This window comes from Agelaius tricolor, unplaced genomic scaffold, assembly GCF_023055355.1.
Source record: "Agelaius tricolor isolate 1412-34295 unplaced genomic scaffold, bAgeTri1.0.p SCAF_36, whole genome shotgun sequence".
In the NCBI taxonomy this organism is placed as follows: domain Eukaryota; kingdom Metazoa; phylum Chordata; class Aves; order Passeriformes; family Icteridae; genus Agelaius; species Agelaius tricolor.
In genome coordinates this window covers 626,844-747,025 of record NW_027269296.1, presented here as the reverse complement: position 1 = coordinate 747,025, position 120,182 = coordinate 626,844, and the positions used below count along the sequence as shown (strand labels likewise).

Below are 120,182 nucleotides of genomic sequence, written 5' to 3'. Positions count from 1 at the left end.
CTGCCTTTTGAGGAAAATAAAGGATCCCAGCAGGAGATACTCCCAGAGAAAAAGGACAAAGGCTCTGGAAATCAGGAATACGAGCAGTGGCCCTGGAGAATCCGGGCTGGTGATGACAGCACCCACCCCAAACGTGTCCCTGGGGCATCAACCCCACCACAAACCCAACCTGAGCCCCCTCAGCTCCACCCCAGCCCCCCGTGCTCGGGGTGGGACCCCAAAATCCAGAGGGATCCTGCCGGGTGTGAATGTGGGACGTGACGCGAGCAGAGTCAGCCCGGAGATGAAAGGCTGTGCTCTGATGCGCTTATCAAAACACCCCACAAAGAGACTGACACAATTAGGTGACAACTCAGCCCACGGCAGCTCTTTTAACTTGCAAAAATATTTAATCTCCAACAGGAAAATGTGGTTTCTGGGTGTTCAATTGCCAGCCTAAAGCGCTGGTGCTGGTGCAGGCAGTGACAGCTTATTTGTTCATCAGAGGATGTTTTAGAGCACCTGGGTTAGTGATACTGGCAGGAGCCCCGAATTAGCAAAGTTTATTTTAAAACTAGAAATGCAATGTTTTATCTGACCTGAGTGGGTCACTTGGAGAGATTTAATAACCTGGAGTTATTCAATTTTAATAATTTTTAAAGGAACTCAGAGGTGGGGAAGGGCTACGAGATCTCTTCCAATCCACTCAATGATCTCACAGGTTTTTTTCCCCAACCTCAAAAATTCTTGATCTTCAGATAAAAATGCATTTTAATCCAAACACAGCCCAGGAGCCCACGGAACTGAAGAGCAAACCAAGATTTTTAGGGAGTGCCTCCCTCACAATGAAAGCTTTTCCACAGGCAGGAAACGTTTAAGGTAATTGATATTTGTTTACTGGAGGTGTTTAGGCTGGTACTATATTTATGCTGAAAAACACCATTAACAAAACGTTCCCTTCGGAATAAATTTGCACTTCCCAACGTGCTGTTGGAAATAATTGAATTTTTGTGGCTCAGACGGGTTGTGGTTTTTTAAATTTTTTTGAGAAATTCACTCGAAATCTGTTCATTCCTCCCTTAAATGAGAGGAGGAGAAGCGCTGAGCACAGATGGCGACCACGCCTGCAGCCACAGGGACGGAAATATCAATTAATTGCTTTGATACTGGGGCAACAGAGCCCCGAAATGCCCCGTTCAGCCACGGGACTGCAGTGCCTGGTACCCACATCCTGGGGGCACGGGGGTGCCAGGGCTCTGGGGCACGAGGAGAACATCAGGTATCGATGGAACAAAGACAAAGGCTGCAGGAGCACTGCTTCCCTCCTGAAAAACACCCAAACACCCAGAAAGAGCGACCCTGAAATAAGGGTTGGTCACCATGAGCAGCTCAGGCCAGCGCAGGTGAACGTTCCCATCCCTGCAGGTGCATTCCCAGCATCTCCATCCCTGCAGGTGCGTTCCCAACATCCCCATCCCTGCAGGTGTGTTCCCAACATCCCCATCCCTGCAGGTGTGTTCCCAACATCCCCATGCCACAGGTGTGTTCCCAACATCCCCATCCCACAGGTGTGTTCTCAACATCCCCATCCCACAGGTGTGTTCTTGACATCCCCATCCCACAGGTGTGTTCTTGACATCCCCATCCCACAGGAGTGTTCTCGACATCCCCATCCCCAGGAGTGTTCTTGACATCCCCATCCCACAGGTGTGTTCCCAACATCCCCATCCCACAGGTGTGTTCTTGACATCCTCATCCCACAGGAGTGTTCCCAACATCCCCATCCCACAGGTGTGTTCTTGACATCCCCATCCCACAGGTGTGTTCTTGACATCCCCATCCCTGCAGGTGCATTCCCAACATCCCCATTCCACAGGTGTGTTCCCAACATCCCCATCCCACAGGTGTGTTCCCAACATCCCCATCCCACAGGTGTGTTCTTGACATCCCCATCCCACAGGTGTGTTCCCAACATCCCCATTCCACAGGTGTGTTCCCAACATCCCCATCCCACAGGTGTGTTCCCAACATCCCCATCCCACAGGTGTGTTCTTGACATCCCCATCCCATGTGTTCCCAACATCCCCATCCCACAGGTGCGTTCCCAACATCCCCATCCCTGCAGGAGATGTTCTCCTGCCTAGAGCCAGCACCGCTCCCTGTGGGTGCTGTCCCCACCCTCCCCGTGCCCCCAGACCCATTTTGGGAGCCCTCCCTGGCTCCCAGCCACGCCCTGAGCCATTTCTGTGCACACTCCCCACCCTTCCCGAGCCCACAAATCCCCGTTTCCATGCGGAGCACGGAGCCCTCCTGCTATTCCAGGCAGCCCGTGAACGTCTCAGCCCAAAAATACCCGACCTGTGAGCCCAGCAAGCTCCAGGGGCCGGGTGGGAGAGCAGGGCAGGGGCAGGGCTCTGGGTTTGGGGTTTATCCATGCCCTGATCCCGTCCCCACAGTGCCAGGGCCATCCCCTGGGATGCTGCAGAGGGTTTGGGGTTTATCCATGGCCTGATCCCACCCCAGGACCAGCCCCTGGGATGATGCAGAGGGTTTGGGGTTTATCCATGCCCTGATCCCATCCCAGGACCAGCCCCTGGGATGCTGCAGAGGGTTTGGGGTTTATCCATGCCCTGATCCCACCCCAGGACCAGCCCCTGCCCCTGGGATGCTGCAGAGGACACGGGGGGATCCTGACAAACACATGGAATAGCCCCGCACGCAGGAGCTATGAAATATTCAACAGCCACAGAACATTCCAGCACAATGGGTCTTTGAAAACAGAGGAGAGGGGAAGATGAAGAAAAGCTGGGTATAGCACTAATTATCCCCCAGCTCCTAATTAGTTGCTTGAATTTAAAATATGGGTTGGGCCCCAGCAGCAGCTCAGCGAGCCCATTGTGCTATTAATACTTCCCTGGCGTGATATGGTTAAAAATACTCCCACCCTGTCAAGACAAAATGTGGCTTGGAAGTGTCACGAGGGGAGGAGTTGAGGGATGGAAATCCTCTTAAAGGAGCACGGCTTCCCCAGTGTCAAATAAACAAAATGAATGGGCTCGTGACAGCCCCCACGCCGAGCCTGGCCCCACAGAGGGCAAACGTGCAAATAATCCTCAGTGCAGAGCTCCTGGGCCACCCGAGATCAGGGCAGCTTTCCCTGGCACAAAGGGGAGGAGTGTTTTATTTCCCAGGGGCTCTCCTGCCTGGGGAACAGGTGGGATTGCAGCTCTCGGGTGCCTGGGTGCTGAAGTTCTGGCCAAAAGGCAGAATTTCATAGTGGCCAGCCCTCCTCACACCCAGGGAATGCAGGAGAGCCCAGAGCAGCTGCCAGGGCTGATTTTTCCATGTCTGTATGGAATATCCCATATCTGTATGGAATACCTGTAGGTATTTATGGGTGGGATCCACCAGACACCGGGGGCCTCTTCCCACGGGATTTGTGAGCCAAGGGAACGAGTCTGGGGTGGGGTTTTATGGATCAATCCAGATCCGTATCTCCACATTTCAGATGCTCTCAGGACGAGGAGCAGCTCCCCCCCTGTCTGCACTGACAATCCCACATCCAAAGGGGTTAACTGCTGCTCCCTGCCCCTGGAATCTCGGCAATACCAGCACAGAAACAATTCCTGCACTTCACATTTGCCCCCTGCTTTCTCATCCCTTTTTTTCCCCCCCCCACCAATCTGAGCCCCTGATAGATCAATACATAAATTAAAAGACAAAAGAACCCGACACATCCACTGTGGCTGCGAGAACAGACCAAGCCAGACTTTCTGCTGGAGAAACATCCATCTTTTATACAATAAACCAGCAATCTGCTGCTCCACGCCAAAACCAACACCCTCAGAGGCACCCTCGTGTGATGGGCAACACAAGGGCTTTGTTTTAATTAAATTGAAAATAAATAACCCCCCCAAAACAACGCCCATCAAGGCTTTGTGTGGTGAATGTTGAGAGGAGGGGCGAGACAGCCTGAGTGGGTTTGGGGGCTCTGCTGTCCCCCAGGGAGGGCTGGTGGCAGTGTCAGCACCAATTCTGGGGTGAAAACATGAGCTAAAGGGTTAAAAAGGAGGATTTGGGGTCCCCCAGCTCCCCAGTTTCCTCTGGAGGGGAAGGCAGGAGCATCCACAGGCTGAGCTCAGCCTGTGCTTCCTAACATGGGGGAAAGCTGGAGCCCACCCAAAATGCACCATTTCCATCTGTCCCAGGGGCTTTTTCAGAGCACAGACACCTCACACAGCCCCTTCCCTGCCTCAGTTTCCCTCCTCAGCCCTTTCCCCCCCTGTTCGTTCAGGAATCATCCCTGGGGTAGCGAGAGGTGGCTCCAGCCCAAAACGGGGCTGAGGGAAAACTGCCGAAAAAACGAATTGTGCCCCAAAACCCCCTTTGGGTGCTGCTGGCTGGGGGCACAGGAGCCCCCCTGGGCTGTGGGGGTGAATTCTGGGGGCCAGGGCAGGGGCAGAGCCCTGAGCCTGCAGCTCGGAGCTGCTGCAGACCCCGAGGGTCTGTCCTGCCCCAGCTGCCAGCGTGGGAGGAACTCGGGAAGATTTAAATGTGATTTAAATGTGGAGCTGAATCCCTCGTGACTGGGAGCATGCAGGCTCCTCAGCTCAGGGATGAGATGATAAAAATTCACTTCAGAGAGCGAGAAAACTTGGTTTTCCTCACCCAGGGCAATGCTGGGATTTTTTTCCAGTGGAAAAAACCCAGCGTGAGAGGGAGTGAATCCCCACCAGCCAAAGGGATTTAGGGAATTCTGCTCAAGGAGGGGCGGCCTGGGGTGGCTGCACTGCACCTGTGTCTTTGGGGCTGGACACAACCCCAGAGCTCCCACTGGGCTCAGCTGGGAGGGCCCTGCACCTCCACGGGCTGTTGGGACCCCAGGCCTTGATATTTTCCTTAAAAACACAAGAAAAAGTGGGAAAAAAAAAACCCCAACAAAAACCACGAGAGCCGTACGGTAATTACAAGGAGCTTTAACACGAGCCTGGATTTGCATTAATTAAACCAACAGGGAAGCTCCAATGGAGCAAATGAGGTTTTCTGTAGATGGCGGCGAGGGCTGGAGCTGGAATTTGGGGTTTGAGCCCTGGCAGGGGGAGCAGGAGGCTCTGGGCTGTGCTGACACCCTGGCATTGCAGATTCCAGTGGGAAGCTGTGGTGGGAGAGCTCAGAGAGGCCGTGGGGAAGAGGAATGTGTCCATTCAGAGCCCAGCCCTGCTGCAGGCACAGCTGTGAGGGGAATATCAATGGGCAGCAGCGCTCGTTTTGTTTGGGGCTGGGGTTTTTTTTATCAATGTTTGAAGCCATGGGTTTGAGTATGGGAGCAGGGCTGGAAGGGAGCCCTTGGGGTGCCATCCTGCAGCTGGGGGCTCCCAGGGCTGACCCCCAAAGGAACAGGGCTGGTGTTCCCTCCCCACATCCCTGAGAAGCAAAAATCCCTCTGGGTCTGGGGCTGTAACACCCCAGAGCTCACAGCCAAAGCCCAGCTGAGCTGGTGCTGCAGGTAAATCCCTCTGGGACAACCTTGAACTCCTGCCTCGTGCCACAGAACCTGCCAGGGTGGCTCAGGACACCCTGAGAGCCCCGATGGGGATGGTCCCAGAACCAGAGAACAACCCCAGCCCCTTCCTCACCCATCCCAGACCCAGAGAACAACCCCAGCCCCTTCCTCACCCAGAGAGCAACCCCAGCCCCTTCCTCACCCATCCCAGACCCAGAGAACAACCCCAGCCCCTTCCTCACCCATCCCCAGGCCCAGCAGAGCAACCCCAGCCCCTTCCTCACCATCCCAGACCCAAAGAACAACCCCAGCCCCTTCCTCACCCATCCCAGACCCAGCAGAGCAGTTTGTGCTGGGTCTGGGCTGGGGCAGGGTTAACTCCAGTGCAAAGGCCGGGCTGGGGCCGTGTTTGGGTTTGTGCTGAAGGCAGGGTTGGTAACACAAAGATGTTTTGTTGTGTCTGAGCAGCCTTTGAACAGTGCCAAGGCCTTTCCTGCTCCTGTGTCACCCCCAGGGAGCTGGGAGGGGGCACAGCTGGGACAGGTGAGCCCAGCTGAGCCCAGGGGTGTCCCAGAGCATGCTCAGGATGGAAACCAGGAGGAAGGGGGAACACTGGGAGTGATGGGTTTGTCTTCCCAGCTCACCTTAGGGAGTGGCTGAGCCCCTGGAATGAATTCCTGGGGATGAATCCCTGCCCATGGAAAGGGGGGAATGAATTCCTGGGAATGAATTTTTGGGAATTAATTCCTGTCCATGGGAAGGGGGGAATGAACCCCTGGGAATGAATCCCTGTCCCTGAGAAGGGAGGAATGAATTCCTGGCTTCCCCCTGCTTGCACACGCAGCTTTTCCTTTCCTTTCCCTATTAAACTGCCTTTATCTCAGCCCGCAGGTTTCCTCAGCCGTGTGGCTCCCTCCCCATCCCAGCGGCCGCGTGGGGCTGGGATTGGAGCGTTCCAGGGAATCCCTCCCGGGATTGGTGCCGCACCCAACCATCCCGGCTGGAGCGGGGCACGGGGAGCTCGGGAGGAGCGGGCTCCGGGCTGGGATTCGGGGATTCGGGATTGGGGATTCGGGACTCAGGGATTAGGGGATTCGGGATTGGGGATTGGTGCCCATGCTCCCGGCTGGAGCGGAGCGCGGGGAGCTCGGGAGGAGCCGGCTCCGGGCTGGGATTCAGGGATTCGGGATTCAGGGATTCGGGGATTCGGGGATTCGGGATTCAGGGATTCGGGATTCAGGATTCGGGATTGGTTCAGCATCCAACCATCCCGGCTGGAGCGGAGCGCGGGGAGCTCGGGAGGAGCCGGCTCCGGGCTGGGATTCAGGGATTCGGGATTCAGGGATTCGGGGATTCGGGATTCAGGGATTCAGGGATTCGGGATTCAGGATTCAGGGATTGGTTCAGCATCCAACCATCCCGGCTGGAGCGGAGCACGGGGAGCTCGGGAGGAGCCGGCTCCGGGCTGCGTTTCCGAGCCGGTGGATGAGGAGGATGCTCCCGCACCGCACACCCACAGGACACAAACACGATGGTTCCTGCCCGGCCCCAGCACCTCCGGGGCTTTTTTGGTCTCTTTTCCCTCAGGGTTTCTCTCCAGAGGCACAAACCCGCTTTTTTGGGCGGCGGCGGCTCTGCAGGGGGAGCCGAGGGATGCGGGGCCGGAGAGGAGGGTCCCGCCTGCTCCCCACGGGCACCGGGGGCGGGAATGAGCCCCCGGGAGCCGAAGGGTTAATGCCAGAGCCCCCCCGAGCAGAGCCGCGGCCGCCACCCCCTCCCGAGCGCCTTTACATAAGAGAATTCCTGCAGAATTCCCAGCCTGTGCCGGCAGGAAAATGGGAATCGATTCCGCACCAGCGCTGCCTCTCCCTGCTCAGCCGGGACCTGCCGGGCTCCGAGCGTCCCCTCCTTGCTCGGCAGCACCGTTTGTCACATCCAGCGACCCTGGATGGCCCCAGGCAGCACAGCCCTGTCCCTGCCATCCCCCGGCCTGAGAACGCTGCTTTGGGTGTCAAACACTGAAAAATTCATATCTGGCAGGCCTAAAAACGGCAGGATCCTGTGGGCTTGTTCACATCAGTCCTTTGTGTGTCACTGGGGGGCAGAGGGGACATTGAATCGATGTCGTGTCAGGGTGTCCCCTCTGCTGGGGGATGTCCCCTGTGCTCAGGGATCCATCCCCATCCCCATCCCGCAGCTCTGAGGGGTGCTCAGAGACCCCTTCCTTCCTTCCTTCCTTCCTTCCTTCCTTCCTTCCTTCCTTCCTTCCTTCCTTCCTTCCTTCCTTCCTTCCTTCCTTCCTTCCTTCCTTCCTTCCTTCCTTCCTTCCTTCCTTCCTTCCTTCCTTCCTTCCTTCCTCCCTCCCTCCCTCCCTCCCTTTCCTCCCTTCCTTCCCCCTGCAGAGTTCAGGGTGCACTCAGCCATCTGCATGGCTTTGCAGGACAATTATGGGATTTTCCTTACCTGGGGATGGTCTTTAAAGCCTCTCCCAGCCCACCCCCCTGTGGTTTTGTTTCTCTGCACAGCCAACTCAGTTTTTATCCCTGGGGATTTTATTCCCTCGGCACAGGCACACGAGCAGGGAGGGCCCTGCTGGCACCTTCCCTGGGCACTGGCCCCAGCTCCTGCCCTCCTCAGGGCTCCTCCTGCCCTCCCTGGCTCTCCATTCCGGGCAAGAGGAGTCACTTGGCAGTGCCCAGCTCCAGCAGTGCCCTGGCAGCAGCTACAGGTGTGAGCGGCCAAAGGGCACATCCGGAACCACCGCGTCCCCAACGCCTTCCAGGAGCTCATCCCACTGTCCAAACTGCTCCTGCAGCTCTGCACGGGGCACAGGGGGTGACAGGGTTGCCACAGCCTTCCCTCCGGGTGACAGGGCCACCACAGCCCTGCCAGGAGCCCCCCCTGTGCTTCGGGGAGCCCCAGAGCCCCCCAGCCCATGTGCCCCCCAGTTTCCCCCCTGCTCCCCCAGGCTGGCTGTACCGAGGTGCCTCTGCAGGAAGGCCAGAGCTGCCTGGCTGGTGATGGCCAGAGCCCTGTGGGGCTCCAGGGTGCCCCTCCTGCCGAAGATGAGGCTGAAGAGCTTCCCAGGGAGGAAGGCAAAGTCGGTCTGGTGCTCGTGCACGGTCCCCCTGGGCAGGGCAGGGATGTGCATCAGGGGGACGTGCAGCAGCACCCAGAGGTTTCCCTGCTGGGGCACCCATGGGTGCTGCCTGCAGCAGGAGGGGTGGGTGCCTGCCCAGGCTCACAGCACGGTCACAATCCTCGTCTGGCTGTTCCTGGAGCTCAACCTCCTCATTTTGGCAGCGCTCTCCGGAGTCTGGAACTTCTCAGTGTTGATGAAGAGCACAGGACGGGGCACCTCTGGGTACAGCAGGTTCTCCAGAGGGAACATCCAGGCATCCAGAGCCACGGCACACCTGGAGCAGGACAGGCACCGCTGGCACAGGCATCTTTTATGGAAAATCTTTTCTTTAGGATTTTTCCTCCTGAGAAGCTGAGAGGCCTCAGGAACAAAATGTACCCAATGGTTATCTGCTGCTGTGGAATGCAACAGGTGCATCTGGGATTGGGCTCATGTGGTTGTTTCTAATTAATGGCAAATCACAGCCCAGCTGGCTCGGACACAGAGCTGAGCCACAAACCTTTGTTATCATTCTTGGCTATTCTATTCTTAGCCAGCCTTCTGAGGAAATCCTTTCTTCTATTCTTTTAGTATAGTTTTAATATAATATATATCATAAAATAATAAATCAGCCTTCTGAAACATGGAGTCAGATCCTCCTCTCTTCCCTCAACCAAAAACCCCTGTGAACACTGTCACACACCCCCAGGGCTCCCCTTCCCTCCAGGATGAGCCCAGAGTCCCCAGAGCCCCTGCAGGCCCTGGCACCCCTCACCTGAAGCTGGGCTCCTTCACCAAGGCCAGCACCGCCGTCACTCCCCCAAAGGAATGGCCCATGACGGCCACCTTGGTCAGATCAAGGTTGTCCTGCAAAAGGGAGAGGGCTGAGGGCTCTGAGCCCAATCCTCACGGCTGCAGGTCAGTGAGTAGGGCAGAAAAGCCAAGGGAAGGTGAGCAGAGTCCCCCTGGAAGGGAGAGTGCCGTGTCCCATTGCTGTCCATTTTATGGAAAATCCTTTCCTTAGGATTGTTCCTCCTGAGAAGCTGAGAGGCCTCAGGAACAAAATGCAAACAATGGTTATCTGCTGCTGTGGAATGCAACAGGTGCATCTGGGATTGGGCTCATGTGGTTGTTTCTCATTAATGGCCAATCACAGTCCAGCTGGCTCAGACTCTCTGTCCAAGCCACAAGCTTTTGTTATTCATTCTTTCTTTTTCTATTCTTAGCCAGCCTTCTGATGAAATCCTTTCTTCTATTCTTTTAGTATAGTTTTAATATAATATATTTCATAAAACAATAAACAATTCTGAAACATGGAGTCAGATCCTCGTCTCTTCCCTCACCCTCAGACCCTGTGAACACGGTCACACTGGGACTCTGCACAGACCCCTCTTGTGCCAGCAGGAAAAGCCTCAGGCAGCCAGGAGCGATCCTGGGGCACCCAGAGCCCGCCCAGAGCCCCCCCAGGTACCTTCAGCAGGGAGAGATCCCAGTCCTGGGGGAGGATGGAGGGGGCAGCTCTGCCGCTGGCGATGCCCTGGAACAGCCGCAGCGCCCGCACGCACTCCTGCGCTCTCTGGTGAACCTGGAACCATCAGGGTGAGCCCAGCTCCACCAAGCCCTAAATCGGGGTCACAGCTTCCCCCCAGGGCCCCCCCAGGCCAGTGCCCCCAGTGCTTCTCTCCCTGAACTGAACAAACCCCAAACCTCTGCACGGGACACAGTGCATTTATTGGGGTGGTTTCTGTTTGGGGTTTGCTTTAATTCAGCTAATCTGGCAGCAGACAGCTGGAAATGACCAAAAGTCTCTGCTCTGGGCAGGAAGCAGAGGAAGGAGAGCCTGGGATCCTCACCAGCTGCCCTCCAGCCGAGCCATCCCCTGCTCAAATCTCCACAGGGACCCCAGAACCCCTAACACCTGGGTGTCCCCCTAAAACCCACTCAGGAGCATCCTAAAATCCCAAATGGTTCAGGGAGAGGATGCCCTGACTTGGAGCCACTTTGAGGCCACGTCCTCAGCTGCCCTAAGGACACCAGTGCTGCTGTCTGTGCACATTAAAGGTGACAAGTGACAAAAAACTCCAATGAAAACCTCTCTCCTGCAACACAGAAAATGCCATAATGGAGACTGACCTGGCAACTATTTCCTTCTATTATCATTCATTTCTCTTTCTCCCTCACCATTTGTGCTCATGGGTTCAGGAGAACTGTTTCCCTTTTCAGTGTGCAGTGTGCCATGAGGCAGAGCACACACCAAAATAAAATAACAGTCTGGGAGGTGATTTAAGGCTGCCAAAAGCACCTCCGTTCCTAGAGAGCTTTTCCACGACTAATCTTCACTGGCTGCTGTCCTTTTAAATGAGGCAGAAACAAACAGAGGGTGGGGGGAACCTGGCTCAGCAGGAACCCTTCCTGCTCCCCAGCCAGCAGCTGTCCGGGATAATCCCAGAGAGACAAAAATCCCAGTGGGAACAAACCCAGCAGCTGGTGCAGGGCTGGGCACAGAGTCCTGCTGTCCCCAGGGCATGGGGACACTATCCAGGGCCATGGCAAAGCCCAGCCAGGGTCAGCTGGAGCTGGACATACAGACAGACCCCAGGAGACAAACAGGCTGAACAGATTTTTCTCATCTCTGAGGAGAAAGCTCAGCCCCAGCGCCGTGGCAATGCAGGACTGGGAAGAGCATCCCCAGGGATGCAGGGCCAGCCTGGCTTGCAGGAGGAATTCCCAGAGCATCCCCAGGGATGCAGGGCCAGCCTGGCTTGCAGGAGGAATTCCCAGAGCATCCCCAGGGATGCAGGGCCAGCCTGGCTTGCAGGAGGAATTCCAGCCCTCCCCTCTGCGCACCCTGGATCCCTGCCCTGGTACCTGCTTGTTTCTGAAATAAAACTCCTTCTGCCCTTGGGGCACCCGCAGGAAGGGGATCCACTCCTCCGTGCCAGCCTCTGCCGGGCAGAAATAGGTGGTGGCAGCAGAGTGGTCCCTGTGGGGCAGGAGGGAAGGGGATGCCAGCAGCTCCCCCCAGGGCACAATGTCCCACCAGCCCCAGAATGAGCTTGGTGGGGACCTGGGCACCCACCTGTGCTCCAGAGCTGCCACCACGAAGCCCCAGGATGCCAGCTCCGTGCAGATTGAGGAGTACAAGGTCCTGGACGGGAGATGCGAGCAGAGGGCTCAGGGCAGGTCTCAGTGGGGCCAGGGAGGGTCCCCACACCCCTGTCCCAGCCCTGCTCAGGGCTCAGGTTACCGAAAGGTTCCCAGGCCGTGGGAGAAGATGATCAGGGGGTACCCACTGCTGCAGGGCTTGAGGGGCCCATTCCAGCTCACCGGGACTCTGCAGGAGCCTGCAGGAGGAGAGACCCCCAGGAACGGGGTGGGGACACGGGCAGGGGGTGCCACAGGTCCGAATGGGGAGGGGGACACGGGCAGGGGGTGCCACAGGTCGGAACAGGGAGGGGGACACAGGCAGTGCTGCTCAGCCCAGCTCTGCCTGCAGCACCCACCAGGCTCGGGGGTGGGATTGAACCCCACCGGGGTCCCTAAGGAGCCCCCAGGGTGGGCACGGGGTGTCCCCCTCACCGATGGCGATGCCGAGCAGGGCGGAGCACCAGCGGCGACCCAGGGTGACATCGGCCAGGCCCCCGCAGTACTCGGGGCGGGGCACCCAGAGCGGCTCCGTGGCCCCTGCCCGGGGCAGGCACGGGTAGAACAGGCGGAGGAAGAGCCCCTGAGGGGGACAAGGAAGGGGGACACCGTGGGGACGGCACAGAGGGGAGTGGCCGTGTCCAAAACCAGCTGGCTGCAGCACCTGGCTCTGCAGGGAAGCTGTCCCTGTCCCCATCCCCATCCCTGTGCCCATCCCCATCCCTGTGCCATCCCCATCCCTGTGCCATCCCCATCCCTGTGCCATCCTCACCGCTGTCCCCACCCCGTACCTGCCGCGTGTGTCCCACCATCACATCCGTGCATCCCACCTGGTGGGGTCCCTGCCCCGGGGGCAGGGTCAGCATCCCCCCCATGCTGCCTGGGCAGAGACACAGGGTCAGTGTCTGTCCCCCAGCCCAGGGACCCCAACCCGCTCCCTCCTCCCTTCCCCACCCCTCTCCCATTGCCCAGAGCCCCCCGTGACCCCCAGTTCCACCCCGTCCCAGGGCAGAGCCCCTGGGGGCTGCTCAGGGGTGAGAGCCCCCCGTTCCTCCCTCGGGATCGTGGGGCGCAGGTGCTGCTCCCCCGTGGGGACAGGGACAGGGACAGAGACAGGGACAGGGACAGGGACAGAGACAGGGACAGGGACAGGGGCACAGCGCGGGGCTGGCACCCACGGGACCCCGCAGTACCGAACTACAGCTCCCAGCAGCGCCCGGGGCTGCGGGACCGCAGCTCCCAGTATGGCCCCAGCCCCGGACCACAGCTCCCAGTATGGCCCCAGCCCCGGACCGCACCTCCCAGTATGGCCCCGGCCCCGGACCACAGCTCCCAGTATGCGCTGGGAGCCGGGACTACAGCTCCCAGTATGGCCCCGGCTCCGGACCACAGCTCCCAGTATGCGCTGGGAGCCGGGACTACAGCTCCCAGTATGGCCCCGGCCCCGGACTACAGCTCCCAGTTGGCGGTGCTGGACTACAGCTCCCAGCAGCGCATCCCAGTGCCCGAGCCGTGCCCGCGGCTCCCAGCGCTCCCCAGCGCTCCCGGTCACCATCGCCGCTCCCAGTTGTCCCCAGTTCCCGGTGAGACCCCGCTCCCGGTGCTCCCCACAGCTCCCAGTGCTCCCCAGTGTCTCCCAGTTCCACCCCCGCTCCCAATGCCCTCACCCACGCAGCTCCCAGTGCTCCCCAGAAGCTCCCAGTGCCCCTCCCAAGCTTCCAGGGCTCTCCCAGCTCCCAGTGTCCCCCCGTGCCTTCCCAGCTCGCAGTAAAAACAGCCCAGTGCCTCCCAGTACCCCGCTCACACCAGCGCAGCGCTCACAGCTCCCAGCACGGCCCAGTGACCTCTGCCCGCGGCTCCCAGTGCCTGCCGTGCTCCCGGACTGCAGCTCCCAGTGTCACCAGTGCAGGAAATCACAGCTCCCAGTGACACCAGCACAGCTCCCAGTGTCACCAGTACAGGAAATCACAGCTCCCAGTGACACCAGCAAAAACCGCAGCTCCCAGTGTCACCAGCACAGCTCCCAGTGTCACCAGTACAGGAAATCACAGCTCCCAGTGACACCAGCACAGCTCCCAGTGTCACCAGTACAGGAAATCACAGCTCCCAGTATCACCAGTACAGGAAATCACAGCTCCCAGTGTCACCACTACAGGAAATCACAGCTCCCAGTGACACCAGCAAAAACCGCAGCTCCCAGTGTCACCAGCACAGCTCCCAGTGTCACCAGTACAGGAAATCACAGCTCCCAGTGACACCAGCACAGCTCCCAGTGTCACCAGTACAGGAAATCACAGCTCCCAGTGTCACCAGCCCAAAACCGCAGCTCCCAGCTGTGGGGGCAGTGCCCGTGGGCAGCACCCCGAGCCCAGGGCTGCCCTGTCCGTGTGTGCCCCAGCCGTGTCCCTGTCCCCAGCCCTGTCCCCCCCGAGGCCAGCGGTGCTCCGGGGCTCTCGCTGCCCATCCCCACGTTCCCCGGCCTTGGTTTAATCCTCTTTCTGCAGCTAAAGCGGCCCCGGGTCCCCGGTAATCCCCTCTGCGGCCGGGGATTAATTCCCTGCGGGGCCGAGCCGGCCAGGCTGGCAAATAAATACCCAAAGGTTTGGTGACAGACGGACAGACGTCCCCAGCGAGCTCCCGCTCACACAGCCCCGCTCCGGGCTCACCGGGGAAACTGAGGCACGGCTGGGCGCTGGGCAGAGCCCTGGGGAAACTGAGGCACGGCTGGGCGCTGCGCAGAGCCCTGGGATCGCCACCGCCGGTGTCCCCCGGGGCCGGGGCAGCAGCGGGAGCGCTGCCCGTGCCCTCGGCCGGCGGGGCAGGCGCAGGCGGGGGCTGGCCGGGCTGTCCCGCCCGTGGCCGCCATCCAGCGCTCCGGTCCCGGCTTGCCCGGCCGGCGGGGCAGGGCGGGTGCCGGGATGGGGTGGGACAGACGAGCCCCGACCTGTCCGGGCTGCCGGGCCCGGCCTACGCCCGGCTCGGGGAATGGGGACAGCACCCCCAGCACCCCCAAATTACCCCGGCAAAGCCACCCTGGGACACACGGGGACACGGGGACACAGGGACAGGGGGACACAGGGACAGGGACACAGGGGGACAGGGGGACACAGGGGGACACGGGGACACAGAGGGACACGGGGACACGGGGACAGGGAGACATGGAGGAAGGAAGACACGGGGACAGGAGGACACGGGGACACAGAGGGACAGGGGGACACAGGGACAGGGGGACACGGGGACAGTGGGACAGGGGTCGGCCCCCCCTCAGCCCCGGCCCCCCCGGGACCCCCAGTTCCACGTGGGCGCGGCCAATGGGCACGCCCCCTCCTATGAGAGGACAGCCAATGGGAGGCCGAGGGGCGGGACACGCCGGGGAGGGGGCGGGGCCAGGGCTCCGTGTAACAGATGAGGGCGGGGGGGGCACGTGGAGCGCGGGGGGGACGCGGGACCACCGGGACCGGCCGGACAGGGGGGACAGCGACACGGACACGGGGACAGCGACACGGACACGGGGACAGCCAGCCCCGCGGGGACTGACCGACGGACACCGCACTGCCAGCTCCCGGCGGGAACAGGGGACAGCCAGCCCTGGGCGGGACAGACACACGGACGGACGAGGGACAGCCAGATCTGGGAGGGGACAAGGGACAGACGGTCCCGAGGGGACAGACGGACAGGGGACAGCCAGCTCTGAGGGGTGCAGGGGACAGCGGGACAGTTAGCCCCGGAGGGGACAGACAGACAGACGGACAGGGGACAGGCAGTCCCGGGAAGGGACAGGAGGACAGCGGGGAGCAGCCGGGATCTCGGACAGGCACCGGGGGGACGCGGGAACAGAGAGCCCAGCGCAGGGACAGACGGACAAGGTGACCAGGGGGACGCACACCCGGAGCGGGGCTGCGCGGAGCCTCCCGGAGCGGCTCCTCCGCCCGGCCGCGCACCGGGAGCCTCGGCGGCCGCTCCGCCGCCTTGCCCGGCCGGGGATGCAGCCCGGAGCCGCGGGCAGGCGGCGATCGGGGCTCCGGGACACGGCCCGACACCCGCCCGGGGCCGCGACCCCCCGAAGGTAACGGAGCAGGGCAGGGAGGGTTTGTGCCGGGGTTTCGTTCCCCAGGGAGCTCGGAGGGGAGCCCCGCCGCAGGGATGTGTGGAGCCACTTGTGGTGACACGGCTGGCGGCGGCAGGACGGTGACGACGCGACCTCTCCCTTTCCTCAGGGATTTGAAGCTGGGTCAAGCCATGGAAATGTCATTGTGGCGGCTCGGGGGCCCGGAGAAGTGAGCGGCTGGGACCGGGCTCTGCTCTGCAGCCAGACTCCGGGACGGTCCCGAGAAACCAGCACAGCCCTGGGCACAAAGTGGGGACTGTCACAGACTGCAAGGACATAGGACAGTGCCTGGGGCCAGGAGCTGTCCCACCACCCACTCGGGGCTGGGAACATCGTCCTGACCGGACTCTGGCCTCCACCTGTGCCCGATGAGGAGCTGGGGCTGCGTGTGAACCTATGCAGACCAGGAAGAAATACATTTTCCTGACTTTCCTGGCCTCTTGGCTCCTGCTTTTCTTCTTCGGAGGGGACCAGCTGCGCCGTTTCGCTTTCTTTTCTGTGAGGAAAGCAGAACCCCGGAGGAGCTGGCCCCGCTGGACGGATCAGTCCCTCCTCAAAAGCTTTGCAGAGCCCGAGGAGCTGCAGAGGGATGGGGACCCTCCCCTGCTGTCCCCCCGGGAGCGGCGGGCGGCGTGGCTGAGCATCTACAGGAGCAGCAGGTGCCGGATGGAAACCTGCTTCGACCTCTCCAGGTGCGAGAGGAACGGCTTCAAAGTGTTCACCTACCCCCAGGAGCGGGGCCAGCCCGTCTCAGAGACCTACAGCAAAATCCTCAGCTCCATCGAGCGCTCGCGGTACCACACGGCCCGGCCCGAGGAAGCCTGCCTCTTCATCCTCGGCATCGACACGCTGGACCGCGACCGCCTCTCGGGCCACTACGTCCGCGACGTGGAGGAGAAAATCCACAGCTCCCCGCTCTGGAACGGCGGCCGCAACCACCTCATCTTCAACCTCTACTCGGGCACCTGGCCCAGCTACGGCGGCGAGCTGGGCTTCGACCCCGGGCACGCCATCCTGGCCAGAGCCAGCTCCGACAGCCGCAGCTTCCGGCCCGGCTTCGACGTCTCCATCCCGCTGTTCCCCCGGGAGCACCCCCAGCGCGGCGGCCACGGGGGGAGGCTGCGGAGGGGCTCGGTGCCCCCCAAGAAGAAATTCCTGCTGGTGTTCAAGGGGAAGCGGTACCTAACGGGCATCGGCTCCGGCACGCGGAACGCGCTGCACCACATCCACAACGGGAAGGACATCATTTCCCTGACCACCTGCAAGCACGGCAAGGACTGGGAGAAGCACAAGGACACGCGCTGTGACAAGGACAACGTGGACTACGAGAGGTGAGTCAGGGATGGGGGGAAAGGGGGGTCTGGGGCGATGGGACACCCCACAAATGTCCCCCCAAATGCCTCTGTGGGGTGCAGCCGTGAGTGTCTGTGGTGAGAGGGAAGTTTTGGGTTCTCTGAGGGGGATGAGGGTTCACTGCACGGTGGGGAGCGAGGCGCTGACTGCTCAGGGCTTTCCTGCTCTCTATTAAAGTTGGAGTAATCTGGCCAGAGCAGCTCTTATCTGCCATCGCTGCCACCGCCTCTAATACGATTTCCCTTTTGCCCAACGCTGATGAATGACGCTTTTCTTCTCCCCCCTCCCGCTCTCCCCCAACATAAACGTTTCTCTTGGAGATGAGCCCGAAACATCCCCCCCTCACTGGCTCCACTGGAAATCCCACAAAACTGGTGCGTCTGTGGGCGTCCCAGTGTGGGCAGCCCCGAGTTTAATTGGTGGTGGTGGCTGGGGGTCCCCCTGCGTCCCCCATCCCAAATGGGCACGGTGGCAGCAGCGTGGGATGGACACAGTGGTGGAAAAATTGGGGGTACAAAGTTCTGTGAGTTTGGGGGCTCCATTCTGCAGGGACACACGCCAGCTCCTCACCCCCATCCAACTCCTCGGGACCCATCACCAGCTGCCGAATCCAGGGCTGGTAAACACAGAGCCCATCCGGCAGACAATGGGCAGGTGCCCATCCCACTGCCTGGGGACATTCCCCAGGCACCGGGCTGGAGAGCAGATGAGGAGAGGCCACGTTGGGCATCATCCTCAAAGCGTCTTAGGAGGTGCTGGGAGGTAAAAGTGGAGCTGGGGTGCTGGCACTGGGATTAGCCGGGGCTTTGGGATGGGTCAGGGACCACATGGCCCTGTCTGGAGGGTGCCACCAGCCCAGCAGGGTCAGCACTGGCAGCAAAGTCTCCTTGGGATGGGGCATCTCAGGACAGTGGGGCTGGCAGGACAGGGGGCCCAGGGTCAGCCCACGCTGTGCCAAGGGGCAGCGGGATGAGAATTCCCCCCCATCCGCCCACCCAGGTAATCCCCTAATGCTGTTTGCAAACACAGGGAGATTTACACCTCTCCCAGCACGGCTTTGGCCAGGGATCGACGGGGAACACGTGGCACGGGCAGCGGCTCCTGTGTGACCCTGAGCCTCCTCCGTCCTGCTCCTCCCTGTGGGACACCGGGCACAAACCACGGGCACCGCCACCGGGGCCGGCTCTGCGGGGGGACCGGGGCCCTCCTGCCCGGGGAGGCGCTCCCACACTCGGCCAGGGGACAAAGTGAGACCCGGCGGCCCCGTTCACCCGGTGTGTCCGGTGCTGGAGGCCGCTCGGGGAGCAGAGGAAGGCCCTGCTGGCGGTTCCATCATCCTCCTCATGCCCGAGGGGCCGCCCCGAACAATCCGGCCCTGTTCTGGGATGAAGGGCGGTTGTGGCGCGGTTGTGGCGCTCGGAGCGCTCAGCGCGGCCGGGAGCGGCCCTGCGGAGCCGCCGGTGCCGGTGGCACCGTGCCCGGCCGGAGCACCGAGGGGCCGGGCGGAGGGAGCGCGGCGGGCGCCCGTCCCGGCTCCTGACAAAACAAGGAAGCCCTGACGGCGATTGCCCGGAAACCGCAGCGCGTCAGGAGCGAATGTTTCCATCGGGAGCGCTCGGCCCCGCAGCCCGGCCGGCGCCAGCCGCCCCACCGCACCGGCTGCCGGCCAGGGCAGCGCCCCCGAGCCGGGTCCCGCTGCCCACCCAGCCTCGGGGCTGCCGGGGGTCACGGCAGGGTTTGGGGCACCCAGGAGAGGCGGCAGCCGGCTCTGGCCCCGCGGATGTGGCTGTCGCTGCTGCGGTTCCGTGCGGGTCTGGGCGCTGTTCGAGCCGCTGTCACCCCTCCGGCTGCCCGGCCGGGAGTTTGAGCCTTAACGGGTCAAGGATTTTGGCAACCTTTGGAGACACTGGGGAGGTTCATCCGGAGGCGGGATTTATTGTGAAACTCTGTGCCTTGGCATTGGGGCTGATTTCCCACATCCCGGAGCGCTGGGACGTGCCCGAGTGCGCCAGCACCCAAGGAGGTGACACAGCCTCAGCTCCCAGCCTGGCACCAGCACGGCAGGGACACCCTTCCTCCTGGGACCAACGCATGGCAAGGGCTCTTTTTGGCCTCCCACCGCCCCGGCTGGCCCATGCGGGTCCCCCCCTGCCCATGCAGGAGCGGCTGCCCCTCCCCGCGGGCAGGAACAGACGGGGTCTGTCCCGACCTAAAGTCAATATTGGATTTTCCGGCGCGGCCACAGGGACCCGGCAGCGGCCGAGCCTCTCCCCAGCGCGGCACAGAAGGGGCTTTGAGAGCCCCAGGGGCGAGCCCGGCCGGGGGGGCCGCGCTGCCGGCACCCCCTGCCCCCCCCGAACGCTGCCAGGGCAGGCAGGGCTGGTCCTGCCCAGCGAGTCTGGGCACGGCTCAGGAGTCGCTGCAGTTTCGGGCTCGGGGGCTCGGGTGGTGGCTTTGTGTGAGGTGTCACTGCTGGAGGGTGGGAGGAGCTGCCTCGTGCTTTCAAAGGGCGCTGCGGTCCCTTCCTGACCCCCCATCTTTAAGGGATGCCCAGGCCCATCCCTTCAGCGCCCAGGAGAACTCTGCTCCCACAAAACCAGGGACGTTCATAGCCCAAATCAGCCCAAACCGCTCCTAACCCTGCCCTGGCTTGGCTCCACACCTGGCAGGGGCCAGCAGCACCTCCTGGGTGCTCATAGGAGTGGAGGGGGCCACGCCTGACCCCTGCCCATCTCCCACACCAGGTTTGACTACCAGGAGCTGCTGCACAACTCCACCTTCTGCATCGTGCCCCGGGGCAGGCGCCTGGGCTCCTTCCGCTTCCTCGAGGCTCTGCAGGTACAGGGTGGGCAGGGGGACTGGGGACCCCCTCACCGGAGTCTGGGGGCTCTGTCCCAGCCTGCGGGGTCCCTCCACAGGCTGCCTGCATCCCGGTGCTGCTGAGTGATGGCTGGGAGCTGCCCTTTGCCGAGGCCATCGACTGGGGCAAGGCTGCTGTCGTGGGCAGCGAGAGGCTCCTGCTGCAGGTACCGGGTCCAGATCCTGCCCCACCCAGCACCAGACCCCAATCCCAGTGGGGTGGAGCTCCCAGACAAGTCTGGGGATGAGTCCCAGGAAGCTGGGCCTGGCAGGGCTCCTGTGGGCAGTGCAGGAGGGTCTCAGCCAGCCTGGAATGGGGGTCCCAGCCCAGTGCAGTCCCAGGGCTCTGTTCATCTCAGGGGGAAGATGGGAAGGATCTTCCCGGGCACAAACCCTTGGGAATCCTGGTCCCGATCCTGCTCCAGGGAGAGGAGATGCAGCCCCGCAGGAGGAGGGTGGCACCAGCCACAGCAGGGGCTGTCCCCTGGGACGGTTGGGGTGGTGAGGGGGGCAGAGGTGAGCAGCCCAGCCCCGAGGGGGGAGGCTGAGGTGAGGACCCCTCTGTCCCCCCGGCACAGATCCCCTCTGCCGTGCGCTGCATCCACCCCGAGCGCGTGCTGGCCTTCCAGCAGCAGACCCAGTTCCTGTGGGATGCCTACTTCTCCTCCGTGGACAAGATCGTGCACACCACGCTGGAGGTGAGCCCCCCACCCCGAGCCCCCCGCCCGGTCACCGCCGGGGCGCTGGGGGCATCACCGGCGCCTCTGGCAGATCATCAAGGACCGCCTGCATCCGCACCGCTCCCGCTCCCGCCTGCTCTGGAACGCGCTGCCCGGGGGGCTCCTGGTGCTGCCCGAATTCTCCACCCACCTCGGGGATTTTCCCTTCTACTACCTGCACCACGGTAGGGCCCTGCCCACCCCGCCTGAGCCCCGCAATCTCGGGCCGTGCCCAGCACCTCTCCCGTCCCTTTCCCACCCCTTTTTCAGGCTACAGCCCCTCCAGGAAGTTCACGGCGTTCATCCGGGCGGTCTCGCAGGCAGGCTCGCTGTCCCAGCCCATCCTCAGGCTCATCCAAGCCGTGTCTGGATCCCAGTACTGCGCCCAGGTGGGAGGAGCAGAGTCCCAGGGATCCGGGGGATGGTGGGTCTAGGGGTGGAGGGGGTGGCTGGTGGTGTCACCTTTGGCTGGGCAGAGCTGTCTCCCAAGCCCTTTGGACCACCTGGGGGTTTATCCTGGTCCAAACTGCCACGAGATGGTTTTGGGATGATCCAAAGAGAACCCACCCAACCCCTCCGGCCGCGCCTGTCCTGCCCCTTGCAGATCGTGATCCTGTGGAGCTGCGAGAAGCCACCGCCCCCGAGCGGGAAATGGCCCCAGAGCAGCGTGCCCCTGACCATCATCCAGGGCAGGAGGAAGGTGAGGGCACCAGGGGCACGGGCAGGGATTTGGGGCACGGGCAGGGGGCTGGGACAGCCACCCCAGGGCACCATCCTGTCCTTCCTCCCCCCACAGCTCAGCGACCGCTTCTTCCCGTTCGGGGCCATCCAGACGGACGCGGTGCTGAGCCTGGACGAGGACACCACCCTCTCCACCAGCGAGGTGAGGCCGCGGCCCCGGCTCCCTGTGGCTGTCCCCAGGTCCCCTTGTCCTCCAGGGGCAGCGTGGTGCCCTGCCGCAGTCCCCGCGGTGGGTGACACCGCGCCCCTCCCGCGCCCCTCCCGTGCCAGGTGGATTTTGCCTTCTCGGTGTGGCTCAGCTTCCCCGAGCGCATCGTGGGCTTCCCCACGCAGAGCCACTTCTGGGACGCCGAGCGGGGCCGCTGGGGCTACACCTCCAAATGGACCAACGAGCTCTCCATGGTGCTCACCGCCGCCGCCTTCTACCACCGGTACCGGGCCCGGAGGGGCTGCGGGGGCCGGGCCGGGGGCTCAGCCACCCCCTGCCCCTCACCCGTTCTCCCCCTCCAGGTACTACCACAGCCTCTTCACCGAGTACCTGCCCGCGGGGCTGCGGGAGCTGGTGGACGGGCTGGCGGCCTGCGAGGACATCCTGATGAACGTGCTGGTGGCCGCTGTCACCAAGCTGCCGCCCATCAAGGTGACGCAACGCAAGCAGCACAAGGAGGGGGTGGCCCGGCAGGCGGAGTGCGGCGAGGGGGCTGCGGGGACCCCCTCGGGCCCGCACCCCGCTCCTGCCGGGCCGGGGGGCACCACGGCCGGCGGCCGGCGCCTCTCCCAGCGCCAGGACTGCCTGGACCAGCTGGCAAACTGGTTTGGCTACATGCCCCTGGTGTCCTCCCGGCTGCGCCTCGACCCCGTCCTCTTCAAGGACCAGGTCTCGGTGCTGCGCAAGAAATACCCGAGCCTGGAGAAGCCGTGAGGGCGGCCGGGGTCGGGCCGGGCGCCGGGGGCGCCGCTCCCGGTGCGCGGAGCCCTCCGGGGGCAGGATCGCTGCTGCTGACGGGGTTTTACTCGTTATTGGCTTTTACCAGTGCAATAAAGGAGGGGCGAGAGGCAGGATCCGGATGGTGGAATGGAGGAGAGGCTGTGGAATTTGGGGGGCACCAGGTTTCGGGTGCTGCAACACTTCTGCCATCGGCACCCTGGGAATAACCCGGGCAGCACCCCCAGCCCTGCGGGGAGGGAGAGTCCTTCACCTCCCCGAGGGCAAACAGAGGAGCGATAAGAGCCGTGTGTGACCTCCCTGCCTGGCTCCAGCTGCATCCCCCGCAGTCCCTGGGCAGCCCAGCACCCCCCATCGCCTCGCTGCACTCCCCAGAAAAGGGAAAAAGGGTGTTTCAGCTGGCTTTCCTCCCAGCCGGACGGAAATACGGAATATTATGCGGCCTCCAACAGGCACCGTCGGGCTGCCGCAGCCCTGGGTGTGTCCTTGGCTCCTGCAGATAGCGGAGATAAAGCCAGAGCCAGCATCCCCCCGCACAGCCCCGTGCGCTCCGCTTTATTTGCCGCACATGGGAAGTCCCGGGGGCGGCACTCAGTCGCGGGGGGGCTGGCACTCCCGGCAGTCCCGCATCTCCTCGGAGTAGCTCTCCACCTGGATGGTGGTGCTGTGGAAGCGGAAGGCGCCCTGCAGCCGGGAGCTCGCCTCCTCCAGCACCTCCTGCGCGCTGGCGGCCGCGTCTGCAGGGGGGAAAGGCGGGGATATGGGGGTGCGGGGAACCCCGACCCTCCCTGCCCATTGTCGCACTCGCTGGTGGCCCTGGCAGCCCTGTCCCCCCCATGGCACTCACTGATGGCGATGTGCACAGACAGCAGCGGCTGTGCTGCGGTCAGAGCCCAGATGTGCAGGCTGTGCACGGCCTCCACGCCCCGCACGGCCAGCAGCGTGTCCCGCACGGCATTGAAATCCATCCCCTTGGGCGTCCCTGGGGGCAGAGCCAGGCGGCTGCAGGGACGGGGCCCAGGGCACCCCCGGGCGCCCCCGTCCCCATACCGGGGGTCCCTACCCTCCATGAGGACCAGCAGGACGTCCCGGAGGATGGTCAGCGTTGTGCCCAGCACCAGCGCCGAGAACAGGAAGGTGCAGATGGGATCCACGTACTTGTACTCGGGCTGGGGAGGGGGGACAGGGGTGAGACCCCCGTGGCACCATCACTGCACCCCAAACCCCCATCGGGACCAGCAGGGCGGGCACCCCAAACCCCCATGGGCCCCAGCACCCTGTTCACCCTCAGATCCCCCTTATCCCCCAGACCCCATTTCCCCCCAGCACCCCGTTTGCCCCCAGCACCCCCTTTGCCCCCAGCCCCCCAGACCTTGAAGAAGATGATGTAGGAGGCGATGAGCACGCCAAGGCTCTGCAGCAGGTCCCCCAGGACGTGCACGAAGGCGGCGCGGACGCTGGCGTTGGGCTGCTCACCGCCCGCCCCGTGGCTGTGCCCGTGCCCCGTCTGGTGCAGAGCCAGCCCCATCCTGCGGGCAGGGCACTGGTGACACCCCGGGGCCAGCAGGCTCGGGGAGGGGACACCCGGGGCCGTGTGGCAGCACCTACACGATGTTGACGGCCACGGCGCAGGCGGAGGTGATGAGCATGACCCCGCCCTCGATGTCGTAGTCACCCGAGAGCAGGCGCTGCGCCCCCAGGTACACCAGGACCCCCGTCACCACCCAGATGGAGAGCACGGAGAGCAGAGCCCCCAGGATCTCTGCGGAGAGAGCCCGCCATGGCTGCCTCACTGCCGTGCCACCCCCAGCACCATCTCTGGCAGTGCTGGGCACGGTGTGGGCACCCAGCACCATCCCCGGCATTGCTGGGCACCCAGCACCATCCCCGGCATTGCTGGGCACGGTGTGGGCACCCAGCACCATCCCCGGCATTGCTGGGCACGGTGTGGGCACCCAGCACCATCCCCGGCATTGCTGGGCACCCAGCACCATCCCCGGCATTGCTGGGCACCCAGCACCATCTCTGGCAGTGCTGGGCACGGTGTGGGCACCCAGCACCATCCCCGGGATGCTCCTTGCACAGGGCTGGCAGCGCCTCTGCCTTGCCTTGTTCACGGTGCCAGAACTTCGCCAGGGCTCCCCAGGCCCCTCAGGGCCCCCAGAGCCCCTGTTCCACACGGGGAGGGCACCCTGGGGTGCTCCCCTGGCACCCCCGGGGCGGTGCCGCCGCGTTACCTGCCCGGTGCCAGCCGAAGTTCATGGTTTTGGTGGGGGGCCGTGAGGACACCCAGAGGGCAAAGAGGCTGATCATGATGCTGGCAAAGTCCGTCAGCAGGTGGGCAGCGTCCGTCAGGATGGCCAGGCTGTGTGCCAGGTACCCACCTGCAGGGACATCGGGGGGACATCGGGGGGACATGGCAGGGTCCTGCCCCGAGCTGGGCGCAGCTCAGCTCTCACCGAGCCACAGGCGGGTCCCGCCGGGCGTTCTGAGCCACAGAAAGGCAGCAGGGAGCTCTGGGCACTCGCTCAGCGGGAAACCAGGACAAGGGGGCTCTGGGGTGACCCCACGGAGCCGGCACCCCGCACTCACCCACGGCCTCCCCCACCATGAAGAAGAGGCAGATGCCGGCGGCCAGGTAGAGCTTCCTCCGTGCCCGCTGCTGCTGCCCGGGGCGGCTGCCAGCCCCCCGCGTGTGGCAGTGCTGCCCACGCCGCGGCCCCAGCTCCAGGGCGGGCTCCTGTCCGTGCGCCGCGCTCTGTCCGTCCTTGCCCACGTAGCACCTGCGGGCCAAGCGTGGGGCTGGGGGGCTTCGGGTGCCCCCCGAGCGCTCCCCCCAGCCCGTTCCCCCCCAGGCCCCGCTCGGGAGCCGCAGGGCAGAGGGGGCTCGGCACCCCCAGCCCCCCGGGCACCCCCGTACCCGCCGCTGCCCTCGCTCAGCAGGTGCCGCTTCTCGTCGCCGGCCGCCATCCTCCTCCTCCTCCTCCTCCTCCTCCTCCTGCTGCGGCCCGGGGGCTCGGCGCGGTGACCCCGGCGTGCGGCCGGCGCTGGTGGCAGCCGGTGGCCTTGGCTCGTGTGAAGAGCCGGGATTCGTGTGCAAATCCCGGCTGGAGGAGGGACGGCCAGGCCGGCTGCAAAGCGCCCGCGGGCCCTGCCCCGGGCTGGGCCCCTCTCCCGGGGGGCTGTGCTGCTGCTGGGGTGGGGGATTGCTCTGGGACCCCCCCCGAGCGTCCCCGGGAGCCGCACAGAGCCGGGCTGGGTGCGGAGGGGGATGGAATCTATGGAATATCCCCATGTCCCCTCCGAAGCACACGGCGAGCCCCCCTCCCCGCTTTGGAACCCCCCCAGTTTGGATCCAGCCGTGTGATGGATAAACCTGGACACCCCCCCTCCACAGCAGGGGCTCCTGGCTGAGCAGCGTTAATTACCCTGCGGTAATTGCACTCTTAATTACCCTGCGGTAATTGCACTCGGGGCTCAGCTCTGGGTGCTGCCTTGGTTTCCCCTCTGAGCAGGACTCATGTTTTTGCAGGAGAAAAGCATTTACGGGGTGCTTTTGCATTTAGGATGCACATCAGATTTGTGGTGTATTTTTTCACCCAAGGTGCATTTCTGAGCTCAGTCGATGCATTTCACCCCAGGTGCATTTCTCAGCAGCAAACCAGCAGCTCGATGCCCGCACCATCCCCATTTCGGGGGCTGGCCCAGCCTGGAGCATCCTCAGCCCCGCCGTGCCCCATCTCCAGCCCAGGACGAGCCCTGGACAGGACACCCCATCCCCAGGAGATAAATCCTGCCGGGTGCCGACCTGTTACATCCCGGGCGGGCGGCCAGGAGCGGCTGCCAGCGCTGCCAGAGGTGCTAATGGGGCTGGAAATGAAGAGCCGGGCCGGAGGTGTCCCCGTGCCACGCCGGGCGCCGGCAGGGACGCCGCTGATGGCACCAGCCCGGCAAAGCCACCCCCGGTGCCCACGGCGGGAGCGAGAGGCGAGGAAGGAAAGAACCACCCGAGGCAGCGGTTTTCTTTACAAAATACACGAATTTCAAATGCGTGACAATTATATACAAAACAAGGGAATTACAAAACGTGCGGAATTGTCCTGTTTGCACCCGTATAGAAAAGTGTCCTGTGCTGGGGCAGGCGCCGGCTCGCCAGGCTGCCGGGCCCTGCCCTGTGTCCCCCCCATCCCCAAGGCGTCGCCGGACATCCCGTGCCCGGGGGCGTTTCCAACGTTGCTGTGGCTACAGGGAAGCTGCCGAGGGAGAGGAGGGGGTGATGAAGGAGAGCCCAAGCCCCCAGAGCTCCCCCGTGGGCGCTGGAGGCTCCTGGGGAGGTGGGCTCAGCCCCTTACCCATCACTGTCCTCTCGGGCGCTGCGTTCTCTTCCACCTCTTCTTCCTCCTCCCCATCAAAGTACTCCTCATCTTCCTCTGCTGCAAACAAGCGGCCAGAGGTCACCAGGAGGCACCAGGAGGAGCAGAGGGGTTGTCACCAGCTGGGTGGGGGTCGGTGAGGGGGAGCTGGGGGCTGAATTACCGGGCTCGAAGTCCAGGGCGTGCACGGCCTCAGTGAGGTGCTCCAGGCTCACCGAGAAGGCGTCCATGCTCTCATAGCCCTGCTCGATCTTGTCCAGGCGGGCGCCCTTGGAGGCCTCCACGATCCTGGGCAGGGAGAGCACGGATGTGTGCGTGTGTCCCTGTCCCCTCCCGAGCTGGGGGCCGTGGGGCAGCCCCCACTCCCCGAATCCTGCCCGTGGGGCTTGGATTGAGGGGATTCCTCCAGTCTGAGCAACTTACGTTTTTATGAGCTGCTTGGCGTTCTGTGGAGAAAGAGAAGGGGAAGGAGGAGGAGGAGGAGAAGAGGAAGAAGGAGGTGAGTGAAGCCACAGCAGCCACCAGGTTGTCCCCAGCAGTGGGACCCCACGGGGCGGGTCTGGGGGTCTCACCATGAGGAAGGCGGCGCCCCCGGTCTCCTCGGCTGCCTGGATGGCCGTCTCCACCAGCCGGCTGGACTTCTCCAGCTGCTCCTTGTACTGGCAGATGAGGCTCTGGATGAAGGCGGTCTTGTCCGCCTGCTCCCGGCAGATGCGCTGCAGCAGCTCCGCCTTCTTCTCCTCCAGCAGCGCCGCCAGCGCGTCAAAGCGAGCGCAGAGCTCCCTCTTGGCCGCCTCGCTGTTCTCCTGCGGGGACAAGGGACGAGGGATGGCACCCGTGAGTCCCTCCGGCGCCCGCAGCATCCCTGCTCCATGGGCTCCGCCCCGTGCCCTGTTAAGGTTTCACCCCCGGGTTTTTGGGGGTTCCTTTCCCCCTTTGCTCACCTCGGTGCTCTGGCAGGAGTCCTCCAGCTGGGAGATGATGGTCTGGATGCGGTCGTTGCCTGCCACCAGCATGGAGATGCAGTTGTTCAGCTCAGTCTGGTGAGTGACAGAGAGAAGTTTTAACTCCTGTGGGGACAGGAACCTCTCCCATCCCAGCCTGGGGACGGGCTGGGCACTGCTCATCCCAGCTCTGCTCCCCCACACCCCTCACCAGCCACGGCTGCTCTAAATACTCTAAATATAGCCTGTCTCCTGGGCGAAGCCACCCGGGGGCTATTAATACCCCATGAGCCATCCCCGCAGTTATTTGTCACTGTCCCAGCTCAGCACATGGCCCTGAGCCCCCCCGGGTGCCCCCCCAGGGCACCTTCTGTCCCTGGAAGACGCTTTCCAGAGGGGCCACCTCGCAGTCCTTGTGGGCACCGAAGACCTTGCACATGGAGCAGGTGGGGACCTCGCAGGTGACGCAGTAGATGTTGATCCGCTCGTCCTCGTGCTCCTTGCACATGGGGTGCTCCCCCTTCTTCAGGGGCCTGCTGGAGAGGGTGGCACGGCCACGGTGACATCCACAGCAGGGCGATGTCCCCGTCATGGTGACAGCCACACCAGGGTGACAGCCACACCAGGGCGATGTCCCCGTTATGGTGATGTCCCCACCAGGGTGATGTTCCCCCTACAGGGACACCCCTGCCACCACGGTGTCCCCACTTCAGCCTCACCCCCACCGTGGTGACACCCCCTCTGCCACCCCAAAATCAGGTCCCCAGGAAAGAGGGGACCTGGCACAATCCCACAGCTGCTCCTCTGGAGCCGCCAGCCCCTGTGTCCCTGCACACCCCAGTGTGTCCCAGTTTAGGGCACCACGGCAGGGGTGGCACTGGGGACGGGGGGGCTGCGATCCAGAGGCGCTGCACCAGTGCTAATTTTAGCCCTGTGCTGCCCGGATTTATTGTCACCCATCGTGTGACTGGGGTGGGGACACCCAGAAAGCCCCGGGGGCTCCCAGACGGGGGCTGCAGCTCAATTGTCCCGTCGGCAGTGAGGAGGGACATGGGGACAAGGCAGAGCTCTGACACACGGACATGCCCGGGCCCCCCGGCCCCCCCGGCAGCCACGGACACCTGCCACGTGCCATCGTCCCCGTCCCCATGGCTCTCACACAATATTTACAGTGGTCCAGGGGATTTGGCCGCTCTGCCTCGAGAGCCTGTGACCCCTCTGTCCCCTCCCAGCTCCATCCTGGTCCCCACTGGGCCCCCCCCAAGCCGTCCCTGTGCCCCTTATCAGCCCCGGTGCTGCTGTCACAGCAGAGCCTGCATTCCTTCCCCACACCTCTTATCTGCCACCGAATGTTCCAGCAGGAGCACCGGGGACAGCAGGAGGTGCCACCACCCCCAGGGACCTGCCATCCCCCTGGGACAGCCAGAGGCACAAACTGCTGGGCAGAATTGGGTTGGGGGAGGAAGTTTTGGGTCCAGGGAAGAAGATTTTGATCGAGGGAGGGAGATTTGAGCCAGGAAAAGATTTGAACTGGGGATGACTGAGCAGAAAGGCCCCCAGTGCGATCCCTTGGGGTCTCAGTGCTGCTGCTGGGGCATGGGAGGGCCATGCCCGTGTCCCCATAACCCTGGCGCCCACCTGGAGCACTCCTGCTTGTAGATGTCGATGATGTTCTCCACCAGCAGGTTCCTCTGCAGCCCGTAGACGCCGTGGCGGTCCAGCAGCACCTCGTGGCGGCACGAGGGGCACCGGAACCGGCCCCCCGAGATCAAACTGCCCCGGCTCTGCCAGTACGGGTTGGCGGCCTGCGAGGGGGACGTGAACACGGGCAGGGTCCCTCGGTGTCCCCACAACAGCCCGGGGTCCCCAGGCCGGGCACAGGGACCCACCCCGCTCACCTGGAAGACGTCGTTGGCGCACTTGCGGCAGAGGTTGTGCTGGCAGGGCAGGATCACCACGGGCTTGCTGAACATCTCCAGGCAGATGGGGCAGATGAGCTGCTTCTCCAGGCTCTCCATGGGGCTGCCATCCTGCAGGATACCGGCTTGGAAGTCCATGGGCTCGGCCGTGCTCTCCTCGCAGCGCTCGCTCTCGCTGCCGGCGCCCCCCGCCCCGCTATTTATCGGTATCCCGGTGTCACGCGGCTCCCGCCGCCGCCGCGGTGTCGGGTGTCCCGGACAGCACCTGACACCCGTTCCGGGCCGGGAAGGGCCGGTAAACAAGATGGGCACAGCCTGTCCAGGAGGCGCTGCCCGCCCGTGCCGCGGACGTGCCCGGGCTGGAGCCGCTGCGGGGTAAACAGGGCCACGCGCTGCCCCAAACGGGACCCCAAAACATCGCCCTGGGGACAAGGGGGGGCACGCACCAGCCCCGGGGCCATTAGGGCGGGGTGGTGGTTCCAGAAATCTGTCAGAGCTGGCCCAGCTGCGGCAGGGGGTGCTTTGTACACTTTGTCCCTTTCCCCACCCAAAACATGACCAACACGGGGTGCCAACAGCTCGCCGTGGCTCCCTGAGTGCCAGCAGGGGAGAGCAGCTCTGGGGACACACAGCCCCCGAGGCTGGCACAGACACAGGGTGCCCCCTCCCCAGGCAGGGCTGGGGGCTCCTCGATGAGCCCAGGCCCAGTGGGGGCTGCTCAGCTGCTCCCCAGAGCCCTGGCACAGCCCTGGCACAGCCCTGGCACTGCCCTGGCACAGCCCTGGCACAGCCCTGGCACTGCCCTGGCACAGCCCTGGCACTGCCATGACCCAGCTGGCCTCGCTGCTGGGGGCTCAAGAGCTGACCCAGAAACGGCTGTGGGGGCAAAGGGTGAGCAGAGCCCTGGACACGGTGCCAGCTGGCTGGGCAGGGGCCAGGGCTGGCCCCAGGGAGAGCTGGCAGCTGCACTGCCCAGGGTAACCCTACCCCTGGCACAGGGGGCACCAGGGGGGACAGCGTGGGGCAGGGTGAGCACAGTGACTGCGGGCAGGAGATGGTACAGGGTGCAGGGGGTGCCTGGGGGCACAGGTATGGGGTGCAGGGGGTACCTGGGTGCAGGGGGTACCTGGCTGCACAGGTATGGGGTGCAGGGAATATCCCAGTGCACAGGTACGGGGTACAGGGGATACCCCAGTGCACAGGTCCGGGGTGCAGGGGTGTACAGGTGAGCTCTGTGAGCACACAGGTGTGCAGGGATGCACGAGTACATGGATAAATGGATCTACAGGTACCCGGATGTGTGACACACGGGCACCTGGGTGCTCAGGCGCAGAGTGTTGGGGTGCACTGAGCCCTGCTGTCCTCACCCAGGGCAGCCTCTCAGCTGTTTTGGGGTGCACTGACCCCCCCTGTTCCCTCCAGGGCAGTCCCTCAGCTGTTTCGGGCTCCTTCCTCCCTGGCTCACGTGTGCAGCGAGTGACTGTGCCCAGACCTGCCAGGCACATCTTGCAAAATCGTTCCCGTTCGGGCACTTGGGGCTCTGCCAGCGAGGCCCTGGCAGCAAATGGGGCTGGCTGGGCAGCCAGGAGGGCAGCGCTGGGCTCAGACTCTGCCCGGACCCAGACGTGACCCGGGCCTGCCCGGGTGACATTGATTAATTAATTGCTTCTGGACTCAGTTAAGGGGATTCACAGGAACGGAGGGGGTGTAATGCCCTAAGCAGCTTTTCCAACCCACAAGGGGCTCGTTGGGCCCTAATTGGCTTGGGACAGCTTAGGCAGGACCCAGGACATTAATCACCCCGGGATCCTTCCCAATTAACCCTGCAGAGCCCATTACAGGGATGGATCTCCCTCTGCTTGGCTTCGCAGGGCTCTGAGCACTGGGTGGCCCTGGCTTCTCCCAAAAATGCCCCTGGGGTGGCTTTGCAATGGTTGGGGAGACAGCAGGGCCTGTGACAGGGCTCCCGGGCATGGGGGGCACTTCCAGCCCTGCAGCCTGAGGAGGAAAGGGAGCCATGGCACAGAACAGGGAACAGAGAGGCGCAACAGCTCTTGTGTCACTGTCACACCAAGCCAGAGCACAACCAAGGGCCAGAGGGGCTGTACTGATTTTTTCTGGATGCCAAGCAGTAAACCATAGAGTCCCAGAACTGTTTGTTTTGGAAGGACCTCAGAGCCCATCCAGTGCCACCCTGCCATGGCAGGGACACCTCAAACTGTCCCGGGCTGCTCCCAGCCTGTCCAGCCTGGCCTTGGGCACTGCCAGGGATCCAGGGGCAGCCACAGCTGCTCTGGGCACCCTGTGCCAGGGCCTGCCCACCCTCACAGGCAACAATTCCCTCCTAATTATTAAACAGAAATTTCAGTAATTAATTGATTAATTCATGTAATTAAACATTACCCACCGCGCTCGCCCCGCCCCCTCAGCTGACCAATCACAGGGCGGTGTGCGTGTAGTGGGCGTGACCATGCGGTGGGCGTGACGCTGTGGGCGTGGCCTCGTTGAGAGAGGCGGGGGGGCGGAGCGCAGCCCTAAGATGGCGGCCGGGCGGCGGCGGCGGCGGCGCTGAGGTAACGCGGCTTCACCGGCCCGGCTCGGCCCGGTGCCGGCCCCTCGTCCTCGCGGGCCCCCGGGGGTTGGAGCGGGCGGGATCCGCGCTGCAGGTTGGGCGGGAGGGGCCCAGCGGGCAGGCATCATCCCCCGCCGTGGGGCGAGCGGTGCGCCGGTGCTTCCCTTCACAGGTGGGGGCCCGGTGCGGCCGCGCCGAGCGGGAGGGGTGCATTTATATTACCTATATTAATTCTCTATATCCTCTATATATTTATTCTATAATCGCCGCCGTTAACGCGGCGGGCGGCGCTGCCCGGCCCGGTGTCCGCTCTGCCGGGCCGGCCCCGGGGCCCCGCAGCACCGCGGGCCGGAGCGGGGCCGGGGGCGGCCCCGGGGCTCGGGAACAACTCCCGGTACAGGGGACGGTTTGTGCCCGCTCGGAACCCGCTGTGCCCGTGCTGGAGGAACGCGGCGCAGTGTTTGCCCCGGAGCTCCTGCCCTTGTTGGCCCATGGATCTCGGTACCGATGGGAATTTACAGCTCCTGCCCTTGTTGGCCCATGGATCTCGGTACCGATGGGAATTTACAGCTCCTGCCCTTGTTGGCCCCTCGGGTCTCGGTGTTCCGGCTCTGCTCTGGAGCTCCAGCCCTGCTGCAGGTGCAGCCCCGGCCCTTCCCGCCTTCCTCACACACGGCACATCTCGGTTCAAATCCTTACTGCCGATGTCCCTCACACAGCTTTGCTGAAAGGTTAAAATATCTCTCTAGCATTGCCTGAGACTGATGATACCTTTTTTCTCTCTCTTTTTCTTTTTTTTTTTTTTTTTTTCTAAAAAAGAAAATATTGCCTAAAGCAGTGGAAATACTTGAAATCTTCCTACTAATAACAGGCTATTTCAATGTGGTCCTTATTGCCTGACATAAAGAGAATTGCCTTTATCACTGGCTGTCTTAAAGCTATTGTAGTTCTGATCTATCAGTGTGATTTTATTTATTTATTTTACTTTTGGTTTTGTGTTTCATTCTGTTTGACCAGTGATCCTTGGCTAGTCAAGCTCTTATTTTTTTTTATTTTATTTTATTGCTGTCTCTAGTCAGTGTCCCGTTTTGGTTTGGTTGTGTGAAGGTGGTGCTGGTGTTTGGTTTGTAATCTTGTAGGGCAGCGTGCAGGGAGGCTCATAAATCTGCAGCAGGGTTTGGTGGCTTTTTTTTTTTTCCCTCCTTTTTTTTGTGTGTGTGTGTGTCTCTTGTTTTACTTTCAGAGCAATAACTTAACTTTTGTCCTTGCTCTGTTGAGCAAAAGTGAAAGTTAGATGCTGGGCGCAAACTTCTGCAATCAGTTATCCTTTTTAACCTTTCATAGCTGTTGATTCCTCATGCAGAGGAGGCTTGGTGAAAAATCAATCACCTCAAAAGATAAACGGGGAGCGATTGAAGCTTTCTCTTCTCTGAGTTAAACAATCATAACAGAAACGTTTGCTCCTGCAGCCACCTCCAGAAAAAGGCAGTTTTAATTAAAATTACAGCCCACCCAGGGCCTTCAGCCGGGACCTGCTGTGCTCTCCAGGCTGGATGGGGAGCATGCCAGCCTGCTGTTATTCCTGCAGATGCTCACGGAAGACGCTGAGGCAGAGGAGCAGGGGCGCTCTCCATAGCCCTGTCTCGGCACCATCCCAGTCTAGGTTTGAATTGTTGCCACCTTGAACACGCCGGGCTGTATTTGAAATTGTAACAAAAAGATGTAATTTCGCTCTCACCTGGTCCCTGGCAGGCAGGTGCAGGTTTATGGAGGAGCTTCTGGAACGTTCTGAACCCCCGTTAGCGGTGGGGTCTGGGCAGGCCAGCCCCTAGGGGGGGAAATACAGCCCGGCTCCTGTGCCTAAGCTTTAGCTGTGTGGGTTTCTCCCCCTTCCCCAGAACCTTTGCTCCTGAAGATGGTGAGTAGCCAGCCTAAGTACGATCTAATTCGGGAGGTTGGTCGTGGCAGTTATGGTGTGGTGTACGAAGCGCTCGTCAGGAGGACCTGTGCCCGCGTGGCCGTCAAAAAGATCCGGTGCCACGCTCCCGAGAACGTGGAACTGGCTCTGCGCGAGTTCTGGGCCCTTAGCAGTATCAAGAGCCAGCACCCCAACGTCATTCACCTGGAGGAGTGCATCTTGCAGAAAGATGGCATGGTGCAGAAGATGGCCCATGGCTCCAGCTCCTCCCTGTATCTGCAGGTACACGAGGCCGAGGGGACGGGGTGGAAGGAACTGGTGATGCTGAGCTGGGGGGAAGGAAGGAGGGGTGTGAGGCATCCTCAGCTAGGCCAGGGGATTGGCTGCATTGCTTGTCCCCGGAATGTAACAGAGATTTGTAAAAGAACCTGAGCAATCCCCTGGACCTTGGGTTTGAAGCTGGAGTCCGTGGCTCCAGCTCCTCCCTGTGTCTGCAGGTACACGAGGCCGAGGGGATGGGGTGGAAGGAATTGGTGACAGTGACAGTGAGCTGGGGGGAAGGAGGTGGAGCAGCCCCGGGGTTTGAGCCACGCTCAGCTAGGCCAGGGGATTGGCTGCACTGCTTGTCCCCAGAATGTAATAGAGAGCTTTAGAAACAAACTGAGCAATCCCCTGGATCTGGGGTTTGAAGCTGGAGTCCCATGGCTCCAGCTCCTCCCTGTGTCTGCAGGTACACGAGGCCGAGGGGACGGGGTGGAAGCCATGGGTGATGCTGAGCTGGGGGGAAGGAAGGAGGGGTTTGAGGCATCCTCAGCTAGGCCAGGGGATTGGCTGCATTGCTAACACCCAGAATGTAATAGAGAGCTTTAAAAAAAAACTCAGCAATCACCTGGATCTTGTGTTTGAAGCTGTGCTGCTCTGAAAGACCCCAGAATTTGTGTTTAATGCAAATCTGCTTTGATAAGTTGAGGAAGCCCTGCAGGTGAAGCCCAGGGGAGGTGCAGGCTGTGGAGCTCTTGGCAGGTGCAGGTTAAAGAGCACTCCTGTCCTGGGACAGAGCTTGGAGGAATTCCATCCTGGGTGCCTTGGAAATCAGTGTCTTGATTTATAGGAAGCCAGTGCTTAAAAAAATTCTTTCAGAAACAAGCATCAATTGTAGCACATAATGAGCTGGCTTTATTTTTTTAATAAATAACTGTTAATCTCTTCAAAGAGTATAAATTAGGGAACACATATCACTCTGAAAGTGTCCTTGAAGTCTGCAGATGTGTATGTTTGAAGAATAAGTAGCTCTGGAAAGACATTGGAAGACAATGATTTGTCAAGAAGCAGCCCTAAGTGTAAATCACCCCCGGGCAGAAATCAGTGTTCCTGGTTTAGGAAGCCACAGCCTGCTCGGTGTTTGCTGTGTCCTCCCTGGTCAGCTGTTCTTATTTCAGTTTTCATTGCCACCCTGCCGTGCCAGAACCAGGATCCCTGGCTGTGCCAGCTCCCCGTGGCCCGGGAGCTGCTCCTGCCTTGTTTTCAGGGAAGGATTGGGCTAAACCAGCACTGGCCAGCTCAGGAGCCAGAGCCTTACCTTCCTGGTTTGCCGAGCTGCCAGGGAGGGCAGATGTGCAGGGAGGAGCTTTGAAGGCGCCGGGGTGGAGCTGAAGGTGGGGAGAGCTCCCAGCTCTGGCTGGGACGGTGGTGCTGGGGTGCAGCTGGCGCGGGGCTCGGGCCTGCCAGGTGCAAACAGCACGGATTTTGTTTTGCTGCTGCAGGAGGGAGGGCGAAGGGCAGAGCTGAGCTGCTGCCAGGGTCACTCTGGAGCAGCCTGGGCTGAGCCAGGGGCAGTCAGAGCCCCTCTGCTCTCCAGAGGATGGCACGGAGCTGAGGAGCCTGGGGAAGAGCTCTGGGCAGATTCCCAGCGCCAGCTGAACCAAATCTGTAGAGTTTGAGTCCTCAGTCTGCACTGTCTGCTGTGCTTTGCCACTGGCACAGATGTGAGGGGTGGATTTTGTTGTCTTGGCTCTCACAATATCTGCAAGTGCAGCTCCTGTGACTCTGTGTTGGTGCTCTCTTGGCAGGGGAGACTCCCTGCTCTCCTGAGATACTTTAATCTCACAGTTCCTGACTACAAACCCTAAAGAAGGCAATTTTTAGCCCTAAAATAGATTTACTCTCTAAAGAAGATAGCTGTAAACTGCTACCATTTTTTTCTCTTGAAAAGGTCACTTTTTAAAAGCATTTCAAAATTCCTCTCTAGATATTAACACACCCCTTCATTTTTGAAAGCCAGTTTGATTTAGCATCCATTGGTTTACTACTAACAGAAATAATTGCAGGATTTTCCTTCCAGAGCCACCTCAGAGGAGCTGCAGAGGCAAATGCAGTTGTGTAAACAGGATTAGTAAAATGATTGCAGGTTTTGCTTTGCTTTCTGTGTGGAACAGCTGTAAGAACTGGCTGTTCCTGAAAATACTCTGTGGATAATGATGGTGGGAAGGGTGTTCCGTGCTCAGCTGTGCCTGCAGATCAGTGCTCTCCTGAGTTCAGGATCCTGTGGTAACTTGCTGGAATTCATGGATGTGTCAGGAATGGAGAGCAGGCTTTAAGAATCTCTCCTGGATAAATACAGCAGTGCGGAGTCACTTGTGAGACTTTGTTTATCCCGAAAAGCTGTTGGCAAAGTGGGTGGGACAGGCTTTGTCAGGGTGGGACACTGTCCAGCTGGGACAGATGGGAGGGCAATGGCCACTGGGTATCTTTAAAAACTGTTATCAGGGTCGAGCTCTGCTTCTGGGCAGGAGCCGGAGCTTGATACGCTCCACACGAGAGAAGATAAGGAAGCTGGCAAATACATTGTGATTTTGTTTTTTTTCTCTTTTGCATAAAAACATTTGCATCATGTTTTCTTTCCCCCTTGCAGTACCTTGCTCTCTGGATTGTTGAGAGGAGGGTCAAACAGAGTGGTCTGGGTTGGAAGGGATCTTATAAACCCCATCTCATTCCTGTGGGCAGGGACACCTTCCACTGTCCCAGGCTGCTCCAGCCTGGCCTTGGGCACTTGCAGGGGTCCAGGGGCAGGCACAGCTTCTGTGGGCAGCCTGTGCCCTCACCAGCCCCTCAGGGAACAATTCCTTCTGTGTAACTAACCCAAATTTCCCCTCTCTGTGAGGATCCTGATTTCATGCATTTTTCCATCGACTCCTTTCCTTCCCACCATCACCAGGTCCTCACATCACCTCTTCCCCTCGTTGCAGCTCGTGGAAACCTCATTAAAAGGAGAAATAGCCTTTGACCCCAGAAGTGCTTACTACCTGTGGTTCGTGATGGATTTCTGCGACGGCGGCGACATGAACGAGTACCTGCTGTCCCGCAAGCCCAGCCGCAAGACCAACACCAGCTTCATGCTGCAGCTCAGCAGCGCCCTGGCCTTCCTGCACAAGAACCAGATCATCCACCGCGACCTCAAGCCCGACAACATCCTCATCTCGCAGGGCCGCGCGCCCGCCGAGCCCACGCTGAAGGTGGCGGATTTCGGGCTGAGCAAGGTGTGCTCGGCCTCGGGCCACAGCGCCGAGGAGCCCGTCAACGTCAACAAGTGCTTCCTGTCCACCGCCTGCGGCACCGACTTCTACATGGCCCCCGAGGTCTGGGAGGGCCACTACACGGCCAAGGCCGACATCTTCGCCCTGGGCATCATCATCTGGGCCATGCTGGAGAGGATCACCTTCGTGGACACCGAGACCAAGAAGGAGCTGCTGGGCAGCTACGTCAGGCAGGGCACGGCCATCGTGCCCGTGGGCGAGGCGCTGCTGGAGAACCCCAAGATGGAGCTGCTCATCCCCGTCAAGAAGAAGTCCATGAACGCCAGGATGAAGCAGCTGATCAAGGAGATGCTGGCGGCCAACCCGCAGGACCGGCCCGACGCCTTCGAGCTGGAGCTGAGACTGGTGAACATCGCCTTCAAGGACAGCAGCTGGGACACGTGAGGGGCTGAGCCCCGGCTCACCTGCAGGGGGTGCTCAGCCCCTCGCTCGCTGGAGATTCCCGGCAGGAATGTGGAGTTGGCCGCGGTCTGAAATCCCGGGTGAGGCTGAGGGTGTTCCTCGGGCTGCGCTGGCACGGGGATGTGGCAGGAGCCAACACTACTTGATTTCCAGCACTCTGTCACGGAGTGTCTCACACATTCCAGTTTCCTATGGCAGTATTAGGAACTCTCATGGAAAAAAAAAAAAAAGAAGAAAAAAAAAAAAAGGTTTGCATGCTGGCAGTGCAAATCTTGAGACTTTGTGATGTAGTCTGTGTATATATTTATGTATATGAGTGACTGGGAGTGTGTGGCACTTAAATTATTTGCTGTGGGTCTGGATGATTGGGGTCTGCTAGAAATCTGGGTGAAGGAAGTGAGTGAGAAAATCTCCTTCTTCCCCAGGCCTGAATGACTTCATTATTTATTTTTGTTATCTAATTTCAAAGACTTGACTTTGTAAACAAAAAAAGCAATGCAAGGGGATCAGCTGCTTTCCAAGTGCTAACATGGCTGGTCTTGGCACTTAGAGCTTAACGAGCTCGTCACTGAGGGAGTCAAATGAGAAATGTACAGTCAGGTGCTGGCAGGGGGGCTGGCTCACTGATCACTTGATTTGGCTTTTATTAATCAATTAATTAATCTGCCTTTTCTCAGCACGCTCTCTGCCCTGGTGTCCATACTCCCACAGCACCTTGAGGATTTATCACAGCAGAGCTGTGTGCCCTCAGTCTGTGGAAACGTGGATGAGGGAATCCAGCAGCACCTTCTCAAAATCCTTCTAAACGTGGTGGCAGCAGTTTTCCCACCAGCTGAATCCAGCCAATAACCCAATGGTCATGGCCTTTCCTCTGTGGCCCTGCCCCAGACCCAGTGGGATGAGGGGACAGAGGTGGCTCTGTCCCTGCTCACACCTGCCGGCAGAGAGCTCAGGTACGGGAAGGGCGGCAGCCTGAGCTGGTTTTGTGTTTCATTTTTCCTCCTTTTAAAGAAGTGATCTTTATTTGCAGGCAGAGATGGGAGGAGGGGGTTTGGAGCAGGGGGAGCTGCTGGTGCCCAGCTCTGCTGCTGCTGGGGCAGGTTCCACTGGGGCCCTGGCACTGCAGGGCTGGCAGCAGCTCTGTCCCAGCACAGCACTTTGGGGCAGGGCTGGCCTCTCCCATCCACTCTGACCTTTTGGGAAAAAGCAGCATCTTAACATTGCCTTTCAAGCTGCAGGAAAGGCTGGTTTTCTTTACAAAATTGAATTTGATTCCCCCCCCCCCCCACCCAAATCTTACCTGGAAATGGCTGTAAGTATTTCCTTGTACAATTTGCTTTTTGAAATCCGTTCCCTCTTGGTGTTGGGACAGCAGTTCTGGGCACTCAGTGTTTATTTTCGGAGTGCAAATAAACAAAATGTTATTTTTTGGTTTTCCAAAAGCAAAGGATTCTGATTCCACCCAACTTCTGAGGCTCTACAGGCCGCAGGTGGCTCTTACCTGGTGCTGTGTGAGCTGGTGGCTGTCCCCAGCTGGCCTTAGTTTGTAACTCTTGTTATTTCCTTTCACTTCATCCTTTTAGGGAGTGATCCTCAGACAAACACACTTTGCTTGTGCCAACTCTGCCTCCCAGTTCCCACATCTCAGCAGGGTGAGAAAAGGGGGTTTGTAATTCACATTAAACTTGGGAGCTTTTTAAAAACAAAGGGGTGAGCATCCCCCTCCCTTACCCAGCCAGAATAACAGAACCAGAATTAGCACTGCTCCCCTCTGAGGTGCTCTGTGAATCACCTGGGTCCCCTCTGCAGGCTCCACTGCCTGCAGGGCAGAAATCAGGGGCTGGCACAGGGAAGTTTTGGGGTTTTTGACTCCCAAAGTGTTTCTTTGCACTGATTGCCACTTTATAGGTTGGGGGTACCTGAAATCCCTCTCATGGTGCTTATCCTCGCCGTTGGGTGACACTGGTAGTCCTCGAGCTCTGTGTTCTCTTTGATTTTTGTTGTCTGAGGTCTTTTGTTTTGAGAAAATAAATCAAGTTGTTGTAGCAGCTGCGGGGCCGTTCACCAGCCTGACGTGAAGTCAAGACACTTTTCAGCACTTGGGAAAGATTTTTGGTTTTTTTCCATGTTTTTCTTTGAAAACTGTAAAATATATTTTATGGAGAATTTATAATGAGGAAAATTATTGTGTAATTTATTAAGTTCATGACTGTTTTTGAAATAAAACCTTGAATTTCGATGAGGTTTTAGGACTTGATGGGGAAGTGCTCTCAATGAGTGCAGTGTCAGTGCTGCCCTCCAGGGACAGCGTCCTGCTGTTCCCACACGCCCTGAGAAGCCTTGGGAGCGGAGGTGAGGAAACGTCATTACTTACCCATGGCAGGAAGGCGTGGCCCTCATTTGCATGTTTTAATTAGCAGCGCTCTGGACAGAGGGACCTGCGGACTGGAAATGCCGTGAGTTGGGTTTCTCTTGGAATTTCTTACACCCACAGGAAACCCAGCCCTGTGCCCCGTGGGTTCCTGTGCCAGGAATTCCCACCTGCAATGGGCACGTGCCCACCTGGCTGGAGCCTTGTGCTTGGGTCAGTGCAGTTTGGGCTTAGATTCGTTTTTTTGGGGGGGTTAAAGACCTGTAGTAAAGGAAAAAGTCCCACTTTTGGGTTGGTTTTAAGAGTGGTGATTTTTAAATAGAGACTCAAGCTGAATTCCTTCCCCAGAAAAATGAAGAAAAGTAAACCTGAGATTATATATATATATATATACACATTATATATATATCCACACACACACATATATGTATATATAATATATATTATATATATACTGTACTTCAAATATATTTAGCCCCTCGGGAGGGCGGGGAAGCCTGCAGGGAAATGCCCTGGTGCAGAAATGAGATATAATTAAAGCTCGTTGGGCTGGGAGAGCCCAGCCCCAGAGGTTCGGGCCCCAGCCTGCCCCTCCCCGTTCCCAGGGCTGGGACTTGCTGTGTTGGTGCTTTTGCTTTGTTTTGGTCCAACCAGAGCCCGGTTTTGGTTTGTTTTGGTCCAACCAGAGCTTCCCTGGGGCTCTGTGGGCGAGGCAGAGCCCTTGGGAGCTTGCTCAGCTTCTCCCCTCCTTGGGGCACAACCAGCCCGGGGTTTTGGGGCTCTCCCCTTTCTCACAGCCCCTGGGACATCCCTGGCTCCTGGTTTGGGTCCCTCCAGGTGCTTTGGGGACAGTAGGGACTGGCCCAGGGCAGCCAGTGAGGACATTCACACACCAGCCTCAGTGGGCTGGGTGCTGCTGCCAGGGGCAGCCAAGGAAATCTCTGTGCTGCAGCCCGGTAAGGGCACAGGGATGTGCCTGGGATGCCACAAACCACCCCGAGTGCCTGAGCTGCTGCAGGTGCTGCTCAGGAGCTCTGGAAGGGTTTGGAGAAATCTGAAACCCCATTTTTAGGAGCAGGGAGGTGTCAAGTGACCACTGCTGGAAGAGGAGCTGAGCCTGGGCTGTTCTTGTTCGTTCCAGAGGCTCCTTCACCCTCAGGTTTGGGATGGAACCAGATAAAACCTAAAACCCTTTGCAGCAGTGCTGGGCTCAGGCCTCCATCCTGACCCTGGGCTGGTTCCCTCAGCCCCGGGATCTCCTCCTGTCCCTGTCCTGGCCCTGTCCTGGCTGTCCCTGTGTCCCAGCCCTGCCCTGCCGCGGCTTTGGAGCCTTTTGGGGTTGGAGCAGCCCCGGGGGCGCTCCCGTCCCGCCCTGCCCCGGCACGCTCGGCTGGGGCGCTGCTCTCAGGTTTATTCGTGCCCCTTTGAACCCTGGAGGTTTTTAAACTCGTCGGACGAGCCTCCCACGCCCGTGGCGTTCGCCTTTCCCCGGAGGGATCCAGGGGCAGATCCCAGAGCTGCCGAGGGTTTCTCCATCCCTTGGCCCGATCCTGTTCCCTGTCCTCCACCGCATTTGCTGCAGTGCAGCTCCCCGAGTGCTGCCTGCCGTGCTGCTCTCCAGGTTTATTACAGAGCTGGTCTGTCCCTTCCTCGCTGTCACTGGGGCTTTTTTCCAGCCCGCGGAGCTCAAACAAGGCCTGGCCCCTCTCACCCTGCCCAGGTTCCATCTCAGCCCCCGTTTTCCCGCACAGGAGTCCTGGCCCCAGCCCCTTCCTGCCCCGCTGTCATCGGCCGGGAAGGTGCCGGGCACAGCCCCAGGCCCCGTTCCCGGCAGCTCCTCAGGAAGGAACTGGGGTGGGGACGGAGAGCTCGGGACAGAGCCCCCCTCGTGCCGGGCTGAGCCCCCTCGTGCCTGAGCCCCCTCGGTCGCTGTGATCAGCCCGGCTGCGCCCCAGCTCTGCCCCAAGCCAGGGGGTGCAGGGGGCTCGGGCTCCTCTCCGAGGGCCCGGGAGCCCAGCCCGGGGGGCAGCGGCTCCTTCCTTGCCCTCTGCTCCAGTGCCACGTTCGCAGCCCCCCGGGCTGGAGCTGGGCATGGAGGGGGCCGGGATTGTCCCTGTGGGAGCACTCGGCCCTCGGGAAGGGAAGAGGGCAGTGGTAAAAATAACCCCTGGGCCAGCTCCAGCCCATTGTGGCTTCCTGCGATTTACAGCCCTTCCCGGGGGGAAGAGGCAGGAACGGCCGGCTCGGGGCTGGCTTTGACCCTTTCACCGCCAGGACCTTTCCTCCTCCTCCCCACCTGGGTGGGATCCTGGGGAGGGGACTGAGGTGGGCTCCAGCTCCTGAGCTGCCCCCACACCCTGGGGTGGGTGTAGAAGGAGGAGCTGCTGGAGTGGACGCGGCTTCCCTGCCCCATTCCTGACCTGCCCTGTGCAGAGGGACAGAGACTGGAGGCAAAAATCGCTGCTGCAGATCCCGAAAGGCCGGCGGGGTTCCCGTAAGGAAGCGGAGGGAGGAGAGGAGCAGAGGCGAGCTGGAGCTGCGGGAGGAGAGGGGTTAATGCTGGCCAGGGTCAGCACGGGTGGGCTCCTGCCGCGGGGCTGGGCTGGCACGGGTTAATGGGTGGCTCTTCCTCTTCCTCATCCTCTCTATATGAGGCTGCTCCCGGCTCTGGGCTCAGTTTGCCGCAGGAGCTGCGTGAGACTGGAGCATCCCATCCCTGCATCCCATCCCTGCATCCCTGCGAGGGCTCAGGTGAGTGAGAGCATCTCCCACCTGCCTGGCACGGGTCCTGGCACGGGTCCGGGCCGCGGGGCTGGGCTGGGGAGGGTGAGGGTCCCAGCCCGGGAGCACAGGGCCAAACACGCCGCGTGCCTCAGTTTCCCCGTGTGTATTCGGCCTGGGTGCGGTGTGGAGCCCGTGGGCTGCGTGTGGAGCTGCGTGGCTGAGGCTCCCTGGGCTGTTTGCTCCCGTGAGCTCTGCTCGGCCCGGCCCCGTGTCCCTGCTGTCCCCCAGGGCTGGTTCCGTGTCCCTGCTGTCCCCCAGGGCTGGTTCTGTGTCCCTGCTGTCCCCCAGGGCTGGTTCCGTGTCCCTCCTGTCCCCCAGGGCTGGTTCCGTGTCCCTGCTGTCCCCCAGGGCCGGTTCCGTGCCCTCCGCACACGGAGGAAGGCGAATCTTCCCTCCCAGCTCAGCCCGGCTGTGGGGGGCACGGCTCGGGGACCCCCCGGCCCCGGGGCAGCGCTCGGCTTTGTTCCGCCGCTCGGGAAGACAAGGCGGCGGCCGGCTCCGGTATTTTTTCCTGTTGGAAGCCGCTCCTGGGATGCGGCCGAAGCCGGCGGATGCTCGGCGCTTCTCCCTTCCTGCCCGGGGCTGTTCCTGCCCGCGCTGCCAGGACTCGCTGTCCGTGTGGCATTGAGGGGACCCTCAGCTCTGCTTCAGCCCCATCCTCCTCCTCCTCACCGCTGCACTCTCGGGCTGACCCTGACTCTCCTCTCTCCCAGATCCAGGAGCCGAGCGGAGCCCCAGGAGCTTCCTGAGCGGCCCCACCAGCCCTGCCCGGCCGCTCCGCAGGGCGCAGAGCGATCGGCAGAGATCAGCAGCGATAGGCAGAGATCAGCAGCGATAGGCAGAGATCAGCAGCGCCGTTCCGGGGCCATGGTGCCCTTGGGCAGCTCCACTCTCGCCGTGTGCGCCTCCAGCAACCTGCGCCTCATGGCCCCGGGCCGCGGCTCGCCGCTGGCCTGGCTGAACCGGGGCCCCGAGTGCCCGGGGGGCAGCGGGGGCCGCAGGGCCAGCGCCGTGGAGCGCCTGGAGGCCGACAAGGCCAAGTACGTGAAGTCGCAGCAGGTGATCAGCCGGCGGCAGGAGCCGGCGCTGCGGGGCTCGCCGCGCCTCTCCCCGCACGGGCGGCGCCGCCTGGCCCGGGGGCAGTGCGGGGAGCTGGGCCCGGAGCTGCCGTGCCCCCCGTCCCCGGTGTCCCGCCGCAGCGGCAGCCGCCGCCTGCTCAGACCCGACTCGCTCATCATCTACCGGCAGAAACGGGACTGCCTGGGCGGCGACAAGGAGAACGCCAAGGGCTCGGGGCTGGTGCGGCGCCTCTTCCAGGGACCCCTGAGGGCCAGCCCGCCCAGCTCGCCCCCCGCCCGCAGCCCCGAGACCCCCATGCTGTGGGCGCCCGCCGAGAAGGAGGAGGCGCGGACACCGGGAGGGGACGGCAGCGGTGACAGCGGCGGTGACAGCGGCGGCATCCCGGCCGTGCCCGCGGAGCAGCCGCCCGGTGCCCCCGGGAAGGAGCCGCTGGCTCTGCGCGTGTCGCTGCCGCTGTCGGAGCAGGAGCGCTTCTTCAACTACTGCGGGCTGGACCGGGCGCTGGTGGAGCTGCTGGGCCGGGAGCGCTTCGGGCCCGCGGGCTGGGACAGCGGCTCGGCCCGGGCCGGCTCCGGCGAGTCCGAGCCCGGGCGGGCCTCGGGGGGCAGCGAGGGGGACGCGGGGCCGGGCGAGGAGGAGCCGGACGCCCGGGCGGGCTCCGCCGTCTCGGTGGTGGAGCGCAACGCCCGCGTCATCAAGTGGCTCTACGGCTGCCAGAGAGCCTGGGCGGCTGCCAGGGAGTCCACGGTGTGAGCGGGACAGCCCGGCCGGGACCGGGACACCCGCGGGGCTCCCGCTGGCCGGACCGGGCCCCGAGCCCCCGCGGGATGTGGCCCAGGGGCTGGGGGCACCCATGGCCCCGGTGGCACCCCTGGCCCCGGTGGCACCCATGGCCTTGGTGACACCTCTGGCCCCGGTGCCGTGGGGATGCTGCGGGCTGGGAGAGCTGCCAGGTGCACAGGCTGAGTGTGGTGGGGGCACCTGAGGGCAGGTGAGGAAGGGCCATCCCCGGGGCCTCAGGGCTGGCAGGCTGCTGTCCCCCTGCTGTCCCGCTGCTGTCCCCCACCTTCTCCCTGTCCCCAGCCCAGGAGGGTGGCACAGGCCCGCAGCCCCCACTGACCACCCAAATCCTGCTCCAGCTGCAGGGTGGGCGTGGGCAGAGCCTGAGCCCCCTCCCGTGGGCAGTGCCACCCCTCAGCCCCTCCTCCCCAGAACAGGCGCTGCTGGGGCCAGAGCTGCCCTCAATAAATCTGTTTGGGGTTTTTTCTAGCCTGGCATGTGTGTGTGGCTGTGGGGGATGCCCCAGGGCTGGGGGGCAGCTCCCCCTCCCCACCCTCGGGGCTGAGCTGCTTCAATGGGGCTGTTGGGGGGCGAGGGAAGGAAAGTAGCAGGCAGAGCTCAGGGAAAAAGGGAATTTTGGGGTCTTTGGTGCAGCTGCGACACCCAAACCCAGGGCAGAGCCCTCGGGCACGGGCGGGGCGCTACCCACCTGCAATGGGGGCCGCAAATAACTTGTGGCGAGTCCGGCTGCTGCACCCTCCTCTAGTTGCCCTTGGGGGCGGTTTTATTGCGGATTTCGGCCAGTTTGCCGGCCAGGAAGCCCCAGTGGAAGGCCCCTTCCTCCGGCTCCCGCAGGTCGCTGCCGTCGTCACCCGGCGGCTCCCCCGGGCTCTCGTCCGGCTCCGGGGGCGGCCCCGCCTTGTCCGGCCCCGCCGCCTGCTGCCACTTGGTAGCGAAGAGATCCCAAAACCCGGGGGCCTTCTCGCTGTGGGGCGGCTCGGGCGGCTCGGCGGCCAGAGGGCTGGGGGGAGAGAGCGGGGACAGAAATGTCGGGGCAGGGACCCGGGACCTCCCCCCAGCCCACCGTGCCCCGTCCGTGCCCGCTGTCCCCCCGCGGGTGCGGGCCGGGCAGGGGGATGCTGGTGATGGGGTGTGGGGGGCTCGGATGCGGGTTCTGGGGTCCCCCCCAGCGATCTGTAACTCACTGGTCCGGGCAGGGCTCCGGGCTGAGCAGCTGGTGCTCGTCCTCGCGGGTGAAGAGGGACGAAAGCGTCCGCCAGCCGCGGGCCCCGACCCCCTGCACCTGCGGGGGGGCAGCGCCGGGGTCACCGGGAGCTCCGGCCGCCGGTGTCCCCCCCCGCCCCGCTGCCCCAGCCCCTCCTCACCTTCCGGGCCAGCTGGGACACGGGGCTGGCTCCCTCCTCCAGCAGCGCGGGGGGCTCGGCCGTCTCCATCAGCTCGGGCGGCTCTCCCTGCAATGAAGCCCCCGGTGAGGGCGCGGCTGCGGGCGGGCGGGCGGGGGGGGACAGGGAGGTTGGGCGGCCCCTTTTGGGGACCCCACAGCGTACCTCGTCCTGCAGGGCCCCGTCGGGGCGCGGCGCCCCCAGGGTCTGCAGCACCTTGGCCTTGTAGAGCCGCCAGAAGCCCTGGGCCATGGCGAGGGGCTCGGCGGGGCCGCAGCCGGCGGCAGCCGCGGGCAGCGGGGCGGGCCGGACGGGCGATCCGGTGGCTTCATTAAAGTTTCAGCGGCCACTTGCTCCGCACAAAAGGAATCTGAGCCCGGGCCGAGCCGGGGGCAGCGCGGGGGCGGCTCCTCCGGTCACCCCCAAATCCCATCCCGAGCCCCCCGCCCCAGCCCCCCGCTGCCCCTCGCCCACTTGGGACCCCCAGGGCTGGGACACCCGCCCATGGTGCAGAGGAGGCGCCGGAGCTCCGCGCCCCCCCCGCCGCGGGACCCCATCTATAATTGATCACGGGGGAAACACGATCGGCGGCGGGACACGGCGGGACACGCTGAGCCCTGCCCCGCTCATGGCAGCGGTGACCGGGGCAGCGCGGGGGCACGGGGGACACGGCGGCAGAGCGGGCACGGTGGCAGCGGAGCTGGGGCGGCGCCGGGACCGTCCCGGGACCGTCCCGGGACGGGGGACACCGGGCTGGGGGCGGGGCCTGGCGGCTCTGGGCGTGGCTTCACTCGGATGGGCGCGGCCATCAACAGCGCTCTCAACGTGTGGGCGGGGCGAGCGGCTGTGGGGGCGTGTCCCGCAGCCCCGCGCCTGCGCAGTGCGGCGCAGCGGGGCGTGCGGCCGCCATGTCGCCGCGGAACGGGCGGCGCACCGGGGCGCACCGCGCGCACTCGCTCGCCCGGCAGCTCAAGACCAAGCGGCGCCGGCGCGACCTGGACGAGATCCACGCGGACCTGAAGCCCGAGAACGCCGCGCGGCTGCTGCGGCAGGAGATCGACCCCGACCTGCCCGGCTGCGCGCAGTTCTACTGCCTGCACTGCGCGTGCGTGCGGCGGGGAACCGGGGGGATACCGGGGGGATACTGGGGCTCGGGAGTATCCGGGGGGATCCCGGGGGGTCCCGGGTTCCCGGGGGAGGTGCGGGAGTTGTCCCGGTCCCTGAGGTTCCTGGGTTGGGGTCCCGGGAGAGTCCCTGGAGGGGGCGATCAGGCTCTGGGGGTCCCTGTCCCCTGGAGGGGCTGCTCAGACCCTGGCGGTCCCTGTCCCCTCGGAGGTTGGTTCCGGGGGTCCCTGTCCCCCTCTAACCCCTGGGGGAGCATCTTGTCCTGGTCTCAGGGTGACCCCAGGCCCGTGCAGGGCTGTGGTGGGACCCTGGCCCCTCGGCAGGACCCCCCCCAGCCCCCCTGCAGTCTCGGGGTCCCCCTGACCCCCATCCTTTCCCACCCCAGGCGTTACTTCGTGGACCTGAACAGCATGAAGGAGCACTTCAGATCCAAGGTGCACAAGAAGAGGTGAGGGCTGGGGGCAGACCCAAATTCCCCGGGGTGAGGGGGTGGCAGGGGCAGCTCTGGGCAGGTGCAATCTCACCCCTGTGTGCCCCCAGGCTGAAGCAGCTGCGAGAGGCTCCGTACACGCAGGAGGAGGCTGAGCGTGCTGCTGGGATGGGCTCCTACGTCCCCCCAAAGAAGGTGGAGGTGCAGACCCAGCCCCTGGAGGAGGTCACCGAGATGGAGACGTCGGGCTGAGCGCAGGGACGGGGCGCTGGGAGCCTGAGTGGCTCTGTAAGGACGCCTTTGTCCTCAGCTTTGTGACAAAAACGTGTCCCAGCTCTGCCAGCCAAATCCACCCTGCTCCTCCCACAGCCCCCCTGCCCAGGGCACTGATGAGGAGCAGGAGCCAGCAGGAGCCTGGGTGCCCTCCCCGAGCGTCCTCCTTCTCCAGGAAGGGACACATTCATTCCTTGTTCTCTGAGTGCTGCTGGGACTGCACGCTTGTCTGCCTGCTTTTGGAGCAGGTTCTGCTCTGTCCATGGCTCAGAGGTTATTCCAGTGATGCACCCATTAAAATATGTAAACTGACAGTGTGGCAGCGTTGAGTGTGAGGGTGACAGTCCCCACAAGGGGTGAGGGGACACCTCAGTGTTGTTCTCTTCCCCATTACCCAAAGGTGCCCGGGCCAGGAGCCTCGTCCTGGAACTCTTGCCTGGCAGGGTGGTAAAAGTCCCTCTGCCCTGGCAGCTTTTTGTGGGGAATGTGAGCTTGAGTCACCTCTGCATGGAGCACTTGGGTTTGCAGCTGGTTTGGCCTTTGAGAGGGCAGCGCTGGTGTCCCCTTGGTGAGGACACTTTGAGGTTCCTGACCCCAAAAACTCAACTCCTGCAAGTGATTTCATGCTCCTGGCGGGCTGCAAGGTGATCAGCCTCCCTGCCTGGCATCTGCCACGGTGCCCCGGAGGGGACACTGAGCGGCAATGCCACCGAATTCCTGACAATTGCCACCGAATTCCTGCAGAGTTCGTGTCCCCGTTCAGTTCATCCCTCCTGCCCAGCTGGGGACTGGGAACGTGCTGGGAATGCAGACAGAGCAGTGACAGAGCAGTGACACGGCCGTGCTGGGGCACACAGAGCAGTGACAGAGCAGTGACACGGCCGTGCTGGGGCACACAGAGCAGTGACAGAGCAGTGACACGGCTGTGCTGGGGCACACAGAGCAGTGACACGGCTGTGCTGGCTAAGGAAGGGTTTATTTCCACGCAGCCTGCCCGGATTTGTCCCCGAGGCTCCGGGGGAGGGAGGGAGGGAGAGCCAGAGCTCTGCGGGGGCTGGGGAGACTGTGGGATGCGCCCGCCCAGGGACAGGGGAGGGGATGTGCCCAGGGACACGGATGTGGTGTCCCTGCCCAGGGTCACGTCACCGCCCCTGTCCCCCCTGCCCGTTATCTAACGCGGCGCTGGCCTCATTCCTGCGGTTCCCATGGGGACAGAGGGGCTCTGTGGCCACCACCGGGGTCCCCAGCCCCCTCTGCTCCCGCGGGGGATGGGGATGGATGCAGCTCCCGGCTCTGCCGTCCCTCTGTCTGTCCGTCCAGCCTCTGCTCTGGTGCTCTGATCCCGCTGTCCCTCCGTGGCTCGGGCCGGGCTGCGCCGGCAGCTCCAGAGCTGGGAGCGGCGTCTCCGTTCTGCATCCCGGCTGCCCAAGGCGGGGACAGGCGGGGACAGGCGGGGACCGGCGTGTCCCCCATGCCCAGGGCACCCATGGCAGTGGGAAGGGCTGGATGTGGCGCAGGTCAGCTGCAGAGCTGGGGCGGGTGGAGGGGACCCCAGCAAGCACCGCCGGGGACCGTCCCCAGGGCCTGAACACACACGGGGACTGTCCCCAGGGCCCCAACACCCCCGGGACCCGTCCCCAGGGCCCCCCAGCCCCTCGTCACGGCTCCGGGGGGGCCTTGCCAGGGTCAGCCATTCTCCGGGCGCTGTAGAGGGACAGGCAGAGCCCGGCGGCCGCCAGCAGCAGGGCCAGGGGGGTCAGCAGCCGCCCCCCCGGCTCAGCCTCACGTCCCGCTGCCAGCTGCATCTGTGGGGACACAGAGGGCACAGGGGAGCTCGAGAATACCCCAAACCCCCGGGTGCACGGGCCCGGGGCTGTGCCCTGAACGGCCCCATCACACTGGGGGTATAAAGGCGATGGGAACAGCTTTGTGCACCTCTGGCCGTCTCAGGGGGGGTTTTAGGGTGCCCCCTGCAGCACTTGTGGGCCCCCATCGGCAGCATCGTCACCGCCAGTGTGGAGCCGGGCTGGAGCTGGGCACGGCTGCCATGGCAGGCCTGGTGGGCAGCGAGGGCAGCAGCACCTGGGGCTCCCCGCGGCTCCGCCGGCCCTGCTCGCCCCTTACCTGCAGCAGTCTGAAGTAGCCCGGGGTCAGGCGGCGGGGGCGGATGATCATGGCGAGCGGCACCGGGCCCGTGGGAGCAGCGGGGCTGGGCTGGGACCCCCCGGTCCCGGCGGGGGCTCCGTGCGTGCCGGCGGCCCCGGGCAGGGCGCGGAGCAGCCGCTGTCAGCCGCGATCAGCGCCCGCTGCTCCCCGGAGCGGACACGGCGGGCGGGGGGGCCAGCCCAGCCCAGCCCGGATCTGGGGGGGCTGAGGGGCTGGGCTTAACCACGGACGAGCCCCTCTGCAGGCCGGAACGGGGCTGCCTCAGTTTCCCCACCTGTAAAGGGATGTGAATTATGATGTGGGTGGGGGGTGACACCCCAAAAACTCCAGGGCTGAGCAGGGGCTTCCCTCCGGTTCTGCTGGGGGTCTCTGTGGCCTAACTTTGCACCCACAGGGCTGCTGGGGGGTCCCACTGGTGTCACAGGGCTCCTGTGGTGTCCCACTGGTGTCACAAGCGCTGTGGGGCCTCAGCCCTGGCTGGGGGTGACACCGGCTGCCATTTCCCGGGGTTCCAGCGGCCGTGTGTCACCGCCCGGGCTGTGACTCACTGCGGCCTCGCCCCACGGCAGCGTCCGGGGCAGGCGGGCCCGGCTCTGAGCGGCACCGGGGAGCGCCAATGGGGCTGCGGCTGCCGGCGCAGGTGAGACCGCGCCCGGCGCAGGTGAGAGCCGCGCCCGCCCCGCCGCCGTTCCGGTCCCCGCCGCCGTTCCTGCCCCGCCACTCCTGCCCCGCCGTTCCTGCCCCGCCGCCGTTCCTGCCCCGCCGCCGCTCCTGCCCCGCCGCCCCCATGGAGCCCCCGCGCTCCTGGGGCCCCGCACAAGCGGCCGCCTGGCTCCGAGGTGAGTCCCGGCTGTCCTCGGGCTCTGGGGTGGGGTGTCCCCAGCCTGGGGACATGGGGCAGGGGGTGGCGGTGCTTCCCGTTCCTGTTCTCCTGCCCGGAGGGGCATTCCCGGGTGGGGTCCGGCCGTTCCCACCCTTTCGGCCGAGGCCGGGTGAGCTCGGTGCATGGAGAGGACCCTGGCAGCAACCAGGGGTCACCCCTGGGGTCACCCGGCCTGGGGACACTGCCAGGGGGCACTGCCAGGGGACACTGCCAGGGGGCACTGCCAGGCTGGTCTGTGCAGGGCTGGACGCGGCGGTGCAGGGGTACCCGTTCGAGGCCTGGGGGCTCTCGGGGCCCGAGCTGCTGGGGCTGGAGCCGGGGCTCCTGGAGGCTCTGGGCGTGCAGCCCGTGGGACACCAGGAGCTGCTGCTGGAGGCCGTGGAGCAGCTCCGGAACCTGGTGAGTGCTGGGATCCCAGGGAGGAGCAGGGGCACGTGGGGGTCCCCTGGGCTGAAGGACGAGGATGTGGGGTCACCCCGGGCTGGGTGGAAGGGGGCAGATGGAAGTGGGGACACAGGGACACCCTGACTCGGTGGAGAGGGGTTCTGAGCTGGGCAGAGGGAAGGACATGGGGACACCGTGGGCTGGGTGAAGGTGACACCCCAAATGCCACCCTGCCTGTCCAGCCCCTGTCCCCCCTGTCCCCCCAGGACACAGGGCTGGCGAGCACCAGCCTGCGGACGCTGACGGAGAGGCTGCAGGAGCTGGCACAGGGCATCCAGAGCCTGGTGCAGGGGGGGCTGTGGGCAGGGGATGCCCCCCAGCCGCCCTCCCTCACCCTCCTGGCCCGAGTCATCGACCTGGTCGGGGCTGCCAAGGAACTCTTCTCCTGGCTCAACAGGTCTGGGGCAGGTGGGGGCACCGCTGGCTGCTGGGTGCCCCCGCTCTGGGGCTGAGCTCTCTCTTCCCCCCAGGTACCTGTTCTCCACCCTCAATGACTTTTCTGCCAGCCGGGACATCATCCTGCTGTGTGCCCAGCTGGCAGAGACGCTGCAGGCGGTGAGTGCCTGCTCTCCTGAGCCCAGGGCTCTGCTGAGGGGACATGGGGTGCAGGGGGCTCCCCACAGGGACTCCCCAGCTGGGATGGAGCCACCCCGTGGTGCTCACCCCCCATCCTGTCCCCCAGGACCTCCCTGCGGCCCAGAGGAGCAGCGGGATCCTGCAGATTGTGAGTGCTGGGTGAGGAGGGGGTGGCAGGCCCGGGGGGCTGCCTGGGCCCCCCTCACCCTCGCTGTCACCCCCAGTGCCAGCACATCGAGGGCATCTGTGAGAGCATCGTGGGCTGCAGCCCCCCGGCGCTGCTGGACCGCAGGGCTGTGCTGCAGAGCGTGGGGCTGGCGCTGCTCCCCGGCCCACAGGGCAGCCCCCCAGCGTCCCCCAGCACCCCAGCACTGCCCCTCAGCCTGTGGCAGAGCCCCCCAGCGTCCCCCAGCACGCCAGCGCTGCCCCCCAGCCAACGGAGCAGCCCCCCAGGATTCCCTGACACCCCAACACCGCCCTGTGGTGTTCTGGGGAGCCCCCAGGCCCTGCTCAGGGCCCGGCTGGTGAGTGCCCTGCACCCCAGGGCTCCCCTCTGCTTCGGGACCCCCTGCTCAAACCCCACCTTGGCCCCCAGGGCTTTGAGATCACCTCCACCAGCTCCTGCCTGCACTTCGTGTCTGCCACCACCCCAGAGGTGAGTGAGGGGCCCTGTCCCCCCCTGCCCCTCAGTCACCCCCTTTTATGGCATCCAGATTAGGGCCCTGATCCCTGACCCAGAGCAGGGGGGGCTGCCTGTGGCTGAGCCCGTGCAGCTCATCCCACGAGTGAGCACAGCCTGGGCATGGGGAGCCCCCTCTGCACCCCAGTCCCAGCAGCAGCTCCGGGGGCGCTGTGCAGTCGGGTTAAGGGTTAAACCCCCCTGGTTCTCCCTGGCTGGGAGAGATCCTGAGTGGGATTAGCCTGGCAGGGAGGGAACAGGAGTGGGCACCCCACTGTCCCCTCTCATTCCCAGGCCCTGGCTGCCCACGGGGGCCACATCCTGCCCGGGGATGAGATCGTGCAGGTCAACGAGCAGGTGGTGGTGAGTGGGGACAGGGCTCCAGGGCTCCCTGCTGGGCCTGGCAGGGAGGGCTCGGGGAGTTCAGGGGCTCGGGTGGGGGATGCAGGAGTTATGAACAGCAACAAGCAGGAACCATGGCTGGGAAAGGGACAAAGGAGCCATTGCCAGGAGGATCTGGGGGATGTGGGATCTGTGGCTGGGGTGGGTTTGGGGGATGAAGCACCCCGGGGCCAGGGTGGTGGCCCAGAGCTCACCCGGCATTTGCAGGTGGGTTGGACACCGGTCAGCCTGGCGAGGAAGCTGCTGGAGAAGGGGAACAGGGTGACTTTGGTGCTGAAGAAGATCCCCCTCGACCTGCCCGGCTCACCCCCCTCTCCCAGGCAGCAGGTGAGTGATCCCAGTGCTCCCAGTCCAGCTCCAGTGCTGCACTGGGCTATGCTGGGAATCAGGCAGAGATGCTCAGAGCGGGGCATCTCCCATCACCCTGGGGATTCCTAAAGCTCTGGGCTCCATGGTGGGATGGGGCTGGCACTGATGCTCCATCCACAGCCCCCAGGAGCATTTTTGGATGCTGCAGATTCCCCTGGTACCAGGAGTGGCGAGAGCCCAGGCAGCCCCGTGTCCTTGAGCTCCAGGTGAGCCCCATCCTGACACCCCAACACCCCCAGCCTGGCCAGCAAGGAGATGTTTGGGTGCAGCCAGGGCCCTTTTTAGGGGGAGAGGTGCCAGCAGTGCAGCAGCTGCCTGTGAGCAGCCCGGGACGCTGACAGGAGCCTTAAGGAATGACAAAAAGGAGAGTTTGTAACTCATTCACTTGGTAACGTTTCAGTGGGGCTAGAACTATATTTAGCCATGACCCTTCTCCCCTCCCGGAATGGAAAGGCGTGCGGAGAGCCGGCGGCAGCGCGGGCAGCAGCCGAGCCGGGCAGGGCAGCCTGCTGGAACGGGGCTGGAACCGGGCTGGAACGGGGCTGGAACGGGGCTGGAAACGGGTTGGAACTGGGCCGGAACCGGGTTGGAACCGGGTTGGAACTGGGCAGGAACCGGGTTGGAATGGGGCTGGAACCGGGCTGGAACGGGGTTGGAATGGGGCTGGAACCGGGTTGGAACTGGGCCGGAACCGGGTTGGAATGGGGCTGGAACCGGGCTGGAACGGGGTTGGAATGGGGCTGGAACCGGGTTGGAACTGGGCCGGAACCGGGCTGGAAACGGGCTGGAACCGGGCCGGAACCGGGCTGGAGCTGGAACCAGGCTGGAGCCGGGCTGGAGCTGAGCTGGAGCTCTGCCACCGCGCCCCCTCCAGCCCCTTCCCGGGCAGGCAGCGCCGTGGGTGCCCCGGCCCGAGGTGGATTAGGGACCCCGGCGGCGCCCCCGGAGCTCTGGGGCTCAGGGGTCCCCTTTTCCTCCCAGCGTCGCGGCCGACTTGGACTCGGGAGCAGAGTCTGTCCCGGACCCCGTCACTGACGAGGAGCAGGAAGAGGCCGAGCGGGATCTGAGGCTGCCCGGGGCAGCTGTGGAGGAGCTGCCGGGCCCGGCTGGGCAGGGTAGGATGGAGCGGGGGTGGCCGGGGATGGAGCAGCTCCCCCGGGACACGAGGCTGCAGCCCCGCTCGCTGTTCACAGGCGCTGCAGAGGAGCTGTGGGACAGTGGCAGCGCCCTGGGCACCCCCCTGGACACCCCCCTGGGCACCCCTGCTGTCCCTGAACTCTCTGGCACAGAGCGGAGCCCCAGGGCAGCAGGGGCAGCAGAGCCCGGCCCTGCAGAGGTGAGAGCTGGGGGTCTCAGGGGCTCCCCTTGAGCCCCTGCTGTGGGTGTGTGAATTGGGGTCCCTGCGGGGGTCCCTATGGCTGCGGTGCTGCTGCTGGGGGGGGCTCAGCAAACACTGCCCTGCACTGTCACTAAAATCTCCCCTGTCTCCCCACCCAGGGCAGCCCCAGCACGGGACGGAGACCTAAAGGTGAGCAGAGCTAAAGGTGAGCAGAGCCCTGCCAGGCTGGGCTGGTGGGGCTGGGGGCTGTCCTGGGGGTCTCTGCTCCCCCTGCCCTGCCCGGGGATCTCTGCTCCCCCTGCCCTGCCCTGCCCGGGGGTCTCTGCTCCCCCTGCCCTGACCCCGGGCCCTGGTGCAGGCGTGGCCACCCGGCTGAGCCGCCGGCGGGTGTCGTGCCGGGACCTGGGCCGGGCGGATTGTGACGGGTGGCTCCTCAAGAAGAAGGAGCACGTGGGATTCATGGCCCAGAAGTGGAAGCGCTGCTGGGTGGTGCTCAAGGGCCACACGCTCTACTGGTACAGCCACCCCAACGTGAGTGGGGGCACGGGGTGGCCCTGGGCAGCTGGCATCTCCTGGGGCGGTGCCCACAGGGCTCTCCCTGTCCCCGCAGGATGAGAGGGCTGCAGGACTCATCAATGTGGCCACCTACAACCTGGAGAGCACCAGGGAGCAGAAGAAGAAATAGTGAGTGGGGTGTGTCCTGCTGGGAACCACCTGCGTGTCCCCATGGGGCTGCTGAGGTCCCCACACTCTGAGCAAGGCCTGCACTGTATTCCTGGGGTTATCTGGGACTGTAGCTGGGCTGGTGGCTCCCCTGTGTCCCCAGAGCAGCACAGCAGCCACCCCCCTGTCCCCAGCGTGTTCCAGCTGTGCCACCAGACGTACAAACCCTTTGTGTTTGCTGCTGAAACCCTGGCTGACCTGAGCATGTGAGTAACAGAGCCAAGGGCCAGCACTGGCCCCAGCGCCCCGGGCTGGCCAGGAGCCCCCTGGCCCTGCTGGCCCTGCTGTCCCTCCCCAGGTGGGTCAGTCACCTGGTGACAGCCAAGACAAAGCACACACTGGCCCAGCAGGCAGTCCCAGACAAGGAGGAAGGTGAGGAGGCCACCCCGGGCTGGGGTCGGTGGGAGGGGTCCCCATGGGGTAGGGGCACTTGGAGGATGCGGGGGGATGTGACAAACGCTCCCCGAGGGGTGGCTGGGGTGATTCTCAGCCCTGGGAGGGGATTTCTGTCTGCTCCCGTGGCCTCCAGACTGCTACAGTGAGACAGAAGCTGAGGACCCCGACGATGAGGCCCCCAGGCACGGATCTGACTCGGTGAGTGGCCCTGGGGGACACCCTGGGACAGAGGGACAGAGTTCCTTGTGTCACCTGCTGCCCATCTCTCCCCCAGGCAAGGAAGAGGCTGCAGAACACCCAGGAGAAGGCACAGCTCTCCCCAGGCAGCAGCCCCCAGGGCAGCCCCCGGCCCTGCTCCCCCTTGGGTAGGTGCAGGGGGGGACATCTGACCCCCTGTCACCTTGTGTCCCTCCTTCCCTCCCTTCTGGGTGTGCTGGGGGAACTCCAGCTGGGGTGCGTTTGGCTGTGAACCATCTCGGGATGAAGGAGCCTGCAGGAAAGATGGAGAGGGATTTTTTATGAGGGCACAGAGTGGCAGGGCAAAGGGGGATGGATTTAAAATAAAAATATTAGGTTTAGGTTTGTTTAGAAGGAGTTGGTTTGGATTGGTTTAGGAGGAGCTGGTTTAGATTGGTTTAGAAGGAGCTGGTTTAGATTGGTTCAGGAGTTGGTTTGGATTGGTTCAGGAGGAGTTGGTTTAGAAGGAGCTCGTTTAGATTGGTTCAGAAGGAGTTGGTTTGGATTGGTTTAGGATGAGCTGGTTTAGATTGGTTTAGAAGGACAATCTTTCCTGTGTGAGTGGGCAGGCCCTGGCACAGGGTGCCCTGGACCCCTGGCAGCGCCCAAGGCCAGGCTGGATGGAGCTCGGAGCACCTTGGGACAGTCTGAGGTGTCCCTGCCATGGCAGTATGGAACAAGATGATCTTTAAGGTCCCTTCCGAGCCAAACCACTCCACGACCCCACTCCTCCGGGGCACCGCGGGGTCCGGGCGCTGCCCTCCTGCTGCATTGCCCTGTCCTGCGCAGAGCCCGGCGGGGAGGAGGACCTGGCGAGCCTGGCGCGGTGCCTGCGGCAGGGCGGGGTGTCCCTGACGGGGCAGCGGCGGGTCCTGACACAGGAGCAGTGCCGAAAGTCCTTCCTGCGGCGCAACAGGAACCCGCACATCAACGAGCGGGTGCACGCCGTGCGGGCCCTGCAGAGCACGCTCAAGGTGCGGCCCCGAGCCCCCCGAGCCCCCCAAGCCCCCTGCCCACGGCTGGCCCCCCAAAACGTGCGGTGTCGCTCCGGGCAGGCGAAGCTGGCGGAGCTGCAGGCGCTGGAGCAGCTGCTGGGAGAGGCGGCGCTCACCTCGGACACCTTCAGGCGCTGGAAGGAGGAGCACCAGGAGCTGTACCAGGAGCTGCGGGAGGGCTGGGCAGGGCAGCAGGGCCAGGGCGGTGCTGGAGGGCAGCACAGCCCCCAGGGAGAGGCGGCTGAGCCCTGACACCCACCGGCCCTGCCCTGGCTCGGTGCCCAGCACGGTGGGTCTGAACACGTTCTGGAAGGCTCAGCCCCCAGAGGATCCATCTAATTCCTTAATTTTAAGTGACAGTCTTAATTTTTCCTTGCCTGCAGCTCGGCAAGGAGGGGATTTTGAGCGCCCGCTGTGGCGCTGCCAGCCGGCCCAGCCATGGGCTCTTCTGCTGTAAATAAACGTGTGGACAGGGCCTGGTCCTGCCGTGGTTTTTCTTGGCGCTGAAACCATCAAATCATGGCATTGTATAGGCTGGAAGAGACCTCCGAGATCATCGCGTCCAGCTGTAAACCTGGCATTGCCGCGTTCACCACTAAACCAAGCGCCATATCCGCATGTTTTTGAACACTCCCAGGCATGGTGACTCAACCTTTGCCCCGGGCAGGCTGTGCCAGTGCCTGACCACCTTTTCCATGGAGAAATGCCTCCTGACGTCCAACCTCACCCGCCCCTGCTGCAGCCTGAGGCGGTTTCCTCTCGTCCTGTCGCTCTCCTGGCAGGCGATCCAGAGGCGCCCCCAATCCTCCATTTCCATTTCCCCGGGCTGAGCCCCCAGCACTCGCCCTACGGGTGCCGCCCGCGGCCACTCTTCGCCCGCCAGAGCCCTTCGCGGCGGGGGCGGGGACAGCGTTCAGACATACCAATGAGGCACCGTTAGGGGCGGGGTCAGAATATTCGATTGGTTGATACGCAGTGAAGCCCCGCCCCCTGCGCTGTGCCACGCCCCTCCCGGCGGAGGTAACGGTCGCGGCGCGCGGAGGTGGCGGGAGCGGCGGCGGTGGCGGCGGCAGGTGAGAGACAGAGCCCGGTATCGGTACCGGCACCGGCACCGACCCTGAGCCGCACCCGCACGGTACCGACACCGGGCACCGGCAGCGCCGCTGCCACACCGGCTCCGCACCCTGGACCCTCCCGCCCGTCCGGGACCGGTCTCTCCGCTCCTCGTGGCCGCCCCTCCGGGACCGGGCGCACAGGACCCACACCCCCTCCCCGCCGCCTCTAAATCAGGTGCTGAGCCCCCAGACCCACCGGGGGCTCCTCAGGATCTGCCCCTCTCCAGCCGACCCTCACGGACCGGGATCTCCATCCCGTCAGAAATTGACCTAAAATGATATACGCCTAAATTAACCACGCCTAAATTAACCACGCCTAAATTAACCATAATGAGCACTGCATTTATGTAGAAGCGTTTCGTTTCTTTGCTGAGTAAAATGCTGTTTCTGGTTCGTTACCCTGTTGTATTCCCAGTGTTTCTGTTAGTTTGTAGCATCTGTGTATATGAATGTTTTCTAGGAATGAATTTCTTACCTGGGCTCTTTCAATCAGTTTAACAAAAATCTGTAACAGCTGCTGAGCGAGGATTGAGTATGGGTTTGTAGAGGCCTTGAATTTCCAGCGTGTAATTTGTAAATTGCACTTGCATTATCAGAGACAGGAAATTCACTGACTGAAGCACTCAGAGAAATAGAGAAATTAACCCAAAACTCTGGGCAGATGAAGATTGCCATTCATGGCACAGAAAGGCTGATTTTTGAAGGACTTCTTTCCTCATGTAGTTGCTCAGTGACCTCTACAGAGGGCAGAAATGATCTGGTTGAGAGTTGAGACTTTTAAAGAGAAATTTTTGATCTCTGTAGACACAGATAACAGCTGGTAGGTGCTGCTGAATACCTGGAGGATGGTGCAAACAGGCATAAAGATAATCTACAAGGGTTTGTTTGGGGTTTTTTTTTAAGTGTTGCTGCAGGGAAAAACTAGATATTATTGGGAGAAGAAGCTAATTAAATACCAAATGCTGTGTTATTCTGATGAGTAGCTGCTGTGTTGGTTAGTGGGAATGGGGCGTGGATTATACTCACTTAAAATAAGATTTTTATTCATTTTTCCAGTTCTCTAGGTAGATAAGATGGCTGCTCCTGAGAAAGATCCAGACCTGAGGCTGCTGCAGAAGAATCCCTTGGGTAAGGACAGTCCTTTCTCCAAAACCCTGCTGCTGTCAGATCCTGTTTCACTTTCTCTGAGGAGGCACATGGCCCTCAGAAGATTCTCTACCAGAAGCTTTTTATTCAAAAAAAGTCTTATTTTCTCCCCTTGTCTGCTTTTTCAGCAGTCATTTGGTAAGGAATTTCTCCCTTAAGCTGATAGCTGATGAATCTGGGAGAGTTCTTTAGAGTTAATGCAAAAATATCTCTTTAACTTGCCCAGTGCTGCTGCCCCTTTTAGTCAGAGCAGTTAGTTTAGCTGGGTGTACCATGACCAAACTAATCAATGGGAATATAATTTACAGCTTCTGCATCCTGACTTCCTTACCAAGGTTGTCTTTCAGTCTCCTGTTGACATTATTTCCCTTCCCTGTGCTTCCTGCCATTTCCTTTAGCAAAATATATTTTTTAACAGGAACTCAGGGAGCGAAGCAAGGACCAGCTTGGGGTTTGGAGGCCCTGGTAATTACGTATGGCTTCATTAAAGGATAAATATCCCTGTGTTTTTCCCCTGCAGACCCCAGCAGCTGTCAGCAGAGCCGCTTCCTGGAGGGCGAGTGGAAGGCAGCCATGGTGTCCCTGAGGTCCCTGAGCCGCTGCCCCAGCGTGGCCGAGAGCAGGGACGGGGGCATTGGCACCTCCTGCTCGGACAGCACCGAGGGTGAGGGGCACCCCTGGCACAGTTCTGCAGCTGTTTCCAGCCCAGCTGGCTGGGCTGTGACCGAGGGAGGCTTGTGTTACATTGACAGTTTCCCTGAGCTCGGTTATTGTCTCACTGCAGGGCTTTTAACGGGCCAAAGGCCACCTTGGTGACTTGCTGCTTCTTATTGTCCAGTGACAGATTTATCAGCAAGGCTGTTGGGTGATTTCATTTTTTTTTTGTGCCTTTGTGTTTGGTTCTGCAGCGTCAGAGCTGAGAACTCTGCAGCCTGGCCTTCAGCTGAGGCACGCTCTGTGAAATTTCTGGTTCCAGCAATCCCTTCCACCTGTTTTTTTAACTTTTATTGATTCTGTGTTCAGTAATGAGGGAGTCTGTGGTGTTCCTTAAAACACTTCACACATCCCTGTGTTCCGGGGAGCCTTTGGAATGAGATTGGCATTTGGAATGATTATTAAGATTGTGGATGTCAGTAATGTGGCAGTGAAGTGGAGGCTTTAGCAGCTCTGGCTGTTGGAAGTCCTGCTGGAGACATTCATTACATGAGCACATGTTGAAGTGTTCCATCAGGCCTCTCTCAGGATGGTAAAGCACCATTTGGCAGCTGGGGGCAGGGGAGATGATTTCCTTTGGGAAATGTCCCCTCTGGGCTCTGGTGATGGCACAGCCGAGGGTGACCCGCAGGCCTGGCTGCTGCTGGGGCACGCTGAGCTCAGAACATCATCAGAAATGTTGTTGTGAGGGCCCTCAGCACACTCGGGGAGCTGATTGCAGCACCCCCCACGTGTCGTGCTGCTCAGGGACCTCGGGTTCCTGGCAGTGACACCAGGGGATAAATTTAGGGGCTGTAAAAGGAAATGGTGCTGTCCCTTCCCTGTGCCAAGGTGAATGCCCAGTAGCATGGTGTTCTCTGGAGTGCTGAGAGATTTTCTGCCCTCACTGCTCATTTGTGATGAAAGGATTGAGTGCCTTTATTGTGACAGTTCTCAGTATTTCACTTCCCTGTGCTTCCTGTCATTTCCTTTAGCGTGGTTTTGGTCTTTTCAGAGTCTGATTTGGGCTGTATTCAAATTGTAGTGTTTACTCATTGTTGTAGCAGTGCTTGGAGGGTACAAACAGGTGTGAGTTGTTGGAGCATCACGCAGGGATGGGCCTTGGGCCAAAGCCATGAGGAAATCAAGCGTGTGTTGCTGGGACAAACCTGGAGTTCCTGCGACACAGAACGTCTCGGGACAGCAGTGGGAGCACACACTTTGCTGTTTGCCTTTCTCAGCCCTTGCTGTCGCTGTATTGAAATCTGAGAGCTGCTAAGAATAACCCAAGTTGCCCGCAGCCAGGTTTGGTGCCCCGCTGGCAGGACAGGGGCTCTGTCTCACTTCCTGTGGCCGTAGGTGAGAGCCATTGCTCTGCTCTGGGACAGGCTCTGCCGTGGTGGTGTCCTGGAGGAGCTGGAAGGTCAGATCCTCGGGGCCAGCGATGCTGCAGGCTCATCATGGGCTCAGGGAAGGCTCCTGTTAGCTCTGCTCACCCTTTGGAGTCGCTGAGCTGTGGGACGGGCAGAGCAGGATCGCGGGCTCAGTGTTCAGATCTGTAAGTTTCAGCCTTTTTATCCAGTATCAAGGACTTGACTTCTAAACCTAGAGAAAGATAACATTGAGTCAAGATTATGCTAGAGTAGCTTAAAAACAAGGATTAAAAATAGGGATTAAACGTGATGGCAGGAAAAGGTCAGCAGGTTCCTGAAACTTGTAGTGAGGGGGAGCATAGGTGTGCCTGAGTCATGCTGCTGCTTTGGAGGACGTGTTCAGTGGGAAAGTAACTGGTTTCTAAGATCATTTTGGAAAGCTGACTGGAGGATTGTGTTTTCAGGACTGTAAACAGAGTATCACTCTTCTTCTTCCCCCAGACTTTTGCAACTCCAGTAGCGGTTCCTCATTCCGCCCCATCAAAGCCCAGGTGACCATTCCAACGGCCCACGTTATGCCGTCCACGCTGGGCGCCTCGCCCTCCAAGCTGTGCCCTGCCGGGGACCAGGGCTGTGCGCAGCCTGCCGGGCCAGGGCTCGCCAGGAACGGGGACCTGAGCGCCGCCAAGTCCTCTCAGGTGCCCCCCCGGGAGCGGCTGCGTCTCTGCAGGGCCTCGGGGGACAGCGGCTGCGAGCACGCCCGGCCTCCCACCACCGATCGCGCCCGCGCGGAGGGAGCCTGGCAGTTCGACACCCCTGCCATCGAGCAGACCCTGAACCAGTCTCTGCTCCTGGACAGCCTGTGCCCTGAGCCTCTGCACAGGTGCCAGCCGTTCACCCCGAGCTCCGAGGCAGGGAAGGACCATTGCCAGGTGCTGCCCGAGAGCAAACAGGCGCCGGGCGCCAACGGGGCCTGCGATCCGCGCGAGGCGCCGTGGCCCAGCGGGAGCAGGGTGCTGCCGGCGGGACTCCAGGCCAACAGTTTCTATTCCAAACCTGCGGCAGCTCCCCCGGGCCGAGCCTGGGCACAGGAGGGCTGCACCCTGCACCCCCACCAGGGAGTCTGCCAGCTCAGTGCCTGGAAACAGCAGCTGGACAAGGTGCGGCTGCAGGTGGAGCAGATGCAGGTAGGCGGCTGCGCCTGTGTGAGTCTGAAACCCTTCCTGTCTCTGTAGTGAGGAATTGTTGTCCCAGACTAAGGAGCCAGGGGGAAAATGTCTCCTGCCTCTCCCTGAGTGACAGCAGAAGTCTCCTGAGGGTCTGTTTTTACAGCTCGTGGTGTCACAGGTATCGTTTGACGCGCTGCGGGTGCAGAGCAGCCCTGGATTATGTTACAGGGCTGCTGCACCTGCCAGATCAAGAGCTGAAATGCCCTGTCTGATAGAAACTGGGAAGAAAAAGCATGCCAAGAGGTTTTAAGCAGTGTCTAGAATGGCTTTGTTCTGTAGCTAAGAAAGACTTTTTTTGAAAAAAAATGCATGGAACTAGCTGCAGTTTACTAGGTGGAAACAGTTTGTTTACTACCTCCCACCAGCTGTACCCTAACGGAGACAAATTGTTTCCAGCGGGCTAGGACAGTGATCTAAAATTATTTGTTAATCTCCAGTTGTGCTTGGGCAAACTTTCTTGTTCTTGGACATCAACAGAGACTGAAATAGCCCTGCCCTGGCATGCAGATGAGCACACAGTGTGCAAAATAGCTGCAGCAGTGTTGCAATGACCCCTGTGGGGCACAGACCTCTCCCTCCTTGTTCTGTCTCCTCTTGCAGTTACAAAATGGAGGCACCTGCCCCCATTCCTCACTGTATTCCCCATCCCTGCCTGCACCTGACCCAGCCCAGTGGATCAATATGCTGAACTCCAATGAAAACCTGCTCAAGGAGAAGGAGCTCCTCATTGACAGGTGAGGCTTTGGTGCTGGCATGTGATTCAAAGGGTCCAGTCCAGTTCCATTTGGAAAGGACCAAGGAAGGCTCATGTCTCAGAGTCCTTTTTGCCCAGCTGATCTTGTTTTGTTGCAAAGAACAATAAAAGGGCCTTAGAGAACAATCTGAGCTCTTCTCTCCTTTTTGGAATTAGGATGATGATCCTGAAGGGCTCAAATAAATTAATTTTAGTTATGGTTTTCTGTGTTTTGTAAGGGATAAAGATTTCTGTTCATGTCATGATTATCTGGAATGTCAAAATAACTGCCTCTTTTGTGTAATGACTTTGAGACCTTTACTTTAAATTTGGGTTTTGTGACTTTGGGCTGGCAAAGAACATTTCTCTTACCTAAGGCTAGTGGTGCACAAGCTTTTTGAAAAGTAAGTCCTAATGAAAAGTACCTTTAACATCTGGACTGCAAATACTTTTTCTTCCTTGTTTTGAGTCATCTGTTGTCTGTTCATTCCACTCCCAAGCTCCAGAGTCCAGCTGGATCCTCCAAAACATGCAAGGCTTGTGTGTTTTATCTGTAATCATGGTTAGGGGAAGGTTTTTGAGGGGAGGGAAGGGAAGAAAAGTTAATAAGAATTGTAATAAAGGTTAAAGTGTTTATTTCTCTGCAGGTGAGCCCTGAGTGGCAGGGTTGTGTTTGTGCTCTGCCTGTCACTGAGTGGAGCAGCAGTGCCGCGCTGGCTCCGTCGGGGCCGCGCTGCTGCTCTCTGTGTTTGAGAACAGTGAGTTGCCTGTTTTGTTGCAGACAGAGGCAGCACATCTCCCAGCTGGAGCAGAAGGTCCGGGAGAGCGAGCTGCAGGTGCACAGCGCCCTGCTGGGCTGCCCAGCGTCCTATGGAGACATCTACATGCTGAGGATGCAGGTACAGCAGGTGCCAGGGAGGAACAGGGGCTGAATGCAATGGCCCAGGCTGCTGCTGAGGAGTTTGCTGAGCAGGACTGTGCACAGTCAGATCATAAATTATCCCTTGTGTGGGGTCACCATCACCCGAGATTTCCTTTGGTTGGGTTAAAGCTGTGCTGGTGATGCAGCACTCCAGGGTGTGTCAGATGGGCTGGGGGGTGTCTGGGGACTGGGGAGGATGAGGACACAGCCCTGGGGCAGTGTGTGAGCCCCAGACTGAGGGGCTGTGTGTGCCTGCAGGAGCTGCAGCGGGAGAACGCCTTCCTGCGAGCGCAGTTCACAGAGAAGACTGAGAGCCTCAGCAAGGAGAAGATGGAGCTGGAGAGGAAGCTGGCTGCTGCAGAGCTGGATGTGAAGCTGGCCCGGGAGTCCCTGAAGGAAACGGTGCAGAAACATGCAGAGGAGTTAAAGAAACAGGAGGAAAGGGTATGATCCTGTTGCTCTAGAGATGTTTTCTTGTCAGTGTAGTGCTGAGGTGAAACTTTTCTGTGGTGGTCTGTAATTACAGGCATTTTCTCATCTTGTTGTAGACTATGGTTTACAAGCAAAAGCCTTTCCTCCTGCAGTTAGAAGCATTTCTGTGCCCCCTCTTTTAACCAAAAAAATGCCTGTCTTTAGCTAAATGAGCAGAAATGAGTAAAGGGGATCTTGTATTTTGGCATTGTGTGGTGTGCAAAAAAGCTAAATGAGTGGGCTAACATAAGACTGAAGAATAAATAAGAAATTAAATAAACTAAACTTGTCTGTAACTGTCCCTACAGGTAAAGGGAAGAGACAAACACATTAATAACCTTAAAAAGAAATGCCAGAAGGAATCTGAACAAAACAGAGAGAGACAGCAGAGAATTGAGACCCTGGAACGATACCTGGCTGATCTCCCAACCCTTGAGGACCACCAGAAACAGAGTCAGAAGGTAAAAACTTCCTCTGAGCTGCAATGCTGGCTCTTCACTTACTTGCTCAGGTGACTTTTCTGTAGTTGCATCTACTCCCCTTTTGTTGCAGCTGAAGGAGTCTGAACTGAAGACCACTGCCCTGCAGGAAACAGTGCTGACACTGGAAACAGAGCTTGGAGATGTCCAGGCTGCTTTCAGGGAGCAAGAGCTGCAGCTGGAAACCCAAAAGCACAAGGAGAGGGAGCTCCTGTCCACTGTGCACAGGTAGGAATGAGGAATCAGCTTCATCCTGGCACTGCAGGAGTTGCTGCACGAGGAGGGTGATGCACAGCCCTGGCAGGGCAATGCTGACATTTGATATGAAATTAATTTCACTCCTCACATTGTTTCCCTCCTCAAAGTAAGGGAGGGATGGTGACTAAAGCTGTTTTTCCCCCATGGTGTTCTGCTAATTGCAGCTTGCAGGACAAGTTGCAGCAGTTTGCAAAGAGTGCAGAGAGAGGCCCCCCTGCCCAGGATGGGGAGAGGCAGAAGATGGAACATGACTCTCTGAAGAAGGAGTGTGACTGCCTCAGGAAGGTGAGGGGCTGTCCCAGTCGGGAATCACACATTTTTCCTTTCACTGAGTCCCACCAGGCACTCAGAGGAAATCGGGGACTTTTAAGGACACACTGAAGCAGCAGTTCCTGGAATTGCAGACTGCAGGGTGCCAAAAGCTGTTCTTGATGTGATAACCACACACTTCTCCAGTACTGCTGGGGAGAAGCTGCAGAATGCAGAAGAGGGGAGAGGGAAACCACAAGAATACAGTGTCTGGTTTTAGCTGATAAATCTAATGGTGCCTTTTATCCAAGTCCACTCCTAAGAGCATCTGTGATTAGAGCAGTAAATGGACAGCACAGAGAAGGAGATGCTGTCCTACTGGAGGAGAATTCCTGGTGGTATCACTGCATCTGGGTGGCCACTTCTGATGCCTCTGCTTTTAATTCCAGATTGTGGACAAAAAGCAGAAGAAGATGGAGCAGTTATCCTTGCAAGTCAAGGTGAGAGGTGACGGGGAGGGACCTGGGACTTGAGAATATGCTGTGAAATGAGTTACTTACTGTGTTCCATGGTGTGTTCCAGAACCTGGAAGAACAGGTGGCCCAGGAGGAGGGGACAAGCCAAGCTCTGAAAGAGGAGGCGATGAGAAGGGAAAATGCTCTGCAGCAGCTCCGGGCTGCCGTGAAAGAGGTCAGGGGGTGTTTGAATGAGCAATGGGCTGTCTCTGAGCAAGGCCCTGAATTCAGTCAGCAGCTCAGTCTCTCCTGCTAGTCAGCTGTCCTGTCAGGGCTGTGAAGGGAGCCGTGCCCTGCTGGGAAGCAGGAGAAGCAGGTTGTGCCTTGGGAGCTTGATGGGATGGGATGGAGGAGGCCGAGTTTGCCAGCTGGGGGCAGCAGAACAGGAGCCCAAGCGCAGCCCCGGGGTCAGAGCCCCCTCCCAGCCCTCTTGGCAAGGTGCAGCAGCTCCTGGAAGCTTTTACTGCTCTGGCCTGGCAGGGACAGTGCAGCCTCACTTTCCCTGTGGCAGGGACACTCACTGCTCTGGCCACGGCCTGAGGGCTGCATGCACCCAGCCCCTGCCCCCAGGGCTCCCATCACACAGCAGCTGCATTCAGCGTGGCAGCGCTGCCCCAGGTGCCCTCTGACGTGCCCTGTCCGTGTGTCCAGCTGTCCCTGCAGAACCAGGAGCTGATTGAGAAGAACCTGACGCTGCAGGAGCAGCTGCGGCAGGCGCAGCTGACGGCGCAGCCCCTGCCTGCTGACACAGCCCGCCTGGCCCAGGAGCTGCACGGGGAGCTGGCCAGCTGCCTGCAGGACTTGCACTCTGTCTACAGCATCGTCACCCAGAGGGCTCAGGGCAAGGACCCCAACCTCTCTCTGCTCCTGGGCATCCACTGTGAGTACGCTTCCTTTCGAGCGATGGCAGAACAAACCCTTCTGTGCTGTGGCAGAATGAAATAACTCACAGAGAGCATGCAAAGTGCTCTTTCTGGGCTTCCGAATGCTCTTTCTGTGGTTGGCTTGCTTCAAAGGTGCATGTTCTACTTAACATTCAGTTATTACAACCTCTTTTGCAAATGTGAGTTGGTTTTTCTGGCTGATTTGCAAATGTGTGCGATCCTTGCTGAGAACTGCATGTGAAGGAACTCCTCCCTCCTCTGACCCCACAGCTGTGCAGCACCCTGTGAAGGAGAAGGACGACCTGCTGAGCCCTGACGGACTGGCCAAGAAGCTGGTGGAGGTAAAACAGCTTCACAAAGAGGTGGAGGACTTGAGGACTGCAATATCTGACAGATACGCTCAGGACATGGGAGACAACTGCATCACCCAGTAAAGAGCACTCCCAAAGTAAGACAGGGAATGAAGACTTGAAACTCTCAGGAGTCTCGTGCTCCTTCAACCCTAAACGTATTCAGCACTTTACCATCCCTCTGCTCGGGTACAGGACGTGTGACTTACCTGATCTGTGAGGAATCAGGGGGTTTGTGGCCAGAAGTGTTCAGCTGCTGACTGGGATAATTCAGGGCTTCGGTGTCAGGCTTTGCAGTAGCTTTGATCTTGTGGAATGTGGTTTATGCTGTGTTTGCTGGAGCTGCCGTGGCCTCTGATGCTGGGAGATGGATTCTGACTTGCCTTCCAGGCACGTCAAATGCTGAACATGCAAGTGTGATGGTTAAAATGATGGCTAAAAGGACATGTATGCCCTGGTCTTGCTGATGACCTCCCTGTGCAGGTCCTGTGGGACCAGAGGGTTGTCAGAGTGTTTGTGGGATATCTGGATTCCATGGGCAGGCAGGTGTGCCAGTTCCACTGCTGGCATTTACATCGAGGTGCTGCTGCTGCTGCCTTGGATTGATGGAGCAGGACCTGCTCTCCTCAGGTGCTGCAGCCATTCAGCAGCCAGCACGAGTTGAGGAATAAAGCAACACTAAAAGACTCTGGAGATGCTCCCCCTGGGCACTGTTACCCCAGAAGCCTTAAGCCTTTTGTCTCCCTGGATCAGCAGTGCGAGTGGGCTGTGATTCAGACTGCAGAGGAAGTGGGTTGATGCTGAAGTGCCTTAATGAGCTGGAAGAACCCTCTGCCCCCATCTGCTCCGTGCCTAATGCATCCCCTGGCAGGTGAGGGGCTGCTCTTCCCTCTCACAGCCTTTTAGAGCCATCAAAACACTCCTGGGGAGCCCCAAGTGTCTGTGGGCCCTGCCAGAGCCTCCAAGAGCCTCTGGGGACACATCTGCTTTACTGGGAGAAAGCCATACTGGTCCTGATGTGGAGTGGGTGGCACAGGGAGCTCTTCCTGCCAGCAGTGGCCACTTGGGCTTTGTCACAGCCCTGTCCCTCCTCCCCTGCTCCTCTGCAAGTAATGGGATTTCTAAATGAGTCCCTGAGGGATCAGTTTCAGTGTCCTACCACCCTCCCTCACCCCAGTGACAGCCTTACAGTACTGAGGGTGGAATTTGGGTTTTCATCTTGAGTTAACAGCAAGATGCCCAAGCTGTGACAGGGAGAAGTCCTGCTGACACTTGTGGTGTTTGGCTGCTCTTGCTTCACGTTGGGGCTGCGAGCCCTGGCTTTGGCAGAAATGCTTTTGTTATTCCTTTGTGTTACAATTTTAAGACCAAATCTGTTTTGTTCTCGGTGTTTGGCCACCATGGGGGACGGTGGCCAGGAACTGGTTGGTTTGTCCCACACAGGGAGCACACAGCCATGTCTGTCTGTCTGTCCTGCTCTCCTGGGGTGTTCTGTGTCTGTCCCCAGGCTGCTGGTGCTCTGTACTGAGCAAAACACATGGCCAGGGCTGTTTTTGAAGCCGTTTGTCCCGACTGCTGGGAGCTCTGCTGGCTCCTGCAGGTTCTCAGGGGGGTTGAGCACCATCTCCTTCTCCCCTTTGCTTTGGGGGTGCAGGATCTCGTCCCTGGGTGCTGTGAGGGGACAGGTGTGCCCTCTGCCCCTGCAGAGGTGATTCTGGGATGAGGTTATTGTGGCTGGAACCGCCTCAGCTGCTGCCTGGAGCTGTCCCAGCAGCCGGGCTGCCCAGTCCTGTGTCCCCTCCTCATCCTCCTGCTCAGCTGAGCCCCTCTGGCCCTGTGTGCTGTCTGCTGCTGCTGCAGGGGAAATCTTGGCCTACAGAACACCCCAGGCCAGGGCTCCAGGACGGTGTCCCCTCCCTGTCCCCCCTTCCTCGTGTCACCCATGTCCCCCCGCTCCCCGGTGTTGTGCCCGGTCCCGTTGGGCTCGGTGTCTTTGTCCCAGTCTCCGTCTCGGCGCTTGTTTGTATCGGGTATTTGGAGTATCAAATAAAGCTGCTCTGCCCCACTCGTGCGAGGCCGTCCTGCCTGGGGAGCGAGCGAGGGAGGAGCTCCGGGGTTGCTGCCGGTGCCTCTGCCGGTACGGGCGGTGGCTCCGCAGTGCCCGGTGGGAGCGGTGCCGGTGGCTCCCCATTGCCTGTCGGGGCGGTTCCAGTGGCTCCCCGGTCTCTGTCGGGCCGGTGCCGGCGGGGCGGTGCCGCTGTCGGCGGTTCCCGGTGCCGGCGGGGCGGTGCCGCTGTCGGCGGTTCCCGGTGCCGGCGGGGCGGTTCCCGGTGCCGGCGGTTCCCGGTGCCGGCGGTTCCCGGTGCCGGCGGTTCCCGGTGCCGGCGGGGCGGTGCCGGTGTCGGCGGTTCCCGGTGCCGGCGGTTCCCGGTGCCGGCGGTTCCCGGTGTCGGCGGTTCCCGGTGCCGGCGGTTCCCGGTGCCGGCGGGGCGGTGCCGGTGTCGGCGGTTCCCGGTGCCGGCGGTTCCCGGTGCCGGCGGGGCGGTGTCCCAGGGGCGGTGTCCCGGGGCCGGCCCCGCCGAGGCCGCATGCCCGGTGCCGCCGGTCCCATTGGCCGCCGCAGTCACATGCCGGCCGGGCGGCGGCGGGGCTGCCGCTCCTCCCTCCCTCCATCCTCCCTCCCTCCCTCCCTCCCTGCTCCCCCGGCCGGGCTGGCGCTGGGAGCGGCCGCGATCGCACCATGAGCACCCTCAAGGTCTACAGCACGTCGGTGACCGGCTCCCGGGAGGTGAGCACCGGGCGGGGCTGCGGGCCGGGCCCGGGCTGCGCGCTCTGTCCGTGCGGCAGCCGAGCCCCCGCCCCATCCTCGCTGTCCCCTCTCCCCTGTACCGTCCCCACCTGGCCCCGGAGCCACCGCTCCGTGCTGGCTGTCCTCCCGTGCGGCCGGGGGCACCGCGCTGAGCCCGGCTGGCACACTGGGTGTGTGCCCACCCAGCCACCCGTGGCGCTCCTCTCCATCTCCCGTAACCTGCCTCTCCCACCCGGCTTCCAGATCAAATCCCAACAGAGCGAGGTAACCCGAATCCTGGACGGCAAGAACATCAAGTACGAGCTGGTGGATATCTCGCAGGACAACGCTCTCCGGGAGGAGATGAGGGCCAAGGCAGGCAACCCCAAAGCCATCCCACCCCAGATCGTCAACGGGGACCAGTACTGCGGGGTGAGGCTGTGCTCCACGCCGGGGCTGGGGCTGGGTGCTCTCCTGTCCTTGGATGTGCTGCACGTGTTCAGGATGCCCTGTAAATCATTTCTAGCGAGGTGCAGGGACCAGCACGGCTGTTTGCCTTGGGAAAAAGGGGACCCAGGCCGGGGGTTTGGGTGGCAGTGGGGCTGTGCCCGCCTTGTCCCGTCATCCTTGGCACAAACGGCTGGTGCCAGGGCTGTGAAGCAGACGGTGCCAGGGTGCCAGGGCTGTGAAGCAGATGGTGCCATGGCCTCAGGGCCCCTCCTGCCTCGGGAGTGAGCGTGTGGCGTTTCCCTGCAGGATTACGAGCTCTTCGTGGAAGCTGTGGAGCAAAACACTCTGCAGGAGTTCCTGAAGTTGGCCTGAGCCCCGCTTCCCCTCCCAGCCTGGACTCTACCTGCATTCCTGAGCGCCCTCATCTCCGACCACCCTCACCCGCAGGCTGTCAGCGCTGTCCTGGCACCACCACCTGTATCCCAGCCCAGGGAAAAACCACGACCAAAACTCCTCATTGCAGCTGCCTCCGACTCCCTCCTGCCTGACCCCGGCCTCATCCCAGAGGGATCCAAAGAAAGCGACGCTCGCTGCTTGGCCTGTGAGCAGAGCTGGGCCTGGCTCACGGCAGCTTCCAGTGCCTCTGTAAACAGCAAAGCCTCTGGGGCTGTGTGAGGTGATCCTGGCCTTCAGCCCCCTCCTCTGCCTCGCCAGGGGAGGGCTTAGGGCTGCACGGTACTTCCCACTTCTCCCAGTTGCTGTTAAAATTGTAAATTCTGCTGCCTCATTTCCTTTTTTTTTTTTGTCTTTCCCCCCCCCGCCCCCTTCATCTCAACTGCAGAGATTATGGCAACTAAGTAAGGGTTTTTTTGATGGTTGGTTTTTTTTTGTTTTTTTTTTTTTGGTCTTAATTTAATGCAAAAATACTGCACAGAATTTGGGTGTGAGTGCCCACCACGGTGGGGCTGGGGCTGAAGGCTGCCTGGGGAATGGGTGGGGCTGGCAGTGGGATCTGTGCTGCTCTGGCCACCCTCCACCCTGAGCAGGCTCCCTGGTGAGCATTAATGGCTCGGGGCTGCCCCAGAACAGCTGATGCTCCAGCTGTCCCATCTTTCCTCTTTGTGTTGGCTTGTTTGCAATCCTGGACCAAGTGCATTTTGTTTTCCTGCCAAAAAGCAAGTTTATAACCAGTGTTGTCTTCCGAGATGCTATTAAATGTTACTGTACCTTTCACAGCGCCGCTCTTGCCTTTCCTTTAAATCGGGTTTTATTTTGGCTACAGGTTAAACATCACCCTACCTAAGGATCATGAGTCATTTCCAGCTGAGTGGGTTGTACCTGCTGCTGCAGCCTGACACAAAGATCTTAACACCTTAGCTTGCTGCTGCTAATCAGAGGCTCCCAGGACGTGTGCGAATGTCCTACGGCGCAGCAGGGACAGGTACCGGAGCATTCCTCCCCTCTGCCCGGGGCAGGGACAGCCTCAGCCGGATGTGGCAGTGAAAAACAAACCTTTGGCACAAAGATTGCCTAGAGCAGGACACAGAGGGGCGGGGGAAACAGCTGCTCCTCAATCTGCTGCAGGTGGGAGAGGAGGAAGCTGAGGGAGAGCTGGGTGGGTTGAGTCAGTGCACACGGGGAGCTGGGGAAGCTGCTGGTTTGCTTCCTGCGTTTGAGTCGTGCAGCTCTGCTCAGAGGGCTCTGGGAAGAGCTCTGGGCTTCCAACCGTGCCTTTGAAAGCTGAAGGAAGTGGAAATTGCAGTGGAATAAAGGGTTTTATTGGGAGCCTTCACTGAGGGCTGGGTCTGTGTGAAGAGGGAACCTGCCAGAAGGCCCTGCCCCGCGTGAGTGGGAGTGCTGTCAGCTGGGAGTCAAGTGAGAGCTTGTCACAGCTGGAATGGGAAGAATGTGCTGGGGAAAGGGAAAGGGAAAAGCGCAGCCCCAGCCCACGGGCCGGGGAGGAAGATGCTTTGTTCAGGGCTGGGCAGAGGGGGGTTTGCTGCTCTCGGTGACACGGTGTCCTGTTGCAGCACCAGGAGGAGGAGGAGGGCGGGTGCCTGCAGGCAGGCTGGAGCCTGGGCCCCGCTGCAGCTGGGGGCTGTCCAAGGGAAGGAGCTGTGCACGTACAGGAAGCCCAGCAGCAGCAGGAGCTCCCAGCTGAGCCTGGCTCAGCCCCAGCCAGCCAATAACTCAAGGCCTTCAGGTTTAGCTCCAGCACAGACCGTGGGACTGAGCCTGTCCCCTGCTGTCAGTGCAGGTGAGATCTGCAGGGAGCAGCAGCAGCTGTGTGCAGAATGCAAACTGCCCTGGCTGTGTGTCCATCCTGCTGCTCCAGTCCCGGAGCACTGCCCGGTGCTGGGCTGAGGCTGGCAGGCTCCTGGGCAGGGCTCAGCCTGTGTTACCTGCACAGAGATGAGGAGCAGGCCCGAGCCCAGGTGAGCTGCTGGAAATGTCCCTGTGCTGGGACCCCGCTGTCCAGGGCCCCAGCAGCCGCCGTGGGGCAGCAGGGCTGGCCTGGCCCCTCTGCCAAAGGGAGCGGCCAAACGGCTGCTCCAACCCAGCTCCTCTCCATGTCCAGCACAGTGAAACTGAATCTGGAAAGAAAAGCTCTCCCTGTTTCCCAGCCAGGGCAGGCCGGTAAGGTGAGAGGCAGCTCCCTCCCGGTGCAGAGCAGCTCCTAGGCCGGCTGCAGCCCCCTGCCCTGCTGCTGGCAGGACTCTCTCCTGCGGAGCAGCAGCGAGGCCCTGGGGACCAGCCCACACTCCTGCAGGCTCCTGGAGCTGTCCGTGTACACCCTCTGGGGAAAGGTGCTGATGATCTCATAGTCCGAGTTTCCACCCCTAGGAAAGAACAGCACAATCTCCTCCTACTCATGGGATTCCCCAAGGTTCTGACTGATCCAGCTGCGGTTATGCAAGAGCAGGAAAAAGGGTTTGCAGCCCAAAGTGCGGCCATGGAGCAGCCTGGCCAGCACACAGCTGCACTGGGGAGGAAGAGGCTCCTGCATCCCACCAGCACTGAGCTCAGCCTGGGCTCACACTAGGCCAGGCAGCAGGAGTGGGGACAGCAGAGGGGCCCCTCAGCCACCTGGAGCTGTCCCCAAGGCTGAGGGAGCCCTTGTGCAGCGTTAGGTGTTTTGGGACACAGCTGGCTGAGCCAGGCCAGGGCTGCAGCTCAGCTTCCAGCACCTTGGGAAGGGTGGCACCAGCTGGGTGAGTGCTGGAAGGAGGCAAAGGCAGCACTGGGGCTGGATCTGATGGCAATTTGGAGAGGACAGAAGTTTTCCTCTGTTGCTGTGTGGCAAAGGGGGGCATGAAATGCTCTGAGCTTCTCAGGACTCTGCCTGGAGAGTGCTGGGTGGGCACAGGGCTGTGACCCAGCTCAGGCTGATGTTTGAAGCTCCAGGACCTGAGGAACCCTTTCCTGGGGTCCTGCAGAGTCAGGCAGCGAGGGGAGGGAGGGCTGGGCTACCTGAGGTGGGCGAGCAGCTGGCGCAGGTCCCCGATGGTGTCTGTGAGCAGCATCCTCAGCTCGTACGTCTGCTCCCCGCTCTCGGACCTGATGCGCAGCCTGCAGAGCTCGGGGGCTCCAGCCTCCTCTGCTGCCTTCACCCTGGGCCAGAGAGCCCTGTCAGCCCAGGAGAGGGCTCCTCTCAGCAGGAACAGCCTCCATGGGACAGGAGTTTGGTGTTTGGGAATGTCCTTGAGGTGAATGAGGCACTGTCTGACCAGGGGCACCCAGACCAACCCAGAGCCCAAACTGCTGCTGAGCTTCCCCAGCCTGAAGGTGCCTTCAAGAGGGTTATGGGCCTTTTTTAGCTTTTTCATTTTAAACCAGGGTTGTCTGGTAAGTACTTTGCCCTACTTCTTTGATTAAAAATAATCTGCTTGGGGTTTTTTTTCATTAGTTATTTGGGTCTTGGCTTGCCAGAAGACTGAGTGGAAAAGTGCTGTTAGTGAGACCTCCCACCATCAATTTTCTGGAGGAGTTCTCCATTTAATATGACTGCAGAGAGCTCCTTCAATAGTTACAAACTCCTAGGCCTTGGCTTGCTGTCGGGAAAACTTTCACATAAATAAGTGACATTTTGAACAACAGAAGCTTTTTGTTAGAGATGTAAAATATGGCACGTTTGCCATGAAAAATTCAGTGGTTTTCCCAAAAGACCAAACTTGGCCTTTTGTCTCACTATTTCTGAGGTCTAAAAGGGGAAAATCCATTCCTCAACTGAACTCCCTGAATTAAACCTGCAGTGATAAAATAGGAGGAAGAGGAGATCCTGAAGGGTGGGGGGCTGTACCTGTAGCTCTCCAGGGCAGCCAGCCCAGGTGTTTCCAGCAGGATTTCCTCGCTGCTCTGCTGCCCATCAGAGCCCTGCAGGGAGAGCAGCCAGAGCTGGCACAGCCACCAGGCACGGGCCCAGTGCCACGTGTGCCCTGGTGCAGCCTCTCTGGGAGCTTCCACAGAGCTGAGAGAGGCCAGGGAGGGGCTGTGGGTGCTGTGCAGGGAGCTGAGTCCAGAGCATCACCCCTGCTCTCCCCCTGGGCTGTCTGGAGCCCGCTGGTACCTGTGGAGCTGCTCCTTGGGCCCTGCCCATGCTCCCTCTGTGCTCCAGGGGCTGGCAAACCTCGCTGGGATCCTGCTCCAAGGAGGCTTTGGGACCTGGGGAGTAGAGGGGAGATGCGTCCGTGCGTGACCTTGGTGACAAAGGTTTTGCCTCCAGAAGAGGCAGATTTGGTGAAAGGAGAGAGCAGCAGCCGACAGGGAGAGCTCTCGGCACCCCAGTGAGGCCCAGAGCAGCTCCTGGGTGCCTCCCTTAAGCTGTCCCACTTTGTGCCCCACTGAACGTTTGACTGTCAGCATCACCAGTGCGAGCTGTGCACGGCTGGGGTGCTCAGCTCTGGGCAGCTCTGCTGTGGAAAACTGGAGCCATCCCCATTTTTACAGACTGGGACATTTTGCACCTTGGGAGGGTGAATTTGCAGGTGTCCACTCCTTTCTGCTTGGACAATTCTTTATTTTGCTGCTCGGATAAAGGGGATATTTAGCTTTAGCCTTGAGCACAGTTGTATGAGGCAGGCAGCTGTTTCTCATGAGGGATACCTGTGCTGGGTTATTTAGTGATGCACCCACAGCCCCACTGATTTCTGACTTCCCAGCCCTGTCAGATACTGCTTACACAGACTGCAAGTGTCTAGAAGCCAAATGAGGAATCTGTGGCCTTTGATGTCCCATATTCTGCTGTGAAAGTCTGAAGAGAAACTGTCCCATATTGGGTGCAGTTACGGTAAATTCGCCCTGACGATATCTTCATTTTTGGAATGACTTTTTGAAAGGAGTGGTGTTTGCAAGCAGCTCTCCTCAGGCCTGCAGGGTTACCTCAGCATCCTTTCATGTGGTCAAGCTGGAAGGAAGCTTGGCCTTTCAGAAAAGCACGGGGCAGATATGGTTTTGGCAACCTGCTGAATTTCTATTATTTTATTACTTGCCACATCTCATTCTTCAGCAGGATTAATGCTGAGAGGATCCTGTGTGTGCTGCTGGCTCCCAGCTCCTGACCCAGAATTGCTGAGACCCTCACATTCCTCTCCTCCCACCTGGTAAGGTTGAAGAATCCTCCTCCTCAAGACTGAGCAGCATTTTCGAGGCAGGTTTAAGATTTTACCTGGGCTCTTGGAGGTTTCCTGCACTCTGCTGGATTCTGAAGTACCCACCACGTGGCCAAGGCCAGGAAAGCTCCCTGCAAGGTCTGGCTTCTGGAACACCACGTCCCTCCTGTCAGTGACCTGTAGGCAAATCTGAGTGTTGCACAAGCTCCTCTTGCTGCATCTGAGCCCAACAAACCACGGCCATGCCAGGCAGCAGCTGTAAACCCCAAACCAAGGCTGCCCAGGGGACCCCAGCCCCCAGAGCTCTGCACGATCCCTCTTCCATGGGCCTTTCATGGCCCTTCCATGGGCCTTTCTCAGCCCCAGAGCTCCCAGCTGGCCCGACCTTGTCCTGCTCAGGCAGCTGTGCCCTGGTTTCTCCTGGCACAGGGGGAGTCCAGCCTCTGGCTGTGCCTGCTGACATTGCAGGTGCACTCCCAGACCTACATTGGAGTCCTCTGAGGCTCTCTGCCTGCAAATGTGGCTTTGGCTCTTTGCCATTTCTGAGAAATCAAAAACTGGGGCCCAAGAGAACCTCAGGTGGCCAAATCCATTTAAACTGTGGCAAAACAAACTCCCACAACATCCCCTTTAAAAAGTTCTTGCTCAATCTCACGTAACGAGCTTTTCCAGGGGACCTTTTGAGAACATTTTTCCCCCTCCTTTTTGTGCCACAGCTCCTAATTTCCTGCATGTGCTGTTTGTCTCACAGAGCCTGCTGTGCTCTCAGAAGCCTCGCTCCAAGGCGGCTTCACTGAGGCACAGGAACCCTTGAACCCTGGTGCTGAGACGTTTCCTGTAACGGCTGCTGCAGGTGCCCTGGGTGCCCGCCCTGGCCCCAGCCACACCTGCACGGCCCCACACGCCCCAGGCTCCCTTCTGTGGGCCCAGGAGCTGGGGGTGGCACTTGCCTGCAAGGGGACCCCGTCAGGGTAGCGCGGCTGCAGCTCGGAGGGGAAATAACCATCCATGATGTCCTGCAGGCATTGCTGAAACAACAGGAGAGCTCCTGCTCACACCTCAGCCTTGCTGGGCTGATCTTTCTGCTGGGCAGCTCCTGGTTGGGCTGCTGTGGCCTCGCAGAAAGGTCTGCATCACAGACATGGATTGTCCATCTCTAGAAATTACTGCACAGGACAGGAGAGGCTTTACAGGCGCTGTGGGGATGCAGCTGGGCTCCTCTGTGTAGCCATGATCTTTTCTGAAAAATCCTCGGACCCCTGCCAACTGTGACCGTGTTCACTGGGGTCTGAGGATGAGGGAAGAGAGGAGGATCTGACTCCATGTTTCAGAAGGCTGATTTATGATAATATATATCATAATATATATTTTATGATATATGTTATATTAAAGCTGTACTAAAAGAATAGAAGAAAGGATTTCATCAGAAGGCTGGCTAAGAATAGCAAAAGAAAGAGTGAATAACAAAAGCTTGTGTCTCGGACAGAGAGTCTGAGCCAGCTGGGCTGTGATTGGCCATTAATTAGAAACAACCACATGGGCCAATCCCAGTTGCACCTGTTGCATTCCACAGCAGCAGATAACCATTGTTTGCATTTTGTTCCCGAGGCCTCTCAGCTTCTCAGGAGGAACAATCCCAAGGAAAGGGTTTTTCATAGAATGTGTCTGTGACAGCCAACACCAGCACCCCTCTGCAGGACTGGGATGAGCCCAGCAGCCCATGCCCTGTCCTGGGGCTCAGGGGGGGCTGCAGGGCGGCTCTGGCTCCCCTCAGCTGCCCGTACCTGCGTGGCCGGGTGCCGGTAGGGCCGGAAGGCTCCGTGCTGTCCCACGGTGATCCCGTCCCGGTACAGGGTCACGGGCAGGGGCTCTGCCCGCCGCAGCCGAGCCCCCCGCACCGTCTGCTCCACCTGGGAGCTGCCCTCTCCCACCAGCGAGTTCAGATCCTTGATGTGCTCCAGGATTAAATCAAAATCCACCTGCTGCTCGCCAGGAACGGCCTCACCTGCGGCAGAGGGGTCGGAGTTAGGGGTGGTGGCAGGGCGTTCATTTATCTGTAACAATCTGAGGTGTGTTGGGGCCCTGACACTGCTGGGCTGCCCGTGCTCTGCCCTTCACACCTGTGCAGGATCTGCTGCAGCCTTTGCTGTGGCACAGCCCTGCCAGGCCCCGGGCTGTGTGCTGAGCCACAGGGGCAGGGCAGGGATGCAGAGCTGCAGCTGCAGCTCCAGTGCAGCTCCTGCAGCCCAGGCTGGGCTCCCCGACCCTCCCAGCAGTGCTGTCCCTGTGCAGGATGAGGAGCTGCCCCAGCTGGGTTAAACAGATTGGATCAGGGGATCAGGTGCTGAGCAGGTGCCTGCAGCAGGGCAGGGCCTCTGCCAGGATGTTGGTCTGGGGCTTTGAGGGCTGTGATGGGGCACAGGGAAGAAGTCAGAAGAGGAAATGAGAAGAAAGGGCTTAGCTGAGTTGAAGTCCTTGCTTGTTCTGCTTTTGTTATGAGTTGCTAAAGGATGATTTGAAACAGGTCAGGGAGCTGAAACCAAAACTGTTTCTGGCTGATCTCCCTCTTCCCTCCTGCATCTAAGGGAAGCTCTGGTCTAATATTTCCATGGTGGTTAGGAAGCAGCACTGGCTCTACAGTACAAATAATTTTCTTTTTTTTTCTCTCTCACCACTCCCTAAGGAGGCACTGCCGAAGCTGCTTGGGCCCCAGAGAGCAGAGCCAGGTCCCAATTAAACCCTCACATGTGGCAGGGAGGAAAGGCAAACAATACTCCCTGATGGAGCAGGCTCTGTGAGTAAGTTACCACAGCTCCTGTGTGCACAAAGCACCTGATTCTGTTCTCCACCCACTCCATGTCAACATCATCAGAGCAGTGGAGCCTCAAACGTGCAGGGTTTGTGAATTCTGCAGGAAGCAGCTGCTCTGAGGTCTCCTCCTGCAGGGCTGAGCCATCAGATTCTCTCCTCTTCCTCCCCCAGAAGGGTGTACAAAACACAGGAATATAAAATTAAACCTTCGGCTGAGCTCCTTGTCTGTGTCCCTGAGAGGGACTGATGGGATCCCAGATCCTGAGGGTTTGGTGCTTATCTCGGGTCCCTCCGGGGAGCTGGGCAGGCAGCTCCAGCCGGGGGTGCTGTGCTTTACCCGGCCTGCAGAGGCTCCCTGCGGGCGGCTCCTCTCCATCCCGGGCCGAGCCCGGCTCCTCCAGCTGCTGCTCCCGCGTCTCCCCAACCCAGATCAGGCCGTAATCGCTCAGGAACCGCTGCAGGAGGAGAGTCAGAGCCTCAGAACCGGCAAAGGGAGCCCGAGAGGGGTCAGCCATGGCCGGGAGAGGCAGGGAGGGAGCGGGAACGGGGCTGCTGGCCCTGGCAGACAGACAGACAGACAGACAGATGGAGCAGCTCCAGCAGCACAGGGAAAGGGAGCAGGAAAGATTTGCAGTGCCAGAGGACAAGGCTGCAGGAGCTGGGCATCCCAGAGCCCTGGAAATCAGGATGAAGCTCACAGAGGCACAGGTGTGTGTGTGTGTGTGTGTGTGTGTTTAAATCCTCCTCCTGCTCCTCCTTTTCAGAGTGGAGGGGCTGTGAGGACCAAAGGGCAGCTTGGCAAAGGCCGAAGCGGGAGTGCAGTGACCCCAAAGCAAAGCAGAGCTGGCTCAGGGCAGGCAGAGCAGCCTCACCTCCATCTCCCAGACCTGGCTCTGCAGCTGAAGGCACCTCAGCTCCAGCTCCTCTGTGCTGGACGGGCCAGGAGCACCTGCAAGAGACAAGCTGCTGCTCCTGTGAGGATCCCAGGCAAGAGCTGTGGCTCCCTGTGCTCAGTGAGCTCCCACCCGTGGCACACAGGGGCTGAAGGGGACAAAATTCACCCTGCAGGGTTTGACGATGCTGCTGACAGACTGAAAATGCAGTTTATTCCATCCAAGAGGTTCCAGCAGTCCAGGGCTGTGGGTCACAGAGCTGTGCCCACAGCTGTCAGCTCCAGCTGCAGGCAGGCCTGGAGACCCTGAGTTTGGTTACAATGCATTATAGACTTTTCTTTTGGTTACAAATGTATTATATCCTTTTCTTTTGGTTACAATGCATTATATACTGTTCTTTGCTGAGCATCTCAATACAGCAGAACCAATCTATACCTTAACTATTATCTACAGCCTATCATAACTACTGTAATTACCACATTCATGTTACTGTTCTCCAATCACTAAAAGTTAGTGCATTACAGTTTGAGCTAGAAGTTGGTTTTCAGTTTTCTTGCAGTGGAAAATTCTGAGACCTTTTTTCTCCTTGCCCCATTTGCTGCCTTGTTTGCCTGTGCTCTCTTTCTGCTTGGTAAAAACATCTTCTTGTGTGGGGTGGGTTTATCCTCTGCTCTAAGCCATAAAAGCCCCTCATAATAACTCACACACCCTTTGCCTCCTTGGTTATCCAGTGAGACTGGCTCAGCAATTCTTTTCATCTATATCAAAACTTGCTTCCATCTCTATTCCTTCATCAGGTTCTACCTGTAAAAATCCTTCTGCCCAGCACAGATATCTGTGAGACTTTCCTGTCAAACCTTCATCCTTCCCAGCAGTGGGAGCTGCAGTGAGAGGTGCTGTTGGCAGCCCAGAGTGGGCATTGCTTGGCTGCCCCAGGGAGCCCAGGAGGAGCAGGAGGCTCCTGGAGCCCTGGCTGGCAGGCAGAGCACACAGCTGTGGTTTCACAGCCACGTTTGTGTTCAGAGCTCAGGAAATGGAGAGCTCAGCACAGCCCTGCCCACGGGGGCCCTGCAGGAAACGTGTGTGGGCTCCAGCTGGGGCTGGGAAGCTGCTGGGCCCAGGCAAAACCCCTGCAGTGACTCGCTGAAGCTGGCTTCAATTTAGAGCCAGGCTGGCCTGGGATCCTCTGGGGGCTCCAAGTGGGTTTTGGTTTCTCCCAGCAGCTGTGAGGAGCTGCTCTCCTGCTGTTTGAACCCTTTGCTGCTCTTCATCCTGGGCTGCCCGTGGTTGGCTTCACAGCCATGGAGACCCAGAAACGGGTCAGGAAATGATGTTTTACACAAGAGCAACAGCCACAAAGTGCAGCTCTGCCCTGGGACGTGGCCCCTCTGTGTAGCTGTGCCCTCTCACCAGGGAGGCTGCTGGCTTTAGGAGCCAAGGACAGGATCCAGGATTCAGGATCCAGCTGTCCCCAGGCCTGCCCTGCAGCTCTCCCAAAGGTAGAACAGATTTTACCTTCCTCTTCCTGAAGATTCTTTATCTTCTGCTTGAGCTCAGCGATCCTCCTGTCCTTCAGGGGCAGAACAATGGCCTGGGTCAGTCCTGGGCCCCAGCAGCTGCAGGCACAGCTGGCCAAAGGGCTGAATCACCCCACAAACACCTTAATGAGGCTCAGATGAGGGCTGGGATAAATAGAGAGCCCCAGGAGCGGGTGACCCAGCTCCCATCCTCCCTCTGGGTGCACTGGGTGCTCCTGCTCAGAGCTGCAAGGAGGGGCTGATCTAGAAAATAAACCACTGCAGCCACTTCTTAAAAAAACCTCAAACCAAACAAAAAAAGGTATTTATTCTAAGGTTTCAAAGGGTATTTACTCTAAGATTTTAGAGGGTATTTGTGCTAAGATTTTTAAAGGGGATTTATTTTAGATTTTAATGGGTATTTATTCTAGTCAGAGAGGGCTGCTGCAGGATGGCTCTGCTGTGGGAGCAGCTGCTGTTTCAGAAAACAAAATGGGAGATGCACCACAACAGGAGGGCAAAATTAAATCCCAAAGCCAAAGAGCTGCTGATCTTAGTGCCAGGGTGCTGAGAGTCACTGCTGCCAGGAGTCCCAGCAGGGACTGTCCCCTCTGCCACCCCAGGGCCTGATCCCACTGCTCTGTTGCTTTGTAAAGGGCTTCTTTGGGTAATTAATAGCAGGCCACAGATTAACTGAGCCCACACAAGCTCTGGGAGGTGGAATTCCTGTGGCAGGGGACAGAGCAGGCTCAGCAAGAGGCTGACTTTTACCTTCAGCTGGATTTCTTGTGCCTGTTTCTCTACTTTTTGTTCCAACAGGGAGATTTTTTCTGCCAGAGAGGACACGAGCTCCATGTCAGCGTGAGCTGCACCTGAAAGCACAAACACCTGTGAGCAGGGCTGCTGGTCTGACACAGCAGGGAGGACTTTTTGGGGAGAAATCCTTTGGCTCCTGGGTGTGTGTGTGAGAGGGGAGCCACAGGAGCAGGTCTGGCCTGGGGTGCCACCAAAAACTGACGGCCCAGAACGCCCAGAGCCCTCAGGGCTTCACCGTCCGTGTTCTTTTGCAGTGTTGTCCCCCGGAGCAGGAGCAGAGGGTGCCTTGAAAGGATTCCCTGGCCCACAGGCTGCCCGGCCTGGCCTGGACACTCACCCCCCGCCGCCATCTTGTTTACGGCCGGTTGCCATGGCGACGCGAGGCCCGCTGCGATTGGCCCGGCGCTGGTCACGTGGTGGGAGAGGCAGCACCTGTGAACTACAATTCCCAGCATGCACCGCGCGCGTTCTCCCGGGATACCGGACCGGGACCGGTCCCGTTTTTGTCCTCAGCTCCTCTCCGCACACACCCACCAGCCGGGCCTGAGGCCCCTAACGCCGCGCAGCTCCTCCCGATGCCCTCTCCTGCTTCCTCAGTCTCTGTTTTCTCACCCAGGGTTTTGCTGATGCCCTGAGCTCCCCCAGCGCCTGTCCCCATCCCAGGAGCCTTTCCTGGCTGTCCCCACCCCACTGCTTCCTCTGCTGCTCTCCAGCAGCTCGGTCTCACCTGCTGGAGGTGAGCGAGACAAGCCAATGATCCCCCCGGCTTCCCCTCCTTTGATGGGGTGTGCAGAGAACCTCAGAGGGGTTTGTGCTCCAGGGACCCCAAAGCTCATCCCCTGCCATGGGCAGGGACACCTTCCGCTGTCCCAGGCTGCTCCAACGCAGCCTTGGACGCTTCCAGGGATGTTGGCTGTGCTCACGAGGCTGTAATTTCTACTTGGCCAAAACCAGAACTAAATTTGGTGAAGCTTTTCTGCAGAAAATCCCCCAGCTCTGGGCGGAAGCCGGGAGGAGCTCACCATGGTGAACACATCACCACGATGTGCTCCAGCAGCACGAGCCCAGACAGCAGGTGCGTGCTCTCAGCACGCCCCAGTGCCTTTATTCACTTCAAACCATCTTAAAATAACCGGATCCTTTTTGTTTCCTCTGCTCCCATCCCTTTTTCTGGGCTCCCTCCAGGGTGAGGGAGCTCGGGGAGCTGCAGTGGGCAGACGGAGCTGGGGGTTGAGGGAAGCATTTCCTTTATTTGGGGTGTGGATCTGAAATCCCGCGGGATGCCTTGGCTCCAGCTCCACCTGAGGGAAGGAGGTTTGCTCCTGCCAAGCCTCCGGTGACCCAGGGAAGGTTCCAGTCACTCCTTGGTGGGCCTGAGCGCAGAGAGACCAGGCAGGAGCAGAGCCTGAGGGGTTTCAGCCTTTCCTTGAACTTTTTCTTTGGGCACGCACCGTTGCTTCTTTTTACACACTTTTACAAAAACCCCACTGTAGTTCTTTTTATCTATTTCTCCACTGCTTCCAGCCACGTGCTCACCCCTTTACATCCTTTTATCTGATTTACCACTTAGTCTTTAGGCTCTATTCAGTGGCTCCAGAAGAACTGAATATCAATATATCTATAACATGCCTCTAATATCTATCTATAACTGAAAATTTCTATATTCTGCTCCTTATCCCTGCCATGCCACGGAGCTGCTGCCGTGCCAGGGGATGCAGAGGAGCAGCCCCACTGCTTCCAGCCACGTTTGGCATCCTGCGCTCAGCCCTTTACATCCTTTTATTTTATTTTGCCGCTTGGTCTTTAAGCTCTAGTCAGTGACTCTGGGAGAGCTGAAAATATCTATAAATCTATATATATAATCTATAGATATATATTATAGATAAAAAATAGATATATCTAAGATATATATTATAGATATAGATAGATAGATATTATAGATATAGATATAGATATCTATATCTATATATCTATAACTGAAAATTTCTATATTCTGCCCTTATCCTGGCACACCAGGAGCTGCTGCAGGGGACTCGGAGGAGCAGCCCCGCAGGTCCCTCACCACGTCTGGCACCTCTTTCCCGCCCGCACCGGCAGCGCACGGGACCTTCCCCTTTTGGGGAAGGGAGGCGCGATTGGTGCGCGGTGCCCCCGCCGCCTTAAAGGCTCGGGGCGGGCGGGGAAGCGGCACGGGAGGCGCCGATCCCGCGGAGCCCCGGCCATGCAGCGCGCCCGCCTGCTCGCCCTGCTCGCCCTGCTCGCCCTGTGCCTGGTAAGGAGGGGCTGCCTCTGCTTTCTGCTCAAAACCTCCGCGGCCGGCTTTTCTCTTCGGCTTTAAGCGCTGCCATCTCAGCGAGAGCTTCGTGCTGTGCTCTGCAAGGTCCAAACGCTTCCACGTGGGGATTTTTTAATGCCTTTCTTCACCTTGAGGGTACCACTAAGCTCTGGCAGGGCTCTCCAGTCCATCTTCTATCCTTTCTAAGCCTGGCAGAGCTCTCCAGCCCATCTCCCAGCCCAGCAGAGCTCTCCAGCCCATCTCCCAGCCCCTCCTGCAGTGGGGATGCTGAGCTGGAGGGGCATTCAGGCCTGTGCTTTCCTCTCATCTCTCCCCACTGGGTTATTTCTCTTCCTGCTGGGGGCTCCATGGGCTGAGAGCCATGCTGAGGGACACTGGGGCTCTCCTGGGTGTTAGGGATGAACCACCAGCACTTTGGGGGGCACCGTGCACTTTGGGGCAGCTTTTGGGATGATTTTTTCCCCCTACAACGAGTTGGGGCCAAATCTGTCTGTGCTTATTTCACTCGTGAAGTTCCCCAAAGCTGGGCCCTGCTGCTGCCTCCACAGGCTGCATTTACACGCTGGGATTCGCCCTCTGAAAAGCAGGCAAAGAGAGCAAGAGTGTGAGCAGAGTTTTGGGCTCTGTCCCTGCTCCTTCCCCATCTCCAGAGGGACCCTGAGGACGGGGGTGCTTCACCCTGGGAAATGTCATTGCTGTTCCAGCAGCCAGGGCAGTGTTAGAGAGGCAGAGAGGTTGGGCTCACCCCTGGCTGTGCTGCATTCCCTGACTGCACCCCCGGCCTCGGGGGTCCCCCCTGCCCCTCGCTCCCAGCACGGGAATTCCCCGCAGCCCGGCCCTTCTCCTTCTGCAGGGCCGTGCCCCGACGCCTCCTCACCACTTCCTCGCAGGGCAGGGGCCGCTCCCCGCCCTCCACTTCCCCCTGGTTTCTGAAAGCCCCTGGTTAGCGGCAGGGCAGCCGTTCCAGGGACAGCTCAGCTCACTTCCCTCCCTGCCCTGGCCCAGCCCGGAGCTGGAACCTGCACCGGGGGACAGACGGCGGCTGTTTGTCCTGCCGGGGCTGGGGCAGCGTGGGCGCGGGCGTGCCCCGCTCCTTTTGCCCCAGGACCATCCTGGGAGGGCTCTCGGGTCTTTCACCGCCCTGCCGCTCTTGGAGGGGTGTCTGAAGCTGTTTTCTTTCCCAGTCCCTCTGCCAGGCGAAGGAGGGGGACACGGCGAAGGATGACAAGGCGAAGGAGGAGGTGTCTCCGCCGAAGGACGCTGCCCCGATCAACGCCACGGCCAGCGGCAGCGTGAGCCCGCCCGGCGCCAGCCCCCCGCTCCTGTCCGCGGCGCTGGGGGGGCTGGCAGCGCTGCTCCTGCACCTGCGCTGAGCCCCAGGGGCCCTGCAGCCCCCCGAGACCCTCCCCAGGACGGCACCGCCCCCGTTCCTGCCGCTCGCAGCGACCCCCGGCCCCGCGGAGCGGAGCAATAAATGCGCTGGTGCCGACCCGCAGGGCTCGTCTCCGCCTCCTCCCGGTTCGGTACCGGGGCTGGTGGGGGTGTGTGGGGGCGCAGAACCGGCCCCGTCACGGGGCTTCAACCCTCGGGGCTGGGGGGCCGGGTGGGGCCAGGGCCGGGACCCCCGAGCGAGCATCTCCCGAGCGAGCGGTCCCCGAGCTGTCCCCGCCTGTCCCCCGAGCATCCCCCGAGCATCCCCCGAGCTGTCCCCGCCTGTCCCCCGAGCATCCCCCGAGCATCCCCCGAGCCGTCCCCGCCTGTCCCCCGAGCATCCCCCGAGCATCCCCCGAGCCGTCCCCGCCTGTTCCCCGAGCATCCCCCGAGCCGTCCCCGCCTGTTCCCCGGGCGGTCCCCGAGCACGGCTTGGCCGGTGCCTCCCTCCTCGAAGTCCTTGCCCACGGAGCTGCCAGTGCCCATGGGCACTAGAGGGCACTGGGATCCCATCCCGGCACCAGCATCGGGCTGGGGGAGCTGCCAGGCTGTGCGCACGACAAGGACAAGGACACCAACCAGCCAGGCAGGGCTGTATCTTACACACGTACATAAATACAGTTCAGGGGGAGGGAACACCTGTGGGGAGGGGCCCTGCTGCTCTCCAGAGGGTGCCACGCTGGCTGTGTCCATGGGATCCTTCATGGGCCGTGTTCAGGCCTCCATGGAGGGAGGGTGGTGGTCATCCCCCACAGCAGCAGCTGGGACAGAGGTGCTTGGGCTGCAGCGTGGATGGGTCTGAGGCCTCCTGCCCCAGTGTGGGGATGCTGGCAGGGTGTCCCCGTCCTGCCCCACGGCACCTCTGTCCCTCACAGCACCTGGATGTCCCAGATCTGCGTGGCTCGCTCCTCAGCCATGTCCCAAACGATGGCGTGGTCCCGGTCGTAGCTGCGGCCGCCTGCAGGGCGAGGGGGAGGTTTGGGGAGGGCAATCCCCGCTCCTGATGGAAACACCCCCTTCTGGGGCGTCCCTGGGAAAGCAGGGGTGTCCGGGGCTGGGGCCTCACCCTTGATGTCAAGGATCATGTCCTCGAACATCTGGCTGTGGATCCTGCCCCGGGAGTCCACGCTCCAGGTCTGCCGCGGCAGCCGCGTCTCGGACCAGAGCACGGCCTTGGCTCCTTTCCCCGCCGGCCCGATCACCTGCAGGCTCATGGTGGGGGCCACCTGCAGGGGACACGGGCAGGGATGGCCCTCTAGGGCAGCTGCCTCTGGGCTGCAACGTGGGGACCCCCTCGGCGAGAGGTGCGGGTGGTGAGGGTGGCAAAAACTCTGCGGGGAAGGCAGAGGTGGCTTCACATCCCCAGGGGAGACTCGGGGAGGAGAATCGCCGGATCTTTGGGATCAGAGGCTGGGAGAAGCTCTTATAAACCCCGCGGTGGTGTGGGGAGTGCCCAGAGGAGCCCTGCCAGGGGCTGCAGGTCCCCTGGGTGGCGCTGGCTCTCACAGCCGAGCCCTGACCTGGTTTTTGATCAGCCCATCCTCGTAGTACCACACGGAGCTGCTCTGCTCGCTCAGGCTGGAGACCACAACCCTGCCCGCCTTCATGTCCTCCACATCGTCGGGGACCGAGAGGAAGAGCTGCAGCTCCCTGCTCCTGATGTGAAAATAGACCCTCCTCTGCAAGAGAGGAGCCTGGCCTTGCACCCCAGACCCTCCTCTGCAAGAGAGGAGCCTGGCCTTGCACCCCAGACCCGCCTGCCTGCAGCTCCTCACCCGGCTGGGGCTCTGGGAGGGAGGATCCTGCATTCAGGGGGGTTCTCCCCATTGTTCTCCCCCCCAGGATGTCCCCAGGTGTCCCTGGGCGATGGCTGTGCCCGTGACCTGTCCTTGGCAGCTGGCACAGGCACGACTCCCCACGCTGGGATGCTGTGTGTGTTTTACGAGGCACTTGCCCACGGGGAGCATTTCACCACAAAGGCAGCCACTCCCAGGGTGGGGGACAGGAATCTGTGGTGACAGCGCTGAGCTGGTGGCACCGTTCCTGTGTCAGAGCTGCCAGGATCTCCAGCTGCCCCAGCCCAGGGCTGGCAGCTCTGTCTCCCTGTGAGCCCCGTGCCCCGGGGTTTTGGGTTCACCCCAGTGGGTGACACGGCCCTGTCCCCTCCCAAAGGTGCCCCTCACCTGGCGGATGGGGTAGAGGGACCCCACATGCTGGAGCCCGCTGTAGGTCAGCCAGTTGGTGATCTCAGTGCAGTCCAGCAGCCACTGCCGCCCTCGGAAATCACCGTGCTCACACAGCACCCAGCTGTGGGGACAGGGGGCACAGGAGGGGTCACCCTGGGCGGGCAGGGGACACCCAGGGGAGCACAGGACGGGTCACCCCAGGCGGGCAGGGGACACCCAGGGGTGCCAGGGTCACTCACATCCCTCCTTTGACCCGCACGGACAGCACGTGGTTGTTGAAACCCTCAGCCTGCAGACTTCGCACCTCGGAGTTGAGCTCGATCTCCTTCCCCTCGAAGCACTCCAGGCCGTGCAGGAAGATGGAGGGCTCCGAGAAAAACTGTGGGATTGGGGGGCAAAGGGGGGAGTGAGGGCTCCTGGGGGGCAGAGCCAGAACTGGGGGTGCCATGAGAGGGGAAAAACATCCTGAGGAAAAAGGGGAAAGGAAAGGAAAGGAAAGGAAAGGAAAGGAAAGGAAAGGAAAGGAAAGGAAAGGAAAGGAAAGGAAAGGAACTGACCAGTGGAACTCTCCTCAAGGAGCAGATGGCGGTGGAGCAGAGGCAGCCCATGGCGCTGAGCGTGGGGTACTCGCCCTCGGACAGCACGTGCTGCTCCCCTGTGAAGTCCTGCCCATCGAACAGGATCCAGCTGGTGGGGAGGAGCGTTCCAAGCTGACAGAGCTGTCGTGGAGGGCACCCATCCCTCCCCCAGCACCCTGACACCCCACCTGCCCCCGCGGACTCTGCAGGAGCGCGGGGTGAAGGCTTCGGGCAGGGCCTCCTGGTCCTCCTCAAAGGCCACGTGATCCCCCAAGAAGTCAGGCTCTGAGAAAAGCAGGATCTGGGCAGGGGAGCACAGGGCTCGGTGAGGGGGCAAAGCATCACCAGCACCCCAAAGGGGCTGCAGCCCCCTCCCCATCCAGCAGCCCTGACCTTGGAGACGAAGTGCAGGTTGTGCTCCCTGACCTGGAAGGAAGCAGAGCGGGGCTGGTGGGGGTCTGCCCGTGACACCACCAGCCCGGGGGGTGCCGTGGGGCAGGGGCTGTCCCCTCACCTGCAGGATGGGCTGGGCAGAGGCGATGTGGCAGTCGGTGGCGCCCCAGTCCTCGCAGCTGCGGTACACGCCCTTCTCCAGGATGTACTGCTCGCCCGAGTAGTTGGGGCCCTCGTAGGCCACCCAGCTGTGGGGGGCAGGTGAGTGCTGGCCCTTTCCCCCCCCGAGTGTCCCCCCAGCCCCCTGGCACACTCACACTCCGCTCAGCACGTGGATGGACTGCGTGACGCTGCCGTAGCCGGCCAGCCCCGTGTCGGGCAGAGCCTCGCTCAGCTCCACGCTCGCGCCCTCCTCGAAGTCCATGGCCTCAAACAGGACCAGGGCTGGGTCAGAGAAGTCCTGTGGGGAGAAGGAGCCCCCCCAAGCCCTGGTCTGTCAGGGGAAGGGGCTGTGGGCTGGGCACACGCACAGCCGAGGGTGGGAGCAGCTGCCAAACTTTGCTTGGATGATTTTGGGGGATCTCAGGCCTTGCCCAGCTGCCTGATGCAGGCAGGGACGGCTCCCTTTGGGGGTGAGGATGGGATGGGGGTGCCTAGATGTGTCAGATCCCTTCCCCAGCCGTTCCCATTGCTGCCCTCACCGTCCGGATCAGCCGCAGGGACACCAGCTCCTGGCTGTAGCCGCCCCACTGCCTCCAGTCCTGGTACTCGCCTTCCTCCAGCAGGTACTGGTGGCCACGGAATCCTTCCTTCTCGTAGCCAACCCAGCTGTGGCACAGGCAGACACGGGCACTGAGGACTCCAGAGGGTTTCCACGTGCTGGGGCACGGGGGCACCATCCGCAGCTTCTCCCCCAGGTGCCCCGGAGCCATCCCACAGCCCTTCCTGGCTGGGATGCCAGCCCTGCCCTCCCCGTGGCACTCACCAGCCCCCCAGGACACGCAGGGAGCCCACGGTGGGCAGAGCTGGCTCGGGCAGGCGCCTCAGGTCGTAGATGTCCCTGCTGATGGTGAAGCTGCGGCCCTGGAAAGCTGCAGCCTCATAGATCAGCACCTGGGGACAGGTGGGAAAGGTGAGGAAGGGACAAGGTGGGGTGAGGAGGGTCCCAGGGCCATCCCAGCCCAGGGTTCCTGGCTCACCTGTGGCTCACCAGGCCTCTCCACGACGGGACAGCCCTGGAAGGAGAAGGAGCCCCAGTGAGGCTGTGGTGGCAGGAGGAGACCTCGCAGGGACATCTGCTGCCACCCTACAAAGTCTGAGCTGGGTTTTGGGTCATTTTCATTCAAGAAGCTCTTTTGAAGCTTTCCCTCACCCCTAACCCTCAGGAGCACTTTCCAAAGCCACGCTTGGCCCGTTCCCATGCCGTGATCTCACTGATGGCAGCCAGGAGCTGCCAGGACTCACTCACACCTGGACACAGCCCTGGCACCCCTGGCAGCACCCCCAGAGCCAGCACTCACCAGCCTGATGGGATGCATGGAGCAGATGGATGGCTCCTTTGCTCCCCAAGCCTTCAAATTGGGGTACCCGCCCGGCTCCAGAACATAGGGATCGTCGTCAAAGAAAGGCTTGGAGTAAAGCAGCCACCTGGGGGATGGGGAAAGGGGTCACACCCTGTTCCTGCCGGTACCCGAGCCCACCCGCAGCCCCCAGCCCCAGGGTCCCCTCACAGGCCCGAGTGGACGATGATGGAGGCGGCCGCCAGCGCCTGGCCCCGCTCGCGAGTGTCCTCGGCCGAGCCGCTGAAGCGGAGCCGGGCGCCCTCTCCGTTCTCCTGGGCGAACAGGCTGATCTGGGGCGTGCGGTAATCCTGCGGGGACAGCGGCGGCGTTCGGGCCCCGCTCTGTGCCCGCAGGCAGAGCCGGGGGCTCGGGGGTCCCGGCACTCACCCGCACCACCCTCTTGAAGGAGCCGATGCGGAAGGGGCGGCTGCTGCGGGGCTGCCGGCCGTGCCCGCTGTCCCCGGTGTCCCCGGTGTCCCCGTACGCCGTCCAGGGGTTGTCGATCTCCACGTCGCCCTCGGCCAGGACGCATTTGCGCCCTCGGAACCGCGGCTTCTCGTACATCACCCACCTGCGAGCGGCGTGGGGGCGACACGGGGGAGATCCCGCGTTACCGGAGCCCGCCGGGCCCCCGGGGCAGGGTGTGGGGGGCACGGGCTGCACCGCCGCGCCGGTAATTAGCAGCGGCAGGTGATTAGCAGCGGCAGGTGATTAGCAGCGGCAGCACGGGCGCTCCCGGAGCCCGGGCTGCCCTCCCTGGTGTCCTCTCCGCCTGTCCCTACCCGCCTCGGATGACTCGGATGGAGATGGTGTGGGACAGCTCCCAGGACGTGGCGTCGGGGATGTCGTCCCAGATCTCCCGTTTGTGCCCCGCGAAGCCGGCGTCGGAGTAGAGGATGATCTGGGGAGGGCGACACGGCCCGGGAGTGCTGCCAGCCCGGCCCGGCCCGCCAGCCCTGCCCGGCCACACCGCCCTCCCTGTACCTTGCCGGGTCTTGTGTTGATCTTCTCCAAGCCCTCCTTATCGTCCTGCTGGGAAGAGCCCGGGGGACGGGCGGGTGAGGAGCGCGGGGCCACCTCGGCTGAGGCAGCCATGGCCCTGCAGCCTCGCGTCTGGCGCCTGCCAGGCCCTCCCACCGCCCCGGGCAGCCACACCTCGAGCATTCCTGCCCTGCTGGGGAGCAGCCTCCCGTCTGCCCCCGACCCTCCTGGCACCTGCCCGGGACCCTCCCAGCAGCCGTGCTGGCACCCTCCCATCCCTTGACCTCCCATCACCATCCCTTGACCTCCCATCCCAGTGTCCTCCCATGACCCATCCCAGCGTCCTCCCATGACCCATCCCAGTGCCCTCCCATCACCATCCCAGTGTCCTCCCATCATCATCCCAGTATCCTCCCATCACCATCCCAGTGCCCTCCCATGACCCATCCCAGTGCCTGCACTTTCACCCCATGGCCTCTCTGACCAGAGAGGAAGCACCAGCCACATTTTGGGAGCAGGGAAGGATGCTGCAGGGAAGGAGAGCATCCCCCAGTGCTGGATTCACTGGGATTCACTCACCAGGACAGGCTCGAGGCTCAGGGTCACGGTGCTCTCTGGCTCCTCGGGGACAGAAGGGACAGAGCCCGAGCTCAGGGCTTCCAGCACGGCCACCTCGGGGCCGGGATGGCCAGCAGGGCCCAGCCCGTTGTGGTCGCTGGGGCAGGGTGGGTCCGAGCCCCCGCTGCCGTGGGGCAGCTGGAGCAGGGCGGCGCCGGGGCACACGAAGCGGCCGTAGAGCACGCTCTTGTCCAGGCGGGAGTAGGGCTTGCCCTCCTCGGCCCCGGCTGCCCGCTGCTCCAGGAAGTGCGAGAGCAGCGCCATGCCCTTGAGGACGTTCCCTCGGAAGGGCACGCTCCTCTCGGCCGCCGCTTTGGCGTTTCCATCCTCTCCCAGCGAGCCCCCCTCCACCCACCCCTCGCCCTCCGCGCCGTCCCCGGGCACCCCCCGGCGGCTCCCGGCGGCCGCCCGCTCCTCGGGGCTCAGGTAGGGGTTCTCGATCTCCTCCTCTTCCTCGGGGGGCTCCTGGGGCCGCCCCGGGGCCGGGCCCCGCTCCAGCAGCTCCCGCAGGGCCTGGGGCAGGGACAGGGGGGCGCGGGGGGCCACGCGGTGCTCGTGGATGGGCGGCAGGGCGGCGCAGCGCCCCAGCGCCGACGGCCGCGGCTGCCGCGGGGCTTTGGGCGCCTTCCGCATCTCCGAGGGCTCCATGTTCCGCAGCGTGTCCACGAAGATCTCCATGTCCACCAGCAGCTCGGGGTCCTCCTCGCTCGCGTCCGGGGGGCTCTCAGCCGCGGGCTCGGGGGCTGGGGGCTCGCTGGGGGGCTCGGGGACGCTCTCGGGCTCTTGGGCTGCGCCCTGGGGCTCTCCCGTCGTCTCCTCCCCCTCCAGCTCAATCTCAGCCTTTGCTGGTGCCGCTGTTTCGGATGAAGGCTCTGGACCCTCGCTCACCTCTGAGGGTGGGGTCTCGGGGATGCTGCCAGCCCCCGGGGCGCTCTCTGTCCTCGCTGGCGTGGCGGGCATGGTGCCATCCGCATCTGCCACACTTCCCTCACCCGTGGCAGCCGGAGCAGCCCGGCCAGCCGAGGGACACTGCGGGGAGCTGCTCACGCTGCTTTGCGGGTCCCCGGCCCCCGGAGCCGCCTCCACCGCCTCGGGCTCGGCTTGTGCTGAGTCCTTCTCCTCGGGGGATGCCTCCTCTGGGGGCCCGGCGGCCTCTGCGCTGCCCGGCGAGCTCTCCCTGCCCGCTGCGGCCGCCGCAGAGCCGCTGCCCTCCCGCCCGGGGCTGTCCCGCTGTGCCGAGGCCGCGGTGGCCCCGGCGGTGCCGTGCGTCCCGTTCGGAGCCCCCCGTCCCTCCGCGTCCCTGCCCGTCCGCAGCACGGTGACCTGCCGGGCCCTGGGCAGGGCAGGGGCGCTGCCGGCCTTGGCGGCACCCGGGGCACCGGGCCCGTCCCCGGGAGCCGCCGCGGGACGCTCGGCGGGGCGGGTGGGCAGCAGGGTGCCGTGCACGTAGCTCTCCCGGTGCACCGGCACCTCCGCGGAGGGGGAGCCGTCCCCGCCGGGCCCCCCCTTGCCCCGCTCGTCCTGGCGCCGGGGCCGCTGCGCCGGGGCGTAGACCTGCGAGAAGATGGGGCCGTGCGCCGTGAAGTCCTTGAGGAGGCCGGCGGGGGACGCGTGCTCCCGGTGGGTCGGGGCGGCGGGGCCGGAGCCCGAGCCCGTCTTCTCCACGATCTCCCTCTCCCAGGCCTGCAGCAGGAGGGACACGCGGGACGGGCTCCCGTCCCGGCCCCGCGCGCTCCCGGGGCTCTGCAGGCGCCGCGACACCAGCGAGACCTTCTGGAAGCGGGAGCGGCCCTCGGGGGCAGCCGCGGCCCCCGGCTTCATGCTGAGCTCCGCGCTGGAGACGAAGGCTCTGCTCTTGCTGTGCCGGAACGGCGGATCCATGGCAGGGAATGGCTCCAGTTCCGTGGCTCTCCCCGCGCTGCCGGGCTCAGCCCCCGCGGCCGCCGCGCTGGGGCTGGCAGAGCTGCGGGGACAGAAGGAGTCTGGGAGAGCTGAGAACACCCCCCGCGGGTCCCAAAGCGGGCCTTTAAACCCCCAGAGCTCCCTGTGATCCTGAGGGACAGTTTGGGAGCACAGGAGGCGGTTTTGGGGCTCACGCAGGGTGTGGGGACTCCCTGTGCCCGGCCGTGCCAGCGCTGCTGTGTCCGGCAGGGCCGGGGGCAGCTCTGCCACACCGGGGCGGGCTGCGGGCTGCGGGCCGTGGCAGAGCCTGGCGGGGCTCGGGTGAGCCTGGCGGGGCTCGGGTGAGCGTGCACGATGCAGCCGGGCCGTGCCGTGCCCCGAGCTGCGGGATGAGTCAGGCGGGCAGCAGGGCTGCGCCGAGTCAGCAGAAGCAGCAAACAAACAAGCCCAGAAAACAACAGGGAAGCTGCTCCGTGGGGAAAAGCCTGGCTGGGATCGGGAGCTGGGATCGGGTGCTCAGGAGGAGGTGGAGACCTGAGCAGCTGCATCCCCTGACCCTTCCTGTGGCTGCCTGGCAAAGGTGGGATTGCTGCGTCCTCCTCTGCAGCTTCCTCCCAGCAGGGCACGAGGAAACGAACGGGAATAATCGTCCAGAGCTCACCCCCGACCTGAGGTTGTCCCCAGCACGCAGCTCCACCTCCTGGCGATGGCTGCTGCAGGGTGGGCGTCGCTCTGGGGCTCAGGGCAGGGGACAGGGACACAGTGCCACCTCGGCCTGGGGGGATGTGCCTGCCCCAGAAAGGTTTTATTGCTGGTTTGGGGTTGGGAGGCAGCTGACACAGCAGGTGCTGGGGAGGGAGCTGGCAGGGCACCCACGTCCCAGTATCTCCCAGTTAGGAGCTGTGCAGCGTCACCGCCCAGCTGGGGGCAGTGGCGGGGACGGGGATTTGGGGTCAGCCCGAGGACAGGCTGGGATTAAGGTCCCCATCCAGAATGGGGACACCTCCCTGCACAAATCCCAGGGCTGCTTTCCCTGGGGGACACCTCGGGAGAGGAGCTCATCCTGCAGCAGCCGGGTGGGACCAATCCAGCCCTGCCAGGTTGGGTTTTCCCAGCCCCGAGGGCGATCAGGGGCCGGGGGCAGGCAGGGAAGTGCTGGGTACAGGCAGCTGCCTGTCCCTGCTGCCAGCCCACCATGCGCCCTCCTGAGCCCGGCCCAGCAGGTCTTTCCAGAACAGATAGGAAGAGTTTGTGTCATTTCTCCGGAAGGCGATGAGACCTTGTCTGGGGCAGCCAGCACCGCTGGAGGCTGGGACCAGCCTGGGTGGGGCTGCACAGCCGCATGGCCACAGCTGGGTGCCCAGGGCCACAGCCGGGTCCCCAGGGCCATGGCATATGCCAGTGGAAGGGGGATGGATGCACTGGCCGTGCAGGATGGCTGCAGGACAGCACAGGGACACAGGGACAGGGACACAGGGACACAGGGACAGGGACACAGGGACACAGGGACAGGGACAGGGATGCTGGCTCCGTGCTGGGGGGAGGGAGCACCTGCTGACTCAGCATCCTCCCTCTCACCTGGAGCTGCATTTCCGAAGATCTCCAGGTCGGTCTTTCCTATCCCATCCCATCCCTGCACCTGGTGCCCCCCTGAGCCCCCCAGTCCTGGGAAAGGAGCCCACCCAGAGCCCTGCACTGCCCCAGCACTTTCTGTTTCTGCTACACCAATTCCCACTGCAGCAATGGGTCAAGGACACGAGGACGCAAGGACAGGAGGACAAGACCCTGCAGCTCCCAGGCTGCCGCTGCCGGCCATCCCCGCCTGCCCGGACGTGCCAGGCTGCATCCAGCGCTGTTGCCACACCGGGGCACCCAGCACGGCTCTAATTAATCCCCTTCGGCCAAGCCAAGCCCCTGACCTCGTTTGCTGCCTCCCGTCACCCCAAAGGGTCCCCCAGCACCCGAGTCAAAGGCGCTGTTTGATACCCAGCAGAGACGGAGGGGCCGAGGGCGGCAGCTGCGGCTGCCTCTGAGCCGGTGACCACGGACTAAGCTGAGCCTGCGGCCACGTTGGGCTGAGCTCTGTCACCGCGGGCTGAGAGCGGACCTGCCACCTTCAGGAGAATCGGGGATCTGGGCTGGGCGGCTGAGGCTCATGGGGAGCGCAGGGGAGCCCCCGGCCCCGCTCGCTGCCCCTGTTCTGCCGGGCCATGGCCAGCCCTGCGGCACGGCGGGGGACAGCGGTGACAGGGGAGCCCCGCTGCCCCCTCAGCCCGGGTCCTGCAGGCGTGCGGGAGCCCAGCTCACTCTGGCACCTCTTGGGATGCACTGTGGTGGCAGGAGCTGGATTACACCCCCCGAGCCCCCCAAATTCCGGGAACCCCCGAACCTCTTCCCTGACAGCCCCCGCCAGCCGGGCAGCGCCCGGTGCCCCGCAACCCCCGTACCTGCCGGCCGAGGGTCCCGCCGTGCCGGGCCGGGCTCTGAGCCGTGCCGTGCCCTGAGCCGTGCCGGGCTCTGAGCCGTGCCGTGCTCTGAGCCGTGCCGTGCCGCGCCGCGCCGAGCGGGCTCGCGGGGCTGCTCTCTGCACACCGCACAGCTGGGCGGACCGGCAGAGTCACCCTGAGCACCCAGCCCTGAGCACCCAGCCCTGGCGCAGCGGAGGTTTGGCATTCCTCAGGTGCTGACAGCCGGGGAGCCGGTCAGGCTGGTTCCCGACCCGGCTCCCCCGTTTCCTCCGACTCAGCAGTGCCGCAGGGAGCCCAGCCGGCCTGGGTGGCTCCGGGTGGCTCTGGGCCCCCCCCGCTCTGTCCCACCGCCCACCGAGCGAAGGGCGATGGAACCTCGGAGGGGACACCAGGGACCGCTTTGTCCCCGCACCTCCGGCCAGCGCGGCGCTCCAGCAGGGCCGGGGGGGCTGCAGGGTCCCAGCAGGTCAGGGAGGGGCTGGGGGTCCGCAGGGCTGGGGGCGCCCCGGGTCAATCCTCGGGGGTCCCACGCGGAGCCCCCGGCACTGCAGCGCGTTCCCGAGGGGCTCGGAGTGCGGGGACATCCCCGGGTCTGGGGGGTCTCGAGGGGCTCTCGCGGGCTCGGGGAGGGGGTGCCCAGCGCAGTAGCCCTGGGCCACCGCGGGAGCCCTGACCCGGGGCGCAGCAGGGCCAGCCCTGCCCTCCCGGAGCCGCTGCGGTGCCCGGGGCCACCACTCCCGGCTCTGGCCCTGCCCGGGAGCCTCCCCGGCCACTGCCAGCCCGGCGCAGGTGGCCACAGCTCAGCCCTGCCGGGGCCACCCCGCTCTGGGTGGCGCCGCTCACGTGCTGGGGAAACTGAGGCACGGCCGAGATCCCTCTGCCGGCTTCTGGCCGGTTCCCGGTGCCCTCCCATGCCCTCGGCCGGGCTCCCAAGGGTGGCTGAGCGGGTGCTTGTGGCTCGGGCACGGGATGTGCGCCCTGCATCCCCCCGGTGCTTGCAGGAGGGGCAGCCGTGGGGTCCCGGCCCGGTGCTGGGGCTGGGTCAGTGCGGGTGCACGCATGTGTTTGGCGTGTTTGGCGTGTGCCAGGCTGTGCCAGGCTGTGCCAGGGTGGGTGTCCGTGCCGAGCCAGCCGCGGCTCCAGCGGGAGCTCCCTGCACCGGCCGGGCAGCGTTGAGTCAGCGCTGGGGAGGCTCCCCCCGCAGCAAACCAGTTCCCCGGGCACTGGAGAAACTGGAGGGACACCGGGGCGAGCCTGGGCCTTGAGTCACTGTGTGCCAAGGGAGGGACACGGAGCGGGGCACGCTGGGGACGGGCGGGGTCGGGCTCAGCCGCAGCTCCCGGCAGGGAAACGGGGCCGGGGGGAGCCCCAGAGCGCCCCGAGTCCGGCCCCGAGTCCGGCCCCGAGTCCGGCCCCGAGTCCTCCCGGAGCTCCAGGGGCGTCCCGCGGTCACCGCTCCTCCAGCGGGGGGAATGGGCAGGTAGGAGAGGAAAGGGAAGAGGAAAAGGAAGAGGAAAAGGAAGAGGAAAGGGAAGAGGAAAAGGAAGAGGAAGAGGAAAGGGACTCCCCCATGAGCCGTGTCCCCTGCCCCGGTGGACTCGGGGTGCCGCTCCCCGCTCCCAGCGGGATCCGGAGGTCTCAGCTCCGTTCGGCCACAGCTGCCAAGCGTTCCCAGCTCCCAGCACCGGGGCGGGGCAGCCGCTGCTGTGTTTGGAGGCAGTGAGGGCCGTGGGCTCTGGAGGTATCAGCCGGCTCAGCTCCTTGGGAGTGCCCTGAGCAGGATTTGATGGGGGTTCTCCAGCCCCCCAAGAAAGATGAGAGCCCTGTTTGCCAGGCCACCACTGAGAGGAGGAAGATGCAGGAGAGGCCGATGCTTTGGGAGGTGAGATTCAGCTGCTGAGGAGAGGCTCTGCCTTTCCTCAATACCCTGCCGTGCCCTCCTGGCTCCCCCAAAGCAATTTTAGCAATTTTCTCCCCCACTGCCTGGGTTTGCTGTTGGGGGAGTGAGGTTTGAACAGGGCTGGGGGGATTTAAGGGGCAAGGGCAGACGTGTGAGCTCTGGTCTGGGGGGGTCTGCAGCCTCCGAGGAACATCCTTCAGCCATCGATTCCCCTTTATCAGGGAGCAGGAATATGTATGGGCTGAGGTGCTGATCAATCCCGCCCTGCCGCCGATCGATCAATCAGCTGCTGCCCCGGGGCTTCTATCAAAGGGAGCTGCCGAATTTGGGCACAGCCCATCGCTGCAGGCCGGGGCACGGCTGTGTCTGTGCCCCTCTGCCCTGCGGGGCGAGCCTGGCAGCGCCCTCAGGAGCCTCCTCATACTCCCCGTGCCGGTGCCAGCGCCCCGGGAGCCCCCCTGGGCACAGGGCAGGACAGCCACGCTCCATCCCCTGAGCTCCGGGGCACCACAGCCCGAAAGGAGCCCCAGGGCAGCGTTTTTGGAGGGTTGGGAAGGTGCTGCCTGCTGAGGGCACCCTCGGTGTGCCAGGGTCCCCCCAGCCCCGCGTTCCCAGCGCTGGGAGCATCCTCAGCCCCGGCTGGGGGCTGTGGGGGCCGGGCAGGGGGAGGAGCAGCCCCGTGGCTCCTTTATTGATTGCTCCGCAGCCAAAGGTCAGCGTGGAAGGGCGGGGAGGAGGGAGGTGCTGTGAGGGGCTCGCTGCCAGCCCTGGGGTGGAGAGCCCAGCGTGGGCGCCCAGCGCTGCCCTCGTGCCTCAGTTTCCCCAGCAGCAATGGCCTGGCAGGACTGGGCAGTCCTGGGCTGGCTGGGCTGGGGCTGAGGGCCGGCTCTGTGCCCACGGGACGGGGTGGAGGTTTGTGGGTCTGTGTGCAGCCAGCAGGGCTGGGCAGGGACAGGGATCCGTTTTCCTTGGCAGGAGCTCGGAGGATGCTTTGCTGGTCAGCGGTGACAGTGACAGCGCTGCGAGGTGGCGCTGGAGCCTCAGCCCAGATAAGATCATTTTCCGCGGCCCTTCAGGACCCTGGAGGGGCTTTCAGCGCTGGGCACACCCAGGGTCCCCATCTCTGCCAGCGCTGCCACCCCCGTGCCCGGGTGCTGCCCATGCCAGGGCTGATCCTGCCGGGGCAGGGCCCGGGGGGAGCCCCGGGGCAGCTCCACGGCTCCGGCCCGGGGACAGCAGCGCCGGCGCTGGGCTCACGGAGCCGCAGGGATCGCGGAGCCGCAGGGCTCACGGAGCCGCTGGGATCACGGAGCCGCTGGGATCACGGAGCCGCTGGGATCACGGAGCCGCTGGCCTGGCCCCGGCCGTGCCGAGGGGAAGATTTACAGGCTGTCAGAGCCGGGGCCAGAGGTCAGCAGGGGTCAGAAAGTCCATTTCAGTGAGGTCACTGTCCACTTCTTTCAATCTAATGAAGCCATTATTTGTGAAAGCGGCCGCTTTGCCGGCGCTTCCCTTGAAGCCGAGCAGGGCAGAGCCACGGGCTCTGAAAGAACAGGAAGGAGTCCCCGTCCCTTCCCTTCCGCGTTTGCCATTCAGCAGCCCCGAAAACAAACACAGCGCGCACGGAAATGTGACACTGCTGCTGTGGGCTGGGACACGGCACCGCGGAGGGGATGGAAGTGCCCAGATCGGGGATGGGGCTGCGTCCCCTGGCTGGAAAGCCACCGAGGACGGGCAGAAACCGGGGGGTGCTGAGGAAGTTGCTGCTGCCTGCGAATAGTTCCAGGAAAGCGCCTCGGGGGCTGCTGCTGTCACTGCTGTCCGTCAGGAGGGGGCCGCGGGGGGAGGCCGGTGCAGGGTGCGGGTTATTTCCTGAAGGATTCGGTGTGGACAAAGCAAGGATGAGCTCTTTGCTCAGCAGATCCTTCCACCGTGCCCTCACACCGCGCAGGCTGCGCCCTCCCCACATCCCGACAGAAACGGGGGAAGCGGGGCAGGAGCTGGGATGGAAGCAGGGATGGGCAGAGGCGGATGAGCCGTGTGCAGGGTGGGTTGGTGGCTTTCTCCCCTCCTGCCCCGGTTGTCCCACAGCCGAGAGGAAAACGAGGATGAGTGTGGAACCTCTGCAGCCAGGAGAGGGGGCCAGACCGCTCCTGTCCCGGGACGGTGCTGGGATGGTCCCGGGCCGCCACCCGCGCTGGCTGTGAGTTCCATCAGGGGCGGGGAGGTGAACAGGGACAGGAGCGCGGTTTCCTTCCCGCCAGGACCGCCGCCAGCCCCGTCCGGGCCCGGGAGTTCTGCGGCTGCCGGAGCCTGGGCAGGGACGGGAGCGGGGATCCCGCAGCAAACACCGGCCAGACCCTCCCCTCCTCCTGCTGCGGGTGCGGAGCTGCTCCTCGGCTTTGGGGAATCCTCGGCTCAGGACTGACGAGGAGAGAGCAGAGGAGTTTCCTCCAGCCCGGCTCGTGCCCTTTGAGAGCAGGATGAAGGTGAGGGGACAATCTGTGACACCGGGTGGGGTCACTCGTGACACCTCCCCCTCTGTCCCTGTGGGACACGGATCCACCTGCACCGAGTCCTGAGCTCCCAGCAGCTCACTGGGGTGCCTGCACAGAGAAAAACCCTCCTCTTCCTCCTCTTCATCCTCCTCCTCCTTTGCCGTCCGCCCGTGGGGTCCAGCGGGGCTGCTCGGCTCTATGGGGAAGGGGCAAGGAGGAGTCTCCGGTGTGCGGGGCAGGAGCGGGAGGAGGGAGAGGAAGAGCAGGAGGAGGAGGAGGAAGGCAGCGCCAGGACCCTGGACAGGGCCGCGGTTCAGCACCACGGCCAGCGGCGGCGGCCCCGCGGGCGGCGGAGCCCTCACGGGGGGATTCCCCACGCGGGATTTCACCGCCAGCCCCGGCCCGGCCCGGGGTCCCCCCGCGGTGACACCGCGGTCCCGCCGCTCCCGGCGCCCACCCGGTGCCCCCCGGTGCCCGGCTCGGTGACACCACGCGGCACCGGCCCCGCGTGGGGCGGCCGCGGGGGGCTCAGACGCCACCCCCGGCCCCGGGTTCCCCTCGGGGGGCGCCGCCGGCTCGGTTCGGTTCGGTTCGGGGGCGGCGCGGGGCGGCCCCGGTCCCGGCGCGGCGGCGGGCGGCGCTGTGCCCCCGCGGCCGGCCGGGCCATTGTCCGCCGCCGGAAATGGAGCCGCTGGTCACTCGCTCGCCCTTTGTCCCCGCCGGGCCCCCGACACCGCCCCGGCACCGCTGCCCGCGCCGCTGCCGCCGGCACCGGGGGGAACGGGGCCGCGGGGGCTGCGCATCCCGGGGCTCGCACGATCCCGGGACTCGGGATGGGGTTGGGGGCGCAGGGAGCCCCCGGGGCCCCGGGAAGCCGCCCCCTCCCCCGCGCTGCAGCCCGGCCGGTGCCGGTTCCCCCGTCCCACCGGGCCGCGGCTCGCAGGTGGCTCCGCTCGTGGAGAAACGAGGCGGGAGCTGCCCCCGGGGGTCCCAGCTCCAGCCCCCCCTGCCCGGTGTCACCTCCTCTCTTGACAGGTGGCCTCGCCCCCGAGTGCCCTAAGTGTGGGGGGGTCAGCCCACAGAGCCCCCCCGCCGCAAATCCCTCCCGGAATGTGTCGCTATTACCGGGGGGGTTAATTAGGATCACGTGGGGACGGGATGGCGGAGCAGGGCCCGGCGCCCCCCGGCCCCGCGGGTGGGTCCTGGGGGGGGGCGGGGGCTGCCATTGTCTGCGAGAATTTGGGAGCCTTTGAAAAAACCCTCCCGCTCCCTCCCACCCCTATTGTTGGAGTGAAGATGGAGTCAAACCTCTCCCGGCTCCCTCCCGGCGGGGTCTAAGCTGGGGTTTTTGTTGTTTTTTTTTTTTTTTTCCTCCTTTTTTTTTTTTTTCCTTTTTTTTTTGGCTGGCCTGATACCCTCAAAGCTGGCCGAGGAGGAGGAGGGAGGAGGCGGTAACAGCCACAACTCGGAATTTGCAAGCGAGTGTCGGGATGGGGTCTGTTTCCAACCAGCAGTTTGCAGGTTAAGTTATATTATTGTCGCAGCCCGCCTCGGCTCCGCGATTATTAATAACGAGGGCAGAGCCCGGCCGGGGGGCGCAGGGCCCCCCCCGAGCCCGGCCCGGGCAGTCCCGCTGAGCCCCGGCAGCGCGGCCGGGCCCGGCGGCGCCTCTGCCCCGCACAGCGCTGGGGCTCGCAGGGGGGGATTTATCGGGGTTTTTACCCCCCCTCCAGCCCCGGGATGACCCCAGAAGTTTGGGGCCGCTGGCGGCTGCTGGGGCTGTTCGGGAGCGGGGGTGGGACGGTGCCAGGGGGGGATGCTGACGGCAAGGGAGAGTTTCTCCAGCGTGGCTTGCTGGGGGCAGGGGGCTTTCGGGTTGGTGTTTTGGGGGAGTTTCCCCCCCCCTTTTTATATTTTATTTCATTAGTTTGGTTTTAGAAAAAATAATTTGGCTATTTTTTTCGTCGCTTGTTTGGTCTTTTTTTGTGTGAGTCTGGGATTTTGAATTTTATTTTTCGTTTTTTAACGTTTTGAGGAAGAAACGGATTTAGGGCTCCCACTGCACGCACTGCCTGGGTCGTGCTGGCAGGAGCTGCCTTCGTTTCCTGGGGCGATCCCCGCGCACACGTGGAGGCAGAGCTCGCCTCTCTGTTGGTTTTTCGGGCGATCGGGGATTTTTGGGGCATTTTCCAGCAGGATTGGAGGTTCCCGTGCGGGGCGGGGGGCGGCTGGGCCGGGGGCACCCGCGGCTGCCCCAGCCCCGGCTCAGCGGCTCCGTGGGTCTCTCCCAGGTGCGAAGCCGGGCGAGGAGCCGGCCGGAGACTCGCCCAAGGCCGAGAACGAGTCCCAGCCCCTGCACGGCTCCGGCATCTGTAAATGGTTCAACGTCCGCATGGGCTTCGGCTTCCTCTCCATGACCGCCAAGGGCGGCGCGACCCTGGACTCGCCCGTCGATGTCTTCGTGCACCAGGTACGGGCCGGGGCGCCGGGAGGGCAGGGAGCAGCCGGAGGAGGACGGAGGTGGGATGGGGACCCCCCTGCCGGAGCCCCGGATCTCCGGGGCTCCTCTCCGGGGACCGGCGCTGAAAGGCGATCCCGAGCCATTTCATTTTGCCGTGGTTGTTGCTGAGGAGCCCCTCGGGGCCGGGCCGGAGCGGGGACACCCCGGGAATGGGGGAGCGGGCGGCGCTGCCCCGGGACCCGCTCCGAGCCGGGCCGGGCCGGGCCGCGGCCCCGGGAGCTCATCCCGGCACCGGGCAGCTCTGCCCGAGCCCTTTGTCCCGGGCGCGGGTGGCACAAAGGCGTCGCGTTTGTGTCCCTGCGGATCCGTGTGCCAGTGACAGTCCCGTGTCCGGCTCTGAGCCCGCTGAGCGGGGACACCCACGCGTGTCGGGGACCCTGCCCCGAGGGAGGTCGCGGATGCGGGGCTGAACGCTCCGGATCTCGGGGCAGGATCTGCCGGGAGATGCCCCCGGCTGGGGAAGGGGTTTGGGGATGGTGCCCAGAACGGGGCTCTGCGTGTGCCCCTCACCTCGGGACAGCGGCTGGGGGCAGAGCGAGCACCAGCGAAGGGGGCACGGGTGTTTTTGGGGCAAACACGGGGGGTTGTGCACATGACTGAGAGCGGCACCTGGGGAGCAGCCTCCTGCAGGGGCTGCGGCTCTCCTCGGGCCCAAAGCCCCCCAGACTGGGTCCATCCTGGGGGCTGGGGGCGCGGGGCTGAGCCCTGGGCTCTGAGGAGCTCCTGGAGCAGGGGGTCCCGGGGGTCGCTCGCTCCCTGCCCTCGAGGGGGGCTCCAGGCAGGGCTGGCAAGGAAATGATGGCCAGGGGAGATGCCAGTCCCTTCTCCTGGGCTGTGGCACGGGCAGAGCGCCTCGGTAGGAGCTGCTCTGCCAGGCACAGCTGGTTTTGGAGTCAAGGGCTCCAAATCAGGCAGGGGAAAACAGATCCTGGTGTTCTCCGGGGAGCAAATGGGCCTTTGCATCTCAATGCGGCGCAGCGGGACCCAGCGCTCCTGGGGAGCGCCTCCCGCCCTGCTCCCGGGTTTATTGCCCCCAGACAGTCTGGTTTCCTGATTGCTCCTGCTCACATTCCTGCAGGGCAAGGGAATTAGCTGGGGTGGCTCTGCCGGGAGCGTTCCCCTGCCCTGCAGCCTCCCGGTGCCCCCCGGTGCCCCCCGGTTCCTAAGGCCGGGGGAGCCGTGGGATCCCAGAGACTTCAGAGTTTGGAAATTCGGGGAACTCCGGGGAAAAGCGGCTTATTTTGGGGGCCAGAGGGGCCGGGGGGCTCCCCTGCTCCAGCAAAGGGCTTTGCCCCACCAGAAGCTTTGGGCTGATGGAGAATTCTTCTCCTCCGGGCTGGGTTTCGCCTCCTGCTCCTCTCGCTGGTGGCACAAAGCCTCAGCTCTCCTGCAGAAACAGCCGGGGCTGCTCCCGGTGTCTCTCCTTGCAGAGGGAGCAGCTCACGCTGCCACCGCGGCCTCGCTGCTTTTGGGTGGAATCGGGTCCTTGTCCCGACGCTGTCCCCACCCCGAGAGCCCGTGTCAGCCCCGCTGCCGGGGAGGGAGGCAGGGCCGCCAGGGCAAAAGCCACCAAAAGCCACCAAAAGCCACCAAAGGCCAGGGGGAAACGCTCAGGGCTCGGTGTGCCCTGCCCAGCACCCAGCACCCCAAAGCAGCTTTGGGGCTTAACACTCCAGAGCCCCTCAAAACCTGCTCCTTCCCCTCTTCATTTACATATGTGAATGATGACCCACAGGAAGTAATTGTGGGAGAAAGAAGGGAATTGGCCTCTTTAGATCTATTAAATCACTTTATTACAGGAACCAGGTCTGAATGGCCCCTCTCTGCAGGGAGCGCGTCTCCATCTCCCTCTGCCTTTATCTGATCACAAAGAGATTAAAATCTCGGCAGGACAGGAGACTAACAGGGCTCCTCGGGGCTGCCTTTCCCTCGCATTGTGAGCTAAAAATGAGGCATTTGGGTTCAAATGCCTCCCCTGGACACTGGAGATGGATTCATTTGGGGGCTGTGAGGAGACAGGAGGGATGAAGCAGAGGGGAGCAGAGCAGATCGTCCCGGGGAGCCAAGGGCTGAGCAGCACCCCTGAGGAAATGGGGATCTTGAGGTGGCAGAAATTGGGCTGGTGGTGATGGTGAAGACCCCAGAGGTGCAATGGCCCCCTCGGGATGCAGCTCCCGGGCTCTGAGCGTCACTCCCAGGAGTGTGGAGCTGCCTGGGAAGGCAACGTGGAAAGAGGGAAAGGAGAAAACCAAGCCTGGGTGCCGCTGGTTGGAGCTGGAAGAGCAGCGCTGAGCAGCAGGGCTGGGATTGGGCTCGGGCTCTGGCCGGGGGCAGAGGGGAAGGGGATGTCCAGTGCCTAGAAATCGTCACTCTCCACAGCTTGGCTCTTCATTTCTGAGCGTTTCTCCCAGCCAGCAGCTCTAAACCCTTGATAAATGCACTTGGTTGGGTGGTTTTGTTCCTTCTTGCGATTTCAGCAAGAAATTCTGCCGGGCACCGTGGGCACAGGGTTTGGTCACTGCGTGTCCTGGTGGGGACACAAAGCTGTGCCTGAGCTTGGACCCGCTGGGGCTGGGATGGGCACAAAAATGTGGGCACATCCCAGCACGGGAGGGGTTCCTGTCCCCTGTGCTGCCGGGCAGGGATGGATGGGATGGGATGGGATGGGATGGGATGGGATGGGATGGGATGGGATGGGGTGAGGGGGGTGGAAGCGGCCGTTTGGACACGGCTGAGCCCACCTGGGCTGTCACCCACCTGTGCCGGTGCCACGCCGTGCACGCGGCCAGGATAATACAAATAATCATCCACGTGAGCATGACGTGAGGCCTTTAAAAAAAAAAAAAAATCGCGTTTGGAGGCAGCTCCATGGCTGAGCGTGCGGGAAAGGCAGGAGGGGCAGTTCCTCTGTCAGGGAGCAGGACCCAGCCTTTCCCTGCGCTGGGCTGGGGGCAGGATCTGAGCGGGGATTTGGGCTGGGGGCAGGATCCGAGCGGGGATTTGGGCTGAGGGCAGGATCTGAGCGGGGATTTGGGCTGGGGGCAGGATCCGAGCGGGGATTTGGGCTGAGGGCAGGATCTGAGCGGGGATTTGGGCTGAGGGCAGGATCTGAGCGGGGATTTGGGCTGGGGGCAGGATCTGAGCGGGGATTTGGGCTGGGGGCAGGATCCGAGCGGGGATTTGGGCTGGGGGCAGGATCTGAGCGGGGATTTGGGCTGGGGGCAGGATCCGAGCGGGGATTTGGGCTGGAGGGGCAGGATCCGAGTGAGGATTTGGGCTGAGGGCAGGATCCGAGTGAGGATTTGGGCTGGAGGGGCAGGATCCGAGTGAGGATTTGGGCTGGGGGCAGGATCTGAGCGGGGCTTTGGGCTGGGGGCAGGATCTGAGCGGGGCTTTGGGCTGGGGGCAGGATCCGAGTGAGGATTTGGGCTGGGGGCAGGATCCGAGTGAGGATTTGGGCTGGAGGGGCAGGATCTGAGCGGGGCTTTGGGCTGGGGGCAGGATCCGAGTGAGGATTTGGGCTGGGGGCAGGATCCGAGTGAGGATTTGGGCTGAGGGCAGGATCCGAGTGAGGATTTGGGCTGGAGGGGCAGGATCCGAGCGGGGATTTGGGCTGGGGGCAGGATCTGAGCGGGGCTTTGGGCTGGGGGCAGGATCCGAGTGAGGATTTGGGCTGGGGGCAGGATCCGAGTGAGGATTTGGGCTGGGGGCAGGATCCGAGCGGGGATTTGGGCTGTGTGGGCTGGGGTGCAGCGAGGGGACGGGGGATCCGTGACGCTCCATCCTCCAGGGACACACGAGCAATATCTCCTCGCTTTTCCTGCTCCCTGTGTTCGTCCCCGCCCCAGGACCGGGGCACCAAAGGTGCTCATCCCTGGGGAAGGAAGAGATCGGGGAATCGCAGATTAGTTTGGGTTGGAAGGGACCTTTAGAGGTCATTTAGTGCAACCCCCCTGCAAGGAGCAGGGAACCCCCGCGGGGATCCCCTGGGGTAGAAATGCTCAAATGCTCCTCGGAATCTCTGCTGATTTTTTGGGGGGTTTTTTTTTTTGGTGGGGGGAGAGGGGTAGTGGCAATTTCTTTGGTTTTGTTTATTCTGTGGTTTGTTTTTTTTTAAATAACCGCTGGAATGAAATTGTATTGCGCCGCTTGTGCGCCGCCGCGTCCCGATGGGAAATACTGAAAGAGAGTGGCTTTATTCCACCCCTGAAACTCCCTCAAGACGCTCACACACACAAAAAAAGCCTCCTGTCTCTGTCTAAAGATTAACTGATGGCCGCAGGCACATCCCTTCCCCCAGCTCCCCCTCCCTGCCCCAGGGAGAGAAAACACCCGGGAATGGTCTCCTGATAAAACGGCCCAAGTGAATGGGATTGCTCCGGGATGGAGCCCCCGGCCCCGCCGCCCCCTCCTCCAGCTCCGGCCTTGCCTCTTCCCCGTTCCCTGTTCCCTTTCTCCTCAGAATTAGCGGGGATGGAGCTGGAATCATCCTCGGGAGACGCGCGGCCGCTCCGGGCCGTGCTCCTGCTTTAAGACGGGAGCACGAAATTAATACGCAGCCACTGATCCCAATTAGCTGCTCCTGGGAAGTGCGGGAGGGTTTCGGTGGGGAAAAAAAAATACAACCAAAGGAGCTAAAAGGATTTAGGACAGGAAACTGATGGATTAAACTCTGTGGTAGATGCCTTTTTTTTTTTTTTCTTTTCCCCCTCGGAATTGGTATCTAGAGTTTAATTTTACTGGCTTGTGGTGGAAAATTAGGAGCAAACATCGTTCCTTTGGCAGGGAAATGTCTTTATTTTGATTTTAGTAGGGATCGGTAGGGGTCCTTAGGGATATGGCAGCAGATGACGGGGAGGGAGCCAGTGGAAAGCCTCGGTGCTGTTTTGTTAAATCTCTGTGCTCTCCCCGAGGGCTCCAAAGGCATCGCCCTCCTTATCTCGGCCAAGCGCCCGGGGCTGAGGCAGGAGCCCTTTGCCGAGCACAGCCCCCGTTTGTGGGGTGCGGGAGGGAGGATTCCTGCTCCAAACCCTCCCCGAAACCCAAACCCCAACAGCAGCAGCGGCCCCGGAGCTCCTGGCGCCGGGAAAGATTTGCCGTGCGATTTGGGACAGGGACAATCCGGGCACAGGCTGTGAGGGCAAAGGGACATTTCCCTGCCGGGATTGGGGACTCGGTCACTGCTCCGAGCTGGCAGAGCCAGCCCTGCCCTGCCCTGCCCTGCCCTGCCCTGCCCTGCCTGCTCCGGGGGCTGTTTGCCCTCAGCCCAGGGGAGAACGGCCCTGCCAGGGCTGGGCTGGGGCCGCTGCACCCGCGGGACTGCGGAGCCACATCCAGCGGTGATGGGAGCACCCGTGGCTCGGGAATGGGGCAAATGTCACCCCAAAGCCACCCACAGCCGGGCTGCTGCCACATCCAGCGGCGATGGGAGCACCCGTGGCTCGGGAATGGGGCAAATGTCACCCCCAAAGCCACCCACAGCCAGGCTGTTCCCACCGGCTGAGCCAAACCTGAGCCCCTGGGGCCGGGGCTGCTCCCCGGGATGGCCCTCGGGGGTCCTGGTGGTCTGAGGGTGGCCCTGGGCTGGCTGGTGGCCTGGAGCCGGCAGAAGGAGGGGTTGGGGACAGGGACACGGTGGCTCTGGGGACAGAGGGCTGCAGAGGAGGCTGGGGGCACTGCAGTGGGTGCCAGCTGAGCCAGAGCTCACTGCAGACAGGGTACTCAGGATGGGGGCTCAGCAGTCTCTGGGCTGCTTGTCCTGACCCTGCTCTGCAGACGGGGGGAAACTGAGGCACGGGCACTGCCTGCAGTGGGGTTGGGCTGCCCGAAATGCTCTGAGCAGGGCTCAGAGCTGGGCACTGCCAGCAGTGTTCCCACAGCCGGGTTGATCCCAGCATCCCAGCCCGGCTGGTTTAATCTCAGTTTAAAGGGCTCTGCAGAGCCGAGGTGCAGCGGCTGCTCCGCCCCGGGCCCCGCTGGACACAAAGATGGTTTGATTGAATGGCCGGGGCTGGCCGGGAATAAACGTCCCCTTGTGTCGCGCTGGGGACAATGGTGACCCCGGGGCCGGCCGAGCCCCTCGGGAGCCCGGCGGGGTGGGGGAGAGCCGGGCCCGGCACTTCGGGGGGCAGCGCTGGGGTTTGGGGCGCCCCACGGTGTCATCCCTGGAGGACGGGAAAGGGTCTGAGAGCGGGAGCTGTGATGAGCGGTTTGCGGGGTGGGAGGAGGAGGAGGGATGAAGGCACCCGTGTGCAGGGGGCAGCCAGCCCGGGGGGTGGGCAGCTCGGGCACTCACGTGCTGCGGCTTTGTCCGCCCTAAATAACCGGGGAGTGGGGAAAGGGAGCGGGAGAAGGGCAGAGGTGCCCGCTGAGGTGCCCGGGGCCGCTGGTGAAGCTGCGCCTGCTCTGCCTCTGTCCCCTGTCCCCCCGTTCACTCTGGGCCCGATGGGCACAAGGAGATCCTGGCGCTTCCTTTGGGATGGCAAAGCTTTGTGACCCGAGCCCAGGGCCACCCCAGAGCCCCAAAGCACACAGGGGGACTGAGCCCGGAGCTCCCCGAGGGACCCAGAGCCCGGAGCCGAGCCCAGGGCCACCCCACACCCCCAAACCACCCCACACCCCCGGGACTGAGCCCGCAGCTCCCCGAGGGACCCGGAGCCGAGCCGGGCGCTGTGAGCGCAGGGGCTGGAGGGGGTCAGAGGGCTCGCGGCCATGCCGGCCACCCTTCCTCCCCCCGCCGGGGCCTGGAACTCCTGGAATTTGGGCAGCGGGAGCGCGGCCGCCGCCGGCCCTTTGTTCTCCTGGCCGGTGGCTCCCGGCCCTCCCCTGCGCTCCCCCCCGTCCCCAGCATCCCCGGCTCGCTCCAATCCCCCCCTTCCTCTCTTTATTTTTTGGGGGGGGGGGGGTGTGGGTGTGCGGAGGCCTGGGAAGGCTCCGGCTTTGTGTGTGGTGTGGGACAGGGGCTCTGGGCCCCTTCCTTTCAGATGCAGGAGGTATGCAGCTAATTCAATGGGCTGCAGTTTGATTACCTATCTGATAACAGAGGAATGCCAGCAATGTGTGTGTTTTGGGAAGGGGGCAGGGGGGATGCGCAGGGACCACCGGCCACTCTGCAGCGCACATCAAAAGGCTGAAGGGGAGGAGGGGGAGAGCTGGGACGCCCCAGCCTCTGTCCCCCCCTTCCCTGGGGAGAGGGCGTTTCCTTTGGCCTTTTGGCGGAGGGGGCTGGGGGTGCTTGTCATCCTCACCCGCTCCTGGAAAATAAATGGCTTCCCCGTCATGTTGCGGCAGCTTCTGCCTCATCCCTCCTCTTCCTCCCGGTGGGGCTGAGGGTGCGCGGGGCTGGGCTCCGGCAGAGGGGCGGGGGTGCCCAAGGTGGGGCTGAGCTGGGGGGCCCAGCCCGGGCGCTGGGGACCCCCTGGCACGGCTCAGCTTTAGCCCGAAGCTCAGGGCTGGGCGCCTGGGAGTTTTCATCCCGGCAGTGTAAACACAGCTGGGCCAGCTGGGGCTGTAAACGCCCCGAGAGGAGCCACGGGAGGTGGCTGGGCTCGGCCCCCGCTCCAGGGCTGCCTCCCGTGCCAGGGAGTGATGCTCAGCCCCTCCTTACCCCCTAACCCTGGGCTGCTGTGGCAATGGGGTAAATTCCCCATTTGGGGCAGCTCCCATTGCCCAAATCACCTCAGGCTGGGGACAGCCCAGGGTGGTGGCTGAGGATGTGCTGGGGACACTCTGGGATGTGCTGGGGACACCTCTGGGATGTGCTGGGGGCACTCTGGGGTGTGCTGGGGGCACCTCTGGGATGTGCTGGGGACACCTCTGGGATGTGCTGGGGTCACTCTGGGATGTGCTGGGGACACCTCTGGGATGTGCTGGGGGCACTCTGGGATGTGCTGGTGCCTTGGGCACAGAGCTCTTGCACGGGGCAGCTGGGTCGGTGGTGGGGAGCAGTGTTTGATCACTGTTTGGGGCGTTTGCCAGGGGCTGGTGGTGCTGGCACTGCCCAGGGTGGGCACAGGGGGCTGTGACACTCTGTCACCTCCTTGTTGTCATTTGGGACCTCAGAGCTCAGGGTCTGGCTCTCCCTTGAGGCAGCAGGGGCAGGTCAGAGAGCAAAGGAAGGTCCCTGTGGCCACCCTGGGTCCCATCCCAGCAGCCAAGGGGATCCAGGGCCTGGGGGTGACTTGGCCCAGCACATGGGGCCTGTCCCACCCTGAGCTGGACCCCAGGCACAGAAAGGGAGGGGAAAAGCAGCAGGAAAAGGGGTCTCAAGGGCTGCTCCTCGAGCTCTGCTGCGCTCCCACTTCTCTCGTACACAGGGACATCCCGCCAGACCCTGCCAAGAAAAATTCCCTCCTAGAACCCAACAGCTCAATTTCTCCCCTCTCTGTTTTTCCGTGGGCTGTTTCCCCGTGACTCCCGGTGGGATTCAGAGCAGGGATGGGAGCAGACGGTGCCTGCCCGTCCCGCACCGCGCTCACGGAGCCTCGGTGCCGGGAGAACAGGAGAACGGGAGAACACACACGTGACGGGAGCTCTCCGGCCATGAATGGGAGACGCTCCATTCATAAATGCAGGGTGGTGCTGCAGCCGCGCAGGCGTTGGGAATCCCCAGGGCAGGAGCTGCTCCTCCCTCTGAATCCAGCAAATCCCCTGAATTCGCTGCTGGAGCTCGTTGTGGCTCGCAGAGCAGCGGGGATGCCGAGCTGGAGCTGCTGCCCCCGGGCAGAGCAGCAGGGATGCTCAGGGCACAGAATTCCTGCCTGTGCCAAGGGATGCTCAGGGCACAGGGGCACAGAGTTCCCCCCTGCCTCACCCAGCTCTGCTCCTTAGGGATTTGTTCTGCTGAAATGGACAGAGCCCCTCAAAGTGGAGTGGGGTTTTCCTGTCACCTCACAACCCCCCCTTCCCAGCCTGGGTTTTTCTTGGCTCCCCTGCTTTGATTGTGTGGTGATAACCGATGTGGTGTTCCTGGAAGGAATGGGAGAAGCTCCCAGCAGTGATAATCCTGTGCCAAATGGCTGCTTAATTAATTATTGCAGGCAGTTAAAGGGCTTGAGCTGAGCTGAGCTGAGCTGAGCTGGGGGCCGGCAGTGCCAGCCTGCAGCCTCCTGGCCTTGCCACAGGGCCTGCCACTTGTAGCACTGTGCAAAACCCCAAGATTCTTTTGTATTTAAAAAAAGCAGAACCGAGGGACAGGCAGAGGGGACATTTGCAGCTCTTGTGGTGCAGGAGGGCTTTGTGCTGTGCCTGGAGAGCGCCCAGCTCTGTGCTGACCCCATCTCTCCCTGTGCCCCCTCCCCAGAGCAAGCTCCACATGGAGGGCTTCCGCAGCCTGAAGGAGGGCGAAGCTGTCGAGTTCACCTTCAAGAAATCATCCAAAGGCCTGGAGTCCATCCGGGTGACCGGCCCCGGGGGCGTCTTCTGCATTGGCAGCGAGAGGAGGCCCAAGGGGAAGAGCCTCCAGAAGCGCAGATCGAAAGGAGACCGGTGAGGGCTGGGCCGGGCTGGGGCCGAGCCCCGCGGGCACCGGGAACTGCCCGGGCACCCCAGGATGGGCACGGGGCCAGGAGCTGCCTGGGCACCCCGGGATGGGCACTGGGAGTTGCCCGGGCACCCTGGGATGGGCACCGGGGGCTGCCCGGGCACCCCGGGATGGGCACCGGGAGCTGCCCGGGTACCCCGGGATGGGCACTGGGAACTGCCTGGGCACCCCGGGATGGGCACTGGGAGCTGCCTGGGCACCCCAGGATGGGCACCGGGAGCTGCCCGGGCACCCCGGGATGGGCACGGGGCCGCGGGACAGGCAGTGACCCCGGGGCTGGGACAGCAGCTTCCTGCGGTGCCTAATGAGCGGCAGATGGGGAAGGGGCAGGGGAGCAGCAGGGAGGGGCAGAGGTCAGGGACACCCCGGGCAGCCCCGGAGCCCTGCTGGCATGGGCAGTTTGTCCAGGAGAAGTTTGTCCTTTCCTTGTGGGGAGGAAACGGCCGGAGCACGGCGGGATGGGAGCCCCGGGCAAGTTTCTGGCCAGGCCTCCATCCCCCCTCTCCCATCCCCTCCCATCCTCTCCATCCTGGCTGCCTGGGGTGCCTCATCCCAGTTCTCCCAGTGGATGCTGTCCACCCCACTCAGCTGTTCTCATAAAAACACGTTTTTAAATTAATCAGAAAGGAATTGTGAAGGAAAAGGAAAAAGAAAAGGGTTGTGGCCGTCCTGCACGGATGCAGGATTTGAAATGGACACAGGGCAGCTCCTTCTGCTCCGGTGTGAGGGTGGCACCCATGGGACAGGACCTGGGAGCTGCCACCCTTGGCACTGTCCCCACACGGTTATAGCTGGGGATGTCATCGTTCCTTGGCCTGTTCCTGGGGCAGTGTAAGCCCGGCAGTGGGGTCTGGAGGCACAGGGGCCGGGACGCTGATGGAGCCAGAGGGGTGGAACCCCCACATCCCGATTTATGTGTGGCTTCAGTGCAGTGGTTTGCTGCCATCTCCTGGGTGCCAGCAGCACCACTGAGCCCCAGCTGGCCCTGCTGGAGCCGGGGCTCTGCAGGGACCAACCCTGGGGCCACCACCCGCCCCAAAAACCGAGCCCAGCTCTGGCTAAGGAGCCAGCTGGGTCCCAGCATCCTCCCGCCTCATTTTGCTTGTCCTCCCCTCACCCAGGTGCTACAACTGCGGCGGGCTGGACCACCACGCCAAGGAGTGCAAGCTCCCTCCGCAGCCCAAGAAGTGCCACTTCTGCCAGAGCATCAGCCACATGGTGGCCAACTGCCCCGCCAAAGCACAGCAGTCGCCCAGCTCGCAGGGCAAGCCCGCCTACTTCCGAGAGGAGGAGGACATGCACAGCCCAGCGCTGCTCCCCGAGAGCCGGGAATGATGCGGGGCAGCCACAGGGGGCTCCCACCGGGGTGAGAAGGCTTTGGCAAGGCAAGGGGCACGGCAGGGGACAGGGAGGGCAGGCGGCAGTGCTGGCAGCGGGGACCTGGTGTCCCTGCACACACCTTTCCCCCACGCCCAGGCTGGGAGAAGCCCTGCTAGCATCGGGATGGCTGTTCCAGAACAGGGGAAGGCAGCACCCGACACGCTAAAAACCCCAACCATCCTTGATTAATCTTTATTCTTTTCCTAAGTTAAGCCAGGCAGTCGTGTCAGGGGAGGAGGAGCAGAGGGGAGCACCCCAGGGAGGAGCTGATGGCTCCTTGTTCTCCCAGCTCCACAGAGGCTCTGCTCACCCAGGGTGAGCTGGGGGACCCGCTCTGCTCCTGTGCCTGCAGAGGTGAGGGGAAGGCTGCCCCAGCAGCACCAGGGAGACGCCCGTGGGCCGGTCCCGCGGCTCCCTCTGCTCCTCGGGGCTCTCACTGCCAGGAGGATTTGTGTGAGGATTTGTGGTTTTCCACGGTTGTTCCATTGCTGACAGAGCAGAGCCCACATTTGGGCTCGTTCTGGGGGGAAATGGATCCTCTCTCGGGGCTGGAGTAACACCACCAGTCAGGGTGTGGGCTGCGAGCTGCAGCCTGGGGGAGAGCAAGCCAGAGGAAAACACTTTATTTCCCCTAATCCTCCCCAAGTGCCAGCCCAGAGAGCACGAGGTGCTTCATGCAGGCAGCTCTTCCCCTCTCAGGCTTCTCCCAGCCTCTGGTCGTGGAGCTGGGGACACCCCAGTGCTGGGGACATCCCTGTGCTGGGGACATCCCTGTGCTGGGGACATTCCTCTGCTTGGGGACACCCCTGTACTGGGGACACCCCTCCATTTGGGACACCCCCGTGCTGGGGACACGGCTGGGGACACCCCTGAGCTGGGGACACCCCTGAACTGGGGACACCCCCGTGCTCCTCCTGCCCACCCCACGCTGCAGACCCCACTGCCCCTGGGGCTGAGCCTCCCTGGGGACAGGGGACGGGGCTGTCCTGGGTTAGTGGCTGTCCCTGTCCCTGTCCCAGGTTAGCATCTGTCCCTGTCTCAGGTTAGTGGCTGCTGTCCCGGGTTAGGGGCTGTCCCTGTCCCTGTCCCAGGTTAGCATCTGTCCCTGTCCTGGGTCAGTGTCTGTCCCTGTCCCAGGTTAGTGGCTGTCCCTGTCTCAGGTTAGTGGCTGTCCCTGTCCCGGGTCAGTGGCTGTCCCTGTCCCAGGTTAGTGGCTGCTGTCCCAGGTCAGTGGCTGTCCCTGTCTCAGGTTAGTGGCTGCTGTCCTGGGTCAGTGGCTGCTGTCCCGGGTTAGTGGCTGCTGTCCCAGGTTAGTGGCTGTCCCTGTCCCTGTCCTGGGTCAGTGGCTGTCCCTGTCCCAGGTTAGTGGCTGCTGTCCCAGGTCAGTGGCTGTCCCTGTCTCAGGTTAGTGGCTGCTGTCCTGGGTCAGTGGCTGCTGTCCCGGGTTAGTGGCTGCTGTCCCAGGTTAGTGGCTGTCCCTGTCCCTGTCCTGGGTCAGTGGCTGTCCCTGTCCCAGGTTAGTGGCTGTCCCTGTCCCTGTCCCGGGTCAGTGTCTGTCCCTGTCCCGGGTCAGTGTCTGTCCCTGTCCCAGGTTAGTTGCTGTCCCTGTCCCAGGTCAGTGGCTGTCCCTGTCCCGGGTCAGTGTCTGTCCCTGTCCCGGGTCAGTGTCTGTCCCTGTCCCAGGTTAGTTGCTGTCCCTGTCCCAGGTCAGTGGCTGTCCCTGTCCCAGGTTAGTGGCTGCTGTCCCAGGTCAGTGGCTGTCCCTGTCCCGGGTTAGTGGCTGTCCCTGTCCCTGTCCCAGGTCAGTGGCTGTCCCAGGTTAGTGGCTGTCCCTGTCCCAGGTCAGTGGCTGTCCCTGTCCCTGTCCCAGGTTAGTGGCTGTCCCTGTCCCGGGTCAGTGTCTGTCCCTGTCCCAGGTTAGTGGCTGTCCCTGTCCCAGGTCAGTGGCTGTCCCTGTCCCGGGTCAGTGGCTGTCCCTGTCCCGGGTTAGGGGCTGTCCCTGTCCCGGGTCAGTGTCTGTCCCTGTCCCAGGTTAGTTGCTGTCCCTGTCTCAGGTTAGTGGCTGCTGTCCCGGGTTAGGGGCTGTCCCTGTCCCGGGTCAGTGGCTGCTGTCCCTGTCCCTGTCCCAGGTTAGTTGCTGTCCCTGTCCCAGGTTAGTGGCTGTCCCTGTCCCTGTCCCGGGTCAGTGTCTGTCCCTGTCCCAGGTTAGTTGCTGTCCCTGTCCCAGGTTAGTGGCTGTCCCTGTCCCGGGTCAGTGGCTGCTGTCCCCCCTCCCCAGGGCCCTCCCCAAGTCTTGCCTGTATTTATTGGCCCCTGTGGACCCCCCCTGTCCCGGGAGCCCCCGGCCGTGCCCAAGCCAAGGCCAAGTGAAAGCTGCACTAGGACGTGCGTGAATGACGTATCTTTGGGTTTGTTTGTCGTCTTTGTTTTCGGGTTTGTTGGTCTTTTTTTTTTTTAATATAAATATTCTGGTTTTTGTATTTTTGTATATTTTAATCTTTAAGAAAAGGAAAAAAAAGAAAAAAAAAAAAAAAAAGAAGGAGAGAAAGGACATAATTCCTGCAATTTATTCTCAGGTATTCGAGCAATCTCAGGGATAAAATGCCTCTGTAGCCCATTGTTGGACAGAGAGGAGGGTTTTTCCTAACAGCACAAAGAAATGATGAAGTTTGTATTGGAAGTGTAGATCTACCTCACTGGATGTTTGCTAGGTGGGCTGACGTGTTGTTGAGCTTTTCAAATGTGTTTTTTGGTATGTTTGGGATTTGTTTTCTTTTTAACTGTATTGTAGTGGTCTCTTTCCCTTCCCCATGCACTGGTGGAGGCGTCTGGGTCTGTGGATCCGTGTGTGGGGATGGAGGAGCCAGGCAGTGCCATGGGCAGGGAACAGGTGCTCGAGCCCCTGGCAGCTCCCAGCTCCTGAAGTTCTCCCAGCCTGGTGGCTTTTGAGGCCTGTGCCCTGTTTGCCTCTCCTGTGGACTCTGCAGCTGATGGGAGCACTGCAGTGAGCCCTCTGCCCATGGCTGGGATGTCACACAGGCTCCCAGCAGGCTGGGGGGTCAGGATGGGGGTCCCAGCCCCATGCAGGGGGACAGAGGAGCAGCAGACAATGACCAAGGAGTGTTGGGGACAGGGTTACCCTCAGTCCCTGCCCTTCCTCCCCCTCGAGCTCAGGGCTGGCTGTCCATGGCCTCCTGGGACGGGGAAGGTGCAGCTGCTCCATCCCTTTCTCCCTCCTGGCTCCTCTCAAATGCTGACTCACCATGGCTGGGAGAATCTCTGGGTGCCAGGCTCTGGGGTATGAACACTCCTCTGCAGCCCAGGGGTGGCTGGAGCCTTCCCAGGGAGGGTGTCCAGCTGTGGGCACGTTTTCTGCTGGTTTTTAGTAGCAGTAGGTTTAGCTGTGGGGCAGGGCTGGATCAGACAGGAGCACCCACTCCATCCCCAGGGACGGGGGGCTCTGGGGGGACTCGCTGAGGCTGCCCAGAGACCCCCAGCACGTGGGCATTGAGGGGGATGGAGAGCGGCCCCAGCTGCTCCCTGCCCTGCTCCAGTAGTTTAGGGTGAGGTGGTGGTCTCTTCTTGGGAGAGGGGGGAAGGACTTTGTATTTTTTGACTAGCAACGGGATCTGTACAAAACTGCTTCAGGAAAACAGCTTTAGTCTGACGGGGTAAATGCAATAGAGCCTTGGGGGGTGGCTCTTGGGCCTCCCCCCAGCACCTCGGCTGTGCCAGGGAAACTGCTGCCCCCCTCAATCCCTGTGTCTGCCCCCAATCCCTGTGTCTGCCCCTAATTCCTGTATCTGCCCCCAAATCCTGTATCTGCCCCCAATCCCTGTGTCTGCCCCCCTCAATCCCTGTGTCTGCCCCCAAATCCTGTGTCTGCCCCCAATCCCTGTGTCTGCCCCCTCATCCCTATATCTGCCCCCTCAATCCCCGTGTCTGCCCTCTTAATCCCTGTGTCTGCCCTCTCAATCCCTGTGTCTGCCCCCAATCCCTGTATCTGCCCCCAATCCCTGTATCTGCCCTCAATCCCTGTGTCTGCCCCCTCATCCCTATATCTGCCCCCTCATCCCTATATCTGCCCCCTCAATCCCCGTGTCTGCCCTCTCAATCCCTCTATCTGCCCCCAGTTCCTGTATCTGCCCCCAGTTCCTGTATCTGCCCCCCAATCCCTTTATCTGCCCCTCATCCCTTTATCTGCCCCCCTCATCCCTGTCTATCCTTAAGGATTCTGTAGGACCTTCCCCCCCTGCTCCCACTTTAATGGTTTGGTGATTTCTCTGTCAGATGTCTCGTGTGTGTAAATACCTCTGTAGACCTTTCCACTTTCTCTCAGTATTCTCCTTGGTTATTGTTTACAAAAAATAAGAGGAAAAAAAAAAAAGAAAAAAAGTAAAAAAAAAAAAGAAAATATCCAAAGCATCTACTAGGTTATGGAGCAGGGAGATGGATGTGCTCTCCCACACAGAGCTGCCAGGTGGGAGCTCTGAACCATCCCTGCCCTGGGCAAAGCAAATAGGGAATCACTCAGCTTTCCCCCGGGGTGCTGGGATCTGAGAAAACAGGGATTTTTATCTGTGCTGGGAAGCCACGCTGGAGGAGATGGGATTGATTCGCATCTCCTCGTGTTGGCCATTGTGGCTCTTCCCTTCTGCTGACAATAATTAACTCAATTGCTGCATCATGGCCCACCCTGCCCACGGGCACTATGCATGAGGGGACAGGGGAGGATGGGGCGCGCTCAGGGTCCTGCCGTGACACGGGAGTGTTTGAATGTAGAAAATGTGAGAAATAAATGTAGAGAATGTGAGAAATAAAACAAAGACGTCCCTCACGAGGGGGTGTCTGCCCTGGGGCGAAAGCCTTGAGTCCCAAAAATGTCCACGAGGAGACGGAAGAATGTAATCCATGTTTACTGCTAGCAACCAAAGCGTTTGTGTCAAACCCGTGAAGTTTTACAGAGTGGGAGGGAGG

The 120,182-nt window shown here is 62.1% G+C and overlaps 14 protein-coding genes and 1 long non-coding RNA gene across 25 annotated transcripts; 8 read left to right on the top strand and 7 right to left on the bottom strand.

Annotated features, from left to right (window-relative positions):
* Positions 1 to 7,940: 7,940 nt before the first annotated feature.
* On the bottom strand, positions 7,941 to 13,690 carry PAFAH2 (platelet activating factor acetylhydrolase 2). Its single transcript, XM_071453212.1, has 11 exons — positions 13,554 to 13,690; positions 12,539 to 12,627; positions 12,183 to 12,330; positions 11,851 to 11,947; positions 11,683 to 11,751; positions 11,472 to 11,586; positions 10,075 to 10,188; positions 9,379 to 9,470; positions 8,728 to 8,898; positions 8,462 to 8,610; positions 7,941 to 8,299 (listed from the first exon to the last, which is right to left on the bottom strand). Exons 2-11 carry the CDS (start codon positions 12,620 to 12,622, stop codon positions 8,205 to 8,207), a joined length of 1,134 nt encoding a protein of 377 aa, XP_071309313.1. The 5' UTR covers positions 12,623 to 12,627; positions 13,554 to 13,690; the 3' UTR covers positions 7,941 to 8,204.
* A 1,514-nt stretch (positions 13,691 to 15,204) lies between these two features.
* On the top strand, positions 15,205 to 22,784 carry EXTL1 (exostosin like glycosyltransferase 1). 4 transcript variants are annotated; one of them, XM_071453169.1, is made up of 11 exons: positions 15,205 to 15,813; positions 15,965 to 17,186; positions 19,953 to 20,046; positions 20,127 to 20,234; positions 20,646 to 20,765; positions 20,839 to 20,971; positions 21,057 to 21,175; positions 21,391 to 21,486; positions 21,583 to 21,669; positions 21,861 to 21,958; positions 22,038 to 22,590. In XM_071453169.1, exons 2-11 carry the CDS (start codon positions 16,252 to 16,254, stop codon positions 22,447 to 22,449), a joined length of 2,202 nt encoding a protein of 733 aa, XP_071309270.1. In that variant the 5' UTR covers positions 15,205 to 15,813; positions 15,965 to 16,251; the 3' UTR covers positions 22,450 to 22,590. The 4 variants fall into 4 exon arrangements, with proteins under 4 accessions (XP_071309270.1, XP_071309269.1, XP_071309268.1 ...); XM_071453168.1 differs by having other exon boundaries at positions 21,798 to 21,958; XM_071453167.1 differs by having other exon boundaries at positions 21,861 to 22,784.
* An 8-nt stretch (positions 22,785 to 22,792) lies between these two features.
* SLC30A2 (solute carrier family 30 member 2) lies at positions 22,793 to 25,531 on the bottom strand. Its single transcript, XM_071453170.1, has 8 exons — positions 25,394 to 25,531; positions 25,066 to 25,256; positions 24,711 to 24,857; positions 24,082 to 24,235; positions 23,846 to 24,002; positions 23,537 to 23,642; positions 23,321 to 23,455; positions 22,793 to 23,210 (listed from the first exon to the last, which is right to left on the bottom strand). Exons 1-8 carry the CDS (start codon positions 25,441 to 25,443, stop codon positions 23,065 to 23,067), a joined length of 1,086 nt encoding a protein of 361 aa, XP_071309271.1. The 5' UTR covers positions 25,444 to 25,531; the 3' UTR covers positions 22,793 to 23,064.
* Positions 25,532 to 26,492: 961 nt separating this feature from the next.
* On the bottom strand, positions 26,493 to 29,862 carry TRIM63 (tripartite motif containing 63). Its single transcript, XM_071452991.1, has 9 exons — positions 29,689 to 29,862; positions 29,429 to 29,595; positions 28,158 to 28,323; positions 27,791 to 27,886; positions 27,419 to 27,652; positions 27,270 to 27,292; positions 27,010 to 27,134; positions 26,826 to 26,906; positions 26,493 to 26,726 (listed from the first exon to the last, which is right to left on the bottom strand). The coding sequence occupies exons 1-9, from the start codon at positions 29,845 to 29,847 to the stop codon at positions 26,716 to 26,718; spliced, it is 1,062 nt and encodes a 353-aa protein (XP_071309092.1). The 5' UTR covers positions 29,848 to 29,862; the 3' UTR covers positions 26,493 to 26,715.
* A 2,304-nt stretch (positions 29,863 to 32,166) lies between these two features.
* PDIK1L (PDLIM1 interacting kinase 1 like) lies at positions 32,167 to 40,436 on the top strand. 3 transcript variants are annotated; one of them, XM_071453499.1, is made up of 3 exons: positions 32,167 to 32,282; positions 33,101 to 34,481; positions 37,445 to 40,436. In XM_071453499.1, the coding sequence occupies exons 2-3, from the start codon at positions 34,197 to 34,199 to the stop codon at positions 38,174 to 38,176; spliced, it is 1,017 nt and encodes a 338-aa protein (XP_071309600.1). In that variant the 5' UTR covers positions 32,167 to 32,282; positions 33,101 to 34,196; the 3' UTR covers positions 38,177 to 40,436. The 3 variants fall into 3 exon arrangements, with proteins under 3 accessions (XP_071309600.1, XP_071309602.1, XP_071309601.1); XM_071453501.1 differs by having other exon boundaries at positions 32,203 to 32,282; positions 34,180 to 34,481; XM_071453500.1 differs by lacking the exon at positions 32,167 to 32,282 and having other exon boundaries at positions 32,360 to 34,481.
* A 2,482-nt stretch (positions 40,437 to 42,918) lies between these two features.
* On the top strand, positions 42,919 to 45,689 carry FAM110D (family with sequence similarity 110 member D). Its single transcript, XM_071453032.1, has 2 exons — positions 42,919 to 43,316; positions 44,063 to 45,689. Exon 2 carries the CDS (start codon positions 44,217 to 44,219, stop codon positions 45,180 to 45,182), a length of 966 nt encoding a protein of 321 aa, XP_071309133.1. The 5' UTR covers positions 42,919 to 43,316; positions 44,063 to 44,216; the 3' UTR covers positions 45,183 to 45,689.
* A 282-nt stretch (positions 45,690 to 45,971) lies between these two features.
* Positions 45,972 to 47,020, bottom strand: CUNH1orf232 (chromosome unknown C1orf232 homolog). The gene is made up of 4 exons (XM_071453160.1): positions 46,778 to 47,020; positions 46,595 to 46,681; positions 46,415 to 46,512; positions 45,972 to 46,230 (listed from the first exon to the last, which is right to left on the bottom strand). Exons 1-4 carry the CDS (start codon positions 46,862 to 46,864, stop codon positions 45,972 to 45,974), a joined length of 531 nt encoding a protein of 176 aa, XP_071309261.1. The 5' UTR covers positions 46,865 to 47,020.
* Positions 47,021 to 47,472: 452 nt separating this feature from the next.
* Positions 47,473 to 48,754, top strand: ZNF593 (zinc finger protein 593). The gene is made up of 3 exons (XM_071453161.1): positions 47,473 to 47,717; positions 48,123 to 48,185; positions 48,278 to 48,754. Exons 1-3 carry the CDS (start codon positions 47,521 to 47,523, stop codon positions 48,417 to 48,419), a joined length of 402 nt encoding a protein of 133 aa, XP_071309262.1. The 5' UTR covers positions 47,473 to 47,520; the 3' UTR covers positions 48,420 to 48,754.
* A 2,639-nt stretch (positions 48,755 to 51,393) lies between these two features.
* On the top strand, positions 51,394 to 58,479 carry CNKSR1 (connector enhancer of kinase suppressor of Ras 1). Its single transcript, XM_071453159.1, has 21 exons — positions 51,394 to 51,445; positions 51,731 to 51,888; positions 52,140 to 52,330; positions 52,404 to 52,488; positions 52,616 to 52,657; positions 52,734 to 53,033; positions 53,105 to 53,164; positions 53,483 to 53,551; positions 53,798 to 53,917; positions 54,080 to 54,165; positions 54,941 to 55,074; positions 55,153 to 55,295; positions 55,457 to 55,487; positions 55,657 to 55,829; positions 55,909 to 55,982; positions 56,156 to 56,227; positions 56,320 to 56,393; positions 56,551 to 56,615; positions 56,692 to 56,782; positions 57,444 to 57,628; positions 57,710 to 58,479. The coding sequence occupies exons 1-21, from the start codon at positions 51,394 to 51,396 to the stop codon at positions 57,899 to 57,901; spliced, it is 2,397 nt and encodes a 798-aa protein (XP_071309260.1). The 3' UTR covers positions 57,902 to 58,479.
* LOC139602924 (uncharacterized) lies at positions 56,914 to 57,625 on the bottom strand. The gene is made up of 2 exons (XR_011683524.1): positions 57,200 to 57,625; positions 56,914 to 57,062 (listed from the first exon to the last, which is right to left on the bottom strand). It is a non-coding gene; the product is annotated as an uncharacterized lncRNA (long non-coding RNA).
* A 173-nt stretch (positions 58,480 to 58,652) lies between the features above and the next one.
* On the top strand, positions 58,653 to 70,133 carry CEP85 (centrosomal protein 85). The gene is made up of 14 exons (XM_071453045.1): positions 58,653 to 58,722; positions 59,821 to 59,892; positions 60,431 to 60,574; positions 62,478 to 63,163; positions 63,806 to 63,939; positions 64,720 to 64,837; positions 65,119 to 65,304; positions 65,640 to 65,792; positions 65,884 to 66,038; positions 66,233 to 66,353; positions 66,767 to 66,817; positions 66,900 to 67,007; positions 67,484 to 67,712; positions 67,987 to 70,133. The coding sequence occupies exons 2-14, from the start codon at positions 59,838 to 59,840 to the stop codon at positions 68,148 to 68,150; spliced, it is 2,304 nt and encodes a 767-aa protein (XP_071309146.1). The 5' UTR covers positions 58,653 to 58,722; positions 59,821 to 59,837; the 3' UTR covers positions 68,151 to 70,133.
* A 562-nt stretch (positions 70,134 to 70,695) lies between these two features.
* On the top strand, positions 70,696 to 72,537 carry SH3BGRL3 (SH3 domain binding glutamate rich protein like 3). The gene is made up of 3 exons (XM_071453053.1): positions 70,696 to 70,854; positions 71,119 to 71,286; positions 71,611 to 72,537. The coding sequence occupies exons 1-3, from the start codon at positions 70,807 to 70,809 to the stop codon at positions 71,674 to 71,676; spliced, it is 282 nt and encodes a 93-aa protein (XP_071309154.1). The 5' UTR covers positions 70,696 to 70,806; the 3' UTR covers positions 71,677 to 72,537.
* Positions 72,538 to 72,554: 17 nt separating this feature from the next.
* Positions 72,555 to 83,343, bottom strand: UBXN11 (UBX domain protein 11). Of its 6 annotated transcripts, none has more exons than XM_071453046.1 (12): positions 83,288 to 83,343; positions 82,906 to 83,006; positions 82,133 to 82,187; positions 80,597 to 80,673; positions 80,062 to 80,179; positions 78,698 to 78,918; positions 77,864 to 77,941; positions 76,970 to 77,090; positions 75,872 to 75,966; positions 75,605 to 75,678; positions 74,776 to 74,916; positions 72,555 to 74,144 (listed from the first exon to the last, which is right to left on the bottom strand). In XM_071453046.1, the coding sequence occupies exons 1-12, from the start codon at positions 83,298 to 83,300 to the stop codon at positions 73,982 to 73,984; spliced, it is 1,257 nt and encodes a 418-aa protein (XP_071309147.1). In that variant the 5' UTR covers positions 83,301 to 83,343; the 3' UTR covers positions 72,555 to 73,981. The 6 variants fall into 6 exon arrangements, with proteins under 6 accessions (XP_071309147.1, XP_071309150.1, XP_071309149.1 ...); XM_071453049.1 differs by having other exon boundaries at positions 80,597 to 80,687; positions 82,133 to 82,182; positions 83,288 to 83,306; XM_071453048.1 differs by having other exon boundaries at positions 82,133 to 82,182; positions 83,288 to 83,306.
* Positions 83,344 to 87,546: 4,203 nt separating this feature from the next.
* Positions 87,547 to 94,876, bottom strand: CRYBG2 (crystallin beta-gamma domain containing 2). The gene is made up of 19 exons (XM_071453348.1): positions 92,957 to 94,876; positions 92,381 to 92,425; positions 92,179 to 92,297; positions 91,784 to 91,967; positions 91,565 to 91,704; positions 91,355 to 91,481; positions 91,034 to 91,069; positions 90,820 to 90,947; positions 90,536 to 90,662; positions 90,152 to 90,294; positions 89,956 to 90,082; positions 89,835 to 89,867; positions 89,630 to 89,742; positions 89,421 to 89,550; positions 89,103 to 89,242; positions 88,861 to 88,984; positions 88,198 to 88,356; positions 87,744 to 87,903; positions 87,547 to 87,635 (listed from the first exon to the last, which is right to left on the bottom strand). Exons 1-19 carry the CDS (start codon positions 94,874 to 94,876, stop codon positions 87,547 to 87,549), a joined length of 4,044 nt encoding a protein of 1,347 aa, XP_071309449.1.
* An 8,377-nt stretch (positions 94,877 to 103,253) lies between these two features.
* LIN28A (lin-28 homolog A) lies at positions 103,254 to 115,160 on the top strand. Its single transcript, XM_071453081.1, has 4 exons — positions 103,254 to 103,284; positions 104,055 to 104,233; positions 113,586 to 113,770; positions 114,947 to 115,160. The coding sequence occupies exons 1-4, from the start codon at positions 103,254 to 103,256 to the stop codon at positions 115,158 to 115,160; spliced, it is 609 nt and encodes a 202-aa protein (XP_071309182.1).
* The last annotated feature ends 5,022 nt before the right edge of the window (positions 115,161 to 120,182 follow it).

What these genes read in the sequence shown, in the direction of transcription:
- CRYBG2 (XM_071453348.1), bottom strand. Translation starts at nt 94,876, where the DNA reads ATGGATCCGCCGTTCCGGCACAGCAAGAGCAGAGCCTTCGTCTCCAGC. An exon ending in TCAACACAAGACCCGGCAAG is followed by an intron (nt 92,298 to 92,380) that starts GTACAGGGAGGG and finishes CGCCCTCCCCAG; the next exon opens with ATCATCCTCTACTCCGACGC. An exon ending in CTGCGTGTCCTGGGGGGCTG is followed by an intron (nt 90,663 to 90,819) that starts GTGAGTGCCACG and finishes CCTGTGCCACAG; the next exon opens with CTGGGTTGGCTACGAGAAGG.
- EXTL1 (XM_071453166.1), top strand. Translation starts at nt 16,252, where the DNA reads ATGCAGACCAGGAAGAAATACATTTTCCTGACTTTCCTGGCCTCTTGG. An exon ending in GCGAGAGGCTCCTGCTGCAG is followed by an intron (nt 20,235 to 20,645) that starts GTACCGGGTCCA and finishes CCCCCGGCACAG; the next exon opens with ATCCCCTCTGCCGTGCGCTG. An exon ending in TCGTGCACACCACGCTGGAG is followed by an intron (nt 20,766 to 20,838) that starts GTGAGCCCCCCA and finishes CGCCTCTGGCAG; the next exon opens with ATCATCAAGGACCGCCTGCA.
- TRIM63 (XM_071452991.1), bottom strand. Translation starts at nt 29,847, where the DNA reads ATGGACTTCCAAGCCGGTATCCTGCAGGATGGCAGCCCCATGGAGAGC. An exon ending in GCCAAGCAGCTCATAAAAAC is followed by an intron (nt 27,135 to 27,269) that starts GTAAGTTGCTCA and finishes CTCCCTGCCCAG; the next exon opens with GATCGTGGAGGCCTCCAAGG. An exon ending in CGCCCTGGACTTCGAGCCCG is followed by an intron (nt 26,907 to 27,009) that starts GTAATTCAGCCC and finishes GCTTGTTTGCAG; the next exon opens with CAGAGGAAGATGAGGAGTAC.
- LIN28A (XM_071453081.1), top strand. Translation starts at nt 103,254, where the DNA reads ATGGGGTCTGTTTCCAACCAGCAGTTTGCAG. An exon ending in TTCCAACCAGCAGTTTGCAG is followed by an intron (nt 103,285 to 104,054) that starts GTTAAGTTATAT and finishes GGTCTCTCCCAG; the next exon opens with GTGCGAAGCCGGGCGAGGAG. An exon ending in CGCAGATCGAAAGGAGACCG is followed by an intron (nt 113,771 to 114,946) that starts GTGAGGGCTGGG and finishes CCCCTCACCCAG; the next exon opens with GTGCTACAACTGCGGCGGGC.
- SH3BGRL3 (XM_071453053.1), top strand. Translation starts at nt 70,807, where the DNA reads ATGAGCACCCTCAAGGTCTACAGCACGTCGGTGACCGGCTCCCGGGAG. An exon ending in CGGTGACCGGCTCCCGGGAG is followed by an intron (nt 70,855 to 71,118) that starts GTGAGCACCGGG and finishes CCCGGCTTCCAG; the next exon opens with ATCAAATCCCAACAGAGCGA. An exon ending in ACGGGGACCAGTACTGCGGG is followed by an intron (nt 71,287 to 71,610) that starts GTGAGGCTGTGC and finishes GTTTCCCTGCAG; the next exon opens with GATTACGAGCTCTTCGTGGA.
- CEP85 (XM_071453045.1), top strand. Translation starts at nt 59,838, where the DNA reads ATGGCTGCTCCTGAGAAAGATCCAGACCTGAGGCTGCTGCAGAAGAAT. An exon ending in GCTGCAGAAGAATCCCTTGG is followed by an intron (nt 59,893 to 60,430) that starts GTAAGGACAGTC and finishes TTTCCCCTGCAG; the next exon opens with ACCCCAGCAGCTGTCAGCAG. An exon ending in ACCAGAAACAGAGTCAGAAG is followed by an intron (nt 65,793 to 65,883) that starts GTAAAAACTTCC and finishes CTTTTGTTGCAG; the next exon opens with CTGAAGGAGTCTGAACTGAA.
- PAFAH2 (XM_071453212.1), bottom strand. Translation starts at nt 12,622, where the DNA reads ATGGGGGGGATGCTGACCCTGCCCCCGGGGCAGGGACCCCACCAGGTG. An exon ending in CCTGCTCGGCATCGCCATCG is followed by an intron (nt 11,948 to 12,182) that starts GTGAGGGGGACA and finishes CTCCTCCTGCAG; the next exon opens with GCTCCTGCAGAGTCCCGGTG. An exon ending in TTTATTTCAGAAACAAGCAG is followed by an intron (nt 10,189 to 11,471) that starts GTACCAGGGCAG and finishes TGATGGTTCCAG; the next exon opens with GTTCACCAGAGAGCGCAGGA.
- UBXN11 (XM_071453046.1), bottom strand. An exon ending in GAATCTTCAGGAAGAGGAAG is followed by an intron (nt 80,674 to 82,132) that starts GTAAAATCTGTT and finishes TGTCTCTTGCAG; the next exon opens with GTGCTCCTGGCCCGTCCAGC. An exon ending in CTGACGGGGTCCCCTTGCAG is followed by an intron (nt 77,091 to 77,863) that starts GCAAGTGCCACC and finishes ATTTGCCTACAG; the next exon opens with GTCACTGACAGGAGGGACGT.
- CUNH1orf232 (XM_071453160.1), bottom strand. Translation starts at nt 46,864, where the DNA reads ATGGCCCAGGGCTTCTGGCGGCTCTACAAGGCCAAGGTGCTGCAGACC. An exon ending in TGTCCCAGCTGGCCCGGAAG is followed by an intron (nt 46,513 to 46,594) that starts GTGAGGAGGGGC and finishes GCCCCCCCGCAG; the next exon opens with GTGCAGGGGGTCGGGGCCCG. An exon ending in CCGGAGCCCTGCCCGGACCA is followed by an intron (nt 46,231 to 46,414) that starts GTGAGTTACAGA and finishes CTCTCCCCCCAG; the next exon opens with CCCTCTGGCCGCCGAGCCGC.
- PDIK1L (XM_071453499.1), top strand. Translation starts at nt 34,197, where the DNA reads ATGGTGAGTAGCCAGCCTAAGTACGATCTAATTCGGGAGGTTGGTCGT. An exon ending in GCTCCTCCCTGTATCTGCAG is followed by an intron (nt 34,482 to 37,444) that starts GTACACGAGGCC and finishes CCCTCGTTGCAG; the next exon opens with CTCGTGGAAACCTCATTAAA.
- FAM110D (XM_071453032.1), top strand. Translation starts at nt 44,217, where the DNA reads ATGGTGCCCTTGGGCAGCTCCACTCTCGCCGTGTGCGCCTCCAGCAAC.
- ZNF593 (XM_071453161.1), top strand. Translation starts at nt 47,521, where the DNA reads ATGTCGCCGCGGAACGGGCGGCGCACCGGGGCGCACCGCGCGCACTCG. An exon ending in TTCTACTGCCTGCACTGCGC is followed by an intron (nt 47,718 to 48,122) that starts GTGCGTGCGGCG and finishes TTCCCACCCCAG; the next exon opens with GCGTTACTTCGTGGACCTGA. An exon ending in TCCAAGGTGCACAAGAAGAG is followed by an intron (nt 48,186 to 48,277) that starts GTGAGGGCTGGG and finishes GTGTGCCCCCAG; the next exon opens with GCTGAAGCAGCTGCGAGAGG.
- SLC30A2 (XM_071453170.1), bottom strand. Translation starts at nt 25,443, where the DNA reads ATGGCGGCCGGCGACGAGAAGCGGCACCTGCTGAGCGAGGGCAGCGGC. An exon ending in CATGGTGGGGGAGGCCGTGG is followed by an intron (nt 24,858 to 25,065) that starts GTGAGTGCGGGG and finishes ATGTCCCTGCAG; the next exon opens with GTGGGTACCTGGCACACAGC. An exon ending in GCCGTGGCCGTCAACATCGT is followed by an intron (nt 24,003 to 24,081) that starts GTAGGTGCTGCC and finishes CCCTGCCCGCAG; the next exon opens with GATGGGGCTGGCTCTGCACC.
- CNKSR1 (XM_071453159.1), top strand. Translation starts at nt 51,394, where the DNA reads ATGGAGCCCCCGCGCTCCTGGGGCCCCGCACAAGCGGCCGCCTGGCTC. An exon ending in GCAGCGGGATCCTGCAGATT is followed by an intron (nt 52,658 to 52,733) that starts GTGAGTGCTGGG and finishes TGTCACCCCCAG; the next exon opens with TGCCAGCACATCGAGGGCAT. An exon ending in GCCGGGCCCGGCTGGGCAGG is followed by an intron (nt 55,075 to 55,152) that starts GTAGGATGGAGC and finishes CGCTGTTCACAG; the next exon opens with GCGCTGCAGAGGAGCTGTGG.